At 41.9% G+C, this 140,091-nt stretch overlaps 2 protein-coding genes across 2 annotated transcripts; one reads left to right on the forward strand and one right to left on the reverse strand.

Moving 5' to 3' along the window:
• Positions 1–18,414: 18,414 nt before the first annotated feature.
• UBE2QL1 (ubiquitin conjugating enzyme E2 Q family like 1) lies at positions 18,415–36,280 on the reverse strand. Its single transcript, XM_051799036.1, has 2 exons — positions 34,787–36,280; positions 18,415–19,747 (listed from the first exon to the last, which is right to left on the reverse strand). Exons 1-2 carry the CDS (start codon positions 35,579–35,581, stop codon positions 19,616–19,618), a joined length of 927 nt encoding a protein of 308 aa, XP_051654996.1. The 5' UTR covers positions 35,582–36,280; the 3' UTR covers positions 18,415–19,615.
• A 15,952-nt stretch (positions 36,281–52,232) lies between these two features.
• MED10 (mediator complex subunit 10) lies at positions 52,233–56,183 on the forward strand. The gene is made up of 4 exons (XM_051799052.1): positions 52,233–52,415; positions 52,571–52,654; positions 53,989–54,091; positions 55,237–56,183. Exons 1-4 carry the CDS (start codon positions 52,243–52,245, stop codon positions 55,330–55,332), a joined length of 456 nt encoding a protein of 151 aa, XP_051655012.1. The 5' UTR covers positions 52,233–52,242; the 3' UTR covers positions 55,333–56,183.
• Positions 56,184–140,091: the final 83,908 nt, after the last annotated feature.

Below are 140,091 nucleotides of genomic sequence, written 5' to 3' on the forward strand. Positions count from 1 at the left end.
TATTTCTTCCTTATATCTATGTATTCTTTTATACTTACTTTAGCAAACAGGAAAAGTTTACAGTATTTTTTATGAGTCCTTTTATTGCTTAAAAGTCCACAGTGAAGGATCACTGATGTGGCTAGGAGGCTGGAGCACATGGCCTGCAAGAAGAGGTTGGGAGAAATGGGTTAGTTGAGCCTGGAGAAGAAGTGGTAGGTGACATCTAATTGCTCTCTTTCAGTAAATAACAGGTGGCTTAGAAAAGACAAAGCTACTTTTCAGGGCAAAGTGATGGGACTCACAGCAAAGGATACAAAGATGTGGCAGGGGAGACTCCAGTGGGACATAAGGAAAAAACTATTTCCCACAAAAAGAGCTGAGCACTGTGGCCAGTGGCCCAGAGTGATCTTCAGAACTTGTCTGAGTGAGGCCCTGAGCAAGCTGATCTAGGCAGGAAGCAGGCTCTGCTTTGAGGAGGGAGTTGGACTAGCTCACCTCCAGAGCAGATTCAAACCTTAGTCTTTTTCTGATTCTAGGATAACTTCCTGGGTGATGTCAGTGATGTACAGACAACCACAGACCCCCCAAGAGTCTTTTGCTTAGTACACCTTCACCCACCCTCTGGCTACCCAGATGTACATGTCTGACTCGAGTTAAATGAGCCTGCAATGGTCTAACAACACAGTTACTGGATCCCCTGCTGACTATGTTCAGCAGATTAGTATTGCTAGTCCTTTTCATTTTCTGTAATTCTAGTTAGTTCAGTGGAATCTACCCAAATGAGGTAGGAATAACTTCATTGTTAATTCAACTGTATCATAAATTAGAGGATAAAAGAGTTGAAACTGCTGATGAAGTTGTTAATGTTAGATTGCTGTAGCAGAAACAAGCCTCCCTCCACCTTGGTGTTTTGTACCACTATGCCACACCATTACTTAATGAACACTACAGAAGGTACAAGGCTGCTGAATTGTGTCCTGTGTTTCAAAATGCTGTATTCCTGGCTGAAAGCCACTGCAGTACATGAGTAATGTGAGGCATCTACAGATCTGAGTTGTTCCCATTTCCATTAAGTCATACGTTCAGCTGTAAATGTTACATTGTCTCTGGAGGCAGAGGATGAGTTGTACATAATGACTGTGAATTTCAGATAGAAAAGGGCAGATCTGAGCAGTTTTAGAACATTTTCATTTCCTAAAAGAAAAATAAAATTATATTAAGGCAGGATTATCTGGTTACTGGACAGCACAGGAAAACCCATGGTCCCTTTACCTTTGGCCGAGAGATGGCCACCCCCACAAATAAGCCCCAGCCCAGGCTGTGCCCAGGCCTGAACTTTGACCAGGGGGGTATGTTAAGACAGTGCTAATTGGTATGTGGCAAAATCAGGGGGTGCAGGATATTCAGTTTCTCTGTTGTCTCAAAAAGGAAGTGACAATATGAATGGAATGATACCTGTGAGACACTTGTCCTGTTGGGACTACAGTATGTTCCAAGAAAGTTGGGAAGTTCCTCTCTAGGGAAGAAATACTAGGGGAAGGTGTTGATAGCAGGCAAGTGGTTTGCTTTGTTCTAGATGGCTTATGAGACCATCTCAAAAAGAAATGTTCTGTGAAGAGAAGTAATGCGTGCATGTGCTGATGGGCTGCCAGTATGTCCCACAGAAGGTCATCCCATCCCATGGAGATATTTCTGATGCTCTAGAACATCTTAAAGACAGTCAGAGACAACATTAAGCCAACTGAACTTTACTTCCCTCTGGATGGGACTTCAGTGTTTAACTGAATGGCTTCTGGTATTAGCCAATCTCTTCTTTCTGATAAAAAAGTTGTTTGATGTTTTTATTTTAAGCAAAGCCTTTTCAAGCAACACTGGAAAAAAAAGGTGAGAAAAGAAAAACCTAGGAAAAGTGTGTCAAATAACAAAAGCAGACATCACAACTGATGAACAATTTATTTGCTTCCTATGGAGAATCCAGTTATTCTGCTTTTCACATCCAAATAGGATTTGGATCTACATCCACTGTTTGAGAAAACTCACATAATACCTCACTCAAAACCCTCAAGTAAGAACTAACTCTTTAATGTTTTCCTATGACAAATTGCAACAGATCATGGAAGTGACATGCTTTGTTAAGAACTGATGTCATACAAAAGGATTTGCCAGGTTAAAATAATACGAGACCTCTGATCATGCTATTACAGAGACTGCTGTTCCCTTGGAGAAGAAATACGAGGGATAATGTAATACAAATGGTGAGTCTGAGCACAGGAAATAACATTAACATTTTGTACTCCAGGTTGCCTTGGTACAGTGCTGCGATAACAGGGTAATGCTGTTGACCTCTGTGAACTGCATTGAAAGGAGACCTGAACTCAGCCCAATTCTTTCCTGAAGTTTATAGAAAAGCACATTAAATCAGATTTAATCTGAAAAGGTAAACATAATGAAACAGGGTATTTTCCTGATATATTCTTTGTATCATGCAAGTGTTCTACAAAAAATGATGTCATTTTCCATCTCTCTAGATTAATTTCCGGGCTGTGCTCTGAGGCAAGAAAGGCTGTGTTTCAAATCAGCTCTGTCCTCTAAACCAAGCGTGTGGGACCATGGAAAGAGTAGAACCGATTGGGTTGGAAGGGACTTGGGGAGGTTGTGCAGTGAGCCCCCTGCACCATGAAGGACCAACTTCCCTGGTTCTTCAGGGTCCAGGTGCATCTTGTGAATGTCCCAGGGCACTATCTTGCTGGGCAGCTGCTCCAGTGCTTAACCTGCTCATGCAGGGAGGGCATGCAGCAAAATATGGCAAAAAAAAAAAAAAGACAGCTGGCCCTTTCATAGAATCATGAAATCATTCAAGTTGGAAAAGACCACTAAGATCACTGAGTCCAACTGTCAACGTAAGCTCCACTGTGTTCACCACTAAACCATATTCCCAGGTGCTACATTCACATACTTTTTGAACGCTTCCAGGGACAGTGACTCTACCACTTCCCTGGGCAGCTCTTTCCAATGTTTGACAACTCTTTCAGTGAAGAAATTTTACAGAATCACAGAATATGACAAGTTGGAAGGGACCCACAAGAATCATCAAGTCCAACTCCTTGCCATCCCTGAGAATCACACCATGTGCCTGAGAGCATTGTCCAAATGTTTCTTGAACTCTGTCAAGCTTGGTGCTGTGATCACTTCCCTTGGGAGCCTGTTCTAGTATCCAGGCACCCTCTGGGTGAAGAACCTCTTTCTAATATCAAACCTAAACCTCCCCTGACACAATTTCAGGCCATTCCCTCAGGTTCTGTCACTGGTCACCACAGAGAAGAGGTCAGTGCCTGCCCCTTTTCCCCTCACAAGGAAGTTGTAGACTGCAATGAGGTCTCCAGTCTCCTCTTCTCCAGGCTGAACAGACCAAGTGCCCTCAGCTGCTTCTCATGCGGCTTCCCCTCAAAGCCCTTCACCATCTTCATTACCCTCCTTTGGACAATCTCTAACAGCTTAATGTCTTTTTTATGTTGTGGTGCCCAAAACTGGACACAATATTCAAGTTGAGGCCACACCACTGCAGAACAGAGCAAGACAATGCACTCCCTCAACTGGCTGGCGATGCTTTGCCTGATGCCCCCCAGGACATGGTTGGCCCTCCTGGCTGCCAGGGCACTGCAGACATATTCAACTTGCCATCGACCAGGACCCCTAGATCCCTTTCCGTGGGACTGCTTTCCAGAATCTCATTCCTCAGTATGTATGTACATCCAGGGTTGCCCCATCCCAGGTGCAGAATCCAGCACTTTCCCTTGTTGAACTTCATATGGTTGCTGATTGCCCAGTCCTCTGATTTGTCAAGGTCTCTCTGCAGGGCCTCCCTGCCTTTGACGGAGTCAACAGCTCCTCCCAGTTTTGTGTCATCTGCAAACTTGCTTAGTATCCCTTCCAGTCCTGCGTCCAAGTCATTTATGAAGATGTTGAAGAGCACAAGGCCCAGGATGGAGCCCTGTGGAAACCCACTAGTGATGGGTTGCCAGTCTGATGTTACTCCATTCACTATTACTGTCTATGCTTGACCCGTGAGCCAATTGCTCACCCATCTCATGATGTGTTTATCCAGCTGTGTGCTGGACATTTTGTCCAGAAGGATCCCGTAACAGTATCAAAAGCTTTACTTGAGATCCAAAAAGATTACATCACTTGGCTTCCCTTAATCAACTGGGTGGGTTACCTTGTCATAGAAGGAAATCAGGTTTGATAAGCAGGACTTTCCTCCATGAAGCCATGCTGGCTGTGACCAGTGACTGGGTTGTCTTTTGGGTGTTTTTCAATACCTCCCAGAATAATCTTCTGCATAACTTTACCAGGCAGTGAAATGAGACTGACAGGCCTGTAGTTTTCGGGGTCCTCCTTCTTGCCCTTCTTGATAATCAGAACAACTTTTGCCAGCTTCCAATCATCTCGGAGCTCCCTGAATTCCCAAGACTGCTCAAAAATCATCAAGAGAGGTTTTGTGATGACATCAGCCAACTCTTTGGGGATTGAAAACCTTCCCTGGAACAACTTAAGGCCATTTCCTCTTGCCCTATTGCTTGCTACTTGGGAGAGGAGACTGACCCTCACCTGGCTACAACCTCCTTTCAGGTGTTGTAGAAAGCAATAAGGCCTCTCTTGAGCCTCCTTTTCTTCAGGCTAAACAAATGCAGCTCCCTCAGCTGCTCCCCATAAGACTTGTGCTCTACTGTTTTTCCACCAGCTTCATTGCCCTTCTCTGGACACTCTCCAGCACCTTCTTGTAGTGAGGGCCCCAGTGAGGGCACCTCCGCAGTACTGGAGGTGTGACCTCACCAGTGCCGAGTACAGGGGGACTATCGCTGGCCACACTACTTCTGATACAGACCAGGATGCCATTGATCTTTTTGGCCACCTGGGCACACTGCTGGCTCATGGTCGGCTGGCTGTTGATCAACAGCCCCTGGTCCTTTTTCACAGGGCCACTTTCCAGCCACTCTGCCCCAAATCTGGGGTGTTGCATGGAGTAATGCTTTATATAGCTGTACTGAAATACTGTATTTTCCTGAAATACAGTATGTGTTTAACACACAAAAAAGAAAAATTACAGTCCATGGGACAACACAGAGGTCTCAGTCAGAGATGAGTGATTACCAACAGATTACCATTGATTTACAGAGGGAATGTAGAGAGATGTATACGGACAATAACTTTTATCAGGCTTACTGCTGAAACTGCCAATGGAGGAGCCGTACCATGCACAGCAGATGCTGATCATAAAAGGATTATAAAAAGTCTCAAACAGCTGGTAAGGACTACACCTGAGTTTATGGCTGGTGGCACCAAGCAAAGATGCCAACTATTGTTTCTAAGCAAGATCTGAGAACAGGAATCTAATGAATGCATCATGTTTACTGGAAATCACTCCATTTGCCTCCAGACCCGAGTGGGCTTGAAGATCACCAGTGGAAAGACTGGCTCTGGCTCTGGACCTGCTCACTCCCTTAGGCCTGGAAGATGTGTGCTACCAGCAACAAATTGCTCTCACATTATGGCACAGGTAAGGAACACCCAGAAACAACCTGTCAAAAGAAGGCAAAGCAAATGCAGCCTGTGATAGCAGCTTCACAAGATCGTTATGTCAGTGTTCTTCGGAGGGGGGTCACCTTGTTCAGTAAACCATTCAAAACCTCTGTCTCCCTACCCCTGAAGGGTGTAGGCTGGGTCTGGAGGAGCCCAGGATACTGAGAACAGTGCCTGAGCAATATTTTGTCAGAGGTAGGCAAGCCGAACCCGTGCAAATGCCAAATAAAAGCCACTCCAATATGCCCTGCGCCCCTTCAGTGCTTTCCTGGCAGAGGGGAAAAGCTTGTGGGGCCTGGCCATGGATATGCTCTTAAATGTTGCATGTCTGCTTCTTCCTTTCCTTCACAAAGGGCTCTGTGCTTCCCAGCAGAGAAGTGAAATGGGCAGCAAGCCCCTGGAGAGGCTCTGAGACAGGGGAAGCTTTGGGGAGAAGGGATGAACGGGGTGGCAAGTGGGAGGGCAAAGGATGAGTGCTAGTTGAAACTTAGGAAGCTAGGAAAGACTGCTGGGAAACAGAGGAATCCTGCAACATTTGGAATAATAAGCAAATTAAGATATTGCGACTGGCTGTGGGTCAGAGGGATGTTAGAAAGATTCTGAATGTCCAGTATCCAACATTAAAAGGAAAAAGTGTCCCTGGGGCATTGTGTGTGTGCTCAGAGCTGGAACTGCAGCTTTCCAGGAATGAGCAAAATGATAAAGCACCAATGCACTTACTGGTTCCGGCTCCTGAGGGAAATGTGTCCACGCAAGAGCAGCTCTCTCTAGTGCTTGAAGGGAGCAATTAAGGCCATTGCTAGCAAGCGATGTTCGTTCTTAACAGCAACCGCCTCTGCAGACAATATTGAAGACACGCCAGTTCTGGGCTTGGGAATGATGATGAACTCTTGTGAGGACAAGAAGTACCAGAACAAACTGGTGAACAAAATAGTAGGTACCAAACCAAAATGGCATATAAAAGAGCAGCCTGTTCCAATAGGCTCAGTTGGTTTGTGTTCAAGAGTTTGGAAGGGATATAAGCCTCATGCTGAATGGCTGCAAGTGAAATTATGTTATAGTGTATAACCCATGGTGAAAATGCATACCCTATATTCAATGTTTATTAAATATATATACTGAGATTACTTTTAGTGGTTTAAATTTATGTTAAATGTTTATGCTTAATTTATACTTTATTATTTTTAAATTTTACTGATTATTGGTTATATGCATTTTATATTATAAATTATATTACATTCACTATATGCTCTATATATTTTTATATATTTATATATATAAACATGTAAAATATGCATATGGGATATAATTATATGTTAATATGTTATGTCATATTACATTACATAATACCATGTCACATGGTATTATGTAATTCAGGGAATATTCAGGGAATCATGGAATGGCCTGGGTTGGAAGGCACCCCAAAGACCATCTACTTCCAACAACCCTGCTCTGGACAGGGATACCTTTCACTAGACCAGGCTGCTCAGAGCGCCATCCACCCTGACCTTGAACACTTCTAGGGATGGGACATCCACAACTTCTCTAGGCTGTTCACCTGTTCCAGTGTCTCACAACCCTCACAGTAAAGAATTTCTTCCTAATATCTTACCTAAACCTAACCTCTCTTTCAGTTTGAAGCCATGTCACCCTGTCCTGCTCTCAGTCTTTCTTGTAGGCTCCCTTCATATACTGGAAGGCCACAATTTGGCCACCCTGAAGCCTTTTTTAATTAATATGTTTTATTGTATAATACAATGTAAACAGTTTTCCTGTTTACATTATAGATTGTATAAAATATGTGTATAATATTGCATTTTACAGTCTATATAAATAATATTACATAATTTATAAAATAATATCTGTTACATATTAAAATTAATTTCTCACTGAATCTTGATTTTGTGCTAGAGGGTTACAGAGCCACAAAATGCTGAGTGTCTGTTTGTTCTGGTTGGCTTTTTTTTTTTCAGATTAAAAAAAAAAAGCTTTCAGAGTGATTCTCAGAATCAAGAGTTAGTAAACCTTATGCCTGCAGCTGGCAAGTAGGTTTAACTGATCATTTGAAATAAAAAAAATTTAAAAATTAAAAAAAAAAAGAAAGAAAGGACAACTTAATGTAATTAATAACTCAAAAAGCTTGGATGAAGTTCTTTCTTAGCAGCTATAAAAATGCTTAGCAGCTATAAAGAATCTTCTTATGGCTACAAATCTGCCTATGATTGCGCATACAGAGTAGGACTGAGAAATCAATTTTCAGGGTGGCAAGAGATCAGAAATGTCAAAATGTTTAAAAACATTAAGCTTCGGCAGTTGATCTGTATAACATATTAAATACTTGGACATTTGGAAAGGGATGTGAACAGTGATTTAACAGAATTTGTGGAGACTATAAGGCTATTTGTTTTAGTTAAAAACCTGAGACTACTACAAGGCAAGTTGAACAAGAAAGGAAGAACCTAATGAGAGACAAGTAAATGAAGGATACCATGACAAATGGCCCTCCACAGTCAATACAAAGGAAAGAGAACGGGAGGGAAAAGATAAAACTTCAAACACTTGCATTTTAGATGGAGAATACCATGGTGGTGAGATTTGGGCACTGCTGTAGGCAGGTCTTGGGAGACCTCTGCTTGGTGAGTGATTCCGGGAGACTAAAACACTGAGATGTCACCTTGAGACACTAACTGGGAAAATGTAACTATTCCTTTCTCTCTTTTTGAACTGGTTTTATTTGCTTCTCACAAATGCAGGCCCCTCTCAGAGGTTCTCATGAAAGAAGACAAGAGCCAGCAGCCATCCTTCTAGTCGGACAGGAAGAAAAGGTGAACCCCCCAGAGGGTGACTAAGCACTGGAACAGGCTGCCCAGAGGGATGGTGAGGTATCCACCTCCTATCTGAGATTCAGATATGAGCAATATGATCTAACATCCCAGTTGGTCTTTTTTGGAGCAAGGGGTTGAATGAGATCATCTCCATTCCAGCCTGAATCATTCTGATCCCCAGGACAAGATTCTGACTCTCCCTTCTGAGCCATCAGGATACAGAATTAGATGACTTTCTCATTTGGCTGGACAATTCATTTGTACTGATCTCAACATTTCTATATTATATCAAAAATACAAACCAGATGCCTGGTTCAAATCTTGCCTAGTGCAACATAACCCAGTTGTTTTTATTGCATGTCATGAACTGGACTTTGCAAGTGGACTTTCCACATGGACTGGAATTTGCAAGTAGTATTGAAAGATTATGAGATACAAAAGATAAATATTGTCAGTCATTTTTTAGGAAAAGCCTGTATATTTCTAGAGCATGTTCTGAGTCTTCAAATATCCTGGCAATAAAGTTACTAAAGTAGCCAAAGCTGCCCCACGAGTAGCAATATGAAAACTAAGGTTCCTTTTTGATTGGCTTTGAGCAGGTGCAGTAATAGACAAAATCTAACTGCAAACTGAGAGGATTTGATGAATGTAAAGCTGGACATGACCTGGCAAGGTGTGCTCACAGCCCAAAAAGCCAGTTGTGTACTGGGCTGCATCAAAAGCAGCGTGGCCAGCAGGGTGAGAGAGGTGATTCTGCAACTCTACTCTGTTCTGGTCAGACCCCACCTGGAGTACTGCATCCAGCTCTGGGGTTCTCAGCACAAGAACAATGTGGACCTGTTGAAGCTAGTTCAGAGGAGGGCCACCAAGATGATTAGAGGGCTGGAGCACCTCTCCAGTGAGGAAAAGCTAAGAGAAGAGGAGGCTCCAGGGAGACCTTAGGGCAGCTTTCCAGTGCCTGAAGGGTACCAACAAGAAAGCTGGAGAGGGACTTTTCACAAGAGCATAAAGTGATAGGACACAGGGGAATGGCTTCGAACTGAAAGAGAGTTGATTCAGACTAGATATGACAAAGAAATTTTTTCATGATGAAGGTGGTGAAACATTGGCACAGGTTGCCCAGAGCAGCTGTGGATGCCCTATCCCTGGAAACACTGAAGGACAGGTTGGATTTTGAGTAACCTTGATCAAGCTGAAGATGACCCTGCTCATTGCAGGGGGCTTGGACTAGCTGACCTATTAAAGGTCCCTTCTAATGCACACCATTTTTTGATTACCGTCCTTTTCAGTTGCTCCCTACAGGTGTGCACATCTCTGAGGCAGTGCTGGTGCCTTCTGGCATCCTTCAATGCGACACCTAGTGCTGTGGCATCCAGAGAAACCTGGAGAAGCCATCACATCCTCCAAATGACACACGGATCACACTGAAGTTGACATCAACTCTTACCAATTTCCACAAGGCTGCTTTCCACTTTCTGAAACAGCTGGGTCCCTAAACACTAAGTTAAAGGTTATTTTTATTTGAGTAAAAAGCATGCTTCTGACTAGTGTTGATAAAATGGATGGGGTTTTGTTTGGGTTTTTCTTTAATTACTATTGTCTCTGAAAAGGTGAAACTTCCTTTTAAGTTATTTCTCAGGTTCAATGCAAAATGTTACCTTGCTCAGGAAGGAAGGAACTGGTGCATGAGGGGAAGGCAAGGTATTTCCTAGGAACTGAAATTTAATTGTGTGATTCCCTTTTATGGATGTTTGCCTTACTGATAGAGTGACAGAAAATGAGAGTACAGAAGGAGTGACATGCACGTGGTTCTCTGTCTCAGATGAATTCATTTTCTTGTAGCTGATCCTCTGAATTTGCTCCCTTTATCTAGCTTGGTAACATCTTTGCAGGTTGGTTGATGTTAACTTTCCTTTCTTTTCCTCTCCCCTTACCCTGCCCTGCTCTCCTCCCTCCATTTCTACCTCACCACAAGGAATCTGGTAGATTTATTCGTAGGCACCAGCAGATGACTCAATTAGTGAAGATACCTAAATGCTTATCTTCCAGATTGAAAGAACTTAATTTATTTGAAATATTTGACTACAAAGTATTACATTTTGACTAGCTCCTTGAATCACAGAGGATAATCTCTTTATGTTACTGATGTTGACTAAACTTTGCCAGTGTGGCCATCTACTGAGCAATGGTATTCTTGATTTGGCAGAGTCTATCAGGGAACCAGGGGCAGGACAGGTCTGTGGAGCTGGAGGTAATGTACAGTGGCAGGCGGGTCTGTTTAAAAAAGGCTGTTTGCCCTTAGTGTGAACCTAACCTCCTTAAGAAGTTAAGGACATTCCTAAGGATTCTTTGGAGACATTTTTTTTTAATTAGAAACAGGGAGGTCCTATCCTTTTACTAGTTTCTACTTACGTAGAGAAAAATCTGGCCAAATGTTTAAAAAACCTTTGGTGCTTTGCCCATGTAGTTTAAGCTGGATATGCCAGCTGTTTACTTTCATGAATTAATGGGTATCCTTAAGCTTTCACCATTTGTTTAACATCATCAGCATTAGAGGACAAAGGGATGTAGGTATTGAGAAACAAAATGGTCCTTCAATTTCTCTATTACATTAGAGCTATTGTTATATGTCATGTGGCAAAATCTCAGATCACTTGAAAAAGTGTCCTGAAGAGACAATCTGTTTATTGAAATTAATTTCAGTGACAGAGATGAGATGACCTTGTTATAAACCAGGACTGTCTACTCTCAGATTCATACATTAGCTCTCTACTATTGCCCTGATCCAGCAGATCGTAACTTTAAACCACACAAAGGCTGCAGCATGTTTATTTATGGTCATTAAGCTAAACACACACTTCAAATAGTTCAATTTACTTGTTAAAGACAACTTCCCACTCTCATTCCAGGTGGTACATTGCACAGAACTTACTTAAAAACACATGAAATCAAGTACAGCTCTGCAGTTACAGATGCCTGCTAGCTGAGGAGGGAGAGAATACACCAACAGTTGTGAGTGCTCTTTCTCCTACCAGCACTTGCACTTTTATATTTAAAGGGAGTCTGTACTGGCCCATGATGGTGTCACTGACGAGACTCCTTGGGTATGATCCACATGTACTCCAAATCACTTGGGAAAACACTGGGAAGGTGGAAAGGCATATTTAAGTGAATAGCTGCTAGGGGCATGTAAAGTACTGTAGGAGAAAGAGGTATAAAGAAGAAATTTTTGGTAGTCTTTCAAATTTCCAAGTCAAACCTTTTTCAAAAGGTTTCAGTTTTCAAAAGTCAAACCTTTGACTTCTCATCCATCCTTGTTTGGCTTTGTTTACTGGCAGAAAATAATGGTCTTCTCTGTCAAAAGAAGATTTCAAGAGAAATCAACAGTATAAACTGGAACTTCTCCTTCAGGAGGCTGCAATAACTTCTGGTTCTTTTCCTTCCAAAGAACTTGTAAGCTTTTCCAGGAACACAGTCAGCAGTTGTACTGGTGGAGACTGTTTCTGCCTCCTCCTTTGCCACCTTCACCATGGTGGGTCCTCACCACTTGTACCCCAGTTTGCCTAGTTACATTTATGCTTTTCCCATAAAGAATTTACCATGGGTACTCAGGGAAGCATCCAGCTGTCACTTTCTGAGAGCTGGTGCACGAATTGTAGATAGCTCCAGCTAGCAATGAATGGATCATGTCACCTGTCAGTGAAATTCGTGTCAAGAAATACATGGACTCTTCAGGTCATTTCCAATGGGCAGGGACCTTTACATTTATTACTGCCAGTACAGAAAGAAGAGCAGAAATGGCCTTGAGATAAAGCTGTTATTTATACCCCAAGTCCTGCAGAAGATGTCTAAGCAGTTGCGCTCCAGCTTTTGGAAACCTTATGGGTGTAATGGTGGAAAGAATACCAGAATAGTCTTTTTCAGCCTTAGTCTTGATTTGGGTCCAAGTTTATCCTCTATGTATTTATATATATTTATATTTTAATATAAATAATATTTTAATATATATAATATAGAAAACCATTTTTAAATATAAAATAAACTGCATATAAAATTTAAAAATACATCAGGAATAACTGAGTGCCTGTAGAGTAACTGTTCAGAAGGCCAGGACGAGGGTAATTTTTTTTTTCCTTGATGATGGAGGAGAGGGGAGCGGCAACTCAACACAGATACACTTATTGGCACACCCCTGCTAAGACTGGGCACCACTATTGCTCACTGAGAGCAGCAAAACTGCTCTTGCAATGCTTAACATTCAAACTGACGACACTTCCAGTAAGACTCCATTTTGCACGATGCAGAGGATAAGGGAGCTGAATCACAGCACTATTCACTGTGGCAACTTACCAGCTGTGCTGTAGGGCTACTCATTTGGAATACATGAGTCCTTTGTTCCATCTCTTTGTTTTTCCAAGTGCTCTGACTGCCCTTGTGAGGGAGTGGTACTTGACGATACAATTTTATCTCAGAAATGGGGTCAAAGTAAGTGCAATCAGAGAAGGCTTTCCTATTCAGGTGCAGTGACGTAAAGCATACCAGGGAGCAGGGAAGGAAAGGCAAATCCAGGTACTCACACGTGCCTGTAAAGTCTTCGACCCTGCAAGGTGGGCAGGGGAAGCACATGTACTGACCAAACTGGGATCTGTTGTGCAGCAGTGTGGACATCAAATGCAGAGCAGAAGAAGTGTACTGTGACATATTCCAGGGGAAAGTCCCTGTCAGAAATGCCATCAAATAAAAATGCATAATAAAAAATTAAATAATTTATTTAAATAATAAACCCCTCATCCAGTGTAAGGCATTTCTTGTGCTTGTATTGTTTCCATGCATTTTCAGAACTAAATGATGCTGGTGTTAATGAAGAAATGGTTTAAATTTCTCATAAGGATGATCTGTTTTCGTTCCCGACACACATGCTAATCCATATCAGCATGGATTTTGTGCTGAATTTGAAGTCTTAGTTTTGTTGAGGAAGTTCAGAAGGGGAATATTTAGTAAAAATTTGCGGATCTCAATAATGCAACTGGCAAGTGGAGAACTCCTCTAAATCACCTAGGCAACAAGATTTGGTTCAGTTACATTTCACTGATTTTGCCAAGAGGACCTGCAACATACTTGGCATATCTCTGTTAGTGAACCACAAATAATTTAAAACACAGGAGGTTGCTGAATAAGAAAATACAAGAATATTTGACAGCAAAACATAACGAATGCTGTGTGTGGTGGCAAACACTAAGTATAAAATGCAAAGTTTTCAGAGTGTGAGGAGTTATCTCTGAATTCCCATTTGGTGAAACACAACTGCAATGAATACTTATTGCCACCTTATTTAGCAGCATGAACAAAAGGAACTGTTATAAATAAACAACACTATGACAGTTTTGCTGCTGTTAGCTTGACATTCTCATCTGCAGTCAGTCAAACTGAAAGACAAAGTAATCAGGGAAAAGACTAAGTCAAACATCCAAATTACGGAGTTTCTATTTTTGTTTTAACTACCGTCATCACTGATTTGTCCATTACTTCTGTGAGGAAGCTACTGGTGAAATTTGACAGGTGTCAGCATGGCATTTGCATGCTTCCAGATTGAAATGAAGGCTTTAAACGTAAATTTACATGACTCGCTTAATGTTTTCTTAGCATGTCAGCAAAACTTTGAAGTGATATGAAAGGGGTAAAATTTACAAAGAAGAGCAACATACATTTAAGAGGATGCAATTAAGTAATATGCAATACACACGTACATACACACAACAGAGGCAGGTTGTGTGTAAAACTTCATGTAATGTCCTTCTGGTGGCTCTCACTGCAGTACCTCACCTCTATCCTCTGATGTAAGGATGAAACTACTTCTCCAGTCCAACTGCTCCGATAATAGCATGTGACTCACTTCCAACCTACTTGTCCTCAGACCTAGTTTGACAGCCACTTTATTCTTCGGAGCCAGCAAAGCAAAACTTTAAATGTGTTGCTAACTTACACAAAAACCCACAGTGTGTATTTAGTAACCCATCTGCTCTGCAAACAAGAACTCAGGTCAGAGGTGTACTGAACCCTTTGATTTAATCCAAGCAATATGCATGTTTGTAAAGTATTTGCAACATCAGTATTTGATGAAAACAAGACAGGATGCACATTGCCTAGGTAAACTCAGAGGCTTGTTGCCCCATCCTCCCAAAGCTGGCATTTTGCAGGGCAGCACATGCTCTCAGTGCCTGTGCACAGTCCTCTCCGTCTCTCTCATTCACTTAGATCAGGGCTAAATCTTCCCCTCAGGAATGCATTGGGAAGGCTAGAGGAGATACATATCCAGAAGTCTTACTTCAGCATCATTACTGATCATCTTCTGACATGTAATGTCTGTAGCAGGCATAGGTTGGTGCTTGTCAGAGAGGGAAAACATAACTGGAAAATTATATTGTACCAGCAGGTTGGCCCACTTAATTCTACTATATAGATCATAGTACAGTTTGAGAGGAACCTTCTCCACCAGAAGTTACCTACTGCATGGAAGAGACAAACTTTTCACACTGACTCCATGCAAATGCTTCCCCATGTAATTTCAGCTAAGCTTTGGGATGCCTATGCATGCGTCACATCTGCCCACGTAACACTACTAAGTAAATCCTCAGTACATCCGCCAAGCTCCACACCCAGGCATTCAGCTGGAACACAGTTATCCTCTAAAAACTTCAACAAGAAGCGTGTTTGTAATAGACCACCTTACTGGAGTCATGTAAGCAACCATGCTGGTCATACTCCCAGTGTAAAATGAAGACACTGTGGCTCCATGTGGGTGTCTGAAAATCTTGGAAAAAAAAATGAATTAAAATGTGGTGAAGAAAACTGTGAGATTTAAATCCCAAAGCTATTCAGTTTTGTGATATTTTTCTCTGTACAGTCAGCCTATCAAGAATAGATTTCTCTCTATTGCAAGTTCCTGTGGAATGGAAAGTGCACGCACATCAGAGCACTGGCCATCACAGCTGTCCCTGGCTGACAGTTGTGATTCTGAATGTCTTTCTAAATGAGTTTTCTAAAAGTATATATATATATTACATTGTCATATCACATGTATTTGTTATACTAGAAAGGCTTTTCCTAACCCTGCTGTTTAGGCAAAAAGTTTAGTTTTAGGATCTTAGGTACTGCTTTGGACAAGGATAATGAAGTGAGTCTTTTTAAAAATATAATACAGTGTCATAGCACAAATAAACAGACCATGCCTATGATTTTTCTCTAGGCTCAGGACTGAAGTTTAGGCTGGAATGAAGGAGACACGCTGTGTTTGGGAAAGAAAACAATGCAAGTTCAAAAGGTCTTTTTGACTGATGAGTGAGTTTCTGACTGTTGAACTTTAAGGACCAATTTCTAATGACACAAAAATATACCCCTGTATAAATCATCAGTTCTGTTCTTTGTGGAAATCTTCCAGCATTTAGGTATTTAGAGAGAGTTTTCTTCCTTTATCATTCTTTGTTCAATGCCTGTATTCAGTCAAGTAGCTTTTTCAGGCTCAAAGAAGGTACTCCAAAAGGATATATTCTAAAGAAGCCTGGAAGTAAGTTCCCAATACAGCTTCACACCTCCCCAGATGCTAGTTTCAAATTAATCATCTGTTCTGGGGACAGCAGATGGAAAATAACGTTCCTGATAAAATGGGTCTAATGAGAGCTGGAGGAACCGTACTGACTGCTAATTTTACAAGAAGTCCTAAAGAGATTTTTGATTGGATAAATGGGGGATATTGACGTTTACTGTCTGCAAAAAAAAATCCTCCCACTTCTCTGATACTGAGGAACTCTGACCAAGCAGATGACTGTCCAATCTGTTTTAATTTTGGCCTCCTCGACTTTAGGATTTGGGAATGACACTTGGCTTTATTTCTCAGTCACAGAAGCGAGGTGACGGCCTGATTTGAGTTCCGTACCACAGCTCCAAATCCTAGCATCTTTCTTCTGAGCTGCCAGAAAGAAGACAGAAAAAGGAGAAAGTACTTCTCACTTTCTGTGATACAAGCCAAAAGGACATTATAGGATCTCTTTTATGGTATCTCCCTCAAGAGAAAGGCACCTGAAGCAGCTCTGCAATCAGTTCCTACAGTAGGTCCTACCTAAACTGCTTTTTCTGGTGCTGTGCTGTTCTCCTCTGACCCCTCATTTTATACCCTTCCATCATCAGCCTTTTTTTGTCCTGTGTTTTACCTGTCCAGTTATACCTTCTTTAGCCCATACTTCTCTCTCTCTCTCTCAGGTCTTCCTCTCTTCCTTCCTCTCTCATACACCTTTCCCAATTTTCTCCTTCACTTATTTTAGGCTTGTCTGTTGCAAAGAAAGTAGAACCTGTCTAGCATACAGTTACGATAAAAACCATGAACTAATTTTCCCTAAAATAGATCAACCCTCTTTATAGATCTCTTAAGTAACTGCATTCCTAGCCATCTCCCTCCCTCCCTCCCTTCTCAGAAGCACAATGCTTCTGCACTCCCCGCTGTCCCCTTTTTCCTGCACCCCCCCAGCACAGGCTGCTCCTGCCATAAGCCATCGTCTTTTCAATAGGAGCAGTATTATTTTTGGTGCAGCAGGAACTTCATCCTGCCCTAGTTCATGCAGTGTACTTTGCCTTCTTTCTTCCTTGCATGATTTGTTGCCGCAGTTTATCATCACACGCGTTCTGCTCCCCTTCTGCTACTGCTTCAAAGCACTCCAGGTTTTTTGATTTGCCTCTCCTACTGCTCCAAGACGCTGAGTGATGCAGAGAACCTCCTACAGCCAGAAAGTAACTGTGATTTTTAGCTATGATGTTTGCTCTAACTATTTAAAGCACACTTAAGAAGACACATAATAAGTAGGTTTGAGGGAAGTGGTAGCAATCCACCCACTACGTTCCTTTTAGCTAACCCTTTAATTAAATATTAAAGATATGGTTCTCAGGAAGATTTAAAATAACCCACTGACAGAAAAAAGAGACAGGTTAAAAAACAGCAGAAAAAGAAATAATTCCCCCTAAAGACTTACCACACCTTCATGCTGGTTTTAACATAATTTCACTGTGCTGATGAGAGAAGAGCTCTTCCAAAAGGAAATAACAAACCTTATGCTTTCCAGTGCTAGATCACTCTCTTTGTTCTCCAGGGAGTCACACTAGGAATTGCAAATTATTTGATGCTTAACTAAACATACTAATTTCCTTTTTCATAAGGGATAGAAAAAAAAAGTTTATAAAAAATTGAGTAAGTAAATTACTTGAAATGCTATTCCTCACTCAAAAGACACACTCTGGTGCTGGATGTACAGAACTGATATGCTGTTTGAGGGGAACGGTATATATATACAGATTATAGCATTGTCTCCCTGTATAAAGGGGTGAGATAAATGACAGCAAGATCTGGGTAGATTTGTGGTACAAAGCATTTCCCTTTATAACTGAGTGAAAGCACACCAGGTGGGCACCACAAATGATCAGAGGAGAATGAGAAGAGACTACTGATGGCAGATTAGAAGTGCAAGAAGTCAGGTATGTCCACAAACCTGAGTGGCTCTGACTTGCATATTCGTTTTCGTGAAGGCTTTGATTATTTTTCTCTGTATCTAGCTGACAAAGCATTGGTAGGTTAACTGAGCAGTGGTTTTGTACTAGTACTGCACAAATACCTGCTCTGCTGCTTCTTCGCTTGTGTTTGAACTCCATTGTCCTTTGTGACTCTTTTGTTCTTCTATGCTGTGTGTAGTTTTAAATCAAACTCCAGACCCCCAAACTCCCTAGAGTATAGTCCCCACTGTTGCTGTAATACAAACAGAAACTGGTAAACCATTTCGATTTGTTCTTGTGTTCGCTATACAATGGTGTTTCCAAACACACACTGCTCTTCTCCTCCAAATCAGTCTTACAATCGATACTGTCCTACTTTCAATTAAAGTATCACAACACATATATCTATATGGTGCTTAGAATCTCACAAAAGAAAACCTGTAACTTTAAATACAAGAGCTGACCAAAATGATTGAATTCCTGAGGCAACAGAAACGATACTGGTGATTTTATTCAGCACGTGTCCAATATGATTTTCCATTCGGAATCCACATTTTTTAATACTTTTCTATACCATTCTTAACATTACCTTCAGCTTTTATGGAGTCCCTTAGAAAGTTTTTTTTTTTTTCAATTTGTTTACCAGAAAACTTAAATTTTAATGATTAAATAATAGGACATTTATATACATCAGTGGGTTTTCTCAGATACTGGGCTCTAAGTACATACAATGTCTATTGAGTGAAAATAAAAAAGAAAAATTCCAGTCATGCAAATCATCTTACAAACCATGTTCCATTTGACTTGAAAATTTTTACTGTTACTGGCATATCATTTCAAAATTAAACAGATAAAATTTTAAGGTTGCTTTGTCCATTTCCATTTGTTTGTTTTGCTGTTTTGAAGAACTGACAGGCCACATGCTACTGCAGAAGGTACTGGCAGGGTAATAATTGTTCTGCTACCACCAACCAACCCCTTCGAGCCCTGGTGCGGATGCGTTTTAAAAAACCACCTAACCTTCAGCTAACTGCACTGGTTTATTTCTGAACAGCACATCACAATATCAGCACAGAGAGCACATTGTAACCGGTTGGGTGATTCCACTTAATAATTTTTCAACACTAGGACCTTTCAGCATTTTAATTCTGGTTTCATTTTATGAATTAAAGGTCATATATAGAGCACAAATGAGGTCTAAATTTAGTCACAGCAGACCACAGTTCCACATAAAGACAAATCTTCAAGTTATGTTGACCTGCTAGGAGACAAAGATAAACAGCACAGCAAACATGTACCTGCAATGCACTGCTTCCCTATTAAATATTAACTGTTTCATTTACATTTAAATGAACTGAGCAGTAATGGATAGACTTTCCAGTACTGCCTTGGTGCTGCTGTCATGGAAAGAAGCTGAAGACAATGTGGGCTGTATGGGGGCACATGACGCAATTTCAGCATCCGCTCAAGTGACTTCAATGATGACCATTCTCCAGTCTTGAAACATAATCCTACACAGCAATTTTTTTTTCTCTCCCTCTGTAAACACATCTGTTCATAAATAACTTAGATGTCTCCTTGACATTCATGGTATGTAACTGAAGCTGAAGTAGAAAAGGATGGGCGGTGTACAGCACTGAGGAGATGTCACAGTACTTTTTTTCAGCATTTTTGTCAAGTGCAGGTTGCTAACATCAGCCATCAGAGACGGGCGGGGTGACCCACCCATATTTTTCATGGGTCTTCACCAAACTCTTAAATGTTGCTTCAGCTTCCTTTCGACTGAATGACTTTTTTGATTTGCCAGCTTTTCTGCAGATACGGCCCTGCGCCAAACAAAAAAGAAAACCTTCATTAAAGACGTGAACACGCATCTGGAAACCACAGCTCAACTTTTCAATGCATCAGGCCAAGAGGCATTCACTTACGGGTACCAGAAAGCAGAGTTCCCAAACGCGAGCAGACAAATGCGTTATTAGAGATGATTAAAAATTATATTCAGTGAAGGGGAAAATTAAAAAAAAAAAAAAAAAGAAGAAAAAAAGACAGCTGCTGGACTACTTCTTCCCGGCGAGCCCCTGTGCTGGCATGCTGCCCTGCATGCAGCAACCGGCGGCGGCTGCTGTGGCCATGCCACGGGGCTCGCCTCCCTCTCTGCTGCACTGGGACCTCTGCCATTAAGTATTTGGCATGAGGACCCCCATGCCCACCCTGCATGGCCGGGGGGAACTTCCGTGCAGGCAGGGACTGCGAGGCACACACCGCTACTGCACAGAACTGGTGCCTTGGCATCTCAGGGCTGCCCGTATTCGCCCCTCGCTGCCAACGCACAGTTGTCACTAAAAATTACATCCATCCTACGAAACACACTCCATTCTTCTTCCTCCAATCTGACCCGTGAGAAATGAACAGCAGAAGTGCCTTAAACCAACTTGCTTCCAACTTACATCAAAAATTCTGATTTGTTTGTTACCCCTTCATGACAAGTTCGACAATAAATGAAAATATATCCATTTACATACACTGCATTTTTATTATTCTGCAATTAGATATTACTTCTAAATGCACAGCAGTATAAAATTTCAAATCCTTGTTTGACAATAGAGACTTTTACTGAGTTATTAACAGCTTACCTTATTTTTCATATTGGTCTATGTCAATTACCAACTGAGATACAAGAAAGAATTATAGCTGCAGATTAATACCACTCTACAAAAGTAAATATCTTAAAATAAATAAAATTAAATAAATATCTTGAAAGTATTTATGCTTATTGGATTTATCACAAAATAGAAGTTTATTAAACTCACTGGTCTAATAATTTTAGTAATTGTTTGACAGACTGCACCGAAAGCCTTTTTAATAATGAATGGTATTTGATGAGCAGATATCACATTACAGTGTTATAATTATTAAGAAGCAAGTTAGCATGTTGTCATTTTTTTCCATTCTATAGCTCAAAATGATGCATTGGGGGGCATCTTTTGCCTCTCTGATTTTACTGTCAAATTGGAATTTAAACCAAAAATTCTTCATTTGCAATTGCATGCAACAAATACTGAGAAAATAATCAGGTATATAGAGGGAAAAAAAAGGGGGAAAATGGGAAAAAAGAAAACAAAATCTATCTTTGGAGCATCAAAGTTATTTTTACAGACTAAAATGAGTAAGATAAGTCTGCATTGTGGACAAACTCTTTCTTTCTAGAAAGCTGTCACAATATTACAGAGGCTCTTTTGTGTTCAGTGCCGCTTCTATTATAACAAAACTATGGATACGTGAGAGAAAAAAGGCTGTTTCCTGCTCCTGTTTTAACAAATCATTTTTCAGTGCAGTTTGAGTTCTCCTTTAGAGCCTACCTTAACCAAAGATTAGGAACAGCCTCTAATTCCCACCTCAATTGATTCACAGTCAATTTATACCCACCCAGTTTTCTCAAAAATAGCTATTTTACCTGTCGATGCTTTTTCTCACCTTTCTCTCTATTTCCCATTTACAGACTAGAAATGTATTTTCTCTTTGATAGACTAAACAGCGAGACACTTTCTCCATCCAATACTCATTTGGCAATTAATATGTCCCAAATAAGGATGATCTGAATGGTTCTCAATTTAACCCCAACCATAAATTTTCTTAGAAAATGCTCATTTTTAGTGGTGACAAATGGAATAATTAAATAAGACTGAGTAACGTATTTTTTAAATCTTACTGAATAATTATCATACATAATTATATAATGTATAATTATCAATCATAATTGATAATTATGATTGATACTGCAGAAAGTATTTTTGTTGTTACAAAACACATTTTGTATTTTCTTCCCAATCTGAGGTTTTGCTGGAAGCACACTTAGAGAAACATAGGAAAAGATAAAGTGCAACAGAAGACTAAATCAGCACAGGAAATGCTGTCCTCAAAATCTCAACAAAGAAATACTTTTGAAAGTAAATATAAACTTACCCTACTAAATTTCTGGATCAGATCCATTTCCCATCTCCTATGTTTTACACATTATTAATCATTTAAAGTTCTGATGCCTTTCTGAATTATGTGCATAGCACCTAGGACAGTATGATCTACATATTCCCCAGCTTTAACAAAGTATTAATATTAAGCTGTACCTAGAAAAGGAATCTTTGCATTGTGAACAGCTATTGCTCATGTTTGGTGTCAGCTACGTACAGCTTTCAAAGCAGGACAGTAAGAATTCTCTGGCGTTGCAATAATGTGGGGAATATCATATTATCTAAAATGTTACTGGAGCCATGGCAGATGAAATGAGCATTGTTTCATGAGTTTATTCTGATACTTTTTTGTTGTTAATGCAACGGATCATTAAACCCGCTTCCATTCTGGTACCATATGCAGGTTGTATGTAAACCGCACCATCAAAGACCAGCTAATTCTACCCTACTGTAATCCATGTATTTCTATGTTTATACAGAAACTATGGGTGGCATGGTCAGCCCTGTCTCTTATTAACCAATATCCTACCAGCTGTTTATAATTTGGATAATATTTAACCTCCTGGACCGAAAGTTTCCCTATTTGGTGCCTCAAGTAAACCTGGGGTAAAAAGAAAGAAGTGTGGAATTTCAGCTGACAGAATTCAGATGCTGTTGAGTCTATACTTGGGTGGTATCTACTCTCTTACTGAATTTTAGCTTTTCGCCATTCCTACAAAACTCTTTAAGTAAAAAAATGTCATTTTGGATGCAATTATAAAAGAAAGTGTCAAACCTTTTAACAGGCACCGTCACCAGCTCTGACTAGTTTATTTTCAGACTGCTACTTAAATATGCAGTCATTTTAACTCAGGTCAGGAGCCTGCGAGCTGCTGCATTCTGCAAACACAATAACAATGGTAAATACAGTATGTAAATATAGTGCTGGCCACAGCTCTGTTGCAGACAACTGCATTTTGACCAATGCCCAAACCTCATGCGTCACTACTGTCGGGGTAAGGAATACAGATAATTTTCACAGCCAATGTTTTGATGTGTCCAGCACCATATCAAGGAAAGATAGCAAAATGATATCGGAACAAGATCAAAACATTCCACAAGAGATTAAAAACAACAGAGAAAACCTAAGAAAGCCTTTCATAAAGATATCAATGTCGACTTCAGCTCTGAGAAGTCGCACCAGGAGCTTATTTAAATACTTGCAATACTTCAGGCACTCACAGAGTGCCTTTCATAAAGGAATAACTGAAAACCTAATTAAAGAGTTGGAGAGAACATTTCAGATTTTGCCATCTGCTGTGACTTCGTGTACTTTTCAAGATATAATTTTAACAAGCTAGAAACATATGAAAGGTGAAAGCAATGCCACAGCATCCAACTGGTTTACGCAGCCGTGCTGAAATGCAGGGGGACGTGTGCTGTGCTCAGCCTCCTCCCTCGCTCATGCTCTTGCTGCGCCCAGTCTGTGTGGCACTGTGAGCAATCGCATGCCACTCATCCAGGCTTTGCCCAAACTAATGAGCTTGAACAGACAGCTGATAAGGATCTAGTCTATAACCCTGATAATAGCGGGCAGAAAGACCTCCTGGAACACAGTCTGCTGTGGGCAGCCTTCTCAGGATCCTGATCATACCAAGAGATCAACCGCTCCCTCCTGCCATGTTCAGCAAAAGACCCAATGTGAATCTCACATATGATTTGTCCCTCTGTCCTGGTTTCAGTTGCAATACAGTTCATCTTCTTTCTAGCAGAAGTAGTGGTTTGGATTTAGTATGAGAATAACGTTGATAACATACTGATGTTTAGTTGATGTTTTAGTTGATGCTGAGTCAAGGGCTTTTCAGTGCCTTGTGCTCAACCAGTGAGCAGGTGCACAAGAAGCTGGGAGGGAGCATGGCCAAGTAGGGGATGGGGTAAGCAAGTGGCTGTGTGGCACTTGGTTGCCTGCTGCGGTTAAACCACAACACATCTACATATATGGACCACTGTGGGCAAATCTGGGAGCTTTTCTACTTCTAAGTGATGCTGCAGTAGTCTCTACATTTTTGCACAATCACGAACACATCTCCCCTTCAGAACACTCTGTGGCACTGAAGCACATCCACAAAAATATTCAACTCAACATCCAATAGCTCTTTAAAGTCTATCAGTGCCATTATCAGCAACATGCCATGTTGATTCTTCCCCAACACCGCCAGGTCACAAGGCAGTCCGAAGATAGAGTTAAGTCCTGTACAGAGATACCAAATACGAAACCTGAAACTCTCGAGCCCTGTAATCCCACTACGACCACGTATCTGCCCATGTCTGGCCTGTGTGTCATAAAAAACAGTCCTGACATTTCTACTGGTCTTTCCAGAGTATGGACGGCCTCAGGAGGATTTCTTTGGCAGTAACAAAGGGATTTTGCTCTCTTGTCAAATCAAAGATAGTAGCTCCCAGACCAAAACCCAACAATTTTAGCACAGCACACAGCACCAGGTGTGCTTCCATGCGTGTCCTGTTGGCACTACCTGGAAGGACAGGACTATATAATGGAAGTCAGCCTTTCACAGGATAATACAATCACCAAAGTGCTGGCTGGAAGGAGCCTATGGTGGTCTCTAAGTCCACCTTAGACACTTGGAGCTGAACTGCCAACACAGGTCAGCTGTGGCAGTGCACAGTCAGGTCCTGAACCCTTTCAGGTTGTGTTCAATCCTCTCCTCATGCCACTCCCTGTTATACTAGGTCCCAAATTTTCAGAGATTTATTGTACACAGCTATCAGCCCTTACAGGACTGATGTTATCACGGAAACCACATAAGCCCCTGTGCTACGTCTCTCTCAGATGTCACAGCAACCCTTTAGTCAGATCCAGACCTTTTTTCTTGGACCAGTTAACAAAAAGCTGCATACATTTCAAGAGCACAGCTAAGAGACTCAGAAGCAGGCAAGCCTTCACGTTACTAGCACAGCTCTTAACGCAAACTCCTCAGCCCTGTGTACCTTTCATTAATCCTGGCAATGCAAATAACTCAAGGCTGGTTTCCCAAGGGCAAATCATACCTGCCTTCTGAACACGGGGCTAAACTTGGCCCATCATGTAAGCCAGCTTAAGGATGCATGGATACAGTCTCCATTTTCTGCCTCCATCTCTTAGCAGATCTCTACAGTAGGCTCTACTGACCTACCTCTAGGTAGAAGTCAAGAGACAGAAAACAAGCAAAGGTTGAGAGAAGTACACAAAAGACTGCAGGAAGTCACTGTGCCACACACAGCATCTGTGGTGATCCCCCCAAGGACAGGAAAGAGATCCACAAGGACATGCCCATTTTCCAAGTCTGTTGTCCCAGGCTTCTCCATGGATGATGTAAAAACTCTGGATTTCAATGTACTGAAGCATGCTATGAATTTTGGGTACGTAACATGTTCTGTAATGTGCCAGTGACTAATGACTTTGGGCCCCAACTGTTCGAAGCCACATACTATGCAAACATACTCAAATCTTTTCTGATAAGTAACAGAGGAACCCAGTGCTTAAGCAGTCTTATCCTAGAATATTTAAACAAGTTTACAGAGAAAAATATTTCCACTGGCTTGAGAGAAGCATTCAAAAGTAGAGCGATGCTAAAGTGAGCTACTGTCATGCTCTCAGTGCAATGATTGCAATGTGTCACAACATCACTGTTAGAGTGCAATATACACAGTCTCTCCCCCCAATTACATGGTTTATAATTTTTTTCCTTCACGTACTGATGTGGCACAGTTAATCATGTCTCAAAAACTGCACACAATTTATATTGCACTATATATAATTATTAGCTATAGCTAAAACAAAGCAGTATAGAAACTGATACAGACAAATACCGTTACTGTCACAGCATAAGCGAATTAAAAATGGGATGTTTTACTTCAGATGTGTAATTTCTGAAGCAGTATTTCCATGCCTTTTTTGTTCTTCTTTTTAAGAATAATCCATACAAAGAAGTGAAAACTTAGTGAGTTCCGGCTTTAAAGCATCCTATAAATTGTGCCTTCTGGGAGTATGACTGTTCTTTGTCCAGGAAAACGAAATCCAAGTTCCAGCTGAATAATCATTAATGCTCATTTGTCTGTGTGCAGCCTAGTGCCAACAGCTCTTAATCGATACAAATGCTTACAGCCCCAATCTCTGTTTGACAGCTACAGAGCACTGCGCTGCTCTTCTTCACCTTTCCCTAAGTCTCAGCACTGAGCTGGCAGCATGACTTCAGCACAGATAAGGGTTAAGAAACTCCCTTCCGGCATTTTATGGGTGGAACAAACTCTGCGTTGGCAAAAGAACAAGAAAATATGGGTGGTTGGCTACATTCTTAGAAGGTGCCTCAAGCTGAAGGTGCCAGGGCTTACAACATGGTGGGCTTCTGTCAAAAGAGAGAGTCCCTGTCCCCTGCCACCAGGTGGGCACCTGCTAATCTAGGTGACAGCAGGATGTTTTCTCTTTGAGTCTTTTGCTGAGCTCCCTGGACTACCCTTCTGTGGAATCATGTACCAGCAGAGTTCCTGAGAGCCAGTCCAGGTGAGAAGTCTGGGAACATGACAGCAACTCTTTACATAAGTCCACAAGTCTTCCACTCACGAACCTGAAGTTACCCAAGCCAAACACAGTCAGGGTTATAAACCCAACCAAAGCAAAGCAAATCATCCTTTGTGACAAGCTGTAAAGGCAAAGGCACCACAGTCCAGACAACAATGTCTATCTCCACATTTCCCAAAGTTTTACAATGCTAAAACAAAAAAAGAACAAAACAGTAGTAAAAAGCAGGCTGCCTCTGGGAACATTTAATCAAGTTAAACTCAAATTTAGTAAGATCAGAGTCACAAGCTGACGTGCTTTTCCCTTGCTATTTATACAAATGTGTCAATCTCTTGACTGCGGTATGTTTCATACTGATGCACACGGATATCTACTCAAAGAGCCCCCACTTTTAAGTGCTTTAAGTACATATCCTCAAATGACCTTTGGGAAGAGGGTTATCTGTATTTTACAGGTGGGAAAGAGAAATATAATGAAGTTATATGACTTGCCCATGGCTGCACCTGAAGTCAGTGGCAAAATCTGGAAGCTTAACTCAGATCACCTTTTCTCAGACCAAATGCTCTAACTGTGAAATAACCTCCTCCCCCCAATACTTTTAGAATCCTAGATATATTTTAATTGAAATAATCTTATCAAATTTACAGAAAATTTTATATTTATAGAAATTCATAGAAAATTTGTAAAACTAGTAACATCAATTTCCTCTGTTTTGCAATGCTTTAGGGTTTTTATATGGACATGTATTATGGAAACAAGTCCTACACTTCTTACTGCAGCTGAGGGTTTGTTACCATTTGTAACTCAAACCTAGAAACAGGAGAAATATGTAGTCATTCCACAGCTCATAAAGCCTGACTGTGACAAGCATCTGAGCTCCGAGCCACTTCATAATGCAGGCTTATGTCTTCCTTCCTCGGGTTTATTTTCATTCATATTCGAATGCAGTTTTGGGGATGTAACTGACTTGTAAGTCTACCAAGGAGTCACTGCAGAAGTTCTAGGGGTTTTGGAGAGCCTGTGCAGAAGGGGATTAAATCACTGAGGATCAACGATTTTAACAACACACACAAAATTGTGAAGTACATAAAAAAAGACATATTCCAAGGACAGACTCCACAAATGCATGACACAGCCATGTATCTGCCACACGAGGCTGAGGACAGGCATGCCTCATGTATCCTTCCCCAGTGTGACTTTTAACTGGAATGGGGCAAATCAGACTGGTACCTTGGTCTTGTTTCAGAAGAGGAATCACCTGAACATCTGAAGTGTGGTGCCCACTTACCTGTTCTGTGCAGACTGATAGGGACTGCAAATTAATTTTCATCAAAGTACACCCACACTTCTCCCTAGCTTAGGCTTTTTCAATTCCCAGTGCAGTGCTGGTTTCACCAGCCAGCCAGGTTAGGTAACAGTGCCACATCCTTCCTGTGTAGCTTGTCCTGTGACTTCCAGGATCTACTCAGTTACTGCTGTTTGCAGACTGAGTTAAAGACCAACACCATGGAGTGCTCAGCACCCTCCAGAAATGACCAATGGAATACAACTCAGACCAGCCCCCGTGCTTTCAAAAAATACAATGAAACCTGCTATTCCATTTACAAGTGCGACAACTGGATCCTGTGCACCTTGAATTTAAGGCACATTTTGAGCCATTTAGTCAGCATAACTACTGCAGTCTCTGAGGTTCTCCCTGTTTAACCACGGAGGAATTGCACCCAGCAATCCTTCCACCTCCCATCTCCTTTTGCACTGAACATCAGTGCTACCTTTTTTGATATTTACAGGAGAAAACTGGAAACTGTATGTGAAGGACTGAATATGTCAAGGAAAAGAAGAGCTCTTCACTGACTCTCACCAGCCCAAAGGAGCTTAGATGGGAAAAAGAAACACAGCCAATATTGTGTTACTTAACCAACATCCCACTTTGTGAGAGCAGATGCCCACACGGGGACATGCCTCGGATCATGCCTAGCAATAAGACACTCCCAGGATATGAGAAGCTGAATTACCGTGGAGTTACAAATCTTCAATCTGGAAGTCTCCAGTCACGCATGGAAATCCCTGGGCATTGTGTAGATGCTCGGAAAGCTGCATATTTTCAAGGCTAGCCTGTATAAGGAAGAGTAAATCTTCCTCACAATAGAAAGTGGGTTACTTATGTTACTCCTCCAGGATATCATCCTTCAGGTTCAATACAGTATCTGACAAAACACCCCAGTGCTACATGGTTCTCTCTGCCTGAACACTTCCACTGAAGAAAATGAGCACTTCTTTTATAACTCAGGGAAGAAGAACCTTGCTCTTTTGAGCAATTTTCTTACAATCCAAAGCTGCAATTCTTTCAAATTCTTATTTAGGAGATCAGCCAAGTATTGCCAGGAAGAAGTAGTTCTCCCTCCATAAAAGCATGTTTTAAAATAAGTAGGTTTTTTTTCAATTTAGGGATTTAATTTATTTGACGACTATTTTAACATTAAGGATGATAGTTGAAAGTATTTTAAAATTTTCATTTTTATGCTTCAAAGGAAGAAAATGGAGATTATGTCCCCCCTGCTTTTTAAAAGAATTAAAATAGCTTCTTATTTCAATGAGTTGGAATCTGTGTGTCTTCATTCCTCTCAGTAGAGTTTATTTGCATAATAATAGTGGATGGTCAGAACAGCAATATATCAGAGTACACATGAAGAATATTTTTTCAAGCCTGTTCATCAGGCCCAGCATTTAACATAGCAAATATATATGCTCCCACTTAAATTTCAGCTTGGCAACCCTAGGTTTCTCAATTGAAATAAAAGAGACATCTAGAAGGCCAATAGATCTGTTTTTCCTCTGTAGCGAAACAATACTCTGTTACCTCTCTGGCCCAGCATTTATACCTTTTAATGGGGAACAAGCTCCTTAGCACAATCTTTGTCTCCTCTGTCATCTTTGTATATGAGTCAATGTGTTTTTCACCTATGGACCTAAAGCAACATTTCTTCCCTTGATGATAACCGTCATCATTTGCTCGGGTAACCAATCGAAAGCAAAAACCAAACCAGTTTTATTTTTTAAGGCCCTAATAGGATACAATGGCTCCAAATAATTCAGAGGCCACTGTGTTCTCTGTACCTTTCTGCAGCTTTTGAGATTAGCTGATTTATTCATGGCTACAGTCCTCAGACCCAGCATCTGGAGTATGAAAACCCATGGATTTGCAATTAATTTCTGCTATACATATTTGAAAGACCTAGAGTCTGCTGACCTCCTGGACACTGTGCAAGTCCCATCTGCTATCTGCTCGCTCACACTTTTGTTTGAAAAGGATGAAGAGGGAGTAATTTAGACTATGATTAACAGCTACCTTCTGTAGCTGTTTTTCATAAAATAAGCCCATTTCTCCTGTTTCAATCTTGTAGAAGTCAGCTGGGATATTCGTATCTTTAAAATGAAAAGATAAATCCATTCAATAGTAATAAAAGGCATATACCATTTGAGGTAAATGAACACGATTCCACTGTGGTAGTTCTAATGCTACAATGTGAGGGATCAAAGTACTCGATACCAGCAACTTTTATTTGAATTCAGGAACTTTTCTGATACAGAATTAAAGCTTAACTACAAACTATCTTTTGATTTTTATTTAAATCATTATACAGAAGCCCACAATAGCAAGAATACTCAGAACTAGGGGTTCCTTGTTCCTCTTTTAGTATGACCTAGCAAAATTTTTACGGTACTTCTATTCCCTGGAAGAATCCTGGAAAAATTTTAATGCTCCTTCTATTCACTGGAAGAATAAGAGAGTACTTCCCTCAAAATGAAGACCTTTTTCCATGACATAATCTGCAGAGTCACCAGTTACCTGACAGCTACTTTTGGCTGGCAGTTCTGTCTCCAGCCTCCACAGAGAGAACAAGGGACTCGTAAAAAGAGGACAAGGCACTGGTCAGCACTACTGCAAGCTTAAGTCAAAAGTCCCCAAGGCATCAGGTGCAGCTCTGTTTGTTGCTCTCGAAAAAAGAAAAAAATTCCTGATGCATTATTTGGACACTGGCATACATAGCTTTGTCCTCTTTTAAACTTCCACCAAACCAGCATCAAATCGTTCTTCTCCAGTGAGAAACAATATGTCTACTAGAAGACACAAAATCTTCTCCCACTTTTGAACAGTCTGCTCCTTTTCCTTTGGGACCACATCATCCACCACGTTTTCAAAGGAGACAGACAGCTCCTCCCTGAAACATGGGCACTGGTCTCAATCATGTGTGTTGTCACTCAAGGAGAGCCTTGATGAACTTCCTGCTGTTCCAGTCCTCTCCCATGACCCACACTGTTCCCCCTTCCTTCAATTATCGATATTGTTGTAACAATTACACCATTATGAGGAAGTGGAGACCAATGGGCTAATTTTTAAACCTCTCTCTTAAATTATCAATAAACCATTTTAAAGGGCTAAAAAAGGAATAACACTCAATGGGCCACTTCCATGGCCCGGATGACAGACAGACAAGATATGGAAAGCTCTGCCTAGACAGGCATGTTGAACAGTTGCCCTCAGGACAACAAACAACTGGTATTTAAATTACTTCATTAGCATCACCTCCTTGGCTGGCACCCTGGCTCCAAAGCAGCAGCTCCAAGCGACTGCATCTGCATCGCTGGTTCAGCAGGGCCAAGCTTTTGCCTGTGATGACAGGAGCCAGCGAGCAGCTGACTGTTCAGGAAGCAAGTACAAAGTCACCCCTTTAAAAGCAAGGCTACAGTTGAGTTAAGGACAACACCAAGTTTTTTAAAATAAGATTCTGGATCCCAGACAGATAAACAGTCTTCGGCCTTTGATGTACTGAGAATTCCCCTCAAGATACTGACTAGAGCTGTGTGAATAATTGATTTTCTCAGCTGAATAACTGAAGCAACCAACCAAACAAACCCCAACTTGTTTGTTAATTAACATTTTTTTCCTTGAAAACTTGGAAAAAGAAAAGGTAAATTTTGGATGGTTTAATTGTTATATTGAAAGAAAAATAATCTCTCATTTTAAGCATTTCTCTTTATGGAAAAAAAATCTAAAAATGCAATAGTAGATTCATGATAGGAAGCAAGGGTTTGCATCCCATAAGGTAGGACATCTCTTAAGCAAGGTCACCTGAGGCATATGGTTCCTTCTTGGTTAAATCTAGAGAAAGAGATGCTCTGCTTTAAATCCAGTCCCTGGGACACATGCTCAGGTTTGGGAACCTGGACTCATGTTTCCCCACATACGAGGGTAATGCTGAAAAGTATTGAAAAAGTGCTAACTTAATTTCTATATTGCATGCTTATGTCTCCTTACAGACACAACTTCCGAGTGACATCCCATGAGATGTCAGAACAACTTATCTCAATTTCTCTTTTACTCTGCTCAAAGTTCTGTGAAATCCATTAAAAACATCTGCATTTGTCAAGAATCTTGACTGTCTGAAAACGTATTTTCAATGCTAGTTTTATCTGCTTTTTGATCATTTTGTCAAGAAGCAGAAGGTCATACATGTTTATAGTTACTATTAGCTCTAATAACAGACCAAGAAGTGCTGTGTTTCTCTCTGAAGAACCAGCAGAGAACTGCAGTGTTGCAGTTAGTTCAGCAAAATGGGACTGCTGAGAAACATTGCATGAAATCAATCACCTTAGTTTTATCACTTGAATCACCAGAAGGAGGAAGGTGTGCTGGTGAGACATTCAGCCCTGCTCACTCACGCTGGTGCCTATGCCAGCAAGGCGCACTTTTGGATGCGTCACAGGCTGGAGTATTCACAGTGATTTCATGCTAAATCATGGTGCTGCGAACCGGTGACATTTCTCTGGAAGGTCCCATTGACCCACCAGCGGTGGCAGTGCCTCATCTCCCACTCAGCCTCAGGCTGCTGCCATTTGCTCAGGTAGGGTCGTTCTGAGGTGGTGGAGAGCGGTGGAGAGCGGACCTCACCCTTCCAGCCTTGCTGATTAACAGCAAGCATCTTGAATATTTTATGCTATTCCAGAGTGCAGGCTGCTTACAGAAATTACAGAATTTGGTCGGTGACAGCCATCGCTATTTGTTCAGGACAGCTCCTTGCAGGCACCAGGACTGCCCACGGCATGGCAGGAGTCACCCAAACCTGGCCCTGCAGTGCTGGGGAATGCACACCCTGGCCCCCGACACTCCATCAGCTCCATTCTCATTTTCAAAAACTAAATGGTCAAAACTAGATCACCTGTAAAATGAAACGAGGATAGGGGAGCGCCAGTCGTATTTCGAGCCCTATTATGCAATGGAGTGGGGATTACATAACGAGGGGAGTGCAATTACAGAAACGTGGCTCCCATGACACGGAGCCCGGCTACGGTGACAGGCCAGCAACCCATCACAGGTGACACCTCTCTAACCCAGAAAATAAATTTATTGACAGCATTGCCTAATAACCTTTGCAATTGGAATGAACAATCTGAAAGGTTGAAACATGCATGTTATATCTATTTAACTACTCATTTACTTTGAGCAATTTATTTCTGACTTTTTTTTATCCCACACACATTTTCTTTTCATTATAACTGACTTTTTAAACTTGTGGTAGAATGTTATTGGAACCCTTGCTTTTTAAATGTGTTCATTAATGATGCACACATAAACATCTTCTGTTATCAAAAACTGCTACTACTTTCTGAAAATCTCTTAAGTGGTTTAGGGAAGAAAATTGTCAGATTATATAGCTGAGAATTTATGACTAATAAAACAATTCAGTGCTTATCTTCACTGAGCCATTTTATGATCCCAGTGAATCTTAATTTAACCCCTTTAGCATTCAACACTGCAGAAAGGGGTGAATTGTTCAAAAAACGGAGAGAATTTATCACTGTCCTTCTAAATTAGTGTTAAAAATAACAAGAACTATGGCCTCTCTAAAAAGAGATGGGTTAACAGTAAGATGCAGTAAGAGTAGCTACAGAACTTCAACATACACCAAACTCAGTGTTGATTAAAATTCTTTTTTTTTTTCCGGTAGATGTTTTTATATCCCAAGGTGACCTAGGAAACTTGACCTCTTCAAATGAAGTGCAGAGAAAAATACTATCTGATTAAAAAAGGAGCAGTAGGCCCAAATCAAATAGTTAAAAAGGAGGAAAAGCCACTTACAAAAGAGCCTGTTGAAAAATCAAAATTAATTTTCAGTCTTAAGAAAAACCAAGCCTTTAATTCTGCTCATGCAAACAGTTCCACAGAAAGAAACAGCAGTAATCTCACTTTTAAGCAAATGAAACATACGTTATTATTTACTCTTTTTCCACCTACTTGCAAAGATACAAATTTAATAAGTTACTTAAGATCATTTACTGAGAGACACGGAGCTGTGCATGTCCCCTGAATTCAAGGGCACTCACAAACAGGAAAACCATTCTGTCACAGATATGTGTACATTGCCCAGTACAATAACCATAAAGAAGGACTGCCTACGAGCTTCACCAGCAATGTTTACCCATTTATTAAAAACGGCTTTTGGAATACTTCTCTTCTAAAGATATTCTGCAGGAGAGAAAGAAAAAAAAACACATAAAACGCATCGATTCAGCTCAGACGAGATCCTCTGCCGGGGGGACCCGATCACCTCCTTTGAAGAGGAGAGATGGCAGGAATCGTCAAGCTGCTGCAGCTGCAGTACATACCCGAAATTACTTGTTCCTTTCGGGCCGGACGATTTGAAACCGGCACAACTTTTTCCAGCAGCTCAGGCAGAGATTCCTGGTGTGACCCCGCGACACAGCTCAGCCCGGTGTGCCAAGCCCCAAAGCCGGGTCGCCCTTTCTTTCCCTAGGGATGCTATGCGGGACAGCACAGACAAAGACCTGGGGGCAGCAGCTCCAGCTCCGCCAGCGGCAGCACTGCACGCAAGAGACCAGCGAGTATGGCCGACTTGTTAGTGAAGGGCAGGAGACGGGAAGCTCCAATCCCAAACCCCATTGGAGCCCGGAGAGCCCCTTTTGCTTTGGGGCGAAGGAGGTGCCCCCCTCGAGGGCATGATATCCTGGTGTGCCACAGGCGGCAGAGCAAAGCAGAGGAACAAAAGCCGGGCGAGAGGACACGATGGATGCATGTGCTCCTCGCCCCTCCAAGCTGCCCCGCACCTCTGCTGCACCTGCCCGAGAAGGGATCCCGGAGCTGAACACGTGTGTCCCTGCCTCACCGGTGACACCAGGTCCTCAGGGAGACCTGTCACCCGGGCCTGGCCAAGGTCAGCCGCGGGCTGGCCGCCTTTGGGGTTCCCACCCGAACACCCGCACGGACCCGCTTCCCGAGCGAGGGATGCATATGCTCCTCCCCGAGCAGGGAGCCCTACCTGCCCCTTGACCAGGCTGGCGGCGAACTGCCTCATGACGGCCTCCACGGTGTAGGCGCTGGACCAGCCGCGGGGGGTGAGCAGCTCCATGCAGATGGCCCCGCCGTCCAGGACGTAGCCGTTCTCTAGGCGGGGGCTGAGCACCCTCATGAAGGGCGGCGAGAAGGGGAAGTTGTCGGGGAAGGTGAGGTTGAGCAGGATGTACTCCGTGTTGGTCTCCTTCATGTCCTGCCACAGCACCGAGTCCTTGTCCACCTGGTGCAGCTTCACGTTCCAGTCGAAGAGGCTCTCGTCCACCAGCTCCACCGAGATGAAGCGGTCGCTGAGCCGCGCGATGTCCTGCAGCTCCTTCATCAGCCGCCGGGTCCGCACCTGCGTGCAGTGCTGCTGCCGGCCCGCGGGCACCAGCGCCGCCGGCCCCGACCCGCACCCGGGGCCGGAGCCGGGGCCGGGCCGCTGTGCCGCCTCCTTGCCGGCGCCGGGCTCCCTGACCACCTCCCGCGCCTTCTCCCGGCCGACTCCCGAGCGCGCCGGCTGCGGGGGCTGCTTGGCCGGCTCCGGCGCCTTCTTGTTCTTGTGGCCCCCGGGGCTGCCCTCGCTGCTGCTGCTGCTGCAGCCGCCCCCGGGGGGGCCCTGCGGCTGCGGCTTGTTGCTGCTGTTTTTCTGGTTGCCCCTGCCGCGGAGCGAGGAGCCCTGCTGGCTGCTGCTGCTGCGGTGGTGGTGGTGGTGCTTGGGGTCCTCCGTGTCCCGGCTGTGCAGCCGGATCAGCCCGATTTTCCGCAGCAGAGTGGCCATGTTGTGCGCGGCTCTGCGCTCCCTCCCGCCTCTGTGCACCGGTGGGGCTCTAGTGTGGTTATGATCAATTTAAAGCCCGGCTCGGCGGGTTTGCTGCTGGCGGGTGGCGAAACCCCTCTCCGCCGGTCCGGGTGGCGGAGAGGCGGCGGTGCCGCCGCGGTGCCGGAGGATGTGCGGCCGCCCCTCAAACGCCTCCCCTGGCTAGGGCTGCGGCGGGCAGCATTGCCGCAGCGGGGCTGCTCCCGCGGACATCACGGCCGCGCCGCCGTGGCCATGATCTCGTGAAAAGGAAGGAGGATCGGGGGAGGGGGGAGAGAATAAAAAAAAAGGTAGGAAGGAAAAAAAAAAAAAAATCCCCCAGCCGCCCGCACGGGAGAGCCCGCTCCCTCCCCCCGCACAGCGGCGGCGAAGCCGCCTGCGCTGCAGATGGCTTCCCCGGCACCTTCGGATCGCGCCCGGCCGAGCCAATCCCCGGCGGCTCCCGGCGGGCCGGGCCCCGCGCCGCGCCGGGCGCCTCCCCCCTGGGCGGGCGGCGGCGGGATTGGGAGCCCGCCCGCGCAGCCCCTGCTGTGCCCGCGCCGGCCCGCAGCGCGCCCGGCCCTTTGTTCGGGGAGCGGGGCCGCTCGCCCGGGCAGCGCCGCCGCAGCCTCGCCGCGCCGCCTGCGCGCCTGGCGGCACCGCCGCTGCGGGGCTCGGCGGGGCGGCGGCCGGCGGGCAGCGCGGGCAGCGTCCCGCTCCGCCCCGCGCTGCGGCAGCGGCCCCGCCGGCCGGGCGGGCCGGGGGCGGCGACGGCGGGGAGGGGCGCCGGGAGGGACCCGCGGGTGCGTGGGCAGGTGTTGCACACGTATGTATCGTATGTGTGTTTGTGTGTGTGCGTGGCGTCGCTCGCAAGCCCGGGAAATGATACCCTGGTAGCTCAGTGCACGTGTGTGCACATGGACAGAGCCCGCACGTAATGCAGAGACATAACAGCTCTCTATGGTCATGTGGCATTTAAGTGCATCAGCGTATGTGTGTTCACACCTACACACCTAAACAGATCTAATCACATATGTAAAGCATCTGCCTATAGAAATGGGAACTTATCTATAAAAGGGAACTTACAGAAGAGATGGGGCAAGACTGTTTATGAGAGAGTGTAGTGACAGGACAAGAGGGTATATGTTCAGATAGAAAGAGAGTAGGCTTAGATAAGGTATTAGGAAAAAAACCTTTACTATAGAGGTGTTGAGGCACTGGAACAGGTTACCCAGGGAAGTTGTGGATGCCCCATCCCTGGAAGTGTTCAAGACTGGGTTGGCTCTGAGCAACCTGTTCTAGTTGAAGATGTCCCTGCCCATACCAAGGGGCTTTGAACTAGATGATCTTCAAGATTCCCTTCCAACCCAAACCATTCAATGATGATTCCATGAAAAATCTATATATAAACACAGTTGGAAAATAGTTGTAAGTACATAACATGCATGTATATATGTGTGTGTGTGCAAATTTTGGTATTTGTTGTGTTGGGAATGATGTGACAATCTGGGTTTCTTCAGCACAGCAGGTATATATATCCCATCCCTCTCACACCTGCTCACCTCCAGGCCAGGTAGGTCTGTCTTTGTGGGACTCTGTGTAGCATAGGAAGCAACAGCTGATTCCCAAAATCTCTGTCCCCACCACCTTCTTTACCGTCAGAGACTTGAAGAGAAAAAAAAAAGTACAATAAATGCTTTGAATTGGGGAATAGTGAAGGCAGGACCCAAAATGGGATTACGTCTGTTGTGTGGAGAATGTAAAGCAATAGGCAATGTGTGCATATAGCGGCATTATATTCTGTAACACCTTTCCTGTTGGAAGATCTGGAGGTGGAGGCCCCATTGCTCCCACAAGACTCCATAGAGCAAAGTCAGGAGACACTGGCAGAGTTGACCCACGTACTTCATTAGCTTGCTTTGAAAGAGCTGTGACCTGTCAGTAATGGCCCTGGGAGGCCAGGTGCCACAACGCTGTCCTTGTTTCCTCTTGCTCTCCATGCTCTTGACCTTCCTGGTCCAACTGCCTGTCAGTGAGATAACTGGGGTTGCTTTGATCCTTCCCCGAGTGCAGATACCTGGGTCTGTTGCAGGAAGTGTTTGCTAAATTTCCTATCCTGAGAAGATCTGCATGTGAAATACTGTTGACAGAGTGTTTTGCGGGAGGTCAGATGTCCTGGGGAATCTGAAGTGGGTGTGGGCTGAAGTGTCAGGGAGTGTTCTGTCCATCCCACGTTCACCTCCTACCTCATACTTTTGCCCGAGCAGTTGAGGAACCTGCAGTTTACAAGATATTGGAAAGTGTGTCCAAGCCTTCCCCTAGCAGCCTTCTGGGGTGCCAGACACACTGAACTATTCCCCTGAACTACTGATGGCACATCCATGGAGCTGGGAAATTTCTGGAGTGCAGACAAACTGCACCCAGACATTTCATGGTGTGTAACACTTCCAGGAGACAAGTAATCTGTGCTTCACTGGGTAAAGGACTCCAGCAAGACTTGCAGGGAGAGAGGCTGAGGCACACAAGGAAATTTGTCATTAGCAGATGAAGCAGGGCACAGAGAAATGTGATGACTGGGAGGCTGCTTCTGCCCTGGTGCAAAAGCTGGAAGTCACAGAAACTTCACCTGCAGCTTCAATCCCCATGGACTGCCCAGGGGAAGAAGGCATTCAGTGGTCATCCCTGGATGAATACCTAGCATAAGGCAGGGTGGTGGGGCATGTATGCTGAACTGAACCAGAATGCCAGCTAGCAACTTGAGCCTTTGTGTTGCCTACATTAATGTTTTAAACTGAAAGGTCTCTGCATGGCGCTCCTGTGGCAGGTGGCAGCAGGAGCTGTGATCGTTAATTTAACATTATGGAAGTTATTTACCTGTCTCATATAACTGAGTATCTACCCAGTGGTGAAGCCATAAAAAAAGAACAAGGTCTCTGCCAAGGGAGACCAGAGCCAAGCAGCCCCTCTGTGGCCTTGTGCCATTGCTCTGTGAAATGGTACAAGATTAATGATGGAACTGATGAGAAAGCTGTTTCAGTGACGTGGAAGGTGTGATAAGTGTGTCTGACCAAACAGTGTTCTGCTGTGTTCTGACAGGGACTGCTCTAGTGGTGTTGGAAGCAGTGAAATCTGGCACAATCTGTGTCCATACTGTGTGCAGGGTTAAAAATCTGAAGTGATGGAGTCAACTCTTCTTTTTCATACCCGGGCTTCCTCAGCTCTCCTGTCCTTGCCTTGGAGCAGGACTGGTTGACCCACTTACAGTGCATTAAGACATCCTAGAGTGATGCAATGACTTTCAAATCAGGAAGGCATCTGGGTATGAAAAACAGACTGACCTCTTGCAAATATTTTTCCTACATTTTCGGCTGGAGAGTCGCTTTCAGGCTCAGCCACTTATTAGTGACACAGAACAGCATTCAAAGCTCAAGTCCAGCAGCAGCCTTCAGCTCCACATGGAGCAGGGTGCAGCTGATGAAGAATATCTCACACTCTTTTTGTGTTAGAGAAGCATCTGCCACTAGCTGGAGATTCAGAACTCTGAACTCCCACTGCAGTACCAATTTGGTATTGTTTGGGCCTACCAGGAAGGTGGGGGTTATTTCTAGAAGGATAATACTGGCCAGTGATTTTCTTGTTTTTACTGAGTTTGCAAAAAAGGAGTTACCTGGGGCTCAGCAAAAAGTTCATATGTGTATTGTTTACTTCCACTTAAATGCAGCAGAATTTTAGGGTCTGAGTGGGTAGAAACTATTACTTAAATTGAACAAGTGCGAAGAAGCATTTCTAGCATGATTAGGGGAACAAAAGTCATATCTTCACAGGAGAATTAGAAGATCTTGTCTTGTTTAGTATAGCCCAGCAAAGACTGAGCAGGGCTGTGATAAGACTTTATAAATATATTTGAGAAGTAAATGTCAGAGAGGAATATTGACTTCATCACATGATCAAATGGCAGTACAGTGAGTATTTCTGAATACATCTGCACTGGAAGTCTAAAGGTTTCCAGTTATATGATGAATGAAGACCTCAAATACTCTCCCAAGCACTGGAAGGAGTAGCTTGCAGTCTTGTAGGATGGAGCCTGAGAACTTTATTGACATAATTGTACAACATAATAGAGCAGGAAAATGCCTGAAGATAGAAAATTAAGTTTATAGTATGAATCCCTGGGTATCTGATGTGTCAGTATCCCCCAATGTGTGAGAAAATAGATTAGATCACTGTCAATTTGCATTATACTTATAATAATTCCATGCCTCAGGGCTTTCACTGGAGTTGGGAAAGATTTTATTTTATTCTTCCTGATGCATGACTTGTCCTCTACTGCTCTTTTTGTGCCTTCCTCTGCAGGTCTGAAGATAGATTGTTATAGGTGGCATTAAAATCTTGAGGTTTATGTGTCTTGCTGATATACTCAGGGATAGGCCAGCCTCTAGGCCTGGAACTTTTAAAAAAAGTTATATACCTAAGTCAGCTTGGCAGGATTCATTGGTTTCATTTATAGCATGGGACACAGCATGCTCCTTCCTAGAATCAAATTAAGTTTTATTTAGCTAAGTCTTTGCAAAATCTGCAAATACACACCTTTTCAGCAAGCAAGTTTTTTATTAATCTCTCCCTTCTTAGCCTGTCTGAGTGTCCCAATGCTTACTAGTATCTCACTGGGCACATTTGATTATTCCTTTTTTTCTGCCTCCTTTCATACTCCAAAGTGACAGCATCATTTATTTTTAAAAGAATATTCTGAGGAAAGGCATTCTCAGCAACAAACAGCAAGAATGAAGACAGACACAAAAATGTTCATTCCTGGAACATTCAAACCTATAGAGGTGCACATGTGGTTCCTGTGTTCCTGTTGACACATCCTCCACAGTTGCCTTCTTCTCTGCGTCGGAATTCTGTATGGCAATTCTAATCTCTTTCACTGACTTAGATAAACAAAATTCTTGAGGTGACCGCCGCTCAACAGACATACTAATCCCATGTAAATGCAAAGGATACCTGGGTAAATGAATTAATGAGGTAAATGAATAGCCATTATATCACAGTGATAGCTTTCGGGAATGAGCAAGGTAAACAATATCGCTGGAGAATATGGTTGTCCGACTGGCACTACCAGTAGGTTCTGAACTTTCAGCTGGCACTCCATCCAGTGAGCTGCTGCCATCTTTTCTAGGACCTTCACTAATTCAGGTGCTGCACAACTTGGCAGATTTTATCTGCTTCTTTTCCTTTCAAAGAGCATGTTTCAATTAACTCTCCATTGGATGTTATTAATGTCCTTGTTTTTCTTTTCTTTTTACTGAGTAACCCCTTTTGTCTAACTGAAGCAGCAGTCAGAGTCTCTTCAGCACTGGGTATGAGCAACCTGGTCTAGTGGGATGTGTTCCTGCCCATAGCAGGGGGTTATATCTAGATGATGTTCAAGGTTTCTTCCAATCCAAACCATTCTGTGATTTTTAAGTTTGCACGTCACTGGAAATGCTCAAGAGAAGCTTTTTATGGTGTTCACCTTCATGTATTGCTACTTACTGACTAAAAGAGATTTGCTTCCAGGAATCCTGAACCACGAAACTCTGTGTCAGATGTGACCATCTCATAAACACAAAGGTATTTTTAAATTATTGCACTCATACACAAATGCAAGATGGGACCAGTACTGCAAAGAGCAGAATCACTTATAAATTTCTCGCAAAATAGAGGTACAATGCATCCTTTATCTTGTTCCACTTTTAGCCTTGGCATTCTCTGGCCACATTTTTATCCTACAATATCACCTTTAAAGTCATTCTGTAGTTGCTCAGTGAGGAAGCTCTATCCCATGGAATGGTTGGAGGAATGGTAACTATAGGATGGGCCCTGTACTCTGGATGCAAAAATTTTTGTTTGTGTGACTCTCGGAATTTTCTGTCTAGAAATTTTACAGGGTCTGAGATCATGAACTTTTCTAGGCTCCCACATATAACCAGAGAGCCAGGGCCATTGGTGAGGCCTTACAGCTCTCCTGCTTTTAACTGGGGGCAAGAATATGCATCTGAGCCCTAGGTACCCCTTTTTTTACAGAGCATCCTGCTCATCATAGGTGGCTTTTTACCCCAGGGAGAGTCTGAGTGGTGTCCTACCTCAGCTGCAGTCCACATGAAGCTGAGGACTGCTTCCAGACCTGTTTCATTTGTCAGTGCCCAGTGGCTGAGCTTGAAACCAGCACTCCAGGTACTCCAGTACTGTGGTGCACAGCACCAAAGTAACACACAAATGTCTGTTATTACCCACTCAGAGTGCCAGATGAACCCCTGGCTCAGCAAAGGCACTGTAGATCATCTCATTGACAGAGGGATGTCAATGTGATCCACACAAAATTAACGCAGGGAGACCAACTTTAGTTAAACCTTAAAGGCAGAATGCTGGAATTTCAATAACTTAGCCTCCAATACCTTATATGCCATCAAATAATTTTTGGCTTCTGAAGTTTTAAAACTGCATCGCAGACCTCTTGCTCACCTGAAGTGACAGGAACAGGATAAAGTTCAGTGGTACAAAGTCCAAAGTAATGTACTGAGGGGCCAGTGGTAATGAGTTTTTACATAAATCTGGAGAAGCAAAGAAGCGACAAAGAAAGAACAACGTGGGTAAAACCCATGTGCTGTCAGAGTGATGCAGCTTTAAAAGAACAGGCTGATGTGACTGAAGATGGCACTAAGTGAGGTGTTTTTAGTGAAGATGGGGAAGTATTAGAAACTTTGTATAAGATGATAATAAGATCACATTTGGATCCCAGAACAACACACACTCATCTTTGATGCCTGCTTAACACTTTTTTTTTGACTCTGGTCAATCCTTTACCTTCATGTTCCCACTGTATTCTCTCATCTTCTTTACAGCACACAGCCATAAGAAAGGTCAGTTGCAAAACATTTACGGGTAATGAACTCTTCCTCCTTTATCTTAAAATCTTAATGTCAGCCTTGCCATCACAACAGTAAGAGAAATGTTTTAGATTTCTGTTTTGCAATGCCAAGTATAAATCCCAAACTACTATGCAAAAAATTCAAAAGGGGTGACAAAGGATTAGAGAAGCTAAATTCTTTTAAAAATAGATTAGTTGCAAGATTACTGACAATGGCTTAGTTTTTTAAAAGTGAGAGTGTGTATTTGTGTACTGTGTACCAGTGTCACCAGGAACTGAGATCAAGTCCTCACAACCTGATCTTGGAGAAGCTGCTGCTGCCACCAGCTGGTAGTTCCCCGGTTCTTGACTGGAGAGATGAATACATAGCTTACTCAAAGAAGTTGGAGACAGATGGGCATGAAGGAAGTCATATCTACAGAAAGTTACAGACACATTGCTCTAGTCCAAAGTACATTTTGGACTATGGCAAAAACGCTGTATTTTGTGCAGATGTGGCATTTAGAGACTTGGTTTAGTGGTTGGTTGGCTCAATAGGAGATCCGGGAGGGACAGGGCAGATCCAGCACCCTTGTGAATCCATGGGTGAGCTGGATGTTCAAACGTCATTCTCACTGCAACCACAGGAGATCAGGGGAAGGAGAAAAGGGGCTGCACTCTGAAGATCCCTTCTTTCCTTCTCCCAAGTCTCAGCCTCTCTACCAGCTCCCCAGCTCGGTCTCCTCTCACCTGCTGCCAAACACAGATATTTTGCAATGGGGAGGAGGGTTGCCAAGTGCAGGGTGTTTATGTCACCTTCATGGCATATAGTCAGTCACAGGCAGATAGTGGTTTAAACTGGGTCTTCATTTACCTGTACCCAACCTTAAAAATCTTGCCACAAGATTCATATATATTCTTGGACTCTGAGCCAGTGGTGGCATTTGTAAATGAAATGCAAAAGCAAAAAAATATGTGAAAACTGGAAGCAGAGGTGTGTTTATTTTCAGAGGTGTGTTTATTTTTATGTCTCATGAGGCTTGGCCAAGGACTTATCCCTTTACCTGTGGTACTCATCCAAGGAGGCTGTAAGCAGGTCTGACACTGTGGTTCTGGTGGCCAAGGGAAGACAGAGAGTGGAAGGCCTGCTGTCAACCCAGTAGCACCAGGGCCTTGGGCAGGCAGGGAACCAAACATTTCCTGAATCAGTTTATCTTATTTGATTTCCTCCTGTTCTGAGAACAGATGGTCCCTTCCTCTTCCATCAGCCTTTTGCTGGCACCAGGGCAGGCTGTTCCCTACCTGTGCATGATCAGTCTTCTGTGTCATGGTCCCTAGGACACGCAGTGTCTTCTGTTTCTCCACCCTCTGGCAGACAGTAGATGCCTGCCAAGGTGGGAATCAAGGAAGATACACAGGTCCCCAGCCACGACACACCACGGTGAACTGTTGCTCATATGGATTTTCTTGTGACACCTCCATCTCACATTTTGTTCCAGAGGTGTTTTTCCTGAGCTTAGGGAAACCACATCCCAGAAGAACTGCTGGGTCAGGAGGGCCAGCTGGCATTCCCCAGAGTGGTGCTCTGAGGTTTTGTCTGAAGACCTGTGCTGGGGAGCAGAAAGGAGGCAAAAGAAACAGAGAAGAGCCAAGCTATGCGGTCTGTGAGGTGATCGTTGTGAGAGAGGGCTTTTCCTGTTCTAGCTTTTGAAAGGAGGAGCCTGTGCTACTAATTAAAGAAAGTCAGGGACACTGAAGGACCTGAAAATAGTGTTTTAATGATATGATGACAAGGATGTAGATGGTATAGCCTGAGCCAGGGCTTGTGGAGACTTATAGGGACATGATGCTGGTTGTGATAGCGTTGGACTAGTGGCCTGAACAAGGCAAATCTGACACAAACTCATCCATACAGTTTGTAAAAAGAGGACCCTGGAGCAATCCCTTATGCCAGACTTCACTTGGAATTTGCCTCACATTAGGCTGGTCCAATCAATCCAAAATCAGTTTTGGGAGCAGTGTGACAGACAAGGTGATCTGCTCCCAAGTAGGACTTTATTTGGCAATATTGCCAGTAGAGTGCCCAGGGGACTGCTACTGCCATAATTTAATAGTTGTATTGATGATCTGGAGGTAAATTAAGAAATTGCAAATAAAAAAAAGAGCACACAGAAAGGCCAGCAAAGTGACAAATAGTGTGGAGGCAAACTAAATTGAATAGTTGTGTTTGTGAAATAAATACATTTTAATAAAAACAAATTGCAAAGTCATCTTACTAGGAGCAAATCATACAAGTTCCTGTAACTGCAGACTATATTCCCTGTAGAGGGAAACTCTAAAGGAAATTAGTGGTCACAATGTACAAGATCATCACAAGCTTCCCATGGAATCTTCTCATGTGTAGGAATTTTGCAGTCCTGCAGTGCATAAATGGGAAGGAGCAGCACAAGGCATGGGTGAACAGGGGCCAATACCTCTGCAGAGACCAATACCTCTGCTGATATTGAAAAAACAGAAACACTAAAAAGCTGAAATTCATTAAAGAAAATGGTGTAAAGAATTCAACTGTGTTTAATTTATCATATAGAAACCTGGGAGATGATTCAATTATTTGATTAAATAGATATCTGAGAACAAAACTAACTGGACAATAAAGCACTTCATCAGATAGACAGAGGTGTGGAAAGAATCGATAGCTATAAATTAGAGTGTTCCTCAGGCAACTTCTGTAAATAAAACCTATTTAAAGACTGGATGCTGGACATGAACAGTAAAGTGTCTTTCCCAGTGATGCAAGCAGAATGTAAAGAGAGTGGGATATCAACACATAAGAGTGTGAAGAGTAAGTTTAAAATTAAAGAATTACTTGAACTCCTCCCGCCTATAATAGTAGAAAGACAGTCTTTAGCTCACTGCCTGCCTGTTTCATGGTGCCTTTCAGGAAGGAATGCCTACTGACATGATAAGATATGCCAGACAGCCAACTGGCTAGGACTGTGTCCAAAGAGTCCATGTGACAGGATGGACTGAAGTAGCCATATACTCAAGCCTTTTGCCCCACCGTGTTCTGAAGTCACCCAGAGCCTACAGTTGCCCACTCATTCATACACCATTATTGGTTTGAACCTGGGCAGTTCAGAAATAGCTTGGAAGACCTGGTAGTCCCAGTTTGAACTAGAGGTAGCTTGTGGGCAGTTCTGCTGAACATGAGACACTTTGTGTTGATCAGCATGAATCCTGTTGTGCTCGTTGATTCAAGCCTCTCCTACAGGATATCCACATAAAGCCCAGGACTGTAAAAAAGAGGGAGAGCAACATTTTTACACAGACAGATAATGATAGGACAAAGGGGAATGGTTTTAATTGAAAAGAGGAGAGAATCAGATTACGTGTTAGGAAGAAATTCTTCACTGTGAGTGTGATAAGACACTGGAACCGGTTGCCCAGAGAAGCTGTAGATGCCCCATCCCTGGAAGTGTTCAAGGCCAGGTTGGATGGGACTTTGTGCAACCTGCTTTAGTGAAAGTTGTCTCTACCCATGGCAGGGGGGTTGGAACTAGATGGTCTTTAAGATTCCTTCCAACCCAAACCATTCTGTCCTTTTCTCTATTCTATCCTTCTATGATACTCTAGGCCAAAGTCAGCAGTGCCAGTAACTCCATACCAGCTGTGACCAGGGCTCTGCACAACTTGCTTATTTAAATGCTTTTCAGGGGCATAACCCTGAATGCTAAGTAATTCTTCTTATTTTCTGATTTGTCCTGTTTTGAGCCCATGTGGCCATTACTTCATTTTTCTTGTATATCATGAGTAATAGATCTACCTTATAAGAATGAGAAGTGACAGGGAAGGACACAAACACAGGAGCACAGGTATCCACAGTTTAACAGTGACAAAGGTACCCAGCCAGCTTTTTTATCCGGACCACCCATATTCTTCCAGAATTGCTTTAAGGTACCTTTCAGGACCTGGAATACAAATAAGGGCTGCTCCATGCCAGCTGGACTCAGTGCTGGAAAATGGTCCCAAGTCCTTTCATTTGCTACCACACATGTGGTCTGGGAGTCTTAGTAAATGTTACTGCCTGGGATATTCCTATGCCTTCTTTCCTACATTTTTGGTAATGAAAAAAAGTACTAGTTTTAAATGCAGGGCCCTAGTTATTCTGAGCTACAGGGAAAAAAAAATTGAAAAAACCCAACAAAAACCACAGCAATAGGCAAATCAGCCTTACTTGTTAGTATTGTATAATCAGAAGAGTATTTTTCTAAAAGTAATATATATATATGTATTTCTCACACCTGTGAAAAAGAAAATCACGTGAAGCTGCTTGACAAATATTAAAAGCAACTCTGTGCTTCAGAAGAATAGATCTTAATTTTGCTTTAAATGACATATGGCAGCAATATGGATGCAACATAAACTGAGTCTGAAAAACTGCAACATAAATGGAGCGCAAAAAACCCTAGATAATTCTACTGATTTCTCAGCATATTTTTGAAAAACAAAATTAAGAATCAATTCTTTATGGGATAATAAAGGTACTATGAAATAAAAGTTTTCAGTATTGCAGATCTAGATGAATTATCATTACACTGTGGTAATAATATTCCTGTCCTGAAACATATATGTAAGTCCTTCGCTGTGTTGCTGACCTCCAGCGTTGTGAGAACAGACTGTCATCCAATGTCCTCTGCCATCAATAGAAAGAGTCTCATGGGTCTCAGTTATCTTTGGATCAGGTCCCAGAAAATCCCCACATCTGCAGGACTTAGAAGACCAAAAACTGTCTTATGAACAAAATTCTGATCCTGCTACTTCTTAGATAAATAAATTTAGATGATTTCAATGAGATTGAGATCCAACCATGATGCATAAATGCATCATCCTGCTAACTTGTGGTAAGACGTATTATTTCAAGTCATTAATGAGCATATTACTAAACACCAAATCTGTATGGAAACTGTAATTACAGCTCTTATTCAGCTGCATAATTGACTTTAAAAAATTGTTTATTGTATCACATTATTTTTGTGCAGTAAAATGCGAAAATACCACATGCTTCTGAGTCAGTTGAAAAACATTCTAAACAAAAATACCATAAGCCTGACATATCAAGAGCAAGTAAATGGTATCGTCTGTGCTCTTCACATCTATCTCCCCTGCTTCTCTTCTGCTTATTACCTGTTGTAATCAAAACAGTGAAGGGTAGATGGCTCCCAAAATGGAATTCTTAGGTAGGTGATGCTCTCAGTTAATGGTCTAAAATTTCAACCTCCATTTCTTGGTCTGCAGAATGAGGAAGAAGTGATCGGTGCATTAGATACAATCATGCAGAAGAAAAGTGAGAGAGACAGAAGGAGGGAAAACATGAGTGACTGGAACTTGATGTGTTTTGCTTTCTTTACTCATTTTCCTCCACTTTACTGGCTAGCAGTAGAATACAGGAGCTCAGAGGAGAGTCACAATTCTAGAGATGGACAAACAGATTAATTATTTGTCACTTTTTGTATTTCTGAGAAGTTGATTGTATCAGCACTTTCAGCAATGAATCTTAAACACAAGTCATTTATCTGGAGTATATATACCACTAAATAAGAAAACAGTGAGTTGATCTTTTTCCAGACCTGAAGGCTGTTTAAACAGTCTCAAATCAACCTTCTTATGCTCCGCTTGATAAGAAACCACTATGCAATCTGTCTGCATCCTACACAGCACAGGCCATCCTTTGATGTTCCAGGCAGGCAGGACCTCATAGCAGTAACCCCCCAGATTCAGATGGCTCCTGCTTAGAAGTAACCAGAAGCAAATGCTGAAGAGCAAAGACAGGAAAAACATCTATAAGACCTCTCCTGACTACCCTACTGGCCTTGAGCTACCTTTGGTTCATGGAATTTCCTGAGCCAGGTGTGGTTTACATACCTCTCTCTGCCTACCAAGCATTTGTCCCATTTTCCCTTCATCCCAGCTAAGCTTTCGCTATATCCATTGGCAAATACTCCTACAAGGCCAATGAACTTTGCATGACAAAGGTCACTGCTTTTTGCATGTTTTGAAGCTTTCTCTTCTTGTCTTTAATTTGATGGCCCCTAGTTTTTGTGCTGAAAGACAATTTAGACTCCAGAGCACTCACGGCTTTGTAGATCCAGTAAAATATTGGCCGTGGGCTCTCTCTCAAGCTGAAGAGTCCCTGTCGGTTCATGCTTTCCTATTACAGAAGCCATTTCATATCTACAGCCATCTTGGCAGCCCTGCTCTGACTCCTTTCCAGGTCTCCTCCAGGGAACCCGAAGTGCATGCAGTACTCAAGGCTGGGGCAAACTGTGGATTTATGCGGTAGCACAATGACATTTTCTGCTTTGTTCTCGCATTCTTTTCCTAACCATTCCTAACTCTCCACAGGACTTCTGATCACTGCTGAGCTCTGAGCTGATGTTTTCACAGAACTTTCTGTTGCGATCCTCAAGCCTTGCTCCTGTATGGGAACGGTCAAGAGGTCTCGAATCTTCATGTGAAACTAGGAGGTTTTTGCTCGCTATGTGCATTGCTTTACACGATCTGTCTTAAAGCCTTTTTAGGTCCTTCTACAATTTCCTATAACCTGTATTCATCTTTAGTCTGCCAAATAACTTTCTCAGAAGCCAGTTTTCTCATTGTACCATCTGATCTTTTTTCTGGGTCATCTGTGAACATATTAAATGGCACAATTTTCAGCCTAGTTCCCTGTTGAACTCCTCTGGGATCAATTCTCCCCTGAAAGAATTAAATGTTTACTCCTATCCTGCATTTCCTATCTGGCCTTCAGTTCTTTATTTAGTCAAAGACTTCTCCCCTTATTCCATTGCTTTAGTTCCTGTCGTGGTTTAAGCACAGATGGAAATTAAGCACCATGCAGCCACTCACTCAACTCCCCCTCCTCCCTTCCCTGGGGAGGAGAATCAAGGTAAAACTTGTATGTTAAGAACAGTTTAATAATTGAAAATAAAGTAAAATACAATAGTAATGGTAAATAATAATGATGATAATAAAAAGGAAACAAGAAGTGATGCACAATGCAATTGCTCACCCCCTGCTGAACGATGCCAGACCCCCTTCCCAAACCCAGACTGGCCGTGCTTCTGGGTAACTCCCCCCAGTTTATATACCAGGCATGACATTCTATAGTGTGGAATATCCCTTTGGTCAGTTTGGGTCACCTGTCCCAGCTATGATCTCTCCCCCTGACAGAGCATGAGACAAGAAAAAAAGTCCTTGACTTAGGATAAACACAACTTAGCAAAAACTCCAACACATCAGTGTGTTATCAACACCGTTCTCATTCCAAATCCAAAACACAGCACTGTAACAGCTACAGAGAAGAAATTAACTCTTCCCTAGCTAAAACCAGGACAGTTCCTTAAAAGATTTTGGTCAAGGATTTCACTAAAAGCTGATGGAAAATCAAGTAGATTGTATCATTTAGATGGCTCTTATCTACATGCTTGCTGACCCCTCGAAAAACTCATTAGAGGTTTGCAAAATAGGATTTTCTTTTATGTAATCTGTGCTGCTCTTCCCAAATGGGTCATATTGATCCATATGGTCTCTCATTCCATCCTTTATCACAAACCCTGCTTAACTGCTAGTGCAGATGTCCAGCTTACAAGCTAGTAATTGCCCACTCTCTGTATGGAAATGAGGGTTTGAGTGCAATATGGTTATTTACATCATGAGCTATGACATTTTCTTTCTAAATCTTTCTGTCTCTATGTACCTATTGATCAATTCATTTATTGGTCGGACTTTTCTTTCTTTCTCTCTTTCTTTCTTTCTCTCTCTCTCATATTGAAATACAGGTTTCACTTTTTTACTTTTTATCCCCAGAACATGAAAACACTGCCCAAGTTGGTGATCACGAGAAAAAATTAACAACTGGTAATATATTTATAGCAATCCTTAACCTTAAAAGCACTGCATACATTTATCTAACAAAATTCATTAACAGGATGACAATATTGTCAAGGCCTAGATTTGATAAATTGATTTCTGCATCCTAGGATTGTTTTTTTATTTCACATTTGCAGAGTACTATATCTTCTTTAATATTCAGTGCTCTTTACAGTCACTTGCTTTTTAATTTCAGGCATACTTTTTTGCACACTTAATCTTATGAACTCCTAAATAGTGGTTTATATTTTTCAAAGACCCAACTTTCTGCTACTGATCTAGCATGGTAACCCAGAACAGAAACTGACCACTTGAGGGTGGTGGTGTTGTTATTGATACCATAAATGGAAAAAAAAGATACATCCAAGAAATAAGGAACTGCTGATTTTGATGGTTCTCACTGTGGAACAGAAACGGCTGCAAGTTATAGCTACAAAATGCATAAAATACATTAAATCTGTTGATTGATTAGAATATCTGTTCTAGTTAGTCCATATTTGATTCAAACGTTCATTTAAACCCTTCATTGTGAATCAAACCATCATCATAGAATCATAGATTCATAGAATGATTTAGGTTGGAAGGGACTTTAAAGATCATCTAGTTCCAACTCCCCTGCCATGGGCAGGGACACCTTCCACGAGACCAGGTTGCTCAAAGCCCCATCCAGCCTGGCCTTGAACACTTCCAGGGCTGGGACATCCACAGCTTCTCTGGGCAACCTCCAGTGCCACTCTCCCAGTAAAGAATTTTTCCCTATATCTGATCTAAATCGCTCCTCTTTCAATTCAAAGCCATTACCTTTTAAAAAGTCCCTCTCCCTCTTCCTTATAGGCCTCTTCAGGAACTGGAAGGGTGCAGTTAGGTCACCCCAAAGCCTTCTCTTTTCCAGGCTGAACAATCCCAATTATCTCAGCCTTTCCTCATAGGAGAGGTGCTCCATGAGTCTTATGACCTTGGTGGCCCTCCTCTGGACTCGCTCCAACAGGTCTATATCCTTCCTGTGCTGGGAACTCCAGAGCTGGACGAGTTATCTCCTGACATTACTGGACTGATCTGCTCAGATTCAACCAAAAAACAGGCATGCTGGAAACAAGCTATTCATAAAAGATACAGTTATTGTGAAGTGCCATGGGATCTTAAGCATGTCAAATAACCTTTCCACAGGGATAAATGACAGCTAGATTACTTACTACAAACTGATATGAGATAGGACAAGGAGTAACGGGTTCAAACTGAAAGAGGATGGATTGAGATTGGGTATTATGAAGAAATTCTTCACTGTGAGGGTGGTGAGGCACAGGAACAGGTTGCCCAGAGAACCTGTGGATGTCCCACCCCTGGCAAGTGTTCAAGGCCAGGCTGGATGGAGCTTTGAGCAACCTGGTCTGGTGGGAGGTGTTCCTGCCCGCGGCAGAGGGGTTGGAACTACATGATTTTCAAGGTCTCTTGCAACCCAAACCGATCTGCGATCCTGCGTTTCTACATTTTGCCACTACCCAGACGATTCCAGTGTAGGCTTTTATTATGAAGCAGAACGTGCTTCTGTTTCCTACACAGACTACAAAAACACTCAGAACCAGCACACACAGCACAGCTTCGAGCGCGCCCAGACGGACGCGACGCTGCTCAGGCACCACCTCTGCCCTGAGGGGGGGGGGGGGAGGCGTGGCCTGTGCCAGAGAGGGCGTGGTTTGTGCCAGAGAGGGCGTGGTTTGTGCCAGAGGGGGCGTGGTTTGTGCCAGAGAGGGCGTGGTTTGTGCCAGAGGGGGCGTGGTTTGTGCCGGAGGCGCGCGGTCACAGCCACCTCCCCGCCTCCCCCCTGCGCATGCGCCGGTGGCCGGAAGCAGGGCGGGGTGGGGCAGCGGCGGCCATGGCAATGGCGGAGAAGTTCGACTCCCTGGAGGAGCACCTGGAGAAGTTCGTGGAGAACATCCGGCAGCTCGGCATCATCGTCAGCGACTTCCAGCCCAGCAGCCAGACGGGGCTCAATCAGAAATTGTGAGGGGCCGTTGCCAGGCCGGGCCGCGGGGCCTTTTCCCCTCCCACCCTCCCCAGCCGCAGGCTCTCCCTGGCTGGGGTGTCGTGTCCCTGGCCTCGCACTCGTGCAGTGTCCCCTCAGTCGGCTAACAACGACCCATTTTTCTGCCTAACAGGAATTTCATGGTGACGGGCTTGCAGGATATCGACAAATGCCGGCAGCAGCTTCACGATATCAGCGTGCCTTTGGAAGTCTTTGAGTAAGTCGCGCTGCGCCTGGAAGGGGAGCTGCCGCTGTCGGGTGACCCGAGGTAGCGTGTTTTTGCAGCCTGAGTATTCTCCCTGTGGGCTGCTTGTCTCTTAAGCCCGATCCTTCTGAATGCCTCGCGAGAACATGAGCAGGCAGAAGAGGGTAAGAGAAGTGATAAATTAGACAAGTGTTTTCACAGAATCACGAGACGGTTTGGATTGGAAGGGACCTTAAAGCTCATCTAGTTCCAACACCCCCCCCACAGGCAGGGATGCCACCTGCTAGATGAGTTGCTCGGGGCCCCGTCCAACCTGGCCTTTCAGATCTTTTTTTTTTCTTTTTTTTTTCTCATGTTGACTTTTACATATGTGGGCAGTAACACAGATTTTGCCGAATCTAGTGATTTCATAACATCACAGAATGGGTTAGGTTGGAAGAGACCTTAAAGAACATCTAGTTCCAACCCCCCTGTCATGGGCAGGGACACCAATTTAGTAAGCAAGCTTTTATTTGGGAAGTATACTTTTACAGTGGAATAGAGTCAAGATTTAAAGTTGGAGGTGAAAATAAAGCCAGTACTCAGGTGTTTAGTTTCAGGAGTGGCAGAGAATTAAAACATTAAAAGAAAAATCATGAGGGTAGAGGAAGAGCTACACACGAGAAGTTCAGTGATGTAGCTGACAATTTACTGGTGTGTCTTGTAAGTCTAGATGTCACTGGTCTGCTGTATTCTAGTGTGTTACTGGCTGTACAGGTCTTTTTTGAGTTGGGCTTTCACTCCAGCTGTAGATTTGTGGTGACAATCTTAAATGTTGTTTTCTTTACTCAGTGATGGAATTTCCCTTTGCCAGATCCTTGTATTGCAAAGCAGAAATGCACATAGGTTCGCTGATACAGTTGTGTTGATTTTTACTCTTTACTATAGTATGTGCCTCCTCATCCTTGAATTGCCGGGTGCTGTATTTCTATTGTGCTTATTACTCACCGTGTCCTAAGCTACTTCATGGTTACTGCCCTTTCAGTTGCATGGAAAAAGACCATCTTTCTTCATTCATCTGTACTTCCTGCCTGTGAGGAGCTAGTAGATACATATTTTTGTTTGCTTTTAATACTTTCTTCAAAGCTGTCCAGGTTTTCTGGAAACAGAGTTTTAAAGAAGCTGTTTGCTGGCCATAGCCTCGTCCTTCTTGGGTTGTCTTTTGGAAATGGCTGAGTTAAACTGTGATTTTTTAAATGCGCATTTCAGATAGTAGTAGAAAGAAAAAGTAAGGTAAATAATGCTGTACATTAGAGAGCATCCTAGTAGGAATTTGATCATTTAGGCAGTATCTTTTCTATTTTCAGATACATCGATCAAGGCCGCAACCCTCAGCTCTACACTAAAGAGTGTCTGGAGCGAGCTTTGGCTAAAAATGAGCAAGTAAAAGGAAAAATTGACACAATGAAGGTAAACTAGAATTAATAAAATTATTGATGCAATAATGTATTTGATAAGTATTTGATAATTACTTTTCTGTAATTACGTAGGTATTTTTCACTTGTGCCTTTATTAGATTCTGTTATTATATGATTTGTATTAGAAATTGCTCTGCATCCATGAATCTTAGTTGATACTAATATTGCCTGTTCAGGAAGGGAAACCTGTAGTTCATTCCCCAGTTGGGGATGCAGATGTCACTATGATTTTATTTTGGTTACAGTTGTATTACCAATATGGATATTTTATTTGGGTTTTTTTACAGGTCTGTAATTCTGATGTGTGTAAATTTAGAAATAAGCAAAAGAAAAGGGGTATTTTTCCAGTCTTGAATGGATCTTAGAGAGTTAAAATGTCAAACATGCACTGTAAGCATGATTTAATCTTTATAAAAGTAATGAAAATGCCAGTGTTTGGGGTTTTCTGAGCTTGTACTTTCATCTAGTATGAACTTAAGCATTCTTTGATACTGTTTAACTGCTGGAACTACTGCGGAAAAGCACAGAGAAGGGAACTTAGTGAATTTTGAGAAAGGGCTGTTTGTGTTTCAGGATGTTCTTTGGCTGAACTTGATTAGTGTGGAGTACGACAAATTGTACTGCACAGTGTAGGCATATCTCCCTATTCCCTAAGCTTCTCTTTCTTTTGATATGCTCTGTGCTTGTAAATGTTGTGGGAAGAATTATGTATTTCTAAGCCAAGTGTGAGTTTCTTTTTGAAGGTGGAGTGGGTTCCATATCAGATCAAGAGGACATATCCTTTATCAGTTTTTCTTAATAAGATTAGGCAGATATTGCTGCACCAGAGTTTACTGGAGAAGCCCAGCTTCTTAGTATTTCTTAGGAGAAAATGCTAGTTAGTTTCTGTGAATTTAAGAGCATTTTAGTCTGCCTAGTGCATTGCTAGTGGATTTCACTTGAGCATTTTCTGTGGATTTTGTAAGCATAATTTTCTGTGTTTGTGTGGTTCTGAGAGTTTTTTGGGTACTGTTATCTTAGGTCACTGAAATGTGAGGCTGTGTTGTATACAAACATTTCTGTTCATCAGATAACATTGCTTGATGAAATCTAAATAAATTGTTCAGATGATGTATATACATTTTCTTCTCTTTCCAGAAATTTAAAAGCCTGTTAATTCAAGAACTGACAAAGGTGTTCCCAGAAGACATGGCAAAGTACAAAGCTATTCGAGGAGAAGATCCTCCTCCCTAAGCTGGCCTTTTATAGCTTTAAAAATATCCCATAAACTGACACCACCTTATAAAAACATTGATCGGAGAGAGGGGGAATCCAGGCCCTCATAACAACTGTACTAAAATTTTCAGTGATGGACTGTAAAGGAGCTTAATGATTGTTGATGGTTGTGGTCTGAAGCTGCTTTATCTTTCTGAAGACTTCTACTCAGACACTGTAGTTGAAACTTTCTGTGGTAATCTGCTTTTCTTTCCTGAAAGGTTTTGGAGATTTGTAAATGCCTACAGGTCATCGATACAGAGCATTTCCCACAAAGTGCATTTCCGGAGCAGAAAAACACGTTTTTTTGGCCTCTGAAAGCTGTGCCTCAGGATTGTGCACTTGTCTGTTTTTAAGAGAAATACATTTATTACACTTGATTATTTTTCATTTGTAAACTTTGGGGTTTTTTTAATTGCAGTACAAACAGTTGGCTGCTTTTGTCTTGCCAAATTCTGTTGAGCAGGAGCCTGTCAAGGGCTGCGGTTTTCATGTGTCATAATTAGTTGCAGCCAGGAAAACCTTCAGATGTTTTGTTTTGTTCTATGAGCTACAGTGCAGGTGGCTGAGGATAGAGTAAGTGAGCATACCTGGGGACTGTCTCCTCAGCATCTTTAATGTTTTGTACAGTATTTAATGTAAGCTTTTGTTTATTCATATTCTGCAAACACGTTATTGAATAAAAATTTGAAAAAAATCTAAATCCTGAGTTTTTCTGTTGTATGCTGCTCTTTGGAGTGTGAACTGAAAGCTGTGAAAAAATAGCATATTCTTCAGTTCCACGATTTTAGAAATAAAATGTATATCAAAACTTGGCTGTTAAAATTTTACATCTGAAGGTAATGTCAATTTGGTATTTTGGTTTTGTAGTGAAAACTTCCATCTTAGTACGTGAAGCAGGAGATTTTGGGGATGAGCAATTGTCACCTGAAGTCCTTCTGGTTAGCTGTAAGGTCATCCGTGGGATCTGTTGATGTGTAAGGTGGTCCTGACAGCACACTGGGCACCTCACCCAGGGCTCTGGTGTGTGTGCAGAACACTGGGTTTGCAGTGGGAGCAAGAGGAGCTCTTTTAGTTTTGGGCATTTGTGAAACTGGAACTGTTTGTGGTTACGTTTGTTCTTCCAGATTTACCTTTTTTTTTGCAACAGCAAATTATTACTTTAGCTTCTAGTTGCTAAACAGAGTGGTTTTGGGCAGGAGCTCCAAAATAGCACTATATGCATGTGGTCCATAGCAGACCTGTCTAGCCTGCTAAAGACCTTAACAGGGATTTAGGTATGTTTTGAGTTGTTGGTGCCGTATTTTGCACACCTGAAGCACCGTCTGTGCTGTTACCTGCCTGAAGCAGAGCCCATCCATGATGCCAAGCACCACTGTGCCTGACCAAACTTTGACACAGCAAAAGAAAAACAGAAAACTAGGTGTTCCTTTTGAAACTTATTACTTAAATGAATTCAGTTGCTGCCTGATACTATCCTGCGCACTTCCTTTTTTGTTCGGTCTTTGTTCCACCAATAATCACTTTTTCCTTCACAGTTTTACTGTATGAACTTAAAGTGTGTTTTACTCAGCCTGGATTGCCCTAGGTCTCTAAGGCTGTTGAAGTCAGTCCTGTGACTGGCAGGTGGGATGTATATAGGACACAAGAGGGTAAAGTATTTTTCCAGTGTGTATAATGTGGGAAAAAGCTTGAGAGCAAAACAGTCAACAGCAGGTAGGTGAAACTGTTTACATGGTAGTTCAGAGAGAACATGTAGGGGGCAAGAGGCTTGTAGATGCTGGTCTGGATACTGGAGTGTTCTGGTTCCTAGCACTGACAGCAGTTTATGTGTCAGATTTGGTGGAGTAGGACACTTAAAAACTAGAGCTTCCAAGAAGTCTTGTTTTTATCTCTTAGATTCACAGAATCACAGAATGGTTTGCACTGGATCTAAAAGATCATCTAGTTCCAATCCCCCTGCCATGGGGGAGTTGGTCAAAGCTCTCCCAACCTGGCCTTGAACACTTCCAGGGATGGGGCATCCACAGCTTCTCAGGAAAACCTGTGCCAGTGCCTCACCACACTGACAGTGAAGAATTTCTTCCTAATATCTAATCTAAACCCACCATCTTTCCGTTTGAAGCCATCAGCTTTGTCCTGCCATCAGCCTGGAGTCAGAGAGCCATGGAGGCGCAAGCATTTCCTCAGCCCTGAGGCCCTGAAAACGTGTGAAATGTCTGCTCTGTAAGTGTATAGTTTGTTATTGTTGTCATTAGTTAATAAATTAAGTACCCAACTCTGGCCACAGTGAAGATGGTTACCCCCATAACACTGGCACCTGTGCTTGCTGAAGGGAGGAAGGTCCAAAGCTTCCCCAGCTCAGAGAGATGATTTACAGCCAGTGCATGGAACACATACTTTCCCTGGATACCTAGGTCGTCGTGGTAAACATGGTGATTGGGATAGTTAGTGGAGGTGGAGAATTACGGAATAACATTCCTTAAGGGACACCTAATCATGAGATCCCAGCAGCCTGTGTTTTGTGAGGAGTCTGTGTAAGAAAACATTTTTTTTGGCTTGAGGGATACATATATCAAGAATATAAATAAATAAATAACCCCAGAAAAAAACCTCTGCTAAATCATCAGGTTTCACGTTCTGCTCAGCTTCAGTTCCAGCTTTTTGACACTTTCTTATCCTACCATTTTGTCCTTGCTTCACTTACTGTTTCTGGGCTAGCCATGCAAAATATTGCTATTGCTGCAACTGTCCATATTTAGCATAATACAGAAGAGAGGTAACTGTTGTAATTCATGTATATTTTAGAGAAGAAAAGGTGGCCAGAATAAGTGCCTTTGAGTTTGTAGTGTAGAATGAAAATTGCTAGAAACAACCGTGTCTTCCATCTCCAGTTGCATATGGAACAGAAAAATCCAACCTAATTTTTCTCTAGTTTGTTAATTGGTTCTCTGAAAAGGAGCATATGTATGAATCACCCTATGTATGCTCTGGTTAGATGATAACCTTCAAGACGTTTGTTAAAGGAGACTTCCATCTCTCCTCTTTTCCACTCTACTACCTGGATTGCATGGTTGGAGGTGAGCTGGAATTTTATTTAAAGGTAACATCAAAATAACATCAGTCAGGCAACAAATAGCCTAAAATAATTAAAGGACAACACAAATCTATCTCAGAGGAAAGTATAAAACCATTCAGGTTTCAAATGTGTCCTCGAATTTTTAGTAAGATTTTGGAAATAACTGGGATATGTAACAACAGGTAATTACTTATATCCTTATTACATAAAATTAGGAGATACTAGATAATGCTGCTGGGTACACAGATCTTTAGGATGGAGCGTGTGCCCCTATGCTGCATTTGGAATAAACAAAGTCAATATAAAATTCTTTTGCTCAGACATGGAAAGAAATAGATCAAGAAGGTGCAAAGGATTTTACTGCAACCTGTTAAGCCTCAGCATCCTGTCTGTCCCTTTTCCTACTGGAAGGAGAAGTAGTTGGGTGCCCAGCCTTCCCCTGTCCTTGAAACCACTTTTTGCTCTTTTATGCTTAAACCTTCTCATGAAGAAAACCTAATGCAGAACTGTGAAGTCTGACAAGAATAGGCGTACCTGTTACAGGAGTTGGATGCTGCAGCTGCTCAGCTGTTGGTATATCTAACCTCTTTGGGGTTTTTTTCATGCAGATCAAGGCACTGTCGTTAGCCAGTTGTCAGCATAAGATGAAGCACCAGTGTGCCTGAGGCAATCTGTTACTCTTACACCATTCAGAAGAGAGTTTCTTGATGCTCTAGTCATTCTAGGCAGAGCAGTTTGGATTTCCCTGATTGACCTTTCTAATTTAGTTGGATGAACTACTAAGTGGTGGGAATGGTTTGATGATTTCACAAATATTTGATATTGTGATGTTTTTATAAAATGCTTTCTTCAATGAGTGCAGTTCCCAAGTAATTGAAAGTGCTTATGATTCCAGTAGTTACCCCAGGTACTCTATAATTTCATCTCTGACTCTCCTCTGATCATAGAAATAGAGCAGATAACCCTACAGTCCATTTATTTTTGCCCTAAATGATTTTGAGATTTTAATCAGATCAGTTAGAAACTGCTAACTGAACTTGCTGGTTTACTGAAACCTCTCTAAATCAATGTATTCGAAAGGTGAATTATATAAATAAAGCCTTAAAAATGTGTAAGAAGTGTTCCAAATAGCTTAACAGCAAGTTCATAATGGAGAAATATCCTTGCCAAGAATATTTCAGGATACTCATGTTTCAACACAAAGTAATTTCTTACTCTACTATGATTAATAGCAGTAGTGTTTCTGGGCAGGTGCCCAGATGTCCTCCAGCTCTGCAAAGCAGAGAGCCAAGGTGACACAAATGTCTGCCCTGCTCTGTGCTTGCTGCATGTATTCCAATTACTTCCATATGGTGAAGATCCTCCTGTATATTTTCTTAATTAAAATAATGGAGGAGCACACATTACAGGATACTTCTGTAACAGCTCTTGTTAATTCAAATCAGGAATCTATCTGTATTTTCTGTATTGTGATATATTTCATACTGAGTGCTAGGTTGTATTTAGTCTCAACAAGATGTAATGCAGACAGTAAAAAAGAAACATCTTTCTGCACAGTATGATAATTTTTAAAACAATTCCTTCTCTTCTTCTGAAAAAAAAGTCCCCTTAATGTGCTAGGAAATGGCACTTAAAATTTCCATTCCTAAAGTGCTGACCTGAATCTACTTCACTTGCTGTTGGCAATTTTGTCATTACGTTAAACAAATTTATCCAAATATTCCTTGAAGGGAGACAAGGCTACTTTTTTATATATTTTGGGAAAAGGTTATTCAAAACTAGTGTTAAGCTTTGTTATTTAACAAGTCACTTGGGTCATATTTATATAATTCCTGCTGCAAAAAATAGCATTTAATCTTCATGTTAATTGTTGACATTCATAAACTTTTATTTGGAATGCTACTAAGGATTCAAAATTCCTGGGATGATATAAATGTAATGATATATACCAAGCCACTTCTCTACCATCATGGAAATTTTCACTCCTAGTCAGTAAACAAAGAGAAGTTTATAATTGTCTGTTACCAAAATCACTGGTAGGTGCCATTTTTGTAGGGAAAATATTTTACCCTTAGGCACCTTAGAAATGCATTGCTGAAGTAAGAGATTATCATTTGAATATGTGAGAAATTCCATCCTCCAGCTTATTATTTGTTTCAAAGTATTACTTCTTTTTCCATAATAGTCTGTTATCTATTATTTTATTACATTTGACCTATACTGTTTTGAAAGATTCTCTTATATGGTCAAAACCCAAGACCAAAGTTTTAGCAGATAAAAATGGCTATAAATAGATCTCTAATCAAACATTAGATGTCACTCGGTCTAAGACTATTTAATATAATTTCCGGTCATCACATATTAGGTTACAATACTTACATGAATAATTGAATATGCATCTGGTACTCAATAAAACAAAAGATGGATTCAGTGATACAGCAAATCTTATTTAAGAGAAGTATGTTAAATCAACAACATTTCTTCTTTTAACAATCTTAAGCATAAATTGTAGGACAGCTGCTTTATTGCTTTTTACTCAGCCTGGGAATTTCTCCTCTTACACGACACAATGCAGAAGATGCAGAGCTTCATAGATGGACTTTTTCCTTGGGCAGACTTTCTGCTTTTATATAAGTGGACTTCCTGAGGCTGTCCCATGTACGTGTAACCTCTGTGATCTCTAGAAGTTGCAGAGCATTAAGATTTCAAGAAAAATCTGACTTGCTGCTCAGCAATGATGGTCTATTTAGATCATGTGGAAAGGAAAGAACCATTAGGAGTCCATGTTGGAACTCACTTAGGAAGCCATTAATAAAACTCCTTTCTCTCATTTTTTTTTCTCCAAAATTCATCATAGACTCAGTTACAAAGCTTACCATGGAAATATTGCTGTTGCTGTTACCTTTATCATTATTTAAGGAACGCAAACAGCCTGATAGACGTGTGAAGAGAGGATTCACAGGCAGAGAAAATTGTACCTCAACAATGTAGCAGTACACAGGTGACTGTCTGGTATACTTCCCTAGTCTCTGATTAATGATGTGTAGATGTGGCACTTAGGTGCATGGTCTAGTGGTGGACTTGGCAGTGCTGGGTTAATGGTTGGGCTCGATGATCTTGAGGGTCTTTTGTAACCTTAACAATTTTATGATTCAATGACATCCTCATCCTGTCATCCTGATGTATATTACCTTTGAGCTTTATAAGTCTCCATGGAATTTTTTTCTCCTCCATGAATTTGTTGGGCTGCCCTCTGAACCCCTTTAAACTGTAACATCTATATTCTTATAGTGAGGAATTCCACAGTCCATATTTGCATTATTTGAAGAAGTTTCTTCCATTTGTTTTGAATCAGCCATCCACTAATTTAATTCTTAGTACTTGCATTAGAAGATACATGGAGGAGGCATCTCCTCTCCTGTTCACTTCACTTGTGAACAGTATAGAATACTGCAATATTCCCTTCCCAATAATCTTTTTTCCAGGCTGCAGGCTAATCACAATTCCTCATACTGAAGCCTTTTAGTACTTTAGGTCATACTTACCACTCTTTTCTGAACTGTTGCCAATCTTCATTTCTGTCTTTTTAAAACCTGAGCGCTCTAAGATTCATTACAAGGAATGTTGTTGAAAGCCATCAGGGAATCCAAACAGAGTTCATCTATGCATCATTGCTTCCCAAAACTCACACATACTTTTAGGGAGCTCCAACAGCTTTCCCTGTATCTATGTAAAGCTTTCCCTGCACCAAAAGCTGTGTTAGCTTTTCCCTAATACATACTTTCCCTGATATATAATCTTGCTTTTACTGTTCCTGGGTGATTGAAGTGTTCTTCTTTATAATTTCAGGATTACAAAAGTAGTTGGGCAAGTCAGATTCTTGGCCTACAAAGATATCTGCACAGACTTTATTTATCCAGAACCATGCCATCTAAGGAAAAGACAGTATGCACAGCTTTTAAGCAAACAATTGCATAAAGTATATGTCAGTTTATGTTTAGATATAAAATCCTCCAGTATTTTTTCAGAGGATTTGTCAACTTTGATGGAATATTTTGAAATCCTCTTTTCTAAATGATGGCAAAGGACAAGGACCTTAGCAACATGTGCATTTGCTGCATCAGGTACATGTGCTTTTTAAGAGTAAATATTCAACTGAAACTTATAGAGACGTCCTCCTTTGCACAGAATAAAATCAGATTGCTTTAAGTCCTCTTATATGTAAAATTAAATTTACTTTCAAAACAGCTTAGTAGACTGAGTTTTAATATTGTAACATGTTAACTCACCCCTGTAAACCATCTGGGAAATAGAACAAATGCATTTTGAAAATATAGAAAAAGGAATTTTTATCTCACAGCTTTGGCATTTCTTATCTTCTTATCTGCACTCTTCAGCTGGTCAAGTAAACACAGATGCATTTAAAAGAATATGTGAAAGTTCAAACTGTCATAGCCTGCAGTTGTACAATCATTTAAATAACCACGGATACATGTTAGCTATAATAAATAAATACGTATAAAAATGGTATTTAAATGTACAGATATGGAGTCATCCAGCTCTACACAACCAGGAATTGTGCATTTTTCAGGTTCTGATGAATTGACCACCATACCACACTGTACATACCATAACCTACTGACATTTTCTCATATAAGAATCCAGGAGCCTTTTTTTGAACTATAATTTTGTATTCTCTAGTAACTTATATTTTTCTAAATGAATATATGTACTTTGTGCAGTAGTATTGAATGTTCTTCAGAAAGTTGTGGCCATATTGTAGCTCCTTGAGCTGTAACAGCTGCTTTATTTACTCAGTGCTTTAACAATTTCATACAGATTAAAGCCACAGCACAAGAGAGCTATTAAAAATTGAAGAGAATTATAACAATTTTGCTAGCCTGTTTTCTGCAAGTGATCTTATAAACTGCAGAGCTAGAAAACTGCAGAACACTTTCCATACGATCTTGTCCAGTTGTCAGTAGAATAAGAAGGGGTTGAAGCGGGTCGCAATAATCAAATACATGGTTAATGGGATATGTACTCCCTTCGAAGAAGGCATCCTCAAGATTCATCAATAATTATGAATTGCTGCAAATTATCGAAGCTAGTTTATCTCCTGGGCATAGCAACAGAAAAAGTATTGCAGAGGCAGCAGTATTTTGGCAGATGTGATGATGAGACATAAAGGCTACTCTGATCCATTTTTATAGTAGTTGTCTTTGCAACAGTTCTGAGGTAGCCCCAGTAGGGGTGGGATGAAAGATTTAGATTTGCCTGAGGAATTTACAATATTCTCCCATTCTTCCATTGGTCTGAATTGGCTCTGTTCACTAGAATAAAAATCTTGTTTAATTTTGCAGCTTTTGGAACCCAGGGACCTGAGGGCAGGCATTGATTTACTGCCTCTTTCACGTTTAGGTGCACTGAACAACAAACTGTTGCTAATTTGAAAGGATGTGTCTTAAAGGAAGATGCTGCTCCGTTGCTGCAGAGAGAATATGCAAAATTGACTGGATTTTTTTATGCAGTTGAAGCTCTTATACAACAGCAAGCTTTAATATTATTGCAACTATGTTAAAATTGCAAAACCAGTGACTCTAAACGTTACATACAAAGAATTCGAAAGAAGATAAAGAAGCTTAAAAAAATGCTTATGTATAAAGGTAGAAGAGACAAGATCATATTACCAGCCCTCCTACATTCCTGAGAAATTCTTAATATCGGAGACCGTAAATTTTCACTCGGGCATTCTTTGACTAAGTTATAAAAGTTGAGTTATGCCAGTTAAAATATTTCACTAAAAGCCAGGCAAAGTCCAAGCATATGTCTTAGACATGATGGTTCTGATGTACAGTAAACCTTGTGACCCCCAAATTTATGAGCAAGCTCTAGCAGTTATGTGCCTGATCAATGTTATCAAAGTGATGATTCACTGTATCCCTTGTTTTTCTCTCTGCAAGTACCTGATCCATGTTGCTCAAGGCAGGCAGGAACCAAGCCAAAATTGTAAGAGAATAGGTCTTGTAATGGCATGCTGGGAATAGCCTGTGAGGGACAGAGATCCATCCTGATGTCCTTCACAGCATCCTGGGTAAACACGATCGTAGAATTGTTTTGGTTGGAAAAGACATCTAAGACCATAACCCATCACTGCCAAGTCCACCACTAAACCATGTCCGTAAGTGCCACATCTATACATCTTTTAAATACCCCTAGGGCTGCAAATATTCAGCAGCAAAATTGTCTCCTTGCAGAGGTGCACAGGTAAAACTGAGGTGCAGTGTGCAGACACATTGGGTGATACATTACCTGGGGGGCCCTGTAGTGCTCTGACAGTCCTGTCTGCAGCTCCGTGTCCCCACAACATCCATACCCTCTATCAGGAATCAACCCTGGTGTGGTCCGAGTCTACCATATATACACCTTGCATGGTTTTTTTAAGACTGATAGTCTCCTTGGTGCTCATTTATGTGAAGCAGGGTTTCAAAACTGAATCCTACTGTGTAAATAAACTACTGGCAGACTGTCATCGAGAAAATAATAGGAGTGAGGCTGAGGCATCTCCAAAGAGCAGTGCAAATACTAATTTTCACAATGTTCCTCTGGCAAGTGTGGTTCAAGTTGCAGAATTATGAATTGAATGAGAACCATAAACACAGGCTACAGGCAGAGAAGATGTAGGAAACAAGCTCCAGCTGTCTCCAGACCTGTTCCTCAGGTAGACTAGAAGTGCAGTACAGATAATCAGAAAATGTGCCAACCTTAAACTGAAAGAGTGCTGAACTAATCAATACGACAAAATATTTTGAAGCAGCATTAGCTTGCAAAGCTGCTCAAATCTGTTTTTTTTCAGGCTGTGTTAAAATTAATTTTAATGCGTTTTAGCAAGTGTGACAAAAGAATTGTGAGGGGAGAAGTCCGTTAATAAAGGTCACTCGCCAGATGCAGACTGAATGGTTTTACTGCCTGGATCATAAAAACAACTTTTGCCTATTTAGCAAGATGCCCCAGGAACCAATTTTCTGGAGCCATTGCAATTGCTCATCATGAAAATTGCAGGTTGTGTTCAAGAAAGGGTAAAAACCAGCAGAACCTTTGTGCATTTGCTCCACTTTCTGCCTGGCAGCTTTGGCTGCAGCTTTCTGAGCATCGTATCTCATTTACAAGGTGACCCAGAACACAAAACCCTGTAATTAGCCTGAAAACCCAACCTGCTTTCTATCCCTGCCTGCCAGCCCCCTCGCCTTCTGCTGCCCTTGGTTGCGATGGCAGCACTCTCCCAACAAAGGGGGGTCTCATGCAGAAGGAGAACAACAGAGCCAAGATGCTTAGAGCTTTTTCACACAGCCGGATAAATACTTATGATGCAACTGTGTGCTTAAGAACTGCTTTTTGAATTAAGTTCTAGAGCTATTGTTCACCCTCAAATAACACCTAGAAGAAACCTTTCCTTATTAAAAAGTAAACAAATTCCCAGATAGACTGCAAATGTGAAATCAGCTTCCTTCCCCAAATAGCAGTTGGGAACTGCCAAGTGAGGAGGTTGCTGTACAAAGAACGATGAATCAGGTGCTTGACCAGTGTAAATCAGTCTGTTGAGATCCGTAGAACCTCTCCAGTTTTCACTAGGTGACAATTATCATTTGGCACGTTGCATTCATGGTACAATCAAAAGCAGAATCATTCTAACTGATGAGTATTATGCAGTGGTCTATGTACTCCTTTTAAGTATGTGGTACAGATTTCTTAAATGATACAAATCACAAAAGGTTATAAATGAATGCTTACATCTGCAAGTGTATTAAGTGGCTGATCTTTTGAATAATTTCTCCTCTTATCCTGTATGGCTTTCTGTATGGCATCGCTTTTCATTTTTTTGTTTCCCCTGAGGTGTTAAACAACCAAAATGGCTGAACACGCTTTGCCACTTATTCCAGCGCAACAAACTGGAAATTGTAAATTATTTTAACATGTCATTTAAAAAAAAATAAAAAGTATTCTGGGATAATTTCAACAGCATTTTTTTTAAGTAGTTAACATCTATGCTGACTGGGACTTATTTTAGCTCATAAATCTCATAAGTGTCAAACAAGATACTGTACCTTCAGCAGAACCCTGATTACTATAATACGTCTTTATGTCATGTACTGACAGAGATGCAGATTCAAAAAAATAGGAGGACTTGAGTGGTAGAGATGAGCTTTAGGTTTGGTGATATTAAAACATCTCAAGGAGGGGGGAAAAACTGAGCAAAGAAGGCTGCTTCTATCTGGGTATCCCAATTTGGATTAAGGGGTTTTTAACTAGTGTATGAACATGTTAGTGGCAGGCTGCTGTAAAGTGAAAGACTGAGAAGTACTGTTTCACTAGAGAGTAAATTTTGGGTTCCCCTAAATTCTACAGAGTAGACTGTAATTCATTCTTGAAATAACAGAATTTACTTAATCTCGAAGTTAGTAACCATTACATAGTTGCTTAGCAACTCAGACAATACTAACATCCTTAGCCAGGTAGGATTGAGTTCCTTTTCTGAATTTCTGACAGTATCTTTCCATTCATGTAAAGCTTTGGAATAGCTTCCCTACCTCTTTTGCTCTAAACCCAAGGCCATTCCCTTCCTTTTCTCTGCACAAGAGTTAGCCTTGATTTAGGGGAAGTGATTCCACAGAATTGAAAGCTGTGATGTATTTGATGTATTTGATACATCTCTATGACACTATAGTCTCTTAGAATCATTTATGAGGAAATGAAGATGAATTTTTTTTTCATTAAGTAATTTGGTTAATTTGCATTGATTTTTTTTTTTAACCTGATCTTTGTCCTGAAACAAACATGTTGCTGATGTGATGGGGATAAATGGAAAACCAGACTTCATAGGGTACAGGAGCAAACTTCCCTTTCATGCGGGGTTCCAGGAAGATCTGAAGCCACACAGAGTGAGCCTGCTGGAAGGCCACCAGGATGGCCATGATGCTGGGGCTGGCCAGAGGGAAGAACCTGGTTTATCCTGGTTAAAAAGAGGAGTCTAACTGCTGTCTTAGAGTAACTACATCTGTTTTATAGAGAACTTTGCACGAGACTCTGGTCGGATGTGCACAGTGACATGAAAGGAGGAAACTTTTCCAGCAACGTGGTACAACAAGAGAAATGCCAGATGTGTAAGGAAGAACTTGCATGGTAGTTAAGCAGTGAAAGAGGTTGCCCAAAGAGGTAGTGAATTTCCTACCTTAGCAATTCTCAAGACTCACCTGGATGGCTTCCAATTGTGTTTTCTGTGATTCTGTCTCAGGGACATGTTATTTGTATTTTTCTGTGATTTCTGCACCGGGACACATTATGGATTCCATTCCTCACTGAAATACACAGGAAGATGACTAGGCCCCATTGTGAGGTTTAGATAATGTAACAGACCATGAGAAAGTACTGAACATAACAAGAGAAACTGCCAAACATAACAAACAGCAGGGTGAGCAGCTGGCAAACATTACAGCATAACACCATGAGAAATAGCTGGATTTCACAGCTGGCTATGGCGAACTATGTGAGAGAAGGACAAGCTCCACAAGTAACTGTAAGAGAAAAACTTCACAGAAAGAGTCCGTGGAGATATTTAAAAAATGTGTGTGGCACCTGGGGACATGGTTTAGTGGTGGACTTGGCAGTACAGGGTTAACAGTTGGACTTGATGATCTTAGAGGTCTTTTCCAACCTAAATGATTCTGTATCATATAAGAATGAGATATAGGTAACAGTATCAGAAATGCCAAATCTGGTTATGGATATACAAAACTGGAACTAATGGGGAAAAAGTATTTTTCCAAAAGTATTTTGCCAAAAGTATTGTTTATTTGGCAGGAGACAAGGGTAGAAAAAGAGAGAGATCAAGGTGAGAGTAGGAATTATAAGCTTTGGAAAATGGAGAGAAGTGGGGATAAAAGAAGACAGTCATGTAAGTGAGCCGCTGGTTGATATGGCTGTCTGATCAAGTCCTGCCTCAACTGCAGTCTCTCTTATCTTCTTACTAAATCTTGTTCTTTACTATTTTTTCCTGTGCAGTCTCACTCTTGAACCCATGCTTGTGTGGAGAGGTCTAAGTGTCAGCAGCCGGAGAAGGGGCCATGGCTCAAAAGGGCCAACAACAAGACAGCACAGGATGCAGACATCCCTCTGTGATGAGGGAAAGGAGATTAGGGCTGGGGCCTGTGAGCTGCCAGTGTGAAGTGGAAGACTTAGCAGAGCTGTTAGCTGATACCTGCTCATTACAGCAGTCACTCCTCATTTCAGGTGGGACAGGATCAGGCTGAAAAGCTTCAGCAGGAACAGAACTTTGAAGGACTGGAGATAAAGTGTTTTGCCCTGTTCAGTAACATGACTCTTTTAACCTTGACATTTCTGATCCAGGCATCATGGTATATATTGCTAGCAAACAAGAGAAAACCAGGAAGAGGGATGAAGGAGATAAGTATGCAGCAGTAGATGTTTGCTTATTCTTTTCCAAATTGCTTGGCTGCCATGGAGATAAGCATAACGCAGATACCAAGAGGAACTACTGTTATTCCTGCACATGCCATTCTATAGCACTGTGTATATTTATTAAGCCTTAAAAACAAAGTATTTCAGGAGAGATCAAATTTAGGAATTCTGAATTCTCACATCTACAAACTGTATTGTCCTCCAAGAGAAAAAGAAAACTTCAGAAAGCACAGGGCTTGAGGCCAAGAGCTGGCTCTCCATATCTGAGATTTTGAAATGAGGCACAATTTTATGTGTGTTGTAATAATAATTTATTTAATTCTATGGGCTTCATTCTGTGTTTTTTTCTTCTATTTCAGTAAGGCTTAAGCAGCTGAGCAAAAAGGGGGAGATGGTGGCATATTAATGACGTTTTATTTGATATTTGATTCTTCTTTCCATAGAGAACTCTTCCAGCAGGAGGATATCTACACTTGACATCTCTGGTCTGGTTCCACAGCTAGGAGGAGTATGTCTGCATGTATAGATATGTATCTGCATCTGTTCTTGTTTGGCTTAGTGCCTCTGGACGTCTTAATAGGAATATACTCTTTTTGGAGACTGGCCCTAGCATGGCTTCATAAAACCACAGACGTCCCTGTTCCCTCCATGCATTCTGTTCCATACAGATAAGAGAGAAGAAAGCCCATCACCTTGAGAGCCTCTCCAGCTCATAAGAAATGTTGAGGAGAGGCACATACTTTAAGCCTTGCTCTCAAAGTCTGTTATGACTTCACCCAGGTTGAAGGAGAACATCTAACCCTCAGTCAAGATTCATAACTTTGAATCACCTCTGGCCAAGATTTTCTTAGGAAATACAAAACTACCTTTGGGGTGTATAGGACCTCTTCTGGCTCTCCTTGTGTTCTTGAGGAAACCTGAACACCATGTCAAACCTATACTATACCATCAGGATACCAAAGTATCCAGCCCTTTCTGACAGCAGTGCTCTCCTTCCCACTGAAATGGAAGCTGATGAATTGGTGAACTCAACCTTCATTTGTTGAGAAAGATACCAGGTTTGGCCAGTGTTGCAGTTAAAGCACTCTGCTATGATATGGGACATGCAAGGATTTGTAACAGAAGCAAACAGACTGAGATGATGGCATGAACAGAAACGGATTTACAGGAAAGCACCCCAAGAAGCACAGAGCACAGGCTGGAAGGCTGGCTGATATCAACAACCAATGTGACAGAAATAAAATCAGTAGCAACTGAGGAAGGTGCTGCTGCACTAAGACAGCATTAGAACTAACTTGACAGCAGAAGACCTGCACTCTGACAGCAGGAGGATGGCTGCATAGCTAGAGCACATGGGGGCTGTATCTCATCCTGATATTTGAACAGAAAGGCAAACTGCAGCCACAAGACACAGAAAATGAGGAAATGAAAGAAAATGGGCAGCCACCTTGCCTGAAATTTTTGGGAAGGAAACTTCTGAGGCAAAAGATTATGCTTCAATAAGTGGTGACTCCTGAGGGGTACAAAATAACTGCCCCAAACCAGTTGTTACCAGCAAAGAGATTTCAGAATACATAGCAAGGATTCAACAGCTGGCACCTCTCATTCTCCATGTTATGCTTAAGTGATCCATCCCAAACTACTAATGCACATGTTTATTTGACTAAAACTGAGGAAAGAATGATAGGATGGGTGGAGAGTAAGTTTTACTTAAAATTAATATCACCTTCCTTTCTCATAGGGTCTTGTATTGATTTTCATTACCTTACTTTGAAATGGTTCCAGTCCTTGTTTTTTGAATATATCACTGTCATATTAGGTATTCAGTAGCTTCTGGGCAAGTGTTCTAAAACTTAAGGTACAGTTGCCATAAATTGCTGACTCAATAATCAGTAATTATTCCAGACAAAGTAGAACAGACTGAGATACTGACGGCTTATCATATCAGAATACCTGATATCAATAAAAGGCTGTTCCACCCTTTTATTTGGGGAGTAAGGTCTGGCAAACTAAAGGAAGATGAATACACACATGCAAAGGGTTGGTTTGAGTGAGCAAGGAATGAGTAGTGGTATTTGAGTTCTAATTTCTCTACTCTCACTGCAAAAGTCTAAAATAATCTCTGGCCCTTTCCTCATTCACACACGTTTATCACATCCTGTGAAGTGTTTGGTGCAGAGAAAGTCTCCCGCTATCAACAGGATACTTGTTAGTTGCTTGCAGTTCAAATTAGTCCGTGAGCTGCCACTTGAGAAACTGAATAGAGTTTCATGGTAAGAGTGTTCAAAAAGAGCTTTAGATCCTGATTTCCACAGGCAGAGAAACACCATCTCTGGTGTTTGAGAGAGCAGCATTGTCTCTCATTTCAACCCTAGGACTCTTTAATAAAAGACATGACAGCACTGTTTTCTCTACTCACTGTGTTCTCCTTTGTCTTCAGCTCTTGTCTGTGTACTTGGTGAGACCATCCTCTATAGGATATCTTCCCTATATCTGCAGCATGGCAAAGCCATAAGTTAACATATATAACTGTGTGGATTATTCTTCCACTTCAAGTCACTGGGGTCAGAAGCTGCTGAGAATCCAGGTGTTAACTGGTAGAAATACTGAAGAACTTTATTGGATGTAATTCTTATTTTTTAAGTCAAGAGAAGGCAGAATGTTTTAAAAGGGACTGGCAAGTGCTAAAGGCAAGGTCAAAGTTATCCACTGCTCTTCCTTTGTCCACAGATCCAGTCATTTCATCATAGACAGCAATCAGATTGTTCAGGTATGACTGACCCCTGGTAAACCCATGCTGATTCTTTCTAGTCACTGTCCCCTGCATGGGCCCAGAAATGTGCTCCAAGGGCCTTTGGTCCAGGGTTTTTGCAGGCTGGCCAGCCTTTAGTTCCTGATCCTTGCTCTCAGATCTTTGACCCCAGTGGCCTTGACCTTGACTCTTGACCCCAGTGGTCTCCCCTAGCAGTGTCATTGACGCCCATGTGGATAAGCAGCAGGGAGTGATAGCCTGAGAACCTTGGCGGTTCCTCTACAGCATCTTGGATCTGAGCCCCTGGCAAGCCATGCATCGATCTAGATAGCAAGCCAAGGAGACAGATGGGAGCTTCTGTCCACCACAAATGGAAACCTACCACTGCTGTCCCCTGCCACTACGTCCTGTCAGTAGTATGCGGTTCATGCTTGGACAACTCTGATGCTTCCACAGGTACGACATTCTGCTTCTCACATGCTATCAGGGCACCAAACCTGTTCTGCAACTGTAGACCTGCAAGTGGAGAGGGAACCATGTTCTATGTGCCAGAAGTTAGAGTAGGCGAATTAATTATATTTAATTCAGTAAAGATTATTTTTTAATTATCTTTCCCTTTGATGTTTCACATTGCAAAGACTAAACTCATGCATTTATGCGTCACTGCTTCCAAAAACGCATGCGAATCCTTGAATAGCTGAATGTTTTGCCGTCTCCAGCATTAGAATGGTGGTGGTGGAGGAGGAAGATTATTCCAGATAATACAGGGTCTAAAGCTGATGGTTTGTTCTCTCCTGCAGTAAGAAGGCTCTGAATACTTGGCAGAACGCAAGGAATCATCTTAAGGATTAGTAAACCCAAAATGCTAGGGATACTGCATAGCATGCTTAGAATCTGGTTGCTCTTGCAACTGTACTTTTCCATTAAAATCAGTTTGTAAAGTTTGGAGACTATTTTTCTTGTTTACCTGTTTATAAGTTAGTTGCTATAAGCTAATTGCATAATATTCTCCAAATTGAAATATCTGTGGACCACTGCATTCATTTTCTCTGCTATACCCGCTTTTAGAAGCTTTTCCCACATTTATGTTCTTCGCTAAATGAATAAGATGGGAAGATTTTAATTTGGATCCCAGGGTGCGGGGCTGGCCATGAATAAGTCTTGCAAGAAAATCCTTTGAAACTGGAAAAACATGGGAGAAACTTAGAGCAAGTAGATTTGTACCTGAAACTTCCTGGCTTGTTACGCAGGTCTTCCCATTTTGTAATACCACATGAACAAAAAACCCAACCCCATTCTACATAGCTTGTACAGAGTGTTTTACTATCTTTAAACCCACAAGACTATATTTATGGACCTTAAACATAACTAATGCCTGATAGTGAAAACAAAGCATACAAACCCCCAACCAGTTCTTTCCCCACTGGAGCAGGCATGCTTTTTTATGGAGGAAGGGGGGTGGTGCAATCATGCCCCATACACAGCAGTGACATCCAGCTCTGTTTCTGGCAACCTACAGATGCAGCAGCTAGCATTATAATTACATTTTTTTCCAAGAGACCTGAGATAACAAACAGTGCATTAGGTTTTGTGATAAAGCCATTCCCAGTGCACCACCAACACAGTCCATCCTGTTTTCCCATGAAACTCCATTTCTAACTCTTTTCCTGGGTGTGAGGCTCCTTGCTCTCTGTGTGAGTGTGCATGGGTGTCTGTGTGCAGCAACGGGGGTACAGCTGTGGGTCACAGGGGCCCCCTGTGTACGGGGGACAGCAACTCAGCAAACAAGAGCAGGTGTCAGTATACTCCCTTCCAGCTGCCTTCCAGGCAGTCTGCAATTCCACTTCAAACAGCGCGTGTTTCCAAGAGGTAAAGAAGGGATGTTCAAACCTTTCCTCCTTGTCCCTATCTCCCAGAGGTCATGTCCCAAACAGCCTGTGGCCTATGATCAGGAAACATTCTGAGGAGACAAGAAGCTACAATCCCCATTCTTGCACTCTCAGGCAGAAGAAGGAATGAGCCTGAGTGCTAAATTATGAGGCAAATTTTCTACACACTGTTACAGAAGAATGACAGAATACGTTTCAGTGGCTGGAGATCTCTCCTGGAACCCTCTAGAGAAGTATCTGAAAAGACTCAGACTTAAGAGTCATATGTGTACTGAATATTCTCCTGCTTACTCTAAGCAGACTTCAAGCTATTCCAGGTAGGATTCATTTGACTAAAAGAAGAGGTTTACAATTTACGTATTTACACCTGAGTTAACCACATCAGGCTCCTTGTCTAACTAGCAGAGAGATGGATTCACGTTAGTTTGAAGTAAATATTTACAAGAGGTTATCTGTCTGAGCTGACTGTTTATAGGGTCACGTTTGGATGCACCTTAACTCTCTGCGTTTTCTCTATAGGGAGCCTGGACAGCTCAAACCATGATCTTTGGCTCCACCTTGGAAATTAGATACTTTTATTAGACTTGCGCAACTACTTTGGGGAATTTACTCATGCCTTTGTGTTCTGAAAGCAGGCTGGTGTCACTCATGTTCTGTTTGGGAAGATAGAATGTGTGAAAATATTCAAGGCTGTGAAAAACTCAAATGTTACAGTTGTGCTTTGAATAGCAGACCAGAGAATCACTCTTTGGCCTGTAATGTTCAAGTAATTCTTGTCTAACAATTAGAAAAACATTGTATCATGCTGCTGAAGTGATTTCTCTTCCATCTCCTCTTTCCCTATTCCCTCCTTCCCCTGCCTACCCCCAAAATAATTCAGTTTCCAGCTGTGATTGCTCTCCAGTGTTGAAGGAGGTGAATGGAGCAAATCTATATATGTGTATGCTGTTTTCTGGTATATATGTAGCTGTGGAGGAAGATATTCTGCTGCTTCTTCAGAAAAGTCCTTGACTTTACAATTTATGCATTTCTATGTGGGAAGGCAAGAAAACATCTTTTGATGTTTTTAAACTAAATTTTCAAAATATTATGCCATAAGATTGTTTGCAACAGAGCAGGTTATTTGGCTATGAGACCTTGTCTCTTTAACCTTCAGTTTCAAGAGAATGTAATGATTCAAAAGTATGGAGAAAATGTAAATGCAAAGAATACGAATCACTTCAAGTTTTTAATAACAGAAGTGGAACAGAGGCAATGGCTGAGAAAGTTATACATAAAATCATAATCAAGTATAAGATTGGCTTCTTCCCAAAGAGTTCAGATTCCTGTCTTCTTGCATCTCCCTCTGTCCCTGTACTGTGGTTGCACATTGCTGTAACTTTCACACTGTACAAATCCTGTAAGCTTCTCCAAGAAGGTGCCACCCCCAATTGCTTGAGCAATAAAACTGCTTAAATAATGCTGCTCTGCTAAAGCAGATTTGCATTTCTGGAGAAAGCTAATTCTGCAGTAGATTAATTCTTTTTTGAATTGCTGCTGAGAGGAAAAGAATCTGCAGAGAGACAGCTGAGTTATGAATTTCTCATCTAAGGTTACTTGAGGTCTCAATGTTCATTCCATGCAACTCGATGGATCAATATTTACTTAATTGAGCATATGCTAAGCTGAGTTAGTATGATTTTACTAAAATGCCAATGCATTAATAAGCAAAATAACCAAATTCAGGTTAAAATTTAAATATAATCCATAAATCAGCAGTTTCAGTTAATCGAACACCGTACAAATGCAGGAAACAATTGACTCGACCTCTGAACCACTGAGATCAAAGTGTGCAGATCTTGTCTTGGGTAATTGCAGGTAGATTTCTTTCAGTATCTAGGCATGGTGTCTTGGCTGGTTGATGTCAGTAAATAACTGTGCTACTTTCAAAAGTGTTTGGCTCACTTTCTTCCACTTCTGAAATCATGGTGGGTATAAGATATAGTCAAAGAACAGAATCATAGAATGGTTTAGGTTGGCAGGGACCTTTAAAGCTTAACCAGTTCAACACTCCTGCAATAAGCAGGGATACCTTCCACTATAGCAGGTTGCTCAGAGCCCCATCCAATCTGACCTTGGCTGTTTCCAGGGATAGGGCATCTACCATCTCTCTGGGCAACCTGCTCCAGGGCCTCATTACCCTTATTGTAAAAATTTTCTAAATCTACCCTCTTTTATAGAATCATAGAATATGCTGAGTTAAATCCAACTCCTTGAACCCTTCAAATTTAAGACATTCAAGTTTAAATGTGAGTACTGAGACAGAAACACTTAAGTTTGAAAAATGTTCAGATTTGCAATTGATCCAGATCCAAAATTTAGCTTAAAAGCATTACCCCTTGTCCTATTGCTACATGCCCTTGTAAAAAGCCTGTTCCCTTCTTTCTTATAGGCCCCTTTTAAGTACTGAAAAGCTGCTCTAAGGTCTCCCAGGAGCCTTCTTTCTGCAGCCTGAACAACTCCAACTCTCTCAGACTGTCTTCATAGAAGAGGTGCTCCAGTCCTCTGCTCGTCTTCATGTTCTTATCATCACAGCCCTGCACTTTCTGCACTAGCCTTCAAGAAATGATTAGTTTCTGCACACATAATCCACTGAAACAGCTTCAAACAAAACTGCTTTTGAATCAATGGCTGCATTGACTTTTCAAACACCAAATTTACCTTTAGAAAATTGCGAAATTCCATGACATTCCTCTACTTTTAATTTAGTGCCTTCAACAAGTGGAAAGTACTTCACCACAGACTATAAGGGAGTCAGGATGCTCTGCCTTGATGAGCTTCTGGTTGTTCAAGTGGTCTCTTTGATAACTCAAGTCTTTCATCTCATCTTTCTTCGCCAGGCTTCCACAGGCAGGGAAATATTGAGGCTTTGTAAGTCTGTGAGGAGGAGGGAGAAAGCTACTTTTCTTCTGCAGGATGTTTGTTTCTTCTTTGAGGGCCAATGTCTATTTTTGTAAAGTAGTGATACTCCTGTGCAAATGGTGTTAGAAATGTAACTTTTCACTTCAATGCTGTAGTATACCAACTCACCTTCTTAACCTTCAAAAATGGGCTTAGAGTGCTCTTACCTTGCAACACTTCTTTTCAGCATGAGCTCTATTCATGGCAGATTGCCTTATCTCAGGGTTGTAAATTATGTTCTGTGCTCTCTCTTCATGCCTTTGCAAGCAACCTGTCCCAGTCCTTGACCTCAGTTTCAAGACAGCATTTTAACTTGGGGGCAGCTGATACAGTCCGCTTCAGTCTTCCCAACTGCTTTCAGACTGCTTACAACTGGATTGCCTGGGGAAGCTTGGACAGGAAAACCACCCGTGCTGATTTGGACTGGGGTAGAGTTGATTTTCTTCACAGTGGCTGGTATGGGGCTGTGCTTTGGTGTTGTGCTGAACACAGGGTTGATATATAGAGATGTTTTTGTTACTGCTGAGCAGTGCTTACACAGAACCAAGGCCTTTTTTCCTTCTTGTATTGCCACACAGGTGAGGAGAGTGGGAATGCATGGGAGACTGGGAGGAGACACAGCCAGAATAGCTGACCCCAACTGACCAAAAGGATATTCCATTCCGTGTGCCATCATGCTCAGTATATAAAGCTGGGGCAAGAAGGAGGAATGGAGAGATGTTTGGAGTGATGGCATTTGTCTTCCCAAGTCAGCATTTATGCATTTGTACCCTGCTTTCCTGGGGATGGTTGAACACTTACCTGTCCATGGGAAGGGGTGAATGAATTCCTTGTTTTGCTTTGCTTATGTGTGTGGCTTTTGCTTTACCTGTTAAACTGTTTTTATCTCAACCCGTGAATTTTCTTACTTTTGCCCTTTCAATTCTCTCCCTGATCTTGCTGGTGGGGAAGTGAGCAAGTGGATGTATGGTACTTGAGCAAGTGGATGTATGGTACTTGGTTGCTGACTGCGGTTAAAACCACAATACTATCCTAAAACTGTAAAAAATACTGTTTGTAAGGAAATTGCTCCAACCTTCTGGTTGAAACAGGGCTGTGGCTGCAGCATATTAGATCAATCATGTTTATGTTTAAGAAGTCTTGAAAATCTCCAAAATCATAGATTCCATCTGTCCCATGAATAACCTGTTTCTGTGCTGCACTACCTTCTTGGTGAATATATCTTTTTCTAATATCCACCTTAAGCCTCCCAAGCTGCAACTCAAGTCCATCACCAGCTTCTGCAAAGATGAGTGACACCCATCAGCTTTTAGCTGCAATTTACACAGCTGTACACTGATGCTAGATCACCTCTTTGCAAGACCAGCTCCTCTGATCACCTTTTCACAAGACTGAAGTCTAGCTCCTCACATACATTCCGAGTCCAAAACTATCTTAGCTGTTCTCTGCTGGACCCTTTCCAGTTTCTCCATGGTCCTATTTAATTCAAGGACCCCTATTTGCACATTGATGGGGATTCATCAATAATACTGAATGAAGGAAGCTAAGAACTTCCCTCAGACTGCTCGCCATCATCTTTATGTGGCACGGTCCATAATCTGCTTTATTTACAACAGCACCACACTGTCAGCTTGTATTCGGCCTGCCATTCCCTACTGTCTCCCCACTCTCTTCAGCAGGACTGCTGTTCATGCAGTCAGTTTCAATGCTGATTCAGTATTTTGCACTTCTTATTGAACTTCATGTCTCTGTTCTCCCTAATGATTAGTTCAGTGTTGAGTTGCTAGACATTTGTCACAGTCAGCAAAAATCTGCTTTTATAAAAATATCTGACAACTTGCTGAACACATTCACTTTATTACGCCCTCTTTTATGACATGCATAGAAGCATCTTCAGCTTTCTGGACTTCTAGCAATAAAGCTTTTGAGGTGCTAATAGAAGTTCATGACTTGTCCTATTGGCTTGCACCTAAGACATCCTGGACAACCCTACTTCTATATTCTGCCAGAATAAATCCTGTGTACAATCACATCACTATTTGTCTTGAGCTAGTTCAAATCTGTGTTCCTGAATGGGGAGTCTCTTCCCTAGTTTATTTTATTCACTTGAAACACAATGTTCCTGTTCATTTCAAACACCAATAGCCTAAGCAGAAAAAACTGTGATGTACTGCACCTGTACTGATACGTTTCCAAAGAACCAACTAAACAGCTCCCTATTGACAGCAGCAGTTTTCTGATGGTTATCAAAGACTTTCTGTCCTTTGTTCAAAGTGTGTCTTCATGGCACAACTGCATTTTAAACACATCAAGTTTATTCTGAGCCCCATCTGCTACTTGATTGGTTGTGTCTGTAGGGGCCACAGAAGTGGCTCCCTGTGACAATTTAGGAATATCTTCTCTGTTCTGTTTAGCAGATGGTCATATAAGTGTCAAAAGTTTTCCTAAAGTAATGTCACATAAACCATTCAGTTCATATAGTGAACTGTTATGAAAGTTTTCATTTAGTAGAGATGCACAAACCCTGCTCTTCAGAAGTCCAGCAATGATGCAAAGATTCTGGTTTGTAAAAACAATTGTGAGTGTAAGTACATTATCAAACTCTGATTGTGACTATTTAATGAATTGCAACTATTTAGCACAGGCATAAACAGAAAACAGGTGTTCTCTGCTGCTCAGACTTCATTTCCCACTTTCCTGATTTCTGTTTTATTTGCTTAATGGTTGTTATAATGGCTGCCACCAACTGCTGCCACTTCAGTGTGCAAACCGTGACTCACAGAAGTGCCTCATAAATTACATCAATGGGAAAGCAGATGAGCACATGAAGAGGAGGTGCAAAACTCATTAGTCATGCAGTCTCCTTTTCTAGGGACTAAATTGCCTGACAGAAAAAGCATTGTGAGTGCCTCCTGCATCTGTCAAGTCCACCAGATGCCAATCTTACTCTTGCAGTTTTAGTGAAAGCTATGAATCGATATGCATTATTCAGTATTGTAAAACAGGACCTTAATTAAGCAGCCAACTAAAGCAGAAGGAAAAAGGTAATCACCCAATACACAGTGGGTTTATTCAAAGGGAATAACATAGATTTTGCGACTGAAGCAATATCTAGATCATAGTCCCTTTATTTCTTTCTCATACATTATCTTGCATAGTGATTCAGCTGAGGACAGGTATTTAGAACAACAGAGTGAAATGAAGAATCTGTGAGCTAGACATTGATTTTGATCAATCTGCATGAAATAAAGTGCATCAGTGTACTAGATCAAAATCAGAAAAGTACACAGCATTGCACCCTCTCTGTATTGTTAGGGATGAGCCAGCATCTTCATTATAATCTGTGTGATTTCAGGGATTTATAGCATACCTAAGGCTGAAACTGTATAAGACTTCCATAGAGCTTTCCAGGATTTTTTTCTTCATTTATTTTCACAGAAGGGACCCTAGTACATTTACACAGGAGTACAGCACATGAAACAAAAAGTACATTTTTTCTTATCTTAGCAGCTGCAAAGATGTTTTCTGTGTGAAAGAGCTAGACAGCAGAAAGGACTGCAATCTACTACAACCATTCTCATAAACTGATCTGTTGGTCAGATCAGGCTACCATTTAGTAAACAAGTAAAAATGAAACTTGAAGTCTTTACCAACACTGTCAACAGTAGCAGGTGTCAAAGTGAATCTACACTATTGCTTAGCCAGGAAAAAAGAACTTAGGAGACCACTTATAAGCACCTTAAGAAGTAAAATAATTACTATGAAGGCTTTAAAGTAACAGTAGATAGGGAACAGAAAAAATGTCACAAACAGAAGAGCTGAGCCCCATAGAATCATAGAATCAGCCAGGTTGGAAGGGACTTCCGAGATCATGAAGTCCAACCCTTGATCCACTACTGCCATGGTTACTAGACCATGGCACTAAGTGCCACATACAGTCTCACCTTAAACACCTCCAGGGACAGAGAATACACCACTTCCCTGGGCAGCCTATTCCAATGTCTGATTACCCTCTCTGTAAAGAATTTCTTCGTAATATCTAACCTAAACCTCCCCTGGCACAGCTTAAGACAATGCCCTCTTGTCCTACTGCTGGTTGCCTGGGAGAAGAGACCAACCCCCACCTGGCTACAACCTCCTGTCAGGGAGTTGTAGAGAGTGATGAGGTCTCCCCTGAGCCTCCTCTTCTCCAGGCTAAACAACCCCAGCTCCCTCAGCCTCTCCTCATAGGACTTGTGCTCAAGTCCCTTCACCAACCTCGTTGCTCTTCTCTGGACCTGCTCCAGCACCTCAATATCCTTCCTGAACTGAGGGGCCCAGAACTGGACACAGTACTCCAGGTGTGGCCTCACCAGTGCTGAGTACAGGGGAAGAATCACTTCCTTGGGCCTGTTGGCCACACTGTTCCTGATCCAGGCCAGGATGCCATTGGCCTTCTTGGCCACCTGGGCACACTGCTGGCTCATGTTCAGCTTCCTGTCAATCCAAACTCCCAGGTCCCTTTCTACCTGGCTGCTCTCCAGCCACTCTGTGCCCAGCCTGTAGCGCTGCAGGGGGTTGTTGTGGGCAAAGTGCAGGACCCAGCACTTGGCCTTGTTGAACCTCATCCCGTTGGAATCAACCCAACTCTCCAGCTTGTCCAGGTCCCTCTGCAGAGACCTCCTGCCTTCCAGCTGATTGACACTCCCCCCCAACTTGGTGTCATCTGCAAATTTTTTGATGGTGGACTCAATCCCCTCATCTAAATCATCAATAAAGATACTAAATAGAACTGGGCCCAACGCTGATCCCTGGGGAACACCACTAGCGACCGGCCACCAGCTGGATGCAGCCCCGTTCACCACCACTCTCTGGGCCCGGCCCTCCAGCCAGTTCCTAACCCAGCACAGAGTGCCCCTGTCCAAGCCATGGGCTGCCAGCTTTTTCAGGAGTATGCTGTGGGAGACAGTGTCAAAGGCTTTGCTGAAGTCCAGATAGATGACATCCACAGCCTTCCCCTCATCCACCAGCCATGAACAGGTGTGAGACAGGGTTCTGTCTCTTCTGAAGCTATCTCTCTGAACAGAGTGCAGTGCAGGTTTTTGATCCCTGGAAAAGAGTAAAAAACATGACATTTTTCCATATGAAGATGTATTGAGTCAGAATCATGTCTAGTATGTCCAAATGCTCTTATAGCCTAATACAAACCGGCTTCTCCTTCTCCCAGCACTTGTCTGCATGCAGGACAAACACAAATATAAACCAGCCAAATCAGGTGGCAGCAGCAGGTCCCTACAGCAGCTTCAAGAGTTCTCTGGTTCCAATTTATCCAGATATCTGACCCTGTTTTGTAGCTGACAAATTTGTCTTGTTTACAGCTAACAGAGATAGTCAGTATTTCTTGGCATTACAGCCGGTATACCCAAAAGGACAAAGCCATTTGAGTCCACTTTTAAGTATGTGTTGTTCAGGTGAAGCTCTAACAAGGTCTAATGGACTGCAGCACTTAGGCAGAAGAAGAAAAAGGGGACATAATCAATAAATGGTGTTTGCTTCTTGGTATCTTTTGACTCTCCACAGTCTTCACTTTACTTTGTTTTTGTCTGTTGTGCACTACTACACTCCTAAATTTGTTTCTGTAACTCAAGAACAAACGTGCATAGAAACTTTTGTAGGTCAAGATGCCCCTGTATAAACCAGCCTTCTCTTACACTCATTCCAATTTTTTTTTCCAATGAGGATAGCAATTTATCTCAAAAAAATTGTCATGATGCTACTCCTCAGTGTAAGAAATGTCATATAAAAAAATTCAGCAGCTGAACTGCACACATGTGATTGTACCATTAGGAACTCTCAAGAGAAATGCAGCAATGAAACAGACCATTGCACAAGGTAATCTTACTATCACAATAATGATGATAATAAGGAAAATACTATTAATGAGAAGTGTGGAGTTCCTTATTAATACTCAGCAAAGAAAATGCATGTTCTGTATACTTTATGAGACTGCATTTGCCAAATTGATAAATTGACTGCTTTGTATGCCACAACAATTAATAATATACAGATTTACAACTGCCATATTTAGGAGCAAAAAATGTAAACTAAACTTAGCTTCCAGCTAAAATGCTTTCTTGGTAGGTGGGGTGTGTTGCTGTGAAAATGTTCACATTATATGTTGTTTACAGCCTTTATATGAAAAATACTCTTCCTTGTGGTAACTGAAGCTTGTAAGGAATTTTCAATGATTAAGGCAAGCTGAAGAAGGAGCATTGCTGTGAATGGATAAATCCCTGCCTTCAAAACATTAAACAATATGAAAGCTTGATGAGTATACACCAGTACACTGCCAGTCATGGTGAGGAGCGGATTAGACCCTGCCTGTGTTGCAGGCTACAAATAAGTACTATTGCAGCCCCCCTCTTGTGCTTTATTGAGCACTGTCCGTCTGAGGCTGGAGCCTGGAAGCAGCTGGCCAGCCCTTTCCCTTAAGGCATTTGTTAGGTGTAAAATCATCTCCTCTGAGTAATTTTATCAAGAGACTCTGTCCAGTTTCGCCACTCCACTACTATTTATGTTGCCTTTAAGAGGTAAGAATAAGAGAAGGATCTTGTTTCTTTCTTCAAGTACTCCAAGTGAAGGTTTAGAAAAAATGGAGACAGATGCCTCTTAGGGATAAAAATTATAGGGTGAGAGGAAATGGACACACATTGCAAAGTGTGAAATTCTAATTAATTATTAGGGGACAAAAATTACAATTAATGAGACTGCTGAGAGAATTAATTAAATTTCAAGCTTCAGAATTATTTAAAACTTAACTGGTCAATGGGATTTAAGTTGATTCTGCTTTAAGGCAGACTTTGGGCCAGATCATCCTTATTGGTCCCTTTCAACCTATAAAATTCTATAATCCTACGATCCTGCTGATGCCTGCAGAAAAAATAAAATCCTTTCTCACCTCAGCATGGACAGACTATTTAGAATCAATTTTTTAAAAATAGTAGGTTAAATTCTCCAGTGATATGGCTGCATCAGCAAATGGAATTGTTTTGAATGTTCCTGAATTCTCTGTAAATCAAGTATCAGTTTTAAAAGCAGATAAATATTATGTTGGAAGAATATCTGTCTAGGACAGTATGACATGCCACAGTTCCTTGTTTAAGCCCTAGATGTATTTACTGGATTTTTTTGCCAGTCAAGGTTTAAATGTATCGGAAAGTTGTGTTTAACCTCTTTTTGAATATAATTTCTTATGTTGTTGCAGTAAGTCTGGATTGCAATATCTCAGAAAATGCCTTCAGAATTCAGGATGCATGAAAATCTAATCTTCAACTCAGCCTGAAGCTCTGAAACAATAATATGCACATTTTTATCTCCATTGTTCCTCCAATAATTTGTGGTGAATGTAATTGGACTGAGTCTCTCATAATAATGTGAACAGATGTCTTGACTTGTAATATATTGTTCCATATTAGATGCTGTTTTTATTACCATTGAAATGTGCCTTTATTGCACATCTCCTTCCTATGAACTATGAAATGATTTAGAAGTCTAGGAGCAGTCTCGTACAGATAAAACAGATACAGATGGGAAACAGAAAAATTTTGTATCATCGGTCAGAGAGAAAAGCCAGAACTTTATGAATGAAGTATTTTACACTGGGGAGTGAAGATATCGATTCAACATTTCTTGGCCTTTCCTATTGCAAAATTAACAGCATTAATTATTATGAGATTAAACAGCCAAACCAACAAGGGTTATTACTGTCCACTGGGTATTTCCCATGAATGATTTTTGTCTTGACAAAAAATCCATTGTCTATCATAGAAGCTTAAGTGAAAAGAACCAGACAAACAGTCATTTAAAAATTTTAATAAGACTTGAACACATACCTAAATAAATTCAATATTTCTTGTATCAAGGAGAGGAATATCTTAGTCTGTTTTAGAAGGTCTTGGTAAAAGAGACGTGGAAAGAAGTAACTTCAGACTCTGCTTTCTACAGTTATGCGTAGATTTACCTAAAGTAGACAGGATTTGGTACCTGCTCCCCAATAGATAATGTCATAATTGCTATTCATCTCAGTGTAATTAATGCTTCTACTTGACAGGTCCACAGAGGCATTCTGCAGGCATTCCATATCAGGTAAAATGAGAACTCTGATGCAGACATATCACAGAATCACAGAATAGAATGTGCTGAGTTGCAAGGGATCCATCAGGATCACTGAGTCCAACTCCTGGCCCTGCACAGGACACCCCAAGAATCACACCTCGTGCTTGAGAGCATTGTCCAAATGTAGCTTCTCCCCAAAGCAACACTGCCTCAGCGCTCAGCTGAACGCACTCCTTAGCTGTCCATAGCACTGCCGAGAACCAATGCACTCTTCATGTCTATGAAGAGCACCACTGTACATCATTCCAGGGCATTGAGCAAATTATGCCTTGAAATGCACTGCAAGAGAAGGGATTTACTGGCACACAGTGAGCTCTTGCCAGAGGGAAATCGTAAAACCATTATTAGATTTTTCATAGGGAAACCCTTTAGGTATTGTTTTCAGGGAGATAAGAAATTCAATTTAATGACTGAAATCACTTGTCCAATACATGTAGTACAGTAGAACTAGGTAAAGGTTTATCTCCTGCTGCGGCAGCTCAGTGAATCGGAACAGTCAATCTCCCTGCTCTCCATTGTCGTACCTACATCCCCAAAGGCATCACAACAAATTGATATGGAAAAGATTGGGGCAATTTGGAAGGAGATGGAGAGGGCTAGAAGAACAGTTGTTTGGGCAAGGTACCAGAACCACTGTAAGCAAGACAATGAATGGTGCTGATCCTGAAAAAGCACCATGAGTTGCATGTAGAGGGCCACCACCAGAGCTCAGGACAGGTAAAATGTCTACCAAGAAGGATGGACCCTCTACTTCTTCTCATTTTACCTGCAATCTGGAAAACTATTAGTACTTCTTGTTTCAGAAGCAGGTTAATCACAAATATGTCACAAGTATGTGATTCATATGGTTATTTTGAAAATGTACTAACTAGAGTTTGGTCAATGCTTTGAATCTGTGCAGTCAACAATTTCTCTTTGATCCATTAATACTACAATTTAGTGGGAACAAGGAAGAAACATCTTGAGTAACGTTGCCTGAGAGCTGGCAGAAGCACTCATTGGTATCTATGAACAGATGGCAAGCTCAATAAATGATATTAAAGCCAATTCAAGAGAATGCAAGATTTTTAGGACGAGGATGTTACGCTCTCCTGCTCTTTTTCCAGCTTTACTTTTTTGACCCTCTCTTCCTTCCTTTGCTTTCATTTTCTTTCCCTCATGCTAATTTCATTTGTTTAGTTGTTATATTTTTCTCTCCTCAGGTTCTTTTTCTTTTTCATATTTTTCCTTTTGGAGACAGGGGGAGGATGGAACTTGTTATGAATAAGGGAAAGACACAATAAGGATGGTGGTAGATAGCACATACTTAGAGAATACTCTTATCTGTCCTCAAATGAGAGTTGCCTATTTTAAAAAAACTTTTAGAATGCTATCTGACTGAGTGGTGAATAAAAATTATAATGAGGCACTATGGCTGTTCACAAACAACTACTATTCACATTTTGGCGCACCAGGAGTCTTTCCAAGTTGCCCCTGCAGATGTTTATTTTCTCCTGACCTGTATCAGAAGTGATGCTAAGGAAGTAAACTCTTTAGCATACTAAAGAAAATGGAGTTGTTTTAGATGTTCTGCCTCTCTTCTGTTACAGTGCCAGTTGCAATGCACCCTCACGAACTGAACCTATAAATTGCTCTTAATGATTTTGTTGCCGCATACCATTTTTGGGTCTGTTGTGCTTCATATACTTAAGGGTGCAGTTTTATCAGCACAAAATGCTCAGAGTCTAGTCACCTAAACTTTAATTTCTAAACTGGTCTGTAGTAACATAAACTTTTGGTATAGACTCTCAAGACTGCAACTGATACCCTGTCACATATAAGATCTTTGGTGGGACCTTTTCTTGGTTATACTGGCAAGCTATGAGCAAAATCTGGTTGGAGGGGACTCAGTAAACAGTGTGACACTAAGTACAAAAGGAGAAACAGAAATACTGCCAGCTCCTGTAAGTTCTGTATGGGTCACAGACATTTTGGATGGAGCTGATACCAGTTCTTTGTGGAAAAAAATCAGTCTTTCATAGAGGTCAGCCCTGATTTGCAGTTTTCTCTTAGCAGAGCTTTCCTTCTCCCCTGAGTGGGGAACGCTCACACTTTTGCTTGTGAAAAGGAAGGTAACCAGGGATACAACAGTCTGCTCTCGGGATACTACTGGGCTTTAGAACCAGTTTTTTTCTAGAAAACTTTTTGTCTAGTGTTATAGATTAGGAAATCAGGGGAATTTTCCTTCCCCCTGCCCCACTCCAAGGGAGAAGAAACGGAGTGAGTGGGGGGAGGGAGGTTATTAGCATTACCAAAGATGTAGCTGGGTTGGGTTAACGACCGATCTTGGAGAAAGATAAGGAAGAGGCACGGAGGCGGGGCTGGTGGAGACTCTGGCTGGGAGGGGAGAGGCAGTGTGGGTGTGTGGCTGGCTCTCTGGGGTGCAGACAGGCATTTTTCGTTGGGGAGGGGGACCGGAGGTCTAGCTTGTTTTGGCTGTTAATCCTGGGGGGGCTCGCCCTCCCATCCTGCTGGCTTCAACCTGTCTGACTGTCCCGCCCGCCGGAGCCGCTGTGTTTCATCGGAGAGTTTTTGCTTGCCCGCGGGAGAGGAGGAGGAGTTTTTGGAGACACTACCACCTGAGACTGCAGTGAGTCTTCGCCACTTGAGACAGCGGTGAGTTCCCGTGGGAGTGTGCTGCCTGCCTTCCTTGTCGCCCCCACGGAGGCGAGGACCCCCCTCATCTCCTTCTCGGCTTCCCCTCGTGGTCCGGGACCTCTCTCTCCGGTCCCCTCTTCCCGCGGGTGACTGACGGAGCCCACAGCGCCCCCTGCCGACCGTGACCAGGTACTGCAGGTCCTACAGCTCCATCAGTCCTACAGCGCCCCCTGCCGACCGTGACCAGGTACTGCAGGTCCTACAGCTCCATCAGTCCTACAGCGCCCCCTGCCGACCGTGACCAGGTACTGCAGGCCCTGCAGCTCCAGCGGCCCAACAGCGCCCCCTGCAGACCGCAATTAGGACTGTGTTAAAGGACAGAGGAGTATTCTTTTAGACTTGTTGTTGTGGTTGTTGTTGCTGGTGTTGTTTTGTTTGGTGTTACTGTTTTTTTCTTTTGCCAACATTCATATATTTCTTAATAAAGGGTTGTTATTTCTTCTGTTTTTCCACATTTTCCTCGAGTAAAGCCCCTTAATTTGACATTACAATTGCAGAGAGAGAGGAGTTTGGTCTACCTCACAACTCACCCTCTTTAGCAAACAGTCTGGTCTCTCCAGACTGAGACATTTTTGGCGCCCAACGTGGGGCCCGAAAGAGGAAAGGTGGAAAAAGAATAACTACCCTTTGTGTGATTGACACGCGTTTTTGAATTTGTAGGCACCATGATGTTAGGGGTTGTTGCTCTCCTCTGGCATATGACCATGCCAAGATACCTGTCCCACCTGTCAACGTGTTTCAGTTCGCATACTAGTACTTACATTGCAATAAGTACTTTTGAGTTTGTGCATTGGGTATATGACACGGCAAATTCAGCACCTGTGATTTTCATCCGGAACATATCCTCAAGGATACACTACTGCTCTAGCCTAAGCTGCTTCCTCTGGGGTTTTAAGGATAATAGTACCCATTCTTATGGAGACACACAGGGGAATGCACGCGCCCAACCTTTTATTCAGTTCCCTTTTGGATACGATACAATGGCCTCTGGGAAGTTTAAATCATTTTTAGATGTCCGAGACATTTCAATTGTTGGGCTTTTCATCCTAAATTGTGCCACTATAGCATACCTGATATACCAAGCCAAGGCCAAGAATTACCGAGAAGGCGTTCAGGAGCCTGACCCAGGGGTGGAAAACCTCGAGTGGCGTGGGTTATGGGAGGACATGGGTAAATTCCTAGAAAGTTGCTCAGCTCCCATGACATGGAAACTTACCCTTGAACAACTCCTGAACCCTATAAAAATAATGAAAGCTGTGAGGGAGAGGGGTCGTGATGGATCCATGGAGAAGCAGGTGACAGCTGCATGCGGGGTCTTGGCCATTGCCTACAGGAAGTTGCTTGGTATGGTGCAGCATTCCCAGGGGAAAGGAAAAGACGAGGACAAGATGCCTAATATCAAGGTGACTCAGGATAAGGAAAAAACTAAGGGGCAGACTAAACCAACGGAGGTTGCCACTATCCACAGGAAGAAATGTAAAGCCAAATCAGTTCGCCTAGTTGACGATGATGGAGAGGCAGGGTCCTCACAAGCAGCTGCTCCAGAGACAGAAATCATCACTGAGTCTTTATCGTATAATAACCTCCGGAATCTACGGGCAGATGTTGCTCGTCGTCCGAGTGAGCCCGTTCTGGCCTGGATGATCCGAGTTTGGGACTCTACAGGTGATGCAGTAAACCTTGATGGTGGTGAAGCGAGGTTCCTGAGGTCCATTGCCCAAGATGTGGGTATTGAGGAGGTGTTTGTGAGGGAATCGAAGCCCCTGTCTCTCTGGGCACGGCTCGTGGATGGTGTGAGAGAGAGGTTCATTTACAGAGATTCCTTGCAGGCAGATCATTACACCAAGAGCTGGAAGACCATCGAAGAAGGAATCCTACGGCTGAGAGAAATGGCATTGCTAGAAGTACTGTTTGGGGGGGATGGGCAACCTACCAACGATCCTGACAAGGTTAAGTGTACACCACAGATGTGGTGGAGCTTTACACGTATGGGGCCGTCCATACATAAAGGTTACCTGACATCACTGGAGGCTGGGGAGAAGCGGGAGCCAGTGATGTCTGTAATAAATAAACTTCGGTTGTACGACAGTATGATCGGAGGACCGATACAGGCCCGTATCTCCTCTGTAGAGACAATAGTTAATGAGCTCAAGGAATTAACTACAGGGTTGAAAGAGAAGATTGAGAGAAACAATCTCCATACGGCCCCAGTGAGAACCAGACGCCCCTCAGCTAGAGAGAACAGACAGACTTCACGAACTGAGTTGTGGTACTTCCTAAGTGACCATGGAGAAGACATGAGACGATGGGACAGGAAACCTACCCGGGCCCTAGCAGCCCGAGTACAAGAGTTGAAAGAGAAAGAAAAGGGGAAGTCTGCGAAAGTGAGTGCCGTACCAGTATCCTGCGGGCAGGGATCTGACTCGGTAGAGGGCACCTCCCGTCGACGTTCACAAGAGGAAAACGATGACTGGCAGAATGAAGACGAGTGTTAGAGGGGCCCTGCCTCTAGCCAGGTAGAGGCACGGGACAACCGTGTCTATTGGACTGTGTGGATCAGATGGCCTGGCACGTCAGACCCACAGAAATATCAGGCTTTGGTTGATACTGGCGCTCAATGTACGTTAATGCCCTCAGGACATGTGGGACCAGAGACTATTTCCATTTCGGGGGTGACTGGAGGATCTCAAGAGTTGACCATAGTTGAAGCTGAAGTGAGCTTGACCGGGAAAGACTGGCAGAAACACCCCATTGTGACTGGTCCAGATGCCCCATGTATCCTGGGCATTGACTATCTCAAGAACGGGTACTTCAAGGACCCCAAGGGACATAGATGGGCTTTTGGAATAGCTGCTGTGGAGACCGAGGAGGCTAAACAGTTGAACTCGCTGCCCGGCCTCTCGGAGAGCCCTTCGGCCGTAGGGTTGCTGAAAGTCGAGGAACAGCAAGTGCCAATCGCCACTACAATAGTGCATCGCCGGCAGTACCGGACAAACCGAGACTCTGTGATCCCCATCCATAAGATGATCCGTGAGCTGGAGAGCCAAGGGGTGATCAGCAAGACCCATTCACCTTTCAACAGTCCTATCTGGCCTGTGCGTAAGTCTAACGGAGAATGGAGACTGACTGTGGACTACCGTGGCCTGAATGAAGTCACCCCACCGCTGAGTGCTGCTGTTCCAGACATGTTGGAACTCCAGTATGAACTGGAGTCCAAGACAGCGAAGTGGTATGCTACTATTGACATCGCAAACGCATTCTTCTCCATTCCCTTAGCAGCAGAGTGTAGGCCGCAGTTCGCTTTCACCTGGAGGGGCGTGCAGTACACTTGGAACCGACTGCCCCAGGGGTGGAAACACAGCCCCACCATCTGCCATGGGCTGATCCAAGCCACATTAGAGAAGGGTGAGGCTCCAGAACACCTGCAATACATTGACGACATCATCATATGGGGGGACACAGCAGAGGAGGTTTCCGAGAAAGGGAAGAAAATCATCCAGATCCTCCTGGGAGCTGGTTTTGCCATAAAGAAGAGTAAAGTTAAGGGACCTACCCGAGAAATCCAGTTCCTGGGGGTGAAATGGCAAGATGGGCGTCGTCAGATCCCGACGGAAGTCATCGATAAGATCACAGCCATGGCCCCACCAACCAGCAAGAAAGAAACGCAAGCTTTTCTGGGTGCCATAGGTTTCTGGAGGATGCATATCCCGGAGTACAGTCAAATCGTAAGCCCTCTCTATCTGGTTACCCGAAAAAAGAATGATTTCCAGTGGGGCCCTGAACAGCAACAGGCATTCGAACAGATTAAACGAGAGATTGCACATGCTGTAGCCCTTGGGCCAGTCAGGACGGGGACAGATGTGAAAAATGTACTCTATTCTGCAGCTGGGAATAAAGGTCTCTCCTGGAGCCTCTGGCAAAAGGTGTCTGGTGAGACTCGAGGTCGCCCACTTGGGTTCTGGAGCCGAAGCTACAGGGGATCTGAAGCCAATTACACCCCAACAGAGAAGGAGATCCTAGCGGCTTATGAAGGAGTACAAGCTGCCTCTGAGGTGATTGGCACAGAAGAACAGCTGCTCTTGGCACCTCGACTACCAGTGCTGAACTGGATGTTTAAAGGAAAGGCCCCCACCACACATCATGCCACTGATGCTACATGGAGTAAGTGGATCGCTCTGCTCACACAGCGTGCCCGTATTGGAAATCTGAATCGCCCTGGGATCCTAGAAGTCATCACAAATTGGCCGGAAGGCGAGAGTTTTGGTCTAGCAGATGAGGAAGCAGAAGAGCAGGCGGTACGGGCTGAAGAAGCTCCAGAATTTGATAAACTACCGAAAGAAGAAGCACGCTACGCCCTCTTCACTGACGGTTCCTGTCGCCTTGTAGGAACGAAGCGCAAATGGAAAGCAGCTGTATGGAGCCCCGCCCGACAAGTTTCAGAAGCTACTGAAGGAGAAGGAGAATCGAGTCAATTCGCAGAGCTCAAAGCAGTCCAGCTGGCATTGGACATTGCAGAACGGGAGAAGTGGCCAAAGCTGTACATCTACACTGACTCGTGGATGGTAGCCAATGCTCTGTGGGGATGGCTGGACAGATGGAAGAAGGCCAATTGGAAACGCGGGGGAAAACACATCTGGGCTGCTGATACGTGGCAAGACATCGCTACCCGAACAGAGAAGCTCACTGTGAGGGTCCGCCACGTAGATGCCCATGTGCGCAAAGGCCGAGCCAATGAGGAGCATCGCAACAATGAACAGGCAGACCGAGCCGCACGAGTCAAGGTGTCACAGGTGGACTTGGACTGGCAGCACAAAGGAGAGTTGTTCCTAGCACGGTGGGCTCATGATGCCTCAGGCCATCAGGGCAGAGATGCCACCCATATATGGGCACGAGACCGAGGGGTGGACTTAACCAAGGACATTATTTCCCAGGTTATCCATGACTGTGAGACCTGTGCTGCCATTAAACAGGCTAAGAGACTCAAGCCCCTATGGTATGGTGGACGTTGGAGTAAGTACAGGTATGGGGAGGCCTGGCAAGTCGATTACATCACACTGTCACGAACCCGCCAAGGTAAGCGCTATGTGCTTACTATGGTGGAAGCCACCACTGGATGGCTGGAGACGTACCCGGTGCCTCACGCTACTGCCCGAAATACCATCCTGGGCCTTGAAAAGCAAGTCCTGTGGCGACATGGTACCCCAGAGCGCATTGAATCAGATAACGGAACTCATTTTAAAAACAGCTTAGTTGCCACCTGGGCAGGGGAGCATGGCATCAAGTGGGTGTACCACATCCCATACCACGCAGCAGCCGCAGGGAAAGTTGAACGACATAATGGACTGTTGAAAACCACCCTGAAGGCGTTGGGTGGAGGGACAGACAAGAACTGGGACCAGCATCTAGCAAAGGCTACATGGCTAGTTAACACCAGAGGTTCCATCAACCGAGCCGGCCCTGCCCAGTCAGAGTCCCTCCACACCGTGGATGGAGATAAGGTCCCCGTGATTCACGCGAGGGGTGTGTTAGGAAAAAAGGTTTGGGTTGACCCTACCTCGAGCAAAGACAAACCCATTCGTGGGATTGTTTTTGCCCAAGGGCCCGGCTGCACCTGGTGGGTGATGCAGGAAGATGGAGAAACTCGGTGCATACCTCAGGGAAACCTTACTCTGGGGTGAGCTGGCTGTAACTGTATCTGTATGTAACCCTGCACCTGTATCTGTATGTGTATCTACCTACTAGTGGATGAGTATATAGTTGGAATACTGCATGTACGTATGAGGATCAAAGATTTAACCTAATAAGTGTGGCAGCATGGGGAAGAAAAATTAGGGGTGGATAATGTTATAGATTAGGAAATCAGGGGAATTTTCCTTCCCCCTGCCCCACTCCAAGGGAGAAGAAACGGAGTGAGTGGGGGGAGGGAGGTTATTAGCATTACCAAAGATGTAGCTGGGTTGGGTTAACGACCGATCTTGGAGAAAGATAAGGAAGAGGCACGGAGGCGGGGCTGGTGGAGACTCTGGCTGGGAGGGGAGAGGCAGTGTGGGTGTGTGGCTGGCTCTCTGGGGTGCAGACAGGCATTTTTCGTTGGGGAGGGGGACCGGAGGTCTAGCTTGTTTTGGCTGTTAATCCTGGGGGGGCTCGCCCTCCCATCCTGCTGGCTTCAACCTGTCTGACTGTCCCGCCCGCCGGAGCCGCTGTGTTTCATCGGAGAGTTTTTGCTTGCCCGCGGGAGAGGAGGAGGAGTTTTTGGAGACACTACCACCTGAGACTGCAGTGAGTCTTCGCCACTTGAGACAGCGGTGAGTTCCCGTGGGAGTGTGCTGCCTGCCTTCCTTGTCGCCCCCACGGAGGCGAGGACCCCCCTCATCTCCTTCTCGGCTTCCCCTCGTGGTCCGGGACCTCTCTCTCCGGTCCCCTCTTCCCGCGGGTGACTGACGGAGCCCACAGCGCCCCCTGCCGACCGTGACCAGGTACTGCAGGTCCTACAGCTCCATCAGTCCTACAGCGCCCCCTGCCGACCGTGACCAGGTACTGCAGGTCCTACAGCTCCATCAGTCCTACAGCGCCCCCTGCCGACCGTGACCAGGTACTGCAGGCCCTGCAGCTCCAGCGGCCCAACAGCGCCCCCTGCAGACCGCAATTAGGACTGTGTTAAAGGACAGAGGAGTATTCTTTTAGACTTGTTGTTGTGGTTGTTGTTGCTGGTGTTGTTTTGTTTGGTGTTACTGTTTTTTTCTTTTGCCAACATTCATATATTTCTTAATAAAGGGTTGTTATTTCTTCTGTTTTTCCACATTTTCCTCGAGTAAAGCCCCTTAATTTGACATTACAATTGCAGAGAGAGAGGAGTTTGGTCTACCTCACAACTCACCCTCTTTAGCAAACAGTCTGGTCTCTCCAGACTGAGACACTAGGAAAGCATTTCACTGCCTATTATTTTACTCAGACCAACTCAGCTATCTTATTTTAAGGCATATTTCCAAATATTCATTAAAGAGAGGAAGGCTTGACAGAATGGAAAATGAGACCTAACGAAAAAGAATAGGAATCTTTCAAAGCTGTTTAACAACCATGGTTTGCAATACATAGTAATACTACAACAAGTAAAGCTGGTAAAGTGGTAGTCTCTTGATTCCTATATACACACATTGATTCTAATAGTGAATATATTATAAAGAAATACAAATTAGAAATGTTTACATACTTTCCCAAGTTAAAAAAAAAGGAAAAAATACATTTGAATTGCATCTTATGTTTCTACAATTTGTTTCTCAGTGTGAGTCTGTGTTGTCAGCTACCAAAATGCCCTTCTAACAGTCTGGAAAGGAAAAGCTGTTTTTTCACTTACATGATTGGAAAGTTTTTCTGAACTGGAGGCCTGAAGGAGGAAGCCATCGTGCAGTCTTCCCCTACCTAAGGAGATGGCATGGAGTATGGAACTAGGCTCTTCTTAGAGTGCCCACAGGCAGATTATCAGTCACAAATTGCAACAGGAAGCATTTCATTGGATGTAGGGAAGAAAATCTTCAAAGGGAGTCCAGCTTAGCCTGTGATGAGATTGTCCAGGAAAGTAACACTGTCTTCATCCTTAGATGTATTCTAAACTCACTAGCAGAAGGTGAACAACCCAATGGACTTGATGATCTCGGAGGTCTTTTCCAACCTGGTTGATTCTATGATTCTATGATTTGGCTTTGAAGTTACCTCTGCTTAGAGGTCCCTCCCCATCCAAACTTTTGCAACTCTATTTAATACAACAACAAGAAGAAGAGAGGGTTAAATTGGGTTTGCCCAGTTATCCTTGTCTTTTAGCAATACAAAGTCTGAAAGAAACTAGAGAATGACAATAGATTGGAAAGCATGCAGTATGATTTGCCAAGTTTAGTTTAGCACATGAAGAGCAACAACATCTCACATCAGGAAAAGAATAGGCACTCCAAATGATTGTTAAGCAACACAATACTCTATGTGCTATGTTGTTTGGCTGTTCTTGTTACCAAGTATTGACATCCTGGAGAGATTTGAAAGCAAAAAAGTCAAAATGATCTCAACTCTGAGAAGATACATGACAAAATAAAGCAATAACAGCCTATATCTTTTATTTAAAAGCCATGACTTTATTCTGCGAATAGTTGAAACACATTAACACAAAACAAAAGAGAAACATTAACAAGGATAAAGAAGATGAAATCACAACAAAAGAAGATAAATTTAGATTTCAGTGCAGAAAACCTTTCTAGCAGTGAGATGTAGTATTGGCTGCCATGTTTTAACTCTGTCAGAATTTGAATAAGTATATAACCAGAGTTGCTTTTTTCATTGGAAGGGGCCTAGAGCCATTTAACTGCTTTCTAAAACTAGATTCAATTAGCCAAATTGATTTTTAGTGCACTCTCTTCAAACAATGACCTGCAAAATACTCAATATTCCATCTCCTTTAATAGGGGTCTGTGTGCACTCTTTTGCTTCTTCAAAAATTACAGAATTACTTTATGAAAAGAGAATGCCTGAGCTTAGTCATAGTAATATTTTTTCTCAGAAAGCAAAATAAAAACATTTAGAATAATAAATAGAAAAAAAAGGAAATGTAATCTGGAATTTCTCTGTTCATCTTTGAATACTGAAAATCATAAATAAATGATGGGCAACTGATGATAAAATCTTCTACCATATATAAAGAAGTTACTAGGAACTATTTCAAGCTGAACAACCATAAATTTGTAAAAATATTTAGGCATATCATTAAAAAACCCACCAAAAACCTCACCTGATTTTTATATAATTTGGCAATTATATTATCTGACTTGTCTGTACCCAATAATTTTTGAAGACATGGGTAAGAGTTCATAAAGTTTTAAAGGTTGGGGGGGTGTTACATTGGGTGGGTGAAGCCATACTATTTTTTTTCTCAAATCAACTTTAACTACTTTAATGTTGTTATCTCGTTGTTCATAGGAAAAAGTTTTTAACCTCTGACCAACCATCCTAAACTTACATGGGAACTGGATGTGTTCGGCATTTCCCAGGATCAAATCATATGGTGAAGTCCTTATGCTTTTCTAATTCTCTGTCTCATTACATGAACAGGTGGAAAATATTGCATGCTTTTAAGAATTATCAATAAATGTAATCTATATTATATACTACTAAGGTTTGAATGCACATTATACTATCAGAATAAACAAAAAAGTGCTTTTACCTTGCATACAGAATTTACTTCCTATGTATTGCTGCTGTTTTGGTCTTTCTGACTCCTCAGGAATCTTTGCTACCTTACCAGAGTGACTACATTATTCTGTCCTTCTTTTGATTTTTGAAAATGGGAAGTAAATACTCTATTAAAATTACAAGAAAAAAAAGGCTGAATTATTCCCTTTTTAACATGCAGACTACAAGATAAACAAACAAGGACACAATTACTGTAGAAATATGACAAGAATGTTAAGCAATGCAATCTTGGAGTATTAATGATGTTCTGTGTGCATATGCACATATTCCTGTGTGATATGAGAAGCCATAGGTGTATGTTTGAAATCTGCATTCTTGTTTCACAGAATGGAAATTCAAATTTCCACACAGGTGGAATTATTATGGATACAATCTAATTCATCTGATTAGGATACTGCTTTAGCTGTAATAGCGTTAATATCGTAGGCCACTATTAAATTAACCGGAAAAGCAAGTTATATGAAAATATAAAGTAATTAATATCAACACAGTTGAGACCCAACCCCCATTGCTGAATTATCTAGATCATCTCTACTCCGTCAATTTTACCATTAATCACAGTCTGGCACATTTTTTGTTTTGTTATCTCAAGACTAGGTCCTTCTTATAATCTCATGGATTTTTATTCTGGGAATTTTTCTGCTGGTTCAGTTGCAGCATTCCTGTCTTGAATTTTAGAACAGTTTTATATCCCTGAATTGGATTCATGTTACAATTTATTGATACTCTGTGTACTAAGCTGGAAATGGTAGAGAAATAATCAATTGGTGGTATTTTTTCTATGGTTGCATTATTTTTAATTTGTCTCTTCTGTATCCTCATCTCTTATTATTTCTTCTGATTTTCTCTCTGCCTTCCATCTCCTGAAGCATTCAAAGAGGATTTCTAGTAAGTTTTCATGCCTTTTGAAAGGTAACACTCATACACTGCACAGACAGGATACTTTCACACTTAACCCAGCAGTATTGATCATCTTTCTTCTTTTTCCCATCACTGAAGGATCATAGTGATCCTTGCTCTTTATTGTTTCTTTCACACCACTGTTCAGCCATGCTAGTTCCTTTCTGGCCTTTCTGAAGTTATCTCCAGTAAGTGGAATGCATTCTGGATTTCCAGTACAATGGATGCTCAGAACACTCTCCCTGCTGCCTGAGAGGGTTGATAGCTTCTTTTTAAAAAATCACAGACTTAGAGAAGGGTTTAGGCTGGAAGCTCATCTTGTAGTCGCCTACTCCTAGTGAAGCTAACTACAAAGTTGTATCAGCCAAGGCCTTGTTCTGGGCAGTTTTAAAAACTTCCAAGGACGGTGATTCTGTCACTTCTCCAGTCAGTGTTTAAACCTGCTGTTAGTAAAGATTTCTTTCCCCCTATAAAAGTGCTACTAGTTGTGGCTGTTGTCTCCAATCCTTTTGATGCACTCTGAGAAGTTCTCTACTGTTGATGGTATCCTTCTAGCAACTGAATGAATGCAGGGGCTGTCTTTGTTGCTCCCACACTCTGGATATGTTATGATCACTCTCACAGAATGACTCTTCAACAGTAATATTCTCAATCAGGTCTTTGTGTGCTGCTCAGAACCAGGCCAACAGATGTTGATGGTATCTAAATATTAGTTATAATCAATGTCATTTGAGTAGACTATGTGGTCTGTTGTGTTTCTGTAGGGGGCTAATGACTCTTAGAGTGCCTATGTAAATACATATTCTGACACTTTAATCCTCCCTTTAAGTAATACAAGCCTATATCTTTTATTTAAAATAGTTTCATCTCACAGAAAAAGCAGTAATTCCTTACAAGTGACCTTCACCCCCCTATTTTTGCAAATGCAAGTGTATTTATTGATGTACTGCAGGTGGTAAGAGCATCTGAAGAGAAGGACAACAGACCATATTTTAAATATCCAGAAATAAATAAGCTGGATCAATATAGTGTAACAGATTGTTTTGCTCATTAGAAGGTAAAAATAAAAAGGAAACTTGTCAATCTACCAAAAATCTAGCCTTTCAATAAGGATATAATTGGAACAAGCTGTCAAAAACAACTTTGAAATTAAATTCACAGCAGCTGGTACTCAATACATTTCATGACAGGTCATCAAAGATAAAAATTTACCTCTACATGTTACTTCTTTCATGTCTGTCAGATATTTCAAAATGTCCAGGATTTTTAAAAGAATATTAACGATTTCAAGTTAAAATAACACACAAGTTGTGCCTTTATCTTAAATGGAGGCTTTTTCTTCACTGGAAAAAGCCTTCATTAAGAGGAATACTTCACTCTAACGTTTTTTACTGTTAGTCACAACCCTTTCCTAACCCAGCCCTTAGAACCTTGACTAGCCCTTAGTTTTGTTGGAGCTTTATCTCTCTAGAAATAGATAATTTGCTTCCTTCGTTATAAATATTAGGCAATATTTAGCAATATTTTCTATCATGCAACAGACTGTGGATACTATTTTACATGTGAATGTTTCTTAGGAACCCAAACATACAAATCCAGAGGTATTTAGAAAGACAGAGGATAGTATTAACACTTAAATCTGATAAAGATCATTGCAATTCTGCTCTCTATCTGATTATTAAAAAAAAAATCATCATTTTTCATAATACCCTCATTTTAAAGGAACAACAAATAATTGTTTCTTTTCCACTTGGAAAAGTCTCTTGATATTTCCTACTCCTCCAGAAACCCCCACAAAATAGTATAAAATGCCTCAGGTGACTGTTTTCCTCATTTGAGATAATCCACTTTCAGACAAAATCATATTTCAAGAATGAGTACATCTGCACTGCATGGAACTATCTGTGATGATTGTAAAGTGGAGTGTGACTTCTGACAGTGACTTCAGACCACTGCTTGACGTTGGAAAGCTGGAGTTAAAAAGGAAAGAAACCTTGCTCCCCATGTCTAGCTGCCATGCACCTGTTTGAAGGCTGCTAGAAAGCCAGCTGATTAGGAGGTTTTCACACACTCCACTCTTCTGTCATTGAGGTTGGTGAATGATTAAAACTTGCCAGCTACCTATTTTCTTATTCACACTCTTGTGTTTTGTACCCATCTCCACTTTGTGCTGCATCACCTTTATTGATTCCTTTTGTCATTTGCAAAAAAACATAGTGGTGGGGAGGGCGTGTTAAAAAAGTGGTTAAGGATGGGAGCCAGCAACATGGTCTGCTTAGGTCAGAGGACTGTGCTAGACCTCCAGAGGTCCCTTCTAGCAAAATTCTTCCTAGTGAAAAAGTATTTCAAAGAGCAAGCTCAGGGCAGGGCTCCAGACTAAACTTGCTGCAACCTGTCACTCATAATAGTCTGGGTGGTATTACCATTAGGGCTGGCATGATGCTGCCTTTTTTTTTTTTTTTTAATAAATCTTGTAAAATTCAAGTAGTTGCTCCTGTCACTGCTGCCCTGGTGTGTGTGAAAGAGAGAGAAGTAAGCGGTAGGGTTGAAAAGAAGCCATTTCAACTGCACCCCCAGCACACTTGTTCTGCAGCCATGCTAAGGCATCAAGATTCAAAAGAGAAGGTGTAATGTCATAGAATGACTGTAGACTTATAAGCTTTCAGTAGAATGGAAGTCTTTATAGGGAACTGGGGTCCCACCATTCAGGCTGTTTTTATGAGCATATTAGCTAAACCATAGTGCTTTTGGAAGTTTGAGTTCAATACAGCAAATATTGTAAAGTCATGTTGTAAAGTCACCACTTGAGCTGTCTTAGCAGTATTAGTTTCACAAATAATTGATTTAATTAGCTTTTTTTAAAAAAATACAGAATACTCAAGAACTAAGCAAGCCTTTTGTCTTTATCTTATGTTATAAGAATAAAACTGCATTTTATGGAATCATATATTCGTTTGGGTTGGAAAGGACCTCTAAGATCATGAAGTCGACAATTATCACAATTATCACATGATTCACCCAGCAGATAGATAACATTTTATGGAAAGGTCTGTTTCTTTTGTTTTGAACGTAAAATATACTTTTCAGAGAACAAGTGCAATATTTAATTTTGGCCAGTTTCAGTTTATTATATCTGCGTGCAACAGAATAAGATTTTCTCTGAGTTTTCCCCATAAGTCTCCTTGCAGCATTTTGCGGACTGACTTACAATTACAAAATTAAATACAGAGCTATGTTCTTTTGACCTGAAATCTCTGACCTGTAAGATAAAGTGACATTGTTTGTGCTTGAGGACCAGTTCAGCTAATTGTTGATTGATGTCTGTGACACAGCTGGTATGTGATTTTGTTCCCAAGGTAACTCTGCCATATAAAGTGATTCAGAATCAATCATTTGTTTTATAGGGATACAGCAGGTGTTACGTGCTGCACGTGGGGAAAATAGACATTTTTACTGAGAGGGTCATCCTTTTATTAAAATATCCTTTCATCCCCCTTTGTGACATAGAAGGCACATTTTCAGTATTGTAACTGAAAAGAACATAATGTTTTCAATAGGGAGAATACTCGGGAATTTCTCCTTCACTTAACATGAGTTCCCTGGGAATAACATGAACCTAAAAAGCTGTAATAAAACTGCAAAGAAATACCTTTTTATTTTCTCTTACCTTCAACAAAACCATGCAACCTTTCCCTGTGCCCCCCACTCAAGAGCACTGGTTCACAATAACAGTCAATAAGCCACTTTATATTTACAACACACAGCAGAGACCAGCTCATTAAATATGAATCTTAGGCAATTAGAATTGAGTTCATCTCCCACAGAAGTCTGATGGATTTGTGTATTTACAGTCAGGGGAGCTGGACTGCATTTATAGTGCTGAGACTGTTGCTGGGGAAAGCAAAAACTCCTTCAGAGGCATTATATATGCCTTCTCGTTCATGAGATAACATCAGAAAAAGGAAAGTTAGAATTTGTTCCCCTCACATAGGTGAAGAAAGTCTAATTTTTCATGTGCTTGAACAAGAAACAATTTCAAACACAGACCCTAACCCAGATTATAATTTATTAGAATAAAAAAAGAAATACAAGGGCATTGAGCTACATGTAATGCTGAAACAAGAACACGGGCTTTGAATTGTTGCTCACTTTTTGTAGCTGTACCAAACAATCCTTGATTTTCATGAGGTTTTACGTGCAGGCAACCACTGCAGGATTTGGTTTATTATTTCTAAAGAAAAATATAAAATTTTGAAGGTGGCACAAAAGCTTTTTTAAGTTTGGTGAAAAATACATTTTAAAGAGCTGCACAAATAAGTACTCTCAATTATTTTCTATATATTTTCTGGGTTTACTTTGTTTAAGAATATCACAAAAGATTTCTTCATCTATACTAAATCAGGATTTCTTAGCTAAGAGCTGTGAAGAAAATCTGTGATTGAATTTCAGCAAATTGACTTTTCTCTTAAAGCTGGTTCCTGTTTAATCCAGCCACAAACTATCATTAGCATAAATTCCTGTTAAACAAGACAAGATCCTGTCAGATTAATTTAATGCTATGGGAAATCCCTTTCAGATTTATTATCACTTTACAAGTTTAAAAATTAGTAGGATTTTTTTTTGGCTGCTGTATTACATGGTAATATTTCTTACCATTTCAATAATTTCCTTGACGTTATTTTTTTGTTGAAGGAATGCCTTTGTTGCTTGAAGGTTTTGTGAAAGCAGAGTGTGGTGGGTTAGCCTTGGCCGGCAGCCAAACTCCCACCCAGCCACTCGCTCCCCCCACAGTGAAGGGGGGCAGGGGAGAAATGGGAAGAACAGAAATGAGAAAGCTTGTGGGTGGAGAAGTAGACAGGGAGATCACTTACTAACTACCTTCATGGGCAGACTAAACGATTTCTGGAAAATTAGTTTAATTTCTGACCAGTTAAAATACACATATAATTACTGATTTTGTAAAGGGTGACAACAGGACAACCATTAAAACAACACCTTTTATCTCCCCTTTCCCAGGCTCAGCTTCACTCCTCTAATCTTGGCTCCTCTCACCAGAGCGGGACAAGGAGATGGGGAATAGGGACTTGTCATCAGTCCAAAACAGCTCTTCTCTGCTTGTCCTTTCTCATTGTCCTGTCCTCCTTTTGTCACCTAGGTCCTTCTCAGGCTGCAGGCCTTCACAAACTGGTCAAGCATGAGTCGTTCCTGCAGGCTCCAGTCCTTCAGGATAAGCCTGCTCCTATATTGGTCCTTCATGGTCCCCAGCTCCTTCAGGGTCTGTCCACTTGTGGCATGGGGTCCTCCATGGGCTACAGTGGGGATAGCTGCTCCACTGTGGTTTAGCTGTTTCCTATGTGTCAACTCTAAGCAATGGTATGGCAGAATAAGTGTATGCATTTATCTATGATTGGGTATATGAAGTATTACTAATCAGTAATATTAATTATCAGTAGTAAAAATTAGGTTATTGTTAAAGTGAATTGGTGTGTACATATAAAATTACATTGGATTTGTAGTAAAAATCTCTCTGTAGTTATGTAAGACTCTCATGCATTTCTATTATTCTGTTGACACAAGGACTATAATTTTTTGTGAAAGTCCTAGCCATTTGAAAAAAAACTACCTTGAACCAAAAGATTAAAGCAGCTAACTTCTCATTCATTTCAGATACATTTGTGTATTCAATTATTTTTTTCAATTTCAATCTTGCTTTAGTCACTTAGAAGCTGTCTTTTGTTAAAATTAAATAATTGTTTTCTAGGCTTTTTTGGTAATGGTATATGTATGATCCTGACTACATTTTGGTTATGCTGCAGAGATCTAAAGATGGATAAGATGGATTGCATCTGTCTTTTGAACTATTAGAACATGAAGTATAAGCAAATCAAAGAGACAGATGAAGTAAAATTCAGTAAAGAAATGTATTCCTATGATATGTCAACAGCCTCAATAGAAAAGCTAAGCACTTTTTTAAAGTGACAAAAGTAAATGTTGACTGGCTTTTGCACTCTTGCCCTTACAGGGCTCATAATGTCAAGAGTAAACCTCTTATTCTGCAAAACCACTGTGTGAATTAGGTGTGTCAGATCAGAACTTCAAAATCTATTCTTTCAAAACATCCAGTACAGTCTGGATGAAACCCATCAAGCTGCACACATTATGGATGGCTTATGTATAGCACCTTATGTAGAGGTGTTATTACATAAATGAGGCCTGGCTGCAATGGAACTCCAATTGACTGAGTTTTATGGCAGTGGAAGTTAAAGTCTATTACCAATGCATTTCTTCCCACAAAGCAGGCTAAATTTTAAAAATAACGAATAGGCAATTTTCAGTGCATTTTTATAGGTCTTTATTTCCTTCTTCTATAATAGGAGAATATTTGGCTAGAACTTAGAAATTCTAGAATGTATCAATTTCTGAATGTTGGATTTTTATAGAAGAAACAATTCTAACTGTACAGAAGCATTGATACTGGCATTCTACTCTCCTCAGAATCCCTGGTATAAGGGACAAATTTTCTCAATATGTCGCTCACAAGAGATGTCAATCTTTTCACTCTCTTGATGGTTTTAAATGTCTTACTTTTATTTTGGTCTGCCTTTTGTATCACTGAATATGTGTCATTACCTGTAGGTCCTATTATTAATTTCCACTGGTTTTCTACATTCAATTTTTTCATCTCATACTTATTTGCTGTCTTTTTTATTTTTAGTAAATCTCACCTGTCCTGACTTTGCATGGCAAGTGGCAGCAGTTCCAGTGATTTCTTAATTGTTTCTTCCCTCTGCCTTTCTTTACTGATGTTCTTTACAGGATGCATGTTTATATTTTAAAAATGTATTTTTAAATATTTTTTCATATTATCAGAGAAAATATTATATTCTCAAATATTTATTAATAAATAAATCTATTTTCATTCCTTTCTAGAACAGAACCACAAGGTTAAAACCTTCTATTAGGCATAGTGATAAATTAACTGTAACACTACATGTTTCAGACATCATATGTTACATAATAGTTACTATAATACTATTATTCCTCTAAATAAGACAACAGCCTTGAGCAATTGCTGCTCATGGGCAAGTAATTTGAGCCTTAGTGTTTTTTGGTTTGCTTTTTTTTTCTTTCATTAATAAAAAGTATTCCTTTCTACAAAGGTAATGAAAACTGAAATGTGGGCAATTTTCTGTAGTACGCTAAGTCTTTTAAAGATTGTTGACCAGATATGCAAATGGTCATGGATGGCTAAAGAAAGTAGGAATAAAACCAAAAAATGAGTGTCTGTCTGATGAGCTATGTGGAAATTAAAATGCCATCACCCTATGCATTGTCAATTGCATTATTTTGATCAAGCCATCACTACACCAGTAGATTGAAAAAGAAATTATAGTATCTTCAATTAAATTGAATTTTCATATATGCCTACTGAAAAGATTGCTCCTTTTTTTCTTCTCTTCTTTTAGTGCTTCTGACCTCCTGGCTCCAAACCAAACATCTGATTTCTTGTTTGGGCCTTCATTTTACGTTTGTCTCTTTCTCTGCTCTCTCCTTGTCTTTGTTTAACAAAAAGAAGCCAAGCAAATCAATGCATTGATTTTCTGCAAAAGACTGAGTTTCTACCTGATGTTTCAGATGCCTTTGATCTGAGAACCGTAGCGCTTAATATTTTTTCTTTACTTTTTCATGTAAATAAATCATATCAGTCTCTGGTGGTCTTAGCTGTATGCCAAAGTAAGCATACCCTTATCTGACCAGAGGATAAGGTTAAATAAGGTCACAAGAATATCACCTGAGCTATCAACCTCAGCACTCGTGGATGCATCCCATCAGGTCACATGGACTTGTATCTGTCCAGTTTCTTTAAACGTTCCCTAACTTAATAACTCAAATGATGGTGAATTCTTCCTTGATCTAGACTGTCCCATTGCTCTAAGGAGCCTGGTGCTCTCCTGAAGGCTGGTCTTCCTGGTAAATCTGAGGCAAGATGCATTGAGCACTTCCTTCTTTTCTGCATCCTCTGACTTTCCTCATGCAGTACTGAGCCCTGTCTTCTTGTGTCACCTGGGGCTTTGGCTTTCCCAGCCCCACCCTTGTGGGCTCAGACTGTGTTTTTGTGTTCTTCCTGCACGACATCTCCCTGCTTCCACCTCTTGCCCACTATTTTTTCAGATCTGACTTTAGTTAGGAACTCCTGGTGCTACATTCCTATTCTAGTCGGAAGCTCCGCAAAAGCTGCTGGTTACTTTTACTTGAATTTCTGCATGTCGGGATAAACTACTCTTGAGCTTGAAGCGAAGGGTCATTATCTGACAATTTGTCTTGTTTTCTCCTCTCATGATCCTGAACTCCACCATCTCATGGTCATGGCAAATCCACAAGAAGACTGTGAAGCTTTCAAAAACCTGGCAGGCTTAGGCTACTCCTCCTTTGGAAGAGAAAGCCTTAAATGCTGGTAGAAATGGCCCACATGCAAGAGAGGGCCTAACATGTTTTGCAATTATTGTAAAATCGCGGTTTTACTTCTTTGTCAGTCTCGAGATGCTATTGCTCTTGGGGCACATTAAATGGATATTATCTTCAAGAAGATTACAGCAAGTTATCTTTATTGCAGACAAGTGTTCTGGCTGCATAATTAGAACCAGCAGCTAATTTTCATTTATGTACTTGCTATAAGATGTGCTTATATTTTGATTTTTATTATGCTGATATTGCTAATAAGAGCTACAGTTTCCACTCTCCCTTATTTGTGTTTATTTGACCAGAGTTCAGAGTTCAACTTTAAGACTTATTATTATTGCATTAAGAATGTCATGCCTCACAATATACAATGCCCGGTTCTATTACAAAATCATTGTGCCAAATCCAATTAGCAAAGATTTTTTGATGAATTAACCTTGTCAGGAAAGAATATACACTGCACCTGCTGTTTTGCTTTAGAGCCAGACTTCAGCCCTCCTACAGTTAAGTACTTGGTTGTTTTGCTGATCCCTTTCAGCTCACTTTTTCCTCCTTGTCTTCAGACGTCACTACCTCCAGATGTCCAAGATTTTTCTGCCTCATTTATATGTATGATTTCCCTCTTCAGTTTATTCTTTCATCATTCTCAGTACTCTCTTGTTGCGGAACTCTGCAGCAGATGTTTGATTTTTTTGCTTGTACCTTGCCTTATCTCCAAGGAGCCTTGCAAATGCTGCTACTCCAGACAGGAAAGCAAGGCTGATCACTGGAGCCCATGAATGGCCAAACGAGAAGGTTATTGAACAATCTATCTGGGTAGAGAGCATGAAAAAATTCATTTATGTGCTTAAGGGAATCTGACCCCCGGGGTAGCATGAACCTCCATTTTGGTGAGCTGAAAAGTGGCGTTCTGGTATGGAGGGAATTTGCATTCCCTCCACTTCTAGCAGTTCCCTGTGAAGAAAAAACAGGAGAGGGAAAGAGTTTGCCTTTTTTTCATCTCCCTTCCTGCCTGCAGAGACACAGTGTGACAAGAGTGATGAGTACAGACCGTGAGGCAGTGCCAGGGTAGATTTAAGAAGTCCATAAGAGGCTTCAGGCAGACTAGAGACCTGAATGGCTGAGCTGGTGTAACTGGTCATGGCTGACCCCATTCTGCTAATCTCACCAGATATTTGGTTGTGACATTGTACCCTGCCTCTGGGTACTAAGGGCCTATCCTCCTCAGCTGCCATGGTCCTTGGTCAGAATCCTGGCCTGCAGCATCACAGGCTGCCTCTTTTGAGGCCATTCCTGGGTGGTCTGCATTTGATGCCAGATTAGTCAGAGATCTCCTGCTCCACCACCATCACTAGTAGCATCTGCCTTGAGAACAGAGGCAGATATGAGAAGTATCAGGGAGGGAAGAGGAGAAAACTTGGACTTGGTGCTGGGATCAGATCCTTCATGATACTGGGCAGCAAACACAGAGGTCTGCAGTGTGAGCCATCTGTCATCCTTTCAGCTGACAGCCTGCCATGAAAACAAACCAAAGAATCAGTCACTGGAGAGCAGACTTGCATGGCCAGCATCCCTGTCAGATGGACTGCTGTCTTTCAGGTACAAGGAAGATGGATGCAGCTAGCACAGCAGGGCACATACGTCTCCTGACAAGGATCAGATATGGAGCAACATTCATCGGTGTTCACAATGCTCAGCTCCTCCTCCTGCTCCCAGTGTCCCTCCATCTCCAGTCACCCACAGTGGTTGCCCCAGACCAACCTGAGCAGAGCCCAGTGGGCCCCTGACATGCCAAGGAGGTCTAAGGACAGAGGTGGAACCTCCTCTACCTGCCTAGGAAAGGAAAAACGAAACATGGCCCTAGATGGCAGGAGGAGGAATCTCTTCAACAGTAAATAGGACTAAAAAAAAAAATCACTCTTCAGGATTTTGGGCATCTCTTGGAGCACAGCATAGTGTCCAGACTCTCCACTGGGATGAGATGTACTTCTTGCAGGAGGAACTCTGGTGTTGGTGCCCTAAGGAGGGCAGCCAGTGGCCACCACTGCACCCTTTGCTGGTCCACTCCTAGGTCTGCCCAGACACCGACATTGTGCAACTATGCCCACAGCAAATGGGTAAAACCTTCCCCCATTTCCAAGGGTGTGGGCAAGGAGCTATTGCCACAATCGCTGTTTCACCCGAGTGGCACTGTGCAAATCCAGCAGCATTTGTTGCTTTCCAGAGAACCTTTCTGAGATCATCATGCATAATATTCCATCCTCTTCCAGGGCAGGGAAGTAGAATCCCTTGGGTCTTGTGTCTATCAAGCTTGATCTTGTCTGGGAGACGCATGTACCTAATCAAATTGTTCTGTAATAGTACCATGCACGAGTGGGGAGGGGGTGTGGGACCCTTTGGTATGACATAGCTGGTTGCTATGCAGCTGTCTGCCTCTGCAGCTACTGCTTTTACTGCTGCAGTTGCTATAGGAGACTATCAAATGAGCTGATGAAAGATTTCTTCCCTCACTCTCAGTGGCATATTGCCTAGCTTTGTGTACGCTGCATACCAAGCATCTGATCCCAGCAAAAATCTGTCCCTGCTTTCTTCCTTCTCCCCTGCTGGAAACCATGGAAACCAAGCTGACTTGATTCTGCCATGGACAAAGAATAGAGGGGTGGCCCAGAGACACAGCCCTTGTCAGCTTCGCTGAGCTATCTCCATCCTTCACCTATAGGAAAGAGTTAAGGCTTTATTTACTCAAAGCTGAAACTTGATGATATTAGTATTCTAATTTAAGATACTATTTACAAATATTCTTTGACATGTTACTTGCTTCTATATACTCACTTGCCATCACATCAGGCATCCCTAGCCACCAGAAAATAATATGTGGAGAATAACACTCAGATCCGTTTCATCCTGTGAGGTTTTCAAGGCGGTGTTTGTTTGTTAAATAGCCAGGTATTGGGCAGAGCCACACAAATATCCCCTGCTTGATCCATCATTTGGTGAGGGGTTGCAAGACCGGTACTTTTTGACTCACAGAATGATTTGTTGAGCTGAAACATTTTCAGGGTTGCAGATGGACACACGCAATTAGTTTTCTTGGCTGAAAGGAGGGCCCTTCATCTGCCTCAAGAATAAAATAGTGCCCTGCATACAATCACTGGCACTTGAGTGAACAGTACAAGCCCTCTGGGAGAGGTCAATTGAGTGATTGTAGCCTTTTTATGGCATTCTCAGACTCTTTTTTCCCCTTCCAGAACAGTGGATCAAGAGGCTCAACTGAGAAATGGGACCCTGAAAAGGAGCCACTGGATTCCAGCCTGGGTTCCCAATGACCAAAAGTTCCAAAGAACTGGGATTCATGCTGAGCTATGCCAGAACCTGGGCTGCAATCTTGATCCTGTGTATGCCCTGTCTTAAACATTTGGGGTTTTGTCATGGCTTCCCATCTGTGTGTAACTTATCTGCCTCAGCTGCTGTGCTCTCTCTCTCTTACGGTAGCAAGAGACACAACAGCTAGTATCCAAATCTTTCTCCAAACCCTCAATCCTATGGGAGATCTTAACAAAGAGAGGCAATGGTTGCCATCTCCTTGGTGTGCATAGCCCTTTTTTGTCCTTTGACTATAATGAGAACTAAGAAATTCTCCTTCCTTGAGTGAATATTCCAGGAAGGAAGAAAAAGAGGTGTTTCTCTAGTAGTAGAAAAAGGGCTATGACTGTGTTTGATGTGGCCTTAGGGGACAACTCCTGGTACCAACACAGGCTGGGAGATGAACAGATTGAGAACAACCCTGTCGAGAAGGACTTGGGGGTGCTGGTGGATGAGAGGCTGGACATGAGCCAACAATGTGTGCTCACAACCCTGAAAGCCACTTACATCTTGGGCTGCATACAAAGCAGTGTGGCCAACAGGTTGAGGGAGGGGATTCTGCCCTCTGTTCTGCTCTAGTGAGACCTGACCTGGAGTGCTGCATCCAGGAAGGACATTGATCTGTTGGAGCAAGTACAGGGCCACAAAGGTGATCAGACTGATGGAGCACTTCTTGGATGAGGACAGGCTGAGACAATTGGGGTTGTTCAACTTGGAAAAGAGATGTTTTAGGGATGACCTAATTGCACTCTTCCAGTGCCTGAAGGGAGCCAACAAGAAAGACTGAGAGGGACTTTTACAAAAGCATGTAGTGACAGAACAAGGGGGAATGGCTTCAAACTGTGAGTAGGTTTAGAGTAGATATTAGGAAAAAATTCTTTAAACAGATTGCCCATAGTAGTTTTGGGTACCCTATCCCTAGAGATGTTCCAGGCCAGGCTGGATGGAGCTCTGAGGATCCTGGTCTAGTGGAGAGTATCCGCAGCCTTGTTGTATCAATACTGCATCAAATCAATATGGGTTTATTGAAGTTATACTTCCTGCAGAAGCTCAAAAAAAGAAAAAAGTGCCAAACTGCTGAAGGAAAAGACAATAGCAGAAATAGTGCATTCATCAGTAGCATGTCTGAGTTTGTAAAGCATTGGGCTGGGTGTTCATCATTTGATTTGAAATTACAGAATTTGGACAGTACCTACAGCTGCTGTGATACTATGTAATCATTTATGCATTTAAACACTGAGTCCTTACTGACTGAGACTGATTGCAGAATTTTGAATCCACAGCTAAATTATAATTTAAAATCATTATATCAGATAATGCAAATGAAAGGTTTTGCTCTTTTTAATCTTCAGCTATTAAATTTTATGTGACCATTCACTTGGAATATACTGTAATGACTTAAAGACTGGTACAAACCAATCATTTGTTCCAGATCTTAGAAGTAATTTAAGCCATAGCATTTCTTCCCTTATGAATGCAAATGGTCTTTATTGATCCTATAATCATAAAACATTTACCTCTTTATGCTGTGGTGTGAGATTTTTTCAGATGACAAGCACAAATGGTTAAGTAATTCATAGTATTAACTTTCTCATGTTCTCAAGAGAAACACAGATGAAGAGGTAGGATAAGTAATATTGATTGATATTAAATCTAATAACATAATCTTTTACATCCGTGTTTTATGTGTATCTGTCATCTTCTTTTAAATTGTTGTCTCATTTTTAATTTACCTATTTCTCTATCCACACTCCATTTCTCCTCTCTTTTTCTCCTTACTGTTTTGCTCCAGAGTTCCAAACACATTACTCATATGGAGCGATCGGGTAGGGTGGGGGCTCTCACTGGGTTGTTGTGTCATGTTTTTCCCTTCAATGTCACTTAATTCTTATACCTACTTTGAACCAGTACAAGAACAAAGATTGTACTCGCATCTGTAAAGAAGCATTAGTGTTACTAACTTAGCAGTAGCACAGTTTGCAGACACACAAACATCAGAGAGCTCTCCTGATTCCATTGTATGACAGAAGCCTAATATAACAGGAGAGAAGAAGCAAAAAAAAAAAAAGGCTCATGAGGAACTGCAGAAATCACTGATATTTCAGAATCTGGAAACTAAAGAATTAGGTAAAGGGCAAAATGGGTAATGACTGGTGGGATATTGCACTGATAAATGCAGGTAGCATATATCAGTAACCACAAAGGATTAAAAAAGCACATATTTAAAATGGAAGGACATAAACTCAAGGCTGAAAGGAGAACAAATCTCTTTTCAAAAGTTAAAACCATTTTCTATCTCCTTTCATTTGGACAGTAATGCACTAACAGCAGACTTCTAATACCAGGCATTTCATCATTATGACAGAAGAAAAAAAATGAGAAAACTGAAGAAATGAGCAAGAGAAAGCTTTGGAAATCTAAAGGGGCCTCAGTAAGTTTTGAAGTTAAATACATCTTAGCTCAGTGATGCCTGAGCACAATAGCTCTCTACAAACTTACTAACTGATGGGCTGGGGAACTGAAATGGGGATCACAGGAGAATATTAGGAAATAACTCCCCACAACATCTTTTATGTGAGAAAATTTATAGAAAAGGTGAAGAGCAAAGATGTGATCCCACATTGCTTTAAAGTCTTACAAGGTCACAAGACAGAAAGTTGAGAGTACTGTCCTGTAGGACAAACAGAGCCAAAACTGTACTGGTCTGGACAATGAGTCATGATGCAGAGTCATACTTCCATGAGTCATGATCCAAGACTGGCCCCTGAAGAAAAAGAGATGAGGCTGCAATTTCTGCCCCAGAAATTCCCAGCCAGGGAAACCCACAAGGCTTTGTACCCTCTCCAGCTCTGTTGTAACTTCACACACTGTTGGCCATAAAGACCATAAGCAGATGTTATAAATCATCAGGCTAAACTAAATGGTATATTATCCACCTTATAAAGTTGTTCTGACCTTCTTTGTTCACAGAAGCAGCAACTGAGACAAGAATATTCTTTGAGTTCAGGATGATGCTGAAATGCATATGATGCTGAAATGACAAAGCTTCCTCAAGGGTCTCAGGAAATATATTTACAAAAATAAGTATTTATGTTAGGCTATCTGACAGAAGGCTAAACAATTTGAGCACAAAGACCCAGTTTTCAGAGGAAAAATGCACCAAGACTACAGCACAGCACAGACTACAGCAGAAGACCTGCACTCTGACAGCAGAAGGATGACTGCATAGTTACAGCACACGCGTTGTGCCTTTCGTCATCCTAATATTCCAACAGGAAGACAGACTCCAGCTACAGGACACCCAAAATGAGGAAATAAAAGAAAATAGGCAGTCTAACATTTACAGAGGATGAAACAGGTTTTATTAGGGGGTGAAAGATGATGCCCACGAGTCAAATAAGTATTGATTCCTGCAAAGTGTAAAAGACATTTTGACATCAGGCTAAAAAAAATACTAGAAAGAATGTCAGCTGTCCTGACTATGCCTGCTTTGTGAAAGCTGTAGCTGGCAGCTTCTGCATGGTGGAGATGAAGAGCATTGGTTAACACGCTTCGTGTTCTGACTAATTGTGTTTTTCCTTGATGGAAGAAAACTTGCACTGTGTGCACGATAGCAAGATTCCTGCGATCCTCAGATTCCATTCTTTCCACACTTACTCATGGCTTTTCATCTTCATCCCATTTGATAGCAGAGTATTTCAAATTATCTAAAAATAACCATATTTTCTGGTATCTGGAAATTATCCTTCCACAGAAAAAAAATGAACAAGAAGCTGCTAAGCAATCCTTTGTACAGAAGTTGCAAGCAACTACAATACCTCACAGTATTTTTGAGCATGACAGCACAGCAGACAACATCCACACCATGTTCTTCTTTTCTTTTTGTTTTTTTTTTGAAGTCCACTGTTATCACACTTTTTAAGTTTTAGAAGTGAAACAGAGGACAGGTATTTCTAATATATATCTCTTTTCTAAAACAGCCAGGGAGGAATCCTTTTCTGTCGTAATCAACCTTTCTGGCTATGGTATTTAAGGGTTATTTTCCTCATTTTCCCCTCTTTTTTTCTTCTACATCATGGATACACTTGGTGCCTCTGTTCTTCTAAGATAATTTGCCACAGCCACAGCATGGCTGGGGACAACCAGATCTTTTTATACAGTCAAAACATATGTATTTACCTCTTCAGTTTGTAGCATTTAGAAGAATCCCTTTGACTCTCATGCAGGCCTTCCGTCCCCCCATGAAGATGAAATTTTTTGTGTATGTGAACAAAAACATGATGCGCTGGTGATGGCAGGTGCTAGCATAGGGGTGTCTCTTAAAACATCTTCTGAGGAAGGTTCCAGCACCCCCTGCATCAGAAATGCCACAGAAGCTGAGAAAAGTTTGTATAATTCTAAACAAATACAAGCAGTGGGAAATAGCCTCCTAAAACATTCATATTCCTGACAAAGGCATAACAGTCTTTGGTGTATTGCCAAAGTGCCATCACTACTGATTAAGTCAGAAGATGAAATCAGTTGTTCTGTGAGAAAAAGTGACTGTAAAAAAAAAATAAAATTCAGGATCCCTCATGGCACTGAGATGGTAAAGGTTTGTTCTTTCAATAGCATTTCTGCAATTGGCTCCTCAGTACTATGTGCTGCAATGAGCGTAAGCACAGGATTGTTCCTGTACTACGTGCTACTATTCTGTATATATCCTGTGCCATGTAAATGCACACCTCACTTACTCTTCTCTTATCATCATAAACACTGCATCATACAGGAAATTCCAAACTCCCTTTTTCCTGTCCAAGATGTAATTTTACCTAGTCAGAAAAACAAAGGACAACTTTCTCTCTAAGTGGTGCTGACTATGCTCACTCTTCTCCCCTTTTATGATCTTGGGGCATGATCTGTGCCCCAAGACAATAAGCCTCTCTGGGTAGTGTGGCTGTACATCCCCTCCTAACAGCTTTTCCCACCTGAGTGGCACAGAGCATCATGCCTGGGAGAGCTGATATACATTAAGCAAAGCTCTCCACCCAGCTCCAGCACAGCCTTTCTGTTGTATTCCCAATGGATCCTTCATATCTAATTAAGATATTAAATCTTGTTTCATATCTGGTAATAAAGAAAAAAGTATGTTTTTTCTTATTAGGCACTCCTCTGTGTTTCACAAAATCTTGGAAAAACAGTCCTGATATTCAGAGGTGTACAGTCAACAACTGAGTACTTCAAAAGAGTAAGAACCTCTTAATTTCCTTTCCATGATCTACGACAAATCTCAAGGTTTCTCTTGCAAGATATCTGTCCACCACTCTATCAATGGGACGGGATGTCTCCTTGACTGTAACACCTGCCTGGAGGGAGAAAACCTGTGCCTTGTACCTTAATAACACAAACCTCTATACAGCCATACAGCTGGCAGGGTTACTGACTGGGAAAGGCCTGTACACCATTTTCATCTCTCAGTTCTATTCCCTCTTTGTGACAGTGGGTTGCTCTGCCATCTTTTTCCCGTGGAGAGTTCAGGTTGACCTTAAAATTTTAGTATCTCACCAGCAATAAGCATAAACATTTCTTCTGAAGGGTAAAAATCTTTGTCATGTTCTGATGTTTTTTATTTAAAACTCCAGCTTGTCCTTGGACTTCATTCCATCAATGTCTTCTGGAAAGGTCAACAAAATGCATATTTTAAAGCATACTATAAAAAAAGAAATAAAAAAGAAAAGAAAAAACTCTTTAGAGCATTTAAATCCCATAGCCTGGTGGAGTTTCTTAAATCTTAAAGTAAACAAAACTGCAAAAAAACTGTTAATCCAGAAGCTTCACTTTTACACACATCAGATTCTGAGTGATAAGATTTACCTTTTCCTTCAGCAGCTACTTGTTATAAAATAGTCTTTTCAACCTTTGAAAATGTTTCTTGCATTCCCACATTTTGTGCCCATAGGTCTCTTAACAGGCTTTTCTTTAGTGTTAAATTCTTAAGATTTCTCCAGCTCCCAGCTTATTCCAGAACTGCATTTGGTTATATGCCTTCCTGTCTCAAACATGCATTTAGAATCATTACAAAAGTTATTTTCTCGAGTCTTCCAGGTCTGTAATTTAGAGACTGACACACAAAAGATCTTTCATGCCAAAGAGTAGAAAATAACAATGCTTTATTTTGCCTTTGTGGTTCCTGCCCATATCAGTGGCACTAGCACACACACTGCATTTTAAATTGGCACTCAACGTAGTTCTTACTGATCCACAGCTGCCTGTGTGTTTAAGTGCTTTTCTGAACAAATATACTACAATTAGACCAATTCAAAGACCACTCACCTGAAGTCATCTGCACATATTGCACTCAAATAAACAACACAGAGACCAGCAAGGGGCTATGACCACCTGATGTCTAGCCAGAAATTTCTCTCTCTGGCAAGTTATTCACATCCAGAACACCATGACAAACACAAACCTGTAGCAAGGCAAGATATAGCAGAATACATTGGGGTGTCATCCATCTCGAACACATCTCAGACTTTTTCACTGCCTGGAAGCCCCTGAGTAATAACCAGCAAAAGTTTTTTGAAAACCATTTGGTCAGACCTTGGGTTTTGGCCCTGCTAATAGTTTTGCATCTGTGCAGTCCCCAGTGGGCATGAAGTTAATTGCAGAACACGTTATTGCCTACATCATCCTCACCTAAAATTATAAATATGCACACCTCTAGCCTGTGTAGCTTAACTGCATGCCCACTGTATCTGCATGTGTTTGCTATAGGAACCAGAGAGGGAAAAAAATGGATTCTAAACAAGAAGCCTGGACAGGGACTTTTTACAAGGGTATGTAGTGATAGGACAAGGTGTAATGACTTTAAATGGAAAGAGAGTGGGTTTAGATTACATATTAGGAAGAAATTCTTCACTGTGGGTGTGGTGAGGCACTGGAACAGATTGCCCAGAGAGGCTGTAGATGCTCTATCCCTGGAAGTGTTCAAGGCCAAATTGGATGGGCTTTGAGTGACCTGGTTTAGTGGAAGGTGCCCCTGCCCATGACAAGGGAGTTGGAACTAGATATCTTCAAGATCCTTTCCTACCCAAACCATTCTGTGATTCTGTGATATGGGATTCAGGACAATCCTCCTTCCTGGCTTGTGAGGGCAGGGACCCTGGATGTTCCTCCTGCCCCAGGTGGTGTTGCCAGACCGAGGTGGTTCACTCTTTATAAGTGGACCTCATTGCAAGGTTGGGTGCAAGTTCTCAATACAGACCCAGAGAGCCCCCACAGCCCCAAAACCTTTCACATAAGTTCCCTCATGTACTCTGTCTCTCACAGTGCTATCTGAAACTTTTGTCTGCTTCTCACTCTGATACTTATTAAGCCCACCTCACTTTCAGCAGTTTACCATATTCAGTTCAGCTACCTTCAGCTCAGGCCAGGGCTCTGGCATTTGCACACATACTTCAGGAGGAAAGGTCCAGATGACTGAACTGATTTAAAATGTAGTCATTGGCAGACAGATAACCCCAATTCCTCCATTTGAAGTGCAAAGTATCAATCACATCACAGTCCTGCAAACTTTCACATATATCCTTCCCCACACCACTGCACCCTGCCAAAGACCTAGCAAGGACTCCTGAAAAGCTGACATATCCTAATGGATATTCTCCCTACTTAAGATCCAGGATGTCTTGAATTCATCACATTTATGTCACACACATTCCAGGCAGAGCTCTTTTTGACCTTAGGTTTACTAATCAAGCAGAAACTCTCATTTCCCCTTCTTTAGCCTTGTCCCCAGCCATGATTCTGCAGACTCAGTCTAGGGTATAAATACTAATAAGTGGCATATATCAAAATCATGTGGGCACAGGCTAAAAATCCAAAGTTAATATCAAGATGACTTGATTATGCAAACAGTTATCTAATAGAAATAATCACAGGTTGAAAAAAAAATGCTTTGAACCAAAGAAGTTCCAGATAAATTCCTGGTCTGCTTGAGAGAAAGCTCTCAGTAAGGATAGAAATTTCCACACCTTCTCCATAGGTCTGTTGATCTCAGATAAAAGAAAAAAAAAAGAAAGAATGTAAATTAAGGAAAGAATTATCAATATCCATTATACTTTGAATATAAACTTCAGATTCACAATTCTACCAGAAGCTAGAGGGATATCCCAACCTGAGTTCAGTTAGCTGTCTATAAGCTCTATAGACTACTGCTTTGGTGAAGGACTTTCCCTTTTAAATATTAGAGATTAAGAAGTTCTAAACATGCCCTGGAGAATATAGTTATCAGACATATTACAACCAACTAGAGAGATGAGGAATTCTTCACTGCAAAAGTCAGTATGTTTGAATGTACATGCTACAGTCAATATACTCTGTTGAAGTGTTGCACTGAAATATATTGACAGGAACATGGTGGGAAAATTTAGAACCCCAAATGCTCACCTACAAAAACTACTTGTTTTTATGTTCAAGCTATTAGCAGGCATTAAAGTATCTCAGTAAGCAAGGATTTTGTGGCTTATTGAAAGTAATTAACATATGGAATACAAAAGTTTTCTAATGACTGAAGATATGAGTTTCAAAAGCATAGATTTTCTGGAATGGTATTAAATTAGGGCTGCGGATGAGAAGAATGAAGTGCTAGTTATGTGGACAGTTGCTACTTTTGGTAAGGATTTTCTGAGATCAGAGGAAGCAAAATAATCAACCTTAGAATCCCTTGAGAAGTGTGATCATGTAAGTCCTCAAAATGTTCTCTCGTACAATTATCATTGAAAGGAAAGGAGACCTATCAAACTGTGAAACACCTTATGTTAGTCTGGCAAAATTACTCTAATAAATGTTAATCAGAATATGTAATGAAATTCTGCTCAGCACTGCCTAATTTTATTGCAAGGCATTGATGTAGGCATTGGTTCCCCTACTGGCCAGTCAAAGAGCATAAAGTGATGACGATCCATGCTAATAATAACACAGAGATCATTAAGAGGCAGCATGGTTTTAATACAAATGAGGAATAATGTAATACTTGCCTATAGCATGTCTTCCAAGAGAAAAAAAAGAGCACCCACTCATCATCATGCAAGGTATCTCTTGCATTATAATGTTAGCACTAACAATCTCATTCTTTTGGCATTATTATACTTTTCTCTTTTTTCTCCCTTCCTTTTTCCTCCTATGTAATAGCCTGCTCTTATGATGTATTTTGAAAGAACCTCTGTACCCAATTATCTGTCTAAACAAACCAAACCCTGCTCCTCTGAACAGCTTACTATCTCCTCTCTGTTTTGTGGGACATAATGTGTGGTAATATCACTTTGCTACTTTATCATAAAATTTGAATAATTTTCCCAATTCCACTTGGAATTCAGAAATTAGAGTGACTGAATCCAGCATGTATTCCCAGCAAGCGCGCGCACACACACACATACGCAGAGAGTATGTATTTCTGTACATACATACATGGCTGCCAAACAAATCAGCACAAACACTCAGCACACACACAAACACAAATGGCACCAACAGCCTCATGCTCCTGCCCTCTCTGGCTGAGCAGAAGGGTCTCTTAGTGGGATATACATAGAGACAGACTGTGTGTAATTTAAGCCAAACTCTAGATTTTAATTTTTACTTTCATCCATAACAAGATGACTTGATTCTGATGTCTGCTTTGGACAGAGTGAGGAGACAAGGGCTATGGAGGGGACTTTTGTTTCTTTGCGTCATCCTAGACTTGCACGTGACATTGCAGAGATCAAATGGAGAAGTCAGAGTATTGTGCAGGTTTAGGTTCTCACTGAACAAAGGAGGAGGAGTAACCCTTTCCACGTTAAGCCCGCATGAACCATGCTATCACTGGGTGTTAACTAATGGCATGGAATAACAACTGAATAAGCTCTGCAATGAACCGTAATTTATAAAGCAATTTTAAATACTGTATACTTCCCATTATAAAGTGAAACAGAAACGTGCAGTGAAATTTAGGAAAAATTTGCTTAACAGCTGGTTCACACATCAATTTTTCTATGTAGTAGTGGTCTGAAGTGACTTTTTGTTAGCTTATTTATTTCTGTAGAACAGGGAGAAAAAAAATCACACAGTGTACAAAATGTGTTCATTTCAAGTTATCTCAGATTTTTTCCTTGCGATACTTAATTTTCTCTGAGCAGTCTTGAATGTTCAGAATACCAGGTAGGACAGATTTGTTTAAACTTAGAAGCTACTAGAATCGTAGTAGTTAAATTCCTGCTTACAATTGAAAGAGGCAGTAGGGACTGTCTTTTGGGTATGAGAGGATGCAGTAGGAACTGACAGAGGACAAACAGCCTCCTTTCAGTATCTAAAATGCTCAAGGCAGAATATTCTGCTCCTGATGGATAGTTGACTTCATTTCAAAAATGCATTATTTAAACTTTGAGTCTGGTAGGGAGATTTTTTAAAATAGAAGGGGCTTCCAATTTCTACTCATTCATTATGAAACCCTATCAAAATCTGAAATCTAGACTACTTTCTGAGAATTGTTGCAGCATCTAAAAGGCATTCTTAGAGTTCAGACAAAATCCAGCATAAGCTATTCCTAACTGTAACTTGTTACAGGAGGGTGAACACTAATAACAGCAACATGAAAGCACTTGGACAGAGCACGTCGGGCAAAAGAAAAGAGCCTGGAGGGAAAATGCAACTCTCCATCTTGCATACACTCTGAATAGCATCTTTTCACAAGAAAATTCAGGTAGACTGTTTTCAAACAACAAAATTGCTTTGCAGTGCTTAGTCAGAAAAAATGCTTCCTCTCTTGTGCTTCTCCTACTTATCTTCCACTATGAGCCACAGCCACCTCTTCCATATTACCTTCCATCTTCCATGAGGCCAAGATGCATTTGGGATCTACGATAATGACACAAGTCATTGAAGATTCTGTCCTTGAATTTGTTGACTCCTTGGCTGTCTTGTGCTCAGGGGCCAAATGGAGGCATTTAGCATAGTTCAACTTTCAATCATCCTGAATTTTTCAGCACTTCAGGACAAATGAGCATTCAATGACATCAAGTAAAAAGGGCGGATGACAGGAGAACCCTGTTCAGAAAGGAGAAATCTCTTTGACATATGACATTCAGTAACTGGACATTCAGTAACAATAACAGCAATCTTTTGTGCAAACAATGAGAAAAGGATAGGGAAGAAACAATCAAAGAGATGAGTATTTCACGTATGGATCAGTAAACACCTATATTTATGAAAATATTTAACTGGTTACATTTTCAGACTGTACCCAATTCTATTTTTAAGGAAGCCAAGGTATAAGAACCATTTTGCAACTGGAAGGACAGACTACAAGCTTTTCTGTAACCTTTCAGGAACGAAAAGGGTCTGGGAGCTTGAGTTCTTAAGGAAAGGCAGTCAAAGCATTTGACATTGTGTTTTCATAACAGATGATTTTAAGAACATTTTCTGTCTTACTGCCAAGACCTACCAAATATAACTGATGTAAAAAAATGACAGAGATACTGTTCTTCCCCACCTTTTATAATTTAAAAAGCAGAACTCTGTACATAGGTTTACAGTATCTGGTTGGGCAAGAATTTTCCCCTTGAGATGTCACACTAAAGATGGCACACATCAACGTTAATATACATTTTCCATACTCTTAACCCACAGCTCAAAACTGTTTACAGTACAAAAATGAACTGAAGAGGGCAGTCCAGTCACAATATTCATAATTTCCAATGTGACCAGTTTAGCAGTTCAGAATGCCAATGGAGGAAGGAGAAGCAGAAATGTTATTCCTCTCTCTGCCTTTGATTTTTTTTACAGCTTAAATAAAATGTAGACCAAAATGAGAAAAAAGTTTTTACGTATGACTAGTCCAGTGATCAATTCAAAGGATATATAGGCAACTGGCTTCTATCCTTGCTCCAGTGAACGATTTCATATTTCATTACAAAATATCTAGATGGGTATGATGTGCTGCTGTTGAGGACTTAATGGACCTCTGTCCAAAATCAAGAAAAAAAGGCATCTAAAACTGTGTTCTGTAACTAAGCTCAGGTCTTCTAACAGTGGAGTATTGCAGACTGACAGCAACCCCACTCAGACTGGTTTTTATAAAGGTGGGAGGCTTAGGCACTATCTCTGAACCAATTTTCTTGTGTTGAGTCACCTGTATGAATTAACAAGATGAATCCCAAAGGTGTATTGGCATTCCTCCAGTTTTGCACAGCCCATACACAAGTGATCCTGCACGTGCCTGCCAACAAATGTATAGAGGGTGAGGAAGATCCATTTGTTTTATTTGAATACTACTTTGAATACTAAGGCAGTCAGATATACAAATCCACCTATAAATCTAGACTTCACTTCCAGAAACATACACTTAGAACATGTTATCTAGTACTTGTTTCATGAACTTGAGAGGAAGAGATTTCACTGACATGATGTTAAGTATCTCTGATGTGTTTGCTCCAAGATAGCTTTATTTAAGAATAATTCACTAGAATAGGGCACTCACTCATGTCTTATATCTTCCTGATGTACTTTATTCAAGCAGAGGCTTGGCTGTGTAAGCTATTTTAATTAACACTTTAAGCTAAGCCTTCACCATCTGCTCTCCTTTATAATTACAAATGTAGAGGGAATCTCATTCTCAGTAGTATCATTAAAATTCAAGATAATAAAGAAAATACATAAATGCATGCCATTTTATTCATTCCAAGGGCACTCATTTGCTTTGTTCCTTTTTACTGGTTTTGTCTCATCTAGGACTCAAAGGATGGAGCAGCACTAAATGATGCCCAAATATTTCCTTGACTGAGCCCTTGGGACTGCCTTTGAAATAATGGATGACTCACATGAGCTTCTGAATCACAGAAGAGAAACTTGTACTGTACCAATATTGTACCAGACCAATGACAATTTGCTTTAAAGAAATTTCATAGAATTTTGCTATATTAAGTTCCCTAACTTTATCTGTTATAGGGCAAAAGGGTATTCATCAAGAACATAAAAATGAAAACAGGAGTCATACTAGCAAAAGATGTAAAAAATTAATGACAGAAGTAAAGAAGTTTCCTTGAAGTATAGTAGTACATAAAGTACTTATAATTTCCATTCCCCAGATACTTGGAAACCTGCTTAGTTACGGTTTCCTGTGTCCTGCACTGACCCAGCAATGTGCAGAGCAATCTAACCATCCTTTCCATCAGCATGGTTAGCAGGAAGAATGCTCTCAATCAGCTGCCCCAAAAGTGTCCCAGTGCAGTACCAAACAGCCATGAGCACTTGTCCTCAGCAAGGACAAAGCTAAGGCAACAGCCAACAAACTGCTGGAACTGTGGGGAAAGAGCTCTTTCAGTGGCACTGAACAAGAATATTTTGTATAATAAACAAGGAAACTCTTAGTGTTAGTTCCCAGTATATTCAGGAAAAGTTTAGCTTTTGAACTGTCTTTACTGAAAAAGAGGAGTGTATGAAAGAAGTGATTCTATAATCAGTTTCTTTGCTAATGGAAGGAAACCCAGCACAGGACTGTGTGTACTTGTTAGGCTCTTGGCTCCCCAAAGTCCATCTGAAAGACCCTTTCTCCGACTTCTACACCAAAGAGACTGTCTAGATACTTTTCTACTGTTCAAGTACAAAGACAGATAAGGTTCCTTTGCAGAAAGGGCATAATTGATATTTTGAATGAAAATAGTTATACTGGCTATTGAATTACTAGTACTATTTTTAGATGTAAACAAAGAAGATGTCATTCTATAAATTACTGAACAGCTGTTAAATAGTAACATTAGAACTCACAGAGGTTTTAACTTACCCAGAACTAGAGTCTTATTTGTTCCCAAATGCAGATTTTGTTCCAAAAGAATATTTTTGAAATTAATTCAGGTACAAAATTATTCAAATAATATATTAATCTTAGATTTATAGCTCATAATCCCAGAAGTTTCTTCATTATTTCAACATTCCATTTTTAGCTAGACTTTTATCTGTAGTTCTTGGTAGTTAATATTAAGTATTCTTAATTTATAATGTCTCTAATACTTAGACTCAGCTGAAATATTTCAACTTCTTTGTTGGCCCGTATTTCCATTAGAATTGATCATTCCTGATATAGATACATTCCATTAATCGAACTAGAAATGAGACCTATCAAATGTCAGTAATAACTTAGATATGATCTATTATGTCATTAGTCACAGAGAGTGATTTCTAGTCTGTTACTCAATATTTATTTGTATTTTTTCACAGAATCACAGAATATGCTGAGTTGCAAGGGACCCTCAAGGATCATCAAGTCCAGTTCCTGGCCCTGCACAGGACCATCCCCAAGAGTCACACCATGTGCCTGAGAGTGTCGTCCAAATGCTTCTTGAACTCTGGCAGGCTTGGTGCTGTGACAATTTCAGTGTGCTAGGGTAAGTAGCAAAATACGTGGAGCCATTCTAAATTTCATTGCAACATTTAAAGATAAGAGATGAATACCGCTTCTGATTTTCTGCCTTTTAATTTGAGGATCTCCTTCATATAAAACACATTGAAGTTACATGAAACTTAACTCTGAAATTCTTCTGCTCACAGCAGGGCTTGGGGCAAGATGAATTTCAGATATACCCTCCAAATGTCTGGTTTCACCACTTATATGAGTGGAATCATTCTGATATGATGCTCAAAGTTTTGCAGATATAATGCATCAACACCAGCAGCAGCAGACAGGCCTCAGGTCTTGCTCCTGCCCACCTAGCTGCCTTGATAGAAACTAGTTGCCATCCAGGAGTATTATCTTAAGATAGCTTAAAATGATCCAGAAGGAGCTCAGGACCATCACTTTGTTCTCACTGGTACAAAATCTCTTGCCTATTCTTCTGTTCCACCAGGTTGTTATGCTGGTCGAGAAGTTCATAAAACAATAATTCTTGGAAGGGATGTCTGGAGGTCATCTATTACTCCACTGCTAGCCTCCCAAAGTTGGGTCAGCTTAGATCAAGTTGCTCAGGATCTTCTCCAGTTATGTTTTGAATATTTTCAAAATTGGAAATTCCACATCCCCTTTGAGCAACCTGTTCCAATTGTGTATCTGTTTTTGACAGATGCAGCTGATGTAACCCAATCAGTACTTTGCACAGGAGGTGGTCTTTCAATACAATTCTAGTTTATTGTAAAACACTTGTACAGTACTACAGATGAATGACAATTTCATAAGTCTGAGGTTCAATCTTTCAGACTTTGCCATATATATCATGCTTATTCCTTCAAGCCAAAGCAGGAACAGCACTGCCTAAATATGAGCAATAGAACATGCATGTTTATTCAACATCTCAACACAGCCATTTCCTTAGCTCCTGTCCATGGATCTAAACTATGCTGATGTATCAGAGGCCCTCCTTAATTAAGGCTCCAGGGCTGTGTGGAAAAGGTAAAGTACAGATTTTCATTTTTTGGAGTCAGTGCAATAATTTTATTGAAAATATTTTACTTGAACATGATAAAAGAAAAGCAGGATCTGAAGAATTTCTAAAAACCTTCCCAATTGTGAGTCACCACAAAGAATTTACTGGCATCTTTTTGTTCTCCATTTTTTTTACCAGCTCTTACAGGATGTTATTTTAGAAGCAGTTGGACATTTTACAATGTGTTTTATTTCCCCTTCTTGTTTGCCTGGGAGTACACAAACATTTTGAAGATAATACAGGGATGCTGTATACTCAGATCTTTAATGTTACTAAATGATGCATTCCATACTCTGAAGGTTACAAAAAGGCAACAAAATAGACTATGGCTATAGGAGTTTGGATTTAGATGCAATAAACCTCCCTAGGAATATAAACTGCCAAACTTGCATACATGTAATTACTGTGCATTGCATGAGGGCAATTAGACACTTCACAAAACAGTCCCAAATCAAGCACATTGACCAGGAAACTGAAGTTATTGATAGAATGAACAACTTATCTTTCTCCATGAATAGCACAAGGCACCTGACTGGTTGCAGAAGAGCAATGTATTTTTTTCCCCATTTTTTTTTCCAGAGGATTAACTGAAAATGCCAGCGCTGCTCCTGCACACCTCTTCCGTAGCTGCAGTTAGAGCACTGATTCAGTGGTGCTGAAACAAGCAAGGCTGAAGGCCTGCAACTTCCTCCCAAGGTCATTTGCCCATTAGTGGGACTTCTCGATTCTGATCTCTGCTAAAGCAGAAATAAAATTATCTTAGAGATCCGCAGAATCAGTGCTATTCTTACTTGTTGTTCTCTTGTCTCCATGAATTTGGCATTATTGTCTGGTAGAATCATAGACTCATAGAATATGCTGAGTTCGAAATGACCCATCAGGATTGTCGAGTTCAACTCCTGGTCTTGTACAGGACACCCCAAGAATCACACTATGTGCCTAAGAGTGTTGTCCAAATGCTTTTTGAACTCAGACTTAGTGATGTGACCACTTCCCTGGGGAGCCTGTTCCAGTGCCCAACCACCCTCTGGGTGAAAAACCTTTTCCTGTAATTTAATCTAACCTTCCCTGACTCAGCTTTGTGCCATTCCCTTGGGTCCTGTCACTCATCATGAGAGTGAAGAGATCAGTACCTGACCCTCTGCTTCTCCTTGTGAGGATGTTGAGGACTGCAAGAAGGCCTCCCCTCAGTTTTCTCTTCTCCAGGTTGAACAGACCAAGTGACCTCAGCCATTCCTCATACGGCTTCTCCTCAAGGCCTTTCACCATCTTCATTAACCTCCTTTAGATGGTCTCTTATAGTTTAATATCTTTTTTATATTGTGGTGCCCAAAACTGCACACAATATTCAAGGTGAAGCCACACCAGTGAAGAGCAGAGCAGGACAATCCCATCACTCAACCAGCTGGTGATGCTTTGCCTGATGCCCCCCAGGACACGGTTGGCCCTCCTGGTTGCTTTAAAGATTACACAGGGTAATCTATATGTAGCTACTTTTACGGACAAAGTGAACCCTCAACAGACCAAACGAGCTTCATAAGAGAGGGATGGACACTGACATCTCTGTCCAAGGGAAAACTGGGCATAGCTTGGGACTTCACTGCTGTTATGTCCAGTTTCAACATCCCAGTTCAGAAAAGATGTATTTTAGCACATGCAGAACTTCAGTTGTAGCATATATAGAACCTACAAGTGTCTCTGGGAGATGACTAGTGAATTTCAAATGTTTTCAAGTTCAGTTAGCAACTGAGCAGATGTTTTCTCATCTGTAATTTTGAACCCTGACACCTGAGATTTATCCTTATATTTTACCTGGCACTGAGGGCCTTTCCTCTATGTTCTCATTATTGCAATTACCACTGGAGCTGATGATAGTTACCCTTTTCTTATCTCCAAATTCAGTTCCTGTTAGCAGCCCTTTAATTAGTTCTCATGTTCAGTAGACCAGTCATCAGAGAAAGAAGAAAGGAGCTCATAAAATTTCATTTTTGCCCATGCTTACTCCTACTGAAAATTATGACTCAGTGAGAGAAGAGGAGGCCAATATGTAGCACTGAATGATTCATTACAAATATTTCAGAACTCTTACAGCAGTTATCATTAAAGCTTTTATAAATGTGTTTCCTGGATAGAATCCTATGATCCAGATCTTCTGGTGTGGGCAGGCTCAGTTTCACCAAAAAAAAGAGTGAGCAACAGCAGCTTCAAGAAAGCTTTATAGTCTTCCTAATTCCTACCTTACTTTGAGATAATTTTGAGAAATTTTGGACTTATGTCCATTCCCCCAAGCTTTTAGAGTTGGCAACTAAAGACCGTATGTGTTTTGTAAATGCAACCCAAACACAGTTCCCAGGGAATTTGTTAATTGGGTGTTGGTCGAAAAACTGAACAGTTCCAGACAACTAAAAGAAGGTAGTTTATTTTTTATTAGACTAACTTACATAGACAGAAAAAATAGGAAAATGTTAATATACAGAAACTGTGTATATTGAACAGAAGGCACAGGTTTTAAAGCTGAAGAGAAAGCTGAGTTCTTGCTCTTGCTCAAACCAAAAATAAATATATCCTTATACCTGATAATTTTGCTATGTCAGCTGAAACTTTTGTGCTTGAATCTTTTAACCAAAGAGCAGTAGACCTTTTCCAGATGATTTCATTTGTACAAATGAAAATCTGCAGCAGCTGAAACAAAGGAGTGATGGAGCACCTTCATTTAAAGAAAAAAATGAAGCAGAATGCAATTAATCTTGGGTCACAAAAAGTGTAGTTGAGGTATAATCTGAATACTGACAAGCATTGTAGTGTTCCAGGTACCATCTGCAACTTCTTTACAGATAACAAAGTGCTTACAAGCAGCTGCTGCCAGGGAGCTCACCCAGCAAAAGCTGCCTCTGCTCTGTGTTAGCTTAATTTCAACATCCACGCTACTCAACAAAGTTGTCTTCAAAAACGTGGTCACGGTGGAGGGGTCCCAGCTGTTCAGTCCTCCCACTCTGGGCCATCACAGCTGAGCATTGCCTGATCACCAGTACTGTTCAGTGTGATCTTCCTCATGCCCAGGTGTGCCTTTGGAGAAAAAAACCTGTGACACAGCCTGTAGGTGTTCCACCACAGGCTGCCAACACCTTAGCAAGTTGTATTGCTATGACTTCTATCTGCAAGTTGGTGGCCTTTTGACATTCAGAGCTGTGGAACCCTTTGCTCAGCTGCTCAGGTAACACTTCCCCTTGCATTCCTCATGCTGCCACTTTCATGCTGTCACCCTCATGCTGTCGCTCTAATGCTGCTGTGGGCTCGGCCTTGTGTCTGTGAAACCTAATAACATTGTTATGGTGGGTTCTTATGGAAAATGGTTGCCACCAGTGTGAGAATTACCCCTTCTTCCCCACTTTTCCTACTCCTTGACTATAGTTTCAGTTTACAATATAGGGGAAATACTACCTGGGGTGACGAATGGAACAGGTCACCTTTTTTCTGTGTTTTCCATTTCTTTTGCACTTCTTAGCACAGATTGTTGTTGTTCATCCTGTCCTGACCAGGCTGCTGTCCTATGCCATCCTTCATTTCTCTTTCAAAGGGCTGGGGGGGGGGGGGGGAACCTTGCCTCTGTGAAGGTAATGTGTTTATAGTCTATTAAAAGACTTTTCTTTGAATAAAGACACAGTCCTCCTGCCCTGTCAGCATTTCTGACTTGTCCGGGATGATCTGAAAAAAGTGTCTGACCACAATGTGGTCAGATATGTGGTCACATTTTGCAGTGTGAGAGGTGCTTATGATGTGAGGCTTAATTATTTCCAAACCTTTTTTCAAAAGTGGCATAGACTTTTGTGACCAGCACCCCCTGTAGTATGGTTGGCATAACAAACACATTTTTATAGAACCAAGAGCCTCTGTGATCAAGATGGTCAAGTATCAGTCATCTTTTCCCTCCTTATCAGGCCTTGAAAGCCCTGTGCACCAGCCAGATTTCTTCTTCCCCTCCTTATTGACCTCAGGGTTCCTGGAACAGCAACACCTTATGGTGGGACCACACTCAGCACGTACACAGGGTTCGCATGGGGAGGGATATTTCTGAAATGGGGGTGGCTGTACCTGAGCAAGGAAGGAGAGCTGGTGTGGAGTGCTGTGCTGCTGCGTCTTACTTTGGAGTCTTCTGCCCCCTGATGTGTCCTGGTCACAAAATCTATGATAGGCAAAGCCGTGGTGGAGGTTGCTCCCCCAGAAAAGTCACCCCTGACTGGGGCACTTTGCCAAGTGAAACTTTGTGATGGGAACAGTTCCAGGCGTGGAGAAGAACATACAGCAATTGACAGGATTTTATTATATGGACCTTACAGTTATTATATGGACTTTACTATTATTATGTGGTTTCATTGTATTCACACTACACAGTGCACAGCCTGGACATGCCCAGGCTTGCCATGAGTTTGCCTGCTCCCTGCTTCCCCCACTCCTCCCCCTTTTGCCCGTGTCCCTATCCTGGTTTGTCGCCCCGCTTGTCTGTCTCATGCTCCGCCCTATGTTCTGGCCCTTTCCCCTCCCGAGCTGATAAAAGACTGCGTGCACGCATGAATAAAGGATTCTACTTGCACCCTCCCTTGTGTCCCGATTCTACTTGCACCCTCCCTTGTGTCCCGGACCCGTGCTCTGCCATGGTCCCATCCCCCCTTCGGACCGCGGCAAAACTTTGCCAATTTTTTACATGTTTGATAGACTAACACTTATTCTGTAACTCTGAGGCTCCCTTTAAGAGCAGAACTGAACTCACGCACAATCACACAGCCCTAGACACCTCACCATCAATGGCAATGAGGGTGGCTGTTTCCTCAAGTCTGTAGGTGGCTCCTTTTGAGCTGTCAACCATTTCTTGCATGAGAAGACACTGGAAAGAATTACGATGCTGCTTCACTTGCCCCAGGTGTGTAATTTTTTCACCATAATGCAGGTAATGAGATCGGCATGACTCTCAGGGATGGTATGAGAGCATGGCAGGCCTCTTGGCATCATTCTGAAGAGGCAGTATGCTGAAATGCTGTGGCCTTCCTTTTGTGGAGAACAGGAAATTTCCAGTGACAATTTCCAAGCGGTAGGAAGGGAAATACTGTAACATTAGTAAAGAGTTAATGTCAGTTACAGTTAACACAGAATGTAGACCAAAGTCAAATCATAGAATCACAGAACCTTGGGTTGAAGGGACCTCTAGTTCTGACCCCAATACCGGGGCAGGGTACCTTCCACTAGACCAGATTGCTCAAAGCCCCCTCCAACCTGGCCTTGAACACTTCTGGTAATGCCAGTTAATAGGTTCCAAGGTCACTCTTTCATATGGTTTAGATTATTCACATCAGAACAGCCATAGGGCTGTTGCAGAGGTACCAATCCAGGGCTCCCTCCCAGCTGTGTCCAGTACGGCTGTACTGTTTACTCCGGCAATGAATAATAGGAAGAAAAACTGGCTCAGGAGCAATCATGTCCTGGCACAAACCCCAGTGATACTCTAGAATTAACTCTAAAAAAAAAAATGCTTGTTGCAAATAAGGTGATAAGTTATATAATTTCTCTCAGAAAAATTATTCTACACAGAAAACTGACATGCTTTCATTCACCTAACTGTAAAAAAAACCACCATTTTTTTAAGAAGAGAAACGTTAATTATGAATGGCTTAGGCCATTGCAGAAAAAAAAGACATACACTTATGGGAAGTGAAGAGTTTGCTTTTCTGCAGTGTTTCTATTGAGATGAAGTATGCTGGTTAGCATATGACTAACTCATTCTTTTGGTAGGGAAAAAAGTGTAGAAATTATATACCTTATTACCATACAATATGTCTGTGATCATGACTTTTAAAGCTGGCATAAAATAGAAAAGAGGCCTTTCTTAATCATCACTTGGTGTTAATACAAAGGCACCATGAGGAGAAGATGAAACAAACCATTTAAGTTAATATACTCTTGTCAAGCAAGAAGCAGTATGATGGCATGACTCCAGTCTCTCAGAGGAAGGAATTTTTTTGTTCAGTGAAAGCTGATACCTCAGTGAGCCACCCAGCACAAAAATAGGAAATGAAGTTAAGAAATGCAAAGCTCTTCCATTCCTCTCATCTTTTCTCCCTGCATCAATAAATTAGTATCTTTAATTTTATGGGAGTATAGAGAGGAGAAAACAAGACATAGCTTGTCATCAGAGCTTGACAAAACTAGAAATAAGTTCTCTTTTGCTGTCAACGTACAATGACAATTTTCACAGTACTATTTCAGGTATCAGCTCCCTGTAAATACTTCTGTCCTATTATAGCTATGCAATACTTCGGGGTCAGAAAGCAATTGAATGAAAACCTATCCCTTGCTAAAGGAACAAACGGTCAGTGGAGTGCCAGCAATGTCACGTAGCAGATTCTGGATGACATGCATGCCACAGTTCATTTGGATCTCTCAAATTTAAAGGACAATGCACTCTGTGTACTAGTCTGTATTTCATTACCTCATTAGGTAAAAATCAAACAAGGGCTCAATCCTCTCTCAGCAGACTGGTCTAGTTGATAACTCCCTAATTTGTACCTTCATTAATTCACAAATTCATTAGCTGACAAAGGCAGTAACTCACGAATTCACACTCTCAGCCAGTGTACATGTTGCTCTCACTTTAGCTTAATTTTTCTGCTACCACTGAACAGGATTTAGCGTGAGCTGTTTCATAGGCCAAAACCTGGGCAGGAGTCAAGTGGTCACCCACACTCCACCACTTGGTATAGGCTACAAGTCTAGCAAGTCCCACAGTGCAGGGAGGTACTGTTACTCTTCCTGCCTCACTGTGAGTGAAGGTAGAGGAAAGGTTTGAGCGCTTCCATGGGAAAGTTTAGCATCACAGTTTATTATTAGGCAACATGCTTTCAGTGTGGAGATGTTAGCACTAGATCTGGATGTATAAACATGTTAATGGAAAACAAATAAAATATAGAAAAACAATACAATGATCCTGAGTTGCAACCTAAGATGCAATATGCCAGTTGCAGATGGTGCATAATCCATAAAAACGTCTAGCAGTTTGTTCAATTCCTGTTACAATCTTGACAGTCTGGTCAGTATCATGCCTGATAGCAAAAGTCATCTGCTTTTGATAAGAAATTGCTTTCTTATACTTGTTGATTAAAATTTCTACTTCTTCAGTTTGAGAATGAACTGTGTCCCATAATGGTCCTAAGGGTCCTGTCCAAGTTGTCAGCCAATATTCCATCAGCAAAAAAATTAATTAGATTTTTAGCTTCTCTGAAGTTATTTTATCATTACAGAGAACATCACAGATCAAACCAAATGCATATACAACCCAGTTTTCACTGAAGTACAACTATGCAGTTACCACACAGTTAGCCTAAATAGCAGGCACCTGAAATCATATCACTCATACAAAGGCCTTGAATTACTAAATGTTCAGGGCAGTACTGTTTGTGGTTTCCTCATTCTACATCCATGATTAGGTTACCTTTGTTATCCATGCATTTGGTCCCTTGAACTAGCAGTCATATTAGCTACAATAATGGGGAGTGGGTTGTATTGGTAAATGAGTTCCTTTTGGCTTTCCCTATTTATAGTGCAGTGATAAACAGATCCACCCAACAGACTACTTTTGCCTGCTATCCTTAACTTTTCATGAACGGAGTTTATGATACTTGCACCAATCCAAATAACTGCATCCCGAACATCGCAGGATTCCCACTGTGGATCCAATGGGCTTGCAGTTCATATTCATTTATAATAAAGGTTTGCATGGTAACACCAGCAATGGCACTGCTGGTATTTAAAACCAATTTTTGAACACCAGCATACATTTCCTTCAAAAGCTTCTGAAGTTTTGTCCAAGAGTTTAGGCTAATTATCAAGGTGTCAATAGTTGCATCCTTTCAATTTATTATATCCCCAAGTAATGGAAGAGTTCACCATCATCCAGAGATGTGCTTGATTTTCACACAGTGTATCATTTATCAAACAGTATCCCAGAATTCCCAATGCAAGGGTCAGGGTTGTTTGATGTATAAAGCATCCTGACTTTATACATTTCAACATTCTCTCTGGTGATAAAACCCTTACCACAGGGAATCTTAACGAAGGTCAAGGGAATATTTGGTGTACCTGCTAGAGGGACACTTTCCATAGCATGCATGTCAAATGTCATCTTTCACTCATTTGTCCAGGATGTCAGTGGTTCCTATGGAATGAGTAAGAAAACTTATTACTTGGACTGTATCCAAGCCTCCACAATGATAAATTTCACTCCCATAGTAGTTTCCATTGCTGTTTCCTATGTTCCATTCTCTCAAAAGCACTGCAAAGTAACCCAGAGTTTCCCAGCTGATGGATGTTGAATTCTCACCTGATCCCTGGATGCCACACTGAGGTGTTCAAAGCATCCTGCTGGTGCTGGTTCAGTACAGAAAATTGTTCAAAACTTTTAAACAGTGGGCTACCAGTTGCTGTCTGTCAGGATTTTAAGAATTGCATGGCCACTTCCACAATTAGTGCCACCATTGTGCCATTTGATTTTTTAAGCAGTGTGCTTTATCTTTCTCCTATACCATAACTTGGAGTCGCTGCAAAGTCCACTTAACTCCATGGACAAGACACCATTCCTGTAACTAACTTATTTTAAAAATGTGCCCTGTTACCTGATTGTACCTGTTGAGACACTGACTGTGGATGCAGCCCATGCGAGGTAAACATTATCCAAACCGCTCACTACTTCAGTTGTGATCGTAATAACTTTCCACCCCACGGAGGTACGTGTTTGAGTATGACACAGTCTACTTGCCCAATATTTCCAAAGGACTTTTCCTTCCTTAGGGTTTGCTTGTTGTTGACCTTGGACAATAGAAACCTTATTTTCAACATCAAATTTACTAGTTGTCACTATATGAGCTGCTTGTTTCTTAGTAATTAGACACCCTCATCTTCTGGCATGCTGGTGCAGAAGAAACGCCTTGAGTGCCTAATGGTTACATGAACACCATCATTTTCTGGTGGGCTGCTATATGACCTGTAGTAGGATCACAGTTGGCAATACCTTATATTTGCTGCCAATATTTGTTTTCCTATATATTGAGATATGAGGATAGTTTACCCAATTTCCTAACCATTGTGTAGTACTAGCCCATACAGCATAGGAATTGGTGTATATGGCCTGTTCACCATTTCTGAGACTTAATACAAGAGCATAGAGCTCTGCTAATTGAAAAAAAAAACCCAACCTTTTATTTGCTCAGTTACTACAGGTTCTTCAGCTCTAAATACAGCAGCAGCCATTCCTTACCATTCACACTATGTTTAGTTCCTTTCAGTAAACCAGACATCATCTAGGTGACTGGAGTTGAATTCAGGGACATCCTGGACAGAAGCGCGAGGAGGCTCCATGTGTGTATCAAGGCCAGTCTTCGCGAACGAAGATTTGGGAAAGGTCTCTACCCGCGTTTGTTACAAGCGCGCTGGTGATACAGGGCTTTGCAAATGCGGGTAAGGCCTTGGATTTTTTAGGTGAGACACAGTATGCACTGAACTGAGCCCACCCTTAAATCCTAAGGTTCATCTGCCGGGGCCAAGCGAGCTTGGACGGTGGCAGCGAGGTCCTCAGGACGTAGGTTTGTTTTGAGTGACCTTCTCTTAGATGGATGGCCTTACAAGGCTGACGAGCTCCATCTGCCCGGGTTTAGAGTTGTCCTTCTTTTCTGTGTGTTCCGGGGCTCCCCTCTCATCTCCCACGATGGCCCTGTCCGCACAGGAGAAGCTCCCATTCTCTCGCTCCTTTCCATGCCCGGGGCCGGGCTGCCGCACACGCACCCGGGGCCGGCCCGGGCCCACGCCGCAGGCTCCATGTATTCCATGGGCATTCCTATATGCACCACATTTTCAGTAACTTTACTCTCCTTAGCTAAGCCAGCTATAGTTTCACAATGATAGACATACAGTCCTCACCTCTCTACAGGGGTCTTACATGCCACATCCAAAGGTACTGGTTTACCTGCAAGCATAGCTTTAAGAACAGGTATTGGCAGTGTAATTTTATGTTCCTTCCCTGGGTCAAAGGTTCAGTCACTGCCAGTCCTTTGCAAGCTAAGCTGGTAACAGCTTTTCAAAAGTGAAATAATAGTGCTTATCACTGCCACATGCACACATATACTGCCCAACAGTGACCTCGTGTGGCAATGGAAATGTCTCCAGTTCTTTAGACAGTACAGCGATGGTCAGGTTGATTAAAATGAGCACTAAGGGAGTAAATGTATATAGTGGAGTACCAGCCAGGTGGAAGCAAATAGGTCCCTATCTGCTTCTGGTACATATCATAGAATCACAGAACCAGAGAATATCAGGCTGGAAGGGACCTCAAGAATCATCTGGTCCAACCTTTCTTGGCAAAAGCACAGTACAGACAAGAGGGCCCAGGCACTCTGTCCATCTTAAAAGTGTCCGATGTTGGAGAATCCACCACTTTCCTAGAGAGATGATTCTGATTGTTCTCACTGGGAAAAATGTTCCTCTTGGGGTGAACCAGAATCTCCCCAGGAGTAACTTGTACCCATTATCCCTCATCTTTTCCATGTGATTCCTTGTAAAAACAGACTCTTCATCTTCTTTGTGGCCATCCTTTAGATACTAGAACATGGTGATAAAGTGTCCTCTAAGCCTTTTTTTCGCAAGGCTTCTCTCACACACTTCTCTCAGACTTTCCTCATATGTCAGGCTTCCCAGACCTTGGGTCATCTTTGTGACCCTTCTCCAGACTCTCTCCAACCCATTTTCGCATATTGGGGACCAAAATTGGACACAGTATTCCAGATGTGGCCTGATGAGTGCTGAATAGAATGGGATAATGACTGTCTCTGCTGGTGATGTCCTTCTTGATGTAATCCAGCATCCTGTTGGCTTTCTCTGCTGCAGCAGCACACTATTCACTCAGATTGAGCTGCTTGTCCACCAGGAACCACACATCTCTTTCCACAGAGCTGCTCCCTGTTTGGGTAGATTCTAGCCTGTGCTGCACTTCTGGATTATGTTTTCCCAGATGCAAGACCTTACACTTGTCCTTGTTAAACTTCATAAGGTTCTTGGTAGCCCATTTTTCCAGCCTACCCAGGTGTTCCTCCAGGGCATCTCCTTTCCAAAGGATCCACTTCCCCACTCAGTTTGGTGTCATTGGCAAAATTCAATGGGGTAAAGAAATGCTTCTGGAGGGGAGATACACAATCTCTGTGGCTTGCTGGCTGTTGAACTGTAAGGGCACAGGCTGAACCTTCTCTCGAGAGGGAGTAAAGAACAACATTAGCACAAGTACCAATGAGATGGTGGACAGGAGGAATGGGCATTCATTATGTCCCTTCCACTTCCAAAGAATTCCTCTCCACTCCCACAGATCTGAGGTCTGGACACAGCTTTTGTTGCAGCTCCTTATCCGGCTCTGAAACCAGAGCCCTTTGTGCCTAACAAAATGGTGCCAAATGCTACCCTTCCAGGTGACCCCTGGTGCACTTGGCGAAAACTCTACAACCAACTCAAGCTTGTGCAGGACCAAGCTGATCCTCTAGCCAGGAATGCCATGTGCAAGACCTGCAGTCCTGGCTGCTGCTCTTGAATCTGCTGCTGAACTGCACAGGTGCAGCCAGCTTCAACATTCTTTTCCTCCTTGCTGTGCTGTAGGAAAACAAAGGCTCTCAAGACAGAGACCCTGGTGCTGTTTGTCAGTCTGTTCTCTTTTGATGTTTCTCTCTACAGCTCACACCTGGGGGTGTGCTTTAGGAGATCCCCAGGGCTCTGTTCTACCTTGGCCCACTTCCCCTGCTGTGGCCAGAGGAGCCCAGCCAAGAGCAGAAAGCTGCTGGCAGGGGTATTCCAGTGCCTCAGAGGAAGTGGGTGTGGGGCAACAAAGGGGGGACTTATCTTCCCCAGATGGGCTAAGCCTTCTCTGAAGCTGAAGGAGAAGCAATGGCCAACCTCACCCGCCCCAGGGAGTTGAGGAGCTTCTGCAGGACCAGGAGCATGTTGCAGGGAGAGGAATGTCTATCTTCTGCAGCATCTATAGCAGCACCCTGACTACAGAAAGGGGAGCGGGCACCCTGAGGCCTGACCCTGTCTTAGACTGAGTTCCAAGCATAATTAGAGCTTTGGCATGTGTCTGACAGGTGTTTACCACGTGGGACAACTTGGTGGAGAAAACCTCCAGAGGACAGCAGCAGTGTGCTGGGCCTGTGTATCCTCCTGTGTTCAACCCCTCCAACAGCAGGGGATGTTGGGGTTTCTTCAGGTCAAGGCTGGTTCTGCCAGCATAACTCCAGAGCACATAGTGCCGCTCATTCACAGCCTGTGGCCAGGACTGGGTACAGTGGCCACCCTAAACGTTCAGGTGAACGTCAGCTGGACCCAGCACCAGTGTCTCCACAGCCCGTGGTGTTGCACAGCTGGCAGAGAACTGCGTCAGCTCCAGGAAGAGTCTTGTCACCTGTGAGGCGTGCTCCCCCTGCCACAACCTGACCTTTATTTCCCAGTGAGAAGGGGGAGTAAACCAGTGACACAAGTGGCAGTTGTTTGTCATGGACACATCTGGTGGTGATGGCTGTATCCACCCAAAGTGGATTCAAGGGAGATAGAGAACAACACCATGGCCAGTGGCCAATCTGAACAACACACCGCCCTAACCACAGTACCACTCCAGGTCTGACTGCACCAAGGCTGGAAGAAAAAAACATCTGTAGTCGGTGTGCAGATATGATCATGAGTCATCCTATTCCATAAATAGTGGGCAGCCCTGGGCCTGTTGAGCTCTCCTGCACAGCGGTGGGCTGCATGCCAGGATCTTCCCTTGAGTAGGGACAGCTCTAAAGGGGACTCCTCAAGGTCAAAGAAATTTTGTCTGTCCTCTCTGCAGTAAACACTCGAGTGTACTGAGTGTTTTTTTGTTAAGTCACTGTCACGCTTGCCACTGAACTTTGTTAACTCATTCTTGTATCAATAAAATCCATTGTCCCTTCTTTGGAGAGTGAAGTATAGGACTCCATCCATGATGGCAGCATAAAGGCCATTGCCAAGCGTGCCCTCCAGGAAGCTCAGGTCCCAGGCTTTACTGGAGGTGTAAGGAAGGGCACACTGCAGAAGGCTTGACGCAGAGATTTCTCTCCTCTCTCGATCGTGTATCATCCTCTAGTTCCCTGTCACAGCCATCCAAAAGGCTGGTGCTGCTAGAATAGGCCCTGTGTATGGCCACACTTCCTTTTCCTGTTGCCTCACACTTCCTAGTAGGGGAAGAGAGTACTGTGGCAGGAATTAGAGTTGCCTTAGTCATACCTTTCTCTCCATCCAAGTCTTGGGCCCTCCTCAAGGGTGTAATGTAAAGAAAGAACTGTCTCAGCAGTCTGTATTTACACCTGCTACTGCAGATCTGGTCTCTGCAGCAGTGCTCTGTCAGGAGCCTCATGGCAGAGAGGAAAAAGCCATTCATCTCATCTTCTTGTTTCAGAAGGAGCCCTCTGGGTTCCAGAACTACCTCAGGCTGCAGGTGCTGGGCCATTGAGGAACCTGAGCCATGGTTCCTGCCTGTATCGAGTCAGGTCCCATAGGGATCCTGCCAAAGAAGGGGTCAGGTCAGTTTTATCTGGCAATAAATCCTATTTATTTTCCCCAGATTGAGTGTGAGCCTGTTGTGCCTGGGATGCAAACAGGCAGGAGAGCACGGCTGGGGTGGGTGGGAGGTGGCTCTGATGGCAGCTGGCAGCACTTGGAGGGAAGCACGTATGGAAGGCAGGATGGCAGATGGGGCAGCACAGAAACAGCTTGGTATGATGGTCAGGAACACAAATAGTCAAAGGGAAGAGATGAGAGTGCTCTTGGCACCAAAGAGAAGCACCAGGAAAGGAAGCTCGGTCATTACAGAGTGGGTGGGGGCGAGAGGGGGTTGGAAGCCCAGAGTGGTTTTGTCTGGAGAGACACGAAAAGCCCAATTGTCAAAAGTAAAGTCAAGGGAAGTTCCAGCTCCGTCAGTCAAAACCAAGCTCAATTCAAGCGCTCTTCAGCCAAGGGAGAAGCAGTGGCTGACTGTGCCTGTCCCAGGAGATTGAGGAGCTTCTGCAGGACCAGGAGCACATTCCAGGGAAGGAAATAGCTGGGAGCAAAGTGCCTGGGCGGCACAGCCCTTGGGTCATGGGGACTGTTCTGCTTCCCACCCCTGTCTTCCAGCTAACGGTCCTGGGTATCCTGGGAACAACTGGTCTTACTATTAAGACTGAGGCCAAGGAGGCATGATGTAACTTAGCCTTTTTCTCATCCTTGTCACTATGTTTTCCCCCCTATCCAATAAAGAATTGGAGACAATTATGAAAAATTTGGAGAAAATAAGAAAATTTGTGGAAATACTGAGGAAAATCAGGGGGAATTAGGGTGAAATAGAGGAAATAAAGGGAAAAACAGGGAAATTGGGGAAAATTAAGGGATATTGGGGCAAATTATTGGTGGAATAAGAGGAAATTTGGGTAAAGTAGTACAAATGATGGGAAAAAGATAAAAAATTGGGTAAATTGGGGAAATAAATTTCAGTTAGGGGGAATTAGAAACATATTCAGGGAAAATAAGGAGAAATTGGGGATTTTGGGGAAAATTAGAGTGAATTGGGGCAAATTTGGGGAAATAAGATACTTTAGGGGAATCAGAAAATGTATAAAAATTTAGGGAAGCGTAGGAGAAATAATGGAAAAATTAGGGAAACTGGGGCAAACTGAGGGAGAATAAGGGGAAATTTAGGTGAAAAAAGGGCAGAGTAAGAAAAATTTGGGGAAATCTGGGGATAATTAGGAGAAATTAGGGGAAATTGAGGGAAAGTTAGCAAAATAGGGGAAATTAGAGGGAAGTTGGGTTAAACAAATTTGGTGGAAACTTAAGGAAATCAGGGGGAAACAGGAAATTTAGGAAAATCAGGGGAAAGACAAGGAAATTTGGGGCAAATTGCAGGAAAAATGAGGAAATTTGGAGAAACCTCAGGGGACACCAAGAAAATTTATGGTAAATTGATGAAAATTTGGGGGAAACAGGGGGAAATCAAGGAAATTTGTGGCAGATTGGGGGACATTTAGGAAAATCAAAGGAAAACAAGGAAATCTGGGGAAAAATCAAAAAACTTTGGGGGAAATTGGGAAAATTAGGGGAAATTCAGACACCTGAGTCCCCTATATGGGGTCTAAAGGCATCTATGGGGCCTGGATGTCTGGGTCCCCCTAGCTATTCTTAGGTGAGTTATGGGGGTCGAGAGGGGGGGAAGGGGGACCTATAGGGCCAGCCCCATATATGGTTATGAGGTGAAGGTGCCCCACAGCCCCATTGGCGTCACAAACTGATCAGATGTCA

This window comes from Manacus candei, unplaced genomic scaffold, assembly GCF_025592945.1.
Source record: "Manacus candei isolate 608988 ecotype Guabito, Panama unplaced genomic scaffold, ASM2559294v1 h1tg000049l, whole genome shotgun sequence".
Lineage (NCBI taxonomy): Eukaryota > Metazoa > Chordata > Aves > Passeriformes > Pipridae > Manacus > Manacus candei.

Excerpts from the sequence above, each read along its gene's own strand:
- UBE2QL1 (XM_051799036.1), bottom strand. The coding sequence starts at position 35,581 with ATGGCCACTCTGCTGCGGAAAATCGGGCTGATCCGGCTGCACAGCCGG. Across the intron at positions 19,748-34,786 it reads CCAGCCTGGTCAAGGGGCAG|GGCCGTATCTGCAGAAAAGC; the intron begins GTAGGGCTCCCT and ends TGTTTGGCGCAG.
- MED10 (XM_051799052.1), top strand. The coding sequence starts at position 52,243 with ATGCGCCGGTGGCCGGAAGCAGGGCGGGGTGGGGCAGCGGCGGCCATG. Across the intron at positions 52,416-52,570 it reads ACGGGGCTCAATCAGAAATT|GAATTTCATGGTGACGGGCT; the intron begins GTGAGGGGCCGT and ends TCTGCCTAACAG. Across the intron at positions 52,655-53,988 it reads GTGCCTTTGGAAGTCTTTGA|ATACATCGATCAAGGCCGCA; the intron begins GTAAGTCGCGCT and ends TTCTATTTTCAG.